We start from the raw sequence: 138,665 nt of genomic DNA, 5'->3' as shown, positions 1-138,665 counted from the left end.
GCATTCTTACCTCATGTCCACAATCTGCACCCTCACTGTGGCTGTACCTTACCTAGGCCATGCTCTCCACCTCTGCTTGCAGTCCACAGACTCCACGTGCCCCCCCCTGCTCCCTGGAATGTTCTAAATAAATCAGGGGCCACGTTCAGCTCCTGGTCTGTGATGCAAGCAGGGATGTGGAACTGCTTCAAAGACACACAGCACTGGCAGGGCACAGGGTCTTGCCTATCCCCTGTCCAGGATTTACACAGATGAGACTTCTGGAAATCAAAGTGAGCCCTTCCTCACGTCCTCAGCTGATTTGGAAAATCCCTTGCTCACAGAACTCACAGCTGCCCAAGCTGTAGCACTACAGGAACCTGAGCATTTCATGGTCTGCATGCACCCCAGTGTGTATTGTATCCACTGCTAATGAAAGAGTAAATGTTCTAAAGAGCAGTATTAATTTCAAAGCTACTAATAATCATCAGCTGTCTCTCACTTCATCTCACCAGCCTGAGAGCTGTAACAAAAGAGCAAATTCCAGCCCAGAGCATCTGTAAGTTGTGATCCACAGCCCAGCTCTGCAGCTCAAGGTCCCATGGGCATTTTCTGCAAGTAGTGAGGACCCTCAAAGATCTAATGTCAGCAACCATAAAAAACCAGAAATGGCAAAAAAACACCTCTGTTTTCCTTGTCTTTGAGAGTCAGGACTAAAACAAGCCTCCCAGCTCTGCAACACCAATCTGACTTCTCTGGTGCCAATCTGCACCCGTGATCACCCCAGGTCTGCTCAGCAGCAGTCACAGCAGTCATTAGATGGTAAAAACCCATCTTAGTTCCAGGAGAAAGTCTGCATTTCCAAGGGTGTCCTCTGCCCTACTCCTTGTAGAGCAGGAGCCCAACAAAAGTCACCACAGTCCATCCCCAAGCAGCTCTCATGGGACAGGACTGCCCATACGATCACACAACGCCCACCTCGCCTCCCAGAGGTGGCATTTGCTCCCCCAGAGGTGCTCCATCAGCACCAGGAGCAGGGCCATTTCTGCCCTGAATCCCCCAGCTGCTCAGGAGGACACGCAGAGCAGGGAATCTGTGTGTCAGAAGGGCACATGTGCAGGTACAAAGCCTCCTCTGCACACCAGCAGCTCTCCTGCTGCCTTGGCATAGCAGCACTGGTGGTGAATCACATCTCCTTTGTGTTTCACTTGGAGCAAGGGGAGAAAGACGTATTTCACAGGAGAGAGTCACAAAGAGGCCCACCTAGGAAAACAGGCTATTTTTGGCACTATAATCCCTTTCCTGTGAAGAAGAGAGGGAGGCCCAAGAGACTGCTGAAACCCAGAGAGGAATCTGGTAGCAGAACCTGGGGCATAATTCAGATATCAGGGACCAACAATTCAGGGCTCAAAGCCATGTTCAAACCCTGTAGCAGCCTCAGGACTGAGACCTGTGCTTCACCACCTGCCTGCCCACCAACCTGCTGTGAGCCATGCCAGTGTGGGATGCTGCAGAGCAAGAAGGTGACAAGGAGCACTCTGTTTGCTTCCACAGACCTTTCCCAATCATGCAAAGACCTGGCTCTTCATTTGAGTGCTAATTCTCACTCTCTTTCATCCCAGTTTTTTGCAGCTTTTCCACAAATCCAGAATACATTTGAGGGATCAGCACAATGTTTAGTGAGAAAATCGTATGCTACATTTCCGCTTGGCATGATTTTGAAATGGTTAAGCTGTTAAGCCCTGAAAGGGAAGTTTTAAGAATACCGTGAATAAAAGAAGCCAAAAACAAAAATAAACCAACAGCAGCAAAATTAGAGCATGACATAAAGGAACCATTTGGATGGATCCTTTTTTCCCAGGGAAATGGTGCGTGCTGGCTGCTCCAATGTCAGGATCTCTGCAGTTGTGTAGCACTTGGGCTTTCTTTACAATGGCAGAGAAATAAATGGAAAGTTGTCACTAGCACACAGGAGAGGGAGGAAGTTTTCCTAAGCTGTGATCAAATCCCTTACAAACTTCTCTAAACCATGGCCACATTGTCCCTGAGGCCCCTTTGCCCCACTCTGTCCCAGCAAGGGAGATGCTGTCAGAGCAGGAAGGGGCAGCTGGACACACAGATAAGGGCAGGCAATGGTCCAGGCTGGGGTACTCCAGGAGGAACCCTAGAAATGCTTATATATGCACATTTTCCAGACAAAGGAAAATTCTCCTTTCTTCCAAGGAGAAGCAAATCCTGCCCCAATGTGTGTCTCACACAACACAACCCCAGGGATGCTGGTCTAAGGACAGCAGGTCCTGCCCAGAGAGTTCTGAGGGTAGGGGGCACTCCCCACCTTCACCCAACTTAATTCACAGTGCAGTGACAGCTGGGTGGCCTCTCTGCCCCCTGTGTCACCCAGAGGTCCCTCCTGAATTATTCATTCATTGCTTTGCTGCACACTGACTCAGTGGCTTGTGCAGCCAGTTACTGGGCTGAAGGACACAGCTCCAACCACAACCATTTTACACTGATTTTTGTCATGAAATGTGGCACAATGCTGGATCAAAAGACCTCCCAGAATCCATACATGTGGCAATGTCCCACTCCAGCTGTGATACAAAGCATTAAGGTAAAGTTGCATTCATGCCTGCTACTTTTAGGTCCACCCAGCCCAGCTGAGAGGAACAAGGGCTCTCCCTCCCACCCCAGCCTCCCCTGAGCCTCTGTGAAGTGTTTGCCAGTCAAAGAGCTCCTGCAAGAGAGCTCTCTCACCTGGGAGGGCCTGGATCAGAGACATCAGGTCAGGTCATCTACAAAGGTAATGGTGGGAAAAACATCATTCCCAAGCACATTCATGTCTGTGCACATCTGTGCAGAGGTCAGGCATGCTCTGGGTAAGGGCATCTCCTGTCCACTTCTGTACCCTGACCCAGCTGCAGCTGGGAGTGGTAAAGAAGATGAACAAACAGCCCAAACCAGCCTTTTCCTCCACCCCTTACAGCTTCTCCAGCTCAGGTCCTGCCCTGTCTTTCTGCTGTGCCAAAGGATCTCACACTGGGTCTGCACAGCCACAGGATGAAACCCACGACCTGTAACCCCAAAAAACTCTGCTCCCCAGAAGGCAGGAGCCTGACCCCTCAACCACCTACATCCACCCTGGGAGGAGTTCTAAGACTCCTCTGGACAAAGTCAACACCAGCCTGAGTCACCACTGGCAAAAGTCCTGCTTCAAAAAAGAAACTGAGCTGCAGAGCCCCAGAGGTCCCTTGTGCCAGCATTTCTGAGCCCCACCTTGTGACCTCCCCTCCTGGCTCTCCCTCCTCCCCAGTGCTGGAACTGCAGCTCCTCTGGAAAGCTCTCTGTCTCCACAAGCAGAAACTCACATATAAGAAGATCTGACAACTGGGATTTCATTTTTATTGGAAAAGCAAAGCCCCCTCTGCACAAGCCCCCTCCCTGATAACAAACAGCATCTCTTGCAGCTGTTGATTACCCCTGAAGCACAGCACACACAGAACAGCCCACGAGACAGGGCACAGCACACAGTGACCTGCAGAGGACTTGGGCTGAGAAAACAGCACAATAAATGCTTTATTGCAAGTCAAGGGCCAGCTCTTCCACAAGGAGGAGGATTTTACTCTGCACTGATTTTTATATCACAAACTGCTTCTATGGTGTGGTCTCAAGGAGCCCTTGCTTCTCCTCACTCTGGGAAGAACCTGGAACCTGCTTACACCTCAGGCAGAGGGAATGACTCCTCTGGGTAAGGTGGGGAACAGCACAGTGCTGCTCGTGCTCAGGGATGCACTCACCTCCCACCAACCACCGTGCAGGTGGGCTCCAAGTTACCTTTTGTTATTTCAAACTTACTCCATCCCACTTCCAGGTCAGCTAGTGAGATTCACAGGAGGCTGAAGCTGGATCTTCAGTTGTCATACAGAACAATACCTAAACAAGTACACAGCTCTTTCTTCCCCCATCTGAAGTGCCAAGTTACCACATGCTGAAATTCTTTAAAGAAATTACTGGGGAAGTGTTGCTACTATTGCAGCACCAAAGAATAAAAGTGCACAGGGCAAAAGTAAATCAGTGTGGAGGAGGAGTCCTGTCCATGGGTATTTGGGTATTTCTCCACACTGGCAGCCTGGTGACTCTCACCACACTGCTTCATGACCAAAGTTGCTGAGAAGGTGCTGGTGAAGAAGGGAAACTGGTTTTCCCTCCCTTCTGTTTTATATTTCACCATGCCCAGCTGAGCACGTTAACACAGAAGCACAGACCCAGGCACTGCTGTCTGTGATCAGCTGGGTGATGAGGAAAAGGTTTGTTTGCATAGCTGGCATTTGGTATTTGCAGCATGCCCAGAGCACAGCACAGCCACAGGAGTTACCCTTCCCACCAGAACCTTTCCAGAATCCTCCTAGCAGCCCTCTGTGCCATCCCAGGATGGCAGGGCAAGGTCACAGCAGCCAGCTCTGCCCCCAGAGCAGGCAAGGCTCCTGTGACACTGCTGGAGCCACCACAGGCTGAAGCAGCCCTGGGGCTCCACTCAAACACATCAAGTATTCAGTGCTCAGCTAGGAGCTGGGAAACACCAGGAGAGCCTGGAAGACAAGCAGTTGTGTTATCAGGCATTCATCATCAGGAAAGAGAGCACACAACTCAAGGAGTGTCCTCCACTGCCTTCAAGGGCACACATGCATTGAAATTCCCAGCAGATTCAGGGCTCTTGTTTGCACTTCCATCACAGCCACGGCCAGAAGCTCTGAAGGCTTTCCAGGCAAAGCCAGGAGTTCCACTAGGACTGGCAGCCTTGGTTTGCATCTGTGCAACGCTCTGTGGATGCTCTTGGGAGAGGGACAGAGGAATTTTTGCTGTTTATTAATTAGTAGAGTGGTTTACATCTTTTAAATGAAAAGGTAGAGGAGATTTTGCTTTTTTCCCCCCTTCATTTATTTCTAAGTTGTTTGAATCATCAGAACTTCTTTCCACAATGAACTACTAGTCAGTTGTCATGTTACCTCAGATGTATCATGGCAGGCAGCTAATCCTGTTGGTCATAAATCATGTCCCTTTCAATCTCCATTATACAGCCAGAGCAAATTTGTTATGATGCATGTGTCATTACACACCAATGCCTTTCCATTATCATATAACTGGATACCCCCAAGGTTTGTAATTTGCAGTATAATAGTAATTTTTAAAGAACCATTGGTAATCAATAGCTCTCAGCATCACTGTCAGGATCATTTGCAAAACAAATAACAACACTGATCTCAACCAACTTTACAGGAGGGATATTTAATCCCCATGAACTGCATTATATGATGGATAAGTGAGGAATCCTAGACTATGTATCATGTATTTTCCTTGGATTAGATATCACTTCAATCAATGTTGCTCCCAGCTGTACAATGCTGTCTGTGTTTTCACTGGGTAATGCTGAAGTATTATTTTACAAACTGACATCAGCTACGTGCTGGGCAGCAGAGCCCCAGGGTGGGGTGTGAGGAGGGGGCACGGGCAGGGGCAAGGCTGATGTGATGCTCAGGGCAGCAGCCTGGAGCAGCAAGGCTGGGGGCACAGGGGGCTGGGGCTCCACAAAGCTGGAGGTGGTGCAGTTCTCAGCCCTGTGCCAACAGAGCTGAGTTTAACCAAGTCACCCTGAAACTCTACAAAAGTGCTGTGTAGTATCCTCTAAGAGGTTCAGCCATTGCCTCACCATCTAACAGGGCAACAAACAGATTTTACTTATTGCTTTTCCTTCTCCTTCAGCCCGCACAGGCAGAGGCTGGAATTTGGAACTGCATCTCAACCACCCTGCCCTGGCTGTGCTCAGTCTGTTCATCTCCATCCCAAGCCCTGACAACCTCCAGTGCACCTTTTCCATTTAAAAATGGGGCACAAGCAGCTGATCCAGCCAGACCCCGTGCACGCAGGGCATGGAGAGCGTTCACAGAGACATCACCGACCCCCTAATGAACATCTCCCAAGTCAGATTAAACACCAGGCCTGTGCTTCAGCAGCCTCACCATCAGCCAGCCCCAGTGACCTGTTGCATGGCCAAGGGCAGCCAGCAGCTGCACCTTCCCTCACAGATGGCTTTCTGAGGCATTAAATCCACATTTAAATTTCCTGCTCGGTTCTGCCTCCTCGGAACTCTCCAGCAGAGCCGTATCTCGCTCCTTGCAGCTGGAGACACCTTTAGCAAAATCTCCAGCTCCTACTGATGTGGAAAAATTCATGCATTTCTCTCCTTGTGTGAGCACGGGGCTGGCATTCACGGCACTTGCCAGAGATAAGCCCCGAATCGCTCATCGCTACAAACTCCACATTTCGGTGAGGATGGACAGAGCTGGCATAAAAAAAACCATCCTTGGACCCTAACTAAACACTTCAGCTGCTGGAGATTACAGAATCCTATTTAGTTCTACCAGAGGAGATTTTCCATAGAGGAAACATCATCAACCCTGCTCTAGGAAGCCAGTGAAATTAAAAATTTTGGAAGGAAGAAGAAATCCAGCTTGGTTTGGTTCATTTTTAGAGACAAATGTGGTTTAGAAATGGGATTAACTGGGGTGTCCTGGCACCCCTTCCTGCTCAGCAGCACCTCAGCTGGGCTGTGCACTCCTGCAAGCTCCTGGCTGCCCCAAGGAAAATGCCATTAAACAAAACACAGCTATTTTTAAAGTAGAAGGACAAATTCTCCTCCCAGTTACACCCGTGACCTCGTGACTCTCCCCAAGGTTGGGCAGGCACAGCTCTGATTTGGGGCTATTTTGAGCATCCTCCTGAGTCACCAGGGACCCAGCAGGATAAGGCCCTTGTCTTCAGATAGTCAGACCCAACCTGTTAAGACAGCGAAAACTTACACCAACAAAACAACAAAATATGAATTCCCTTTTTAAATAAAACACTTTTACCAACACAGCCACTTCCCCCACATGGGCCTGAGCAGGGCTGGTGCTCCTGCTGCCATCCCCACTCATTCATCACACAGGCACATGTAGTACTAACTCATTCAGGGCTCTTCTGCAGATGAAATATTTAAATGGTTTATAATTTGCCATCCTTTTTTAAATAAGATGGAATCACCATAAACAAACTTGGGCTGACTTGCTCTCTCCACCACCTTTTTTTCCTTTTAATATTCTCCCTGCAGTTTCTTCAGGCTGCATCCAGGTGGATTCAGGAGTTTCTTGGGCACAATCCATGCTGGTAAATGGATGGAGACCCCTTGGGTGCTGCAGATATTGCAGTGGATGAGGAAGCAGTTTGTGCTCTCTTGAGTAAGCACATGGGCCATGGTGTGGCTGAGGTGATGTCACACAAGAAGAGAGAAGCAGAGCCTGGACTTTGAGCAGCTGGGATGAACACAGCCTGACCAGCCTGTCTGTGCTGCTCTGTCCAGGAGCTGCTGCTCCCACCCCAAGGCACCAGCCACATTCTGGCTGCTGGTGGCACAGGCACAAGCAAAATCCTGGGCAAGCTGGCAGACAAGACATGGCCAACATGCAGTGTTGTGCTGATGTGCTGTCACACCAGCCAAAACCTTCCAGAGCATCAGGCTTGGAGGAATTTCCCAGCCTGTGTGATCCAAGGAAGATGTAACCACGACACAGAAGCTTCCCCCCACTGCCATGCCCAGCTCCCAAGTGTCCCAGGAGGCTGCACACACACACAGGAATGCTGATGGACAATGACTGAGCCAAGAACCAGCAATTCTACCCAAATTCACCCCCATGTTCTCACACTGGACACCCAGCACTGCTGCCCCTGGTGCAAGGGGAGAGGGGACACACCCATGGGCAGGGAGGGAAGATCTCTGCCTTCCCTGCAGAAGCCTGGAGATGGAAAACACTTACAGCTGTGGCCACATCCATATGCATAAGAGAACAGGCCCTGATCCAGCACAAGCTTACGTCAATCTGCCGTCACCAAGATTTAGGAGAACATTTAAAATTAAACAAAAATTTCCTTGCGCTGCAAAACTAAGGACAAAGGAAGCAAGGAAGTCTTGTGGGTAGTGCAGAAGCAGGTGTTGAAGGACCTGGTCTCAGCAAGGCTGTGTACTGATACCCCAGATAACCCTGGGCATGTCACTTCACTTCCAGGTTTACCCACTGCCTGCAGCTGCCACATCTGTGGATGTCACTCTGATGGCAGATAAGGGCTCTCAGATGGTCACAGAAAGCCTGACCAGCCCAGGAGGTTATTTCCCATCTGGTCCCCATGCCTAGCTCCTTACACACTGTGTGCAGGACAGGTGACCTATAACTCAGCACCTCCAAGGACCCCACAAGCCCTGGCTCCGAGGAGCTGCTTGCAATCTAAGCCACAGGCAGCATTTGCAGCAACACTTCAGATTTCACCTGCTGAAAATAAAGACAACACCTTTTCAAAATAAATAGGGAGAAAAAGCAAGATCAATAAGTGACACACTTAATAACACACTGAATTCCCAAGCCAGCCTCATTAAAATGAAGTGTGTTATTCTGTTTACCCCCACAAATAAGAGTTCCAGTGCAAAAAGAGAGTGTGCTGTCCTAAGGGCTATACAAGCTGGTGCTGTTTTATGGCTGTTTTCTTAAGACTGGGACTGGAATGGACCAAAAAAAAAAAAAAAAAATCATAGCATGAATCATCAATTCTCTATTGACAGGGCAGGGAAAAAAACATGCAGAAAGTTTGGGACATTTTCTTCAAGCCAATGTGGTATTAGAGAACCTACAAGCTAGTTCACAACTGGAAAGGATTTTAATATAGAAGAGGACTTTTTTGCAAAAATGTTGGAGAATCATAGAATCATTTATATTGGAAAATACCTCCAAGATCCTCAAGTCCATTAGTGAAGCTCAAGATTAACAAACTGACCCACACAGCAAACAATGAGACAAACTTCTCTAAACTTGGATGGGGCCCTGATGTTCACTTTGCTTGTAAGCATTATGGCTGGACTTTGTCTTCTAGGGTATTTTCCAACCTAAATGGCTATATGGTTTCTAACAAAGCTTTAGCAATCTCATCCCGCAGATTTATTTCCCCTTTTTTCTTTATCCATGAAGCAGTTACACAAACTCCACAGCCTGATTTCTGCTCCTTTGTGAACTGGGACAGAGGCTGAAACATGTTGATTTATTGAAGTTTTCCCCTTACTCCTCTGTGGCAGATGTTCTCCGGAAGCAGTTGCACCATTCCTGTGCTCAGGCTTCAGCATTTCCACGGAAAATGGAAAAAAAGAGCCAGGACGGGTGAGCAACACCAGGGGAGCTCAGCGAGGTGTGAATCCCCATCCGCCCTATGTGCACCCCTCATTTCCAGCCCCACCTGCCTGCTCAGCAGAGGCAGAGCTCCCCTCCATCCCCCCTGGCACAGCACAGCTGGCACAGCACAGCTGGCACAGCACGGGCCAGGTCCCTGCAGACAAAGGCTCAGACCCAGGCACACAGCACACAACTTCAGTGGTGCCAGGAAACACAAGAGACTGCCTTGAACGCCCCGATTTTAAACACGAAGAGATTTCCAGCGGCTCTCCATCCCCCTTGGGCTGCACACCAGACTTTGCAATTCGTCGTTCAGCACCTTCCCCAGGAGACAGCGGCTGGGAGTGACATTCCTGCAGGGCCTCCCCCCAGCTCCGGGAGTCACCAGCAGTCCCATCCCGCATCCCACTGGTCCCGATGGACGCCACTGCCACACTCCTGATGTCTGCCCTGAGCAGCTGCAGACCACGAGGGTTTGCTTTCCAGCCCCACCCTTAGGCAGGAGTAAAGCACAAACAGGTATTTTTACACTCCAAATCAGATGTTTAATAACTTTTTTTAATCATTGCGTTTTTTGCATTGCTTTAACAAATCTACCCTTTTTGTGGGGGGGCAGTGAGAGCTCAGAAGGGTGAATGGGAAGTGCCCCTAGAGTGCTGCTCCACACACCCCTGCTTTTACTCCAGGCCAGGCACAAATTTATCAGCACAATGATGAAAAGAAACTACTTCAACTTCTCAAGTGTCCCAGGCTTTTTCCTGGTAAAGAGACTGACCAACTGTTTTCCTGGAGAGGGAAGGGTTAATTAATAATGCCACAAGATGAGCCCCTGGGCCACAGAACTACCATCTCCTGCTGGGTGAACCACCAGCATTAAAGGAACCAGCACTGAGCTGAAGTTAAGACATTTATCCTTTGTCAATACTCCACTGCAACAACTTTATTTTGATGATACAGGATGATTAATGCTTACAGCCACTGTCATTTCCTTTGATAGATTTTTGGGGCTGTGGAGTGACATTTTCTCAATGCACCATTCCTGAAAAGCTGCACTCATTGTGGCATGGAGGAGAGGGATGCTCCATGCATCAACCATCAGTAACCTGCCTCTGGCAGCTGCAGGTGGCCAGGAGAGGTTGTGAGGAATTGAGGGATGCTTACAGAAAGCCTTGACTGGTAAGGGCTGTGGAGCGAGAGGAAGGTGTGTTAAACAGCCAACACTGTAAGAAATAGTAAGAGTTTGTCTTCCTCAGTAGAAGAAAGGAGACTGTTGGTTGCAAACACCACAGCCAAGAGCTGCAGCAGACTTTGCTGTTTTGCCACAAACACGCTGGAAGATCAGATCCTGAGAGAGATTCTCGGGGCTGAGTCGCAGCCACAGCAAGCTCTTGAAGGCAAAACACATCCAAAAAATCAGGTCAGTCCGTAAAACAAGACAGACAAATTGCCTTCACTAATGGCAAAAGAACCCAACCCAACTTGGAAACCTTAACCTGTGCACCTCTGAGCTCCCCCCACCTGTAACATGAGGACAAGAATCATTTCCCTCACCCGGCTGCTGCAAGGTTCTCCTAATCAATCAGCTCATTAATTCATGCAAAGCATTAGACAGGCAGCAGATGGATGGCTTTACACAGTAGTGTTTTCTATAGTGAAATATTTCTACTTAATTCTCCACCAGCAGCTGCCTGCCCAGTCTCATCACAGCAGCACAGAGTGCTCCAGGCTCACACAGGGACCCGCGAGGTCCAGAGCAGCAGAGCCTCCTCTGGATCCAAACAGCTCCCGGTGCCACGTGGAATTCCCTGGCTGGAGACACCCTTTCCACAAGGCTTCTTTGAGACTTGATTTTGCCCATGTTTAAAAGCCGTCTCAGGAGCGCAGTGATGCTGAATTCACGGCGCGCCGCAGTCAATCAGCGAGCGGCGCTGCCGGCGCTGCGAGCGGGCGGTGATGAATGGGGCTCCGGGGGCTGCACCCGAGCACAGCACGGCGTGGGCACGGCCGGGGAGGACAGCACAGCCAGCAACAAAACCTGAAAGGAAGAAATGGGCGGGGGTGGAAAAGCCCAAACTGCCCCCTGCAAAGTTGGGACAAGTGTTGGTCTGGAAGGCGCCGCTCGGAGGGAGCAGCCTTGGCTTGCGTTACCATCCATACCCTGAACAAACCAGGTAACACATTTGTTTCAAGCTAGTGCTGAGCCCAAGCCTGGCTGGCGGCACGGACCAGAGCCCTGGCACCAGCACCCACCCTGCACATGTGCCACTGACCCAGCTCTGCTTTCCTGGAGCTGCCAGGGAACAGGAGCCCAGGAGCGGCTCTGGGGAGCACACGCTCCGTGCGGACAGAGCAGCGGAGGGCACAGGAGCAGAGGTGCGCTCCCTCACCCTTTCCCGTTCAGAACAGGCAGACGAGCCCCACGGAGTGGCACACAGCTCCCTGTGCCTCCCCATCCCTGCACAGCACCAGGTGTTGGAGGAGCAGCCCTGTGTGGCACACTCACCCCACAGCGAGTGCACCCATCCCTGCAAGTACCATGAGCTTCCAGAGAGGAAAAAATCAAATAACCCCATTTGGGGGAGCCCAAAGTGCCTAATCCTGCCCCAGCACAGTGCAGGTCGCCCTGCTCTACGGAGAACAGATGCTGCTCAGCATTCAAAAGGAGCTGCTTCAGATCTGGGCTCTTTTTCTCCCTCTTCCTCCTATTACGGGGTCAGGTCAGTGCTGTGCAGCCTGTCAGCATAAAAAAAAAATATATTAAAAAAAAAAATCATAATACAGAAAACTGGCATTCACAAAGAAGCTGCAGCTTGTGGCATGAGCATCACAGCTGAGTGCTACAAGTCTCTCAAAGCAGAGAGGGGAAAGAGTCAAAAATGAAACTCACCACACTAGCAAAATACAAATATGACGCAGTAAATTAATGATGTTGCTCCAATTTGAGAAAACACTAATTAAGAATGTGTAATTGAATTAATGCATTATTTAGAAACCCCAGCAAATCCTGACTGGGAATATAAATACGTTATAGGGTTCCTCTGACATCAAGTCTCTCTCATATCTCGCTACCCACAATTTATTTTAATGTCACCAGAATCTCCAGATTTATTTATGTCCTTGCCATTGACCACTGCTTTACATTTATCCCACATATCAATATCCTCTCCCCCTCAATTCCACACACTCAAGTGCTCCATATGAGGTGGTGATGACCATTTGATAAGTCATAAGTAAATGTAATTAATTAGCTCAGCTCATCAAGCACTTCCCCTCCCGATGCCCTGCAGTCACAGATCTGGGTCTAATTTGTTTAGAGCTTGGAAAAACATCAAATACCTCATTAGAAAATAAATTCATCTCCTAGAAATACATTTTTTCTACAGCTTCAAGTGTCGGTTTGCTCGGTGTTACACTGGAAAAGGCCCTGCACGAGCAGGATCTAAACCCAGCCCAGAACAGGTCAAGAAACTGATATCATCATATTATGAAAATAAAAGAAAACAGTATCTCAGGAAAAAGGCGGGGGGAAAGTCAGTCCCTCAAAGGTATCACAGCAGATGTTTGACTTGTTAAAGGTCCTGAGATTGTGCATTTGCAGCTGGGATGGTTTAGGAGTGCTTTGGGTATCTAGCAAGAGGCTTTACAAACATCATTCTTCCCTCATTTTGAGCCCTTCACAGCAAGGGTTAGGGGATTTTTTTTCCATTTCTAGGAAGAGATACAAATACACCAAAAAAGAAAGAAAGAAATCCAGTTAAATTGTTTAGAACTGCAAAAGAATCTTTTAAGGAAAGCAGCAAGAGAAAATAATGCAGGCAAATCCAAGTTCACATACATACATATAGCTCTGGGAAAGGGAAAAAAGAAGCAGCACTAAAGTGCTTTGTGTGAGGTATGAGCATACACTGTAGCAAAATATGCATGCTGTTTATAAAACATATTGGAAGACTTTTCCCTAAAAGATGCCATAGAGAGTATAAAATTTTATGATCTCTGCCTGTCCATTTTACAAAGATATACACAAACAAGTAGCCAAATCTGCCTGCAGTTTAACTCCATTAAATCCAATGAATGAGTTTGGCCCACGAAAACTCTGCACTTACTGTAATAAAGTTAAAAGCTGATAGCAGCTGATACAGTAAAACATATACATTTCCATACACTTATTCCTGCAGATTTAAAAATACAAATGAGCTTCAGAGATTGCCCTTGTCCAGCTCATAAAGAAATGCTGGAATAGGAAAGAAAAAAAACCCCAGATCTTGGAGATTTTCCCACTGATTCCCTCTAAGCACAAAGGAGAGGGGGGTAGGGGAAGCCAGCAGAGTTGTGGTCATTTGGCTTTTCTGAGAGCCCTGAACACGTACAATGTGTGAATTAGAACAAACCCCTGATGGTTTGGTCCCCAAGTGGGGCAGGATATCCCTCAGCAGGAGCAGAGGTCACAGCTCAGGGACTCCACTTCTCCCTCACCCCAGAGGGGACAGCGAGCTCCCAGGGCACAGATGTGGGATGCTCTGCTCCCTGAGGGAGCTGTCCTCACTTCCATTAGCAGAGGGCTTTTCTCATGAGCACTGGTTCTAGAGCCACTGGGCCATTTTTAACTGTGCCTGGAACCTCACACTGCACAGGGGAGCAGACCAGTGCAAGCCCAAACAAAAGATTTAAGCCTGCACTGACTGATAGGTGTATGGGGTTTGTTTGTTGAGGTGTTTTTTAAACAGATGCAGCTTTCTCGTGGGCTGCTGCCATAACCACACCAACTCCCATCTCCACAGCTTCCTGCTGTGTCCCCCCAGCTTCCCTACCCATCCTCATAAACCCCCTGCACCCTCAGTGCCACCTCCCCCAGACCCTCCTGCCCCAGCTCTCCAGGTCCCCCTCACCTGGAGCCAACTCTCACAATTCCTTTCTTTTATATTTATTATTATTTTCTCCTATTACAGGGATGTCTCAGGGTCTGAGATAACCTTGTGCTGGGTGCATACACCCCCCACTCCAGCAGCCAAATAATACCACACAAATAATTTCATGCTCTTTGTCCTTTTTCCCCACTGAGCCCCTGGCACTGCTCTGCTGGGGGTTTAGCAGACATGGGACCAAGGCTCAGGGTCTCCAGTCCCTTCACCCCAAAGTCCTCACAGACCTGCTGCACCCACAGCTCTGCCTCCCTCCTCACCCACAGTTTGGGCAGTGTAGGGCTCCATAGCTGTCCCAGCGAGCTCCACACAGCTCCTCTCCTCCCCACCAGCCTCCTCTGGGCATCAGATCTCCATCTCCCCACACCCAGATACTCCACCCCAGTGCTGTCCTGACATCAGACTCACTCAGACCCTCTCCAAGCCCTGGGTTTGCAACACCAAGAAAATCCAGCAGGTGCATGAAATCATGCCAAACACTGCTCAAGGCTGTGCTCCTTGCTCATACCCCCTTTACAGCCCCCACAGCAGCTTCCCTTCTCCTCAGCCTTGCACCCCACAGCCTTGTTGGTGACTCCACAGCTGCCTCCCCACTGCCCAGAACAGCACAGCTTACCTGCAGCCCCAATCCTCTCCTCCTCAGGCTCCTCTCTGCCCTGCCCTGCCACTGCTCCTTCACAAGTCCCTCTGCTCCACCAGAGTTCCACCAGACTTCCCTTTGCTGAAAAACCACACAATCCCAGCTTTTTGCTTCACCTGGAGCTAACACCAATTCACAGTGAGTGCTGGCAGCTGGGATGCTGCAGGCAATCCTGTGCTGCTGTGGCTTTTCTCAGCATGAAATCCTGGCCCTGGAGCAGCCAGCAGGGAAAGCACCCCAACCAGCAGGGCTGGGATGCTCCTGGGTGCTGCTTTCTGTGTCCCTCTGGAACACAGGGCTTCACTGACATAACCCACTCACTTACCCCCACCACATACATGGATAAATAACTTTTGGAAAAAATTGCCCAGGGATGGGGCTGAGACTTGACAAACAGATGGGACAGCTCTGGGCTCTCCAGGGCATGGGACCTCATGTACTGACCACATCACAGTTCCTCCAGCCTCAGCAGTACATCCAGAGCTCAACTCTAAACCTCAGGAGCGCTGACCACGTCCTTCTGTTTGCATGCATCGTGCATTCCTGTGCTGAGCATGCCACGGGAGAACCGGAATGCAGAATCCACAGCTCACAGAAACAAACCTTGCACCTAGAACAAGCCAAAAGCCTGACCTTTCACAGTTAAGCATCCTGGTGAGTGGTTAGATCTTGTGTTTTCTGATCATCAAACAGGGAAGCATTAGCCAGACAGGGAGAACAAGCTCTTATCGAGACCTGATTTCTCTCCCCTCCAGGGGATCTTGTAGGATATTTCAGCTCTCTCTCGCTCACTGTATGATTCTTCCCTCCCCCAGCAGCTTGAAATCAGCCAAATTCACAATCTAATCTGGCCAGGAGTCAAAGGGGAGAAAAATCAAGTCCTAATGCAGTGACTACTTTGAATGGGGAACTGAAGCCAATCAGAAAGGCATTATTGATCCCCGCTTGGAGCACCTCGGTCAGGGCGGGGGAAGCTGCGGGCAGCCGCAGAGCTGCCCAGCACAGCCAGCCAGGGCTGCCCTGCCAGGCCTGCAGCGTTCCCAGCAGAGATCCAGCACCTGCCTGGGCTGGAGCCGGCCCCGTGCGGGACCAGGAGAGCACTGACCACCCCGTGCTGCCCCCGGCCAGCACCAGCCCACGTGTGTGGAGAGCATGACCCGCGTGTGCCCGCAGCGCTGGGTTTGTGTGCAAACACTTCCAGTGTGCATCGCCCCGGCGTGGGCCGGGAGCTGCTCCATGGGACGGGCTGTGCGCTCCAAGGGCTGCGCGCATCCAGCGCAGCTCTGCGGGACAGCCAAGGGCAGGGCAGGGTGTGTTTGCATGTGTGTGTGTGTGTGTGTGTGTGTGTGTGTGTGTGTGTGTGTGTAGGGACATCTGAGCCGCACAGTCCCCGCAGCAAGCAGGGACAGGCAGCGGGTGGCTCAGCGCGGGCAGCGGGGCAGGGGCGACCGAGGATGCGGAGCAGGCGGACAAGGCTGAGCTCAGCTCTGGGCATCCCTGGGTGCGATCCCGATGATCCGGCCCGCGTCAGCGCTGGCTACGGGCTCCTCTGCCTTATGTAACCACGGCAGGGACGGAGCGCCGAAGGGGGACGGAGAGCGGGGGGAGAGGAGCTCCCCACTGATCCCGAAAGCAAAGGGGCCGCGGCAGGAGCTGGGTACCCCCGGTAACTCTGGCGCTGGCCCCGGGCAGGCTGGCCCGGCTCGGGGCCGCCCCGCTGCGGAGCAGCTCCAGCCGCCGGGGCCGGTCCCCCCGCCGGGAGCTGCCGCCGGGCTCAGCCCGGAACCCTCCAAAGCCGGCTCAGGGCAGCAGTACCGGGCGAGGAAAGGAGTCCTAGGAAGTTTGGGGACTCCACATTCTGCAAGGAGTCAGGAGGAAAACATGCTTCCTGAAAAAAAACCCCAAAAAACCCCAAAGCCATGCAGGGTCCCGGTAGCTCCTGCCCTCCAGCCTGCCATCCCGGAGGCACCGGCACTTCTTACCTGCCGGCGTCACGTCTGCTGCTGCCTGCCCTGCTCCTGCTCTTCCTCCTCCTCTCCTTCCTCCTCCTCTCTCCTTCTCCCTGCTGCTTGGGGCTCTTTATGGAGATTCATTCATTCATGCCTTCCCATCGGTCCCTCAGCCTTTCCCTGCCTCCCGGAGGCAGAGCGTGTGACGCCTCGCCCCTTTCCAGCCACTTTCTGTTGTCACAGAGCGGCGCTACCCCAGCCCGGAGCGGCGGCCGGGCTGGGACACGCGTGGGCAGCGCCGGGCCGGGGGCGCGTCCCCCAGCGCGGGGAGAGGGGCGTGGGCACGGCACCGACGCTCCCTGGAGGGATACAGACTGTCTCTGGCACCCTAGCAGAGGCGTCGGGTCGGCCCCAGAGCTTTCCGCTGTGCCCTCCGCTTTCCCCATCCCCACGCCAAGCCGCTGCCCATCGCCGCCGGCTCTCACCGAGCAGCGGCTCTGTGGACAGGGCACGGGTGGGCCCGCATCCCCGGCCGCTCCCCGGGCAACCCTCGCCGTTTCTGTCCCTCTCTGCTCGCCCCTCTATCCTATTCCAGCTCGTCTTTCCTCCCTTCTCCCGCTGCCTCCGCACCCGCGCCAGGAGCGCATCCCGCTCCGCCGAGCGCTGCCCCATCCCCGCTGCCGACAGAAGCGCTGCTCAAGCTCGGAGCGGGGCGGCGGAGCCCGGCGTGGGGACCAGGGCTCACCGACCACCCCGCCAGCCCCGAGTCCTTCCCATCCCACCGGGAGGAGGCCGCCCCGACCCCGGGGGCCGCTCGTTCCTGCAGGTCATCATCAAACTTCATCCCTGCTCCAGCCTTCCCCAGGACGGGGGTCCCCCCCCAACGGCCCAGCGCTGCACTTCGGGGGGCTGGGGGCACGCTCCGGGTCCCTACCGACAGCACCCCGCTGCCCACTGCCCCCGCTGCCAGGGCAAACCCGGAGGGTCTGGGGGACTGCGAGCCCTGCACGGCGGGAGCTGCTGACGGGGGATTTTAGGTGTTAATTTCGAGCGGACTGCCTCGTCTCTGTGAAGGCACGGGGTTATTCTTTCCAGGCAGGCAGGGCGGAAAAAAACATGCTTTTTAAAGACATCGTCGGAAATGTGAAGAGCAGCTGTCGGATTTTGGCGCTGCCACAGCATTCGGAGCGATAAACCCCCAACTTGGGGTGAAGCCCCTTAAAAACCCTCCCAGGAGCGCCCCGCCCGCTCCCGTTGAGCCGCGCCGTTCCTGCCGCCGGTGCCACCCCCCTTGCATCGGTGCCATCAATTTCGATTAACGATCGCTTTATTCACCGCTGCAAACTTCTAAATATTTAATCCAGCGCGAACCGGCGGCGGAACGCGCGAAGCTGACGGGAGGAGGCGAGTCCCCGGCCGGGGAGGCGGGAGCGGCGGCTCTGCCCCGGGGGAGCCTGGTGATGCCAGTCCCCCCCACGTCCCCTCCCTCCGCGGGGCTTTCCCGGGGCTGCAAATCACAGCCTGGACGTGGGCAGCACCGCAGGTCCCCCCCTGCCCGAGCCGGAAAGGCGGGGATGAGCGGAGGTGCGGAGGATTCTGTCCAGGGAGAGCTGGAGGAGGAAGGGGATGCGGGAAGGGGATCCCGGTATCGCCCCAGCACCGGGCGCGGCTGCCGTCGGGTCCCGGGACGAGCATCCACGCTCCACGTGGAGAGGGACGAGGGTTTGGGCTGGTTGGAGGGGTCCTGCCCAGGGAGCGGGGGCTGCCCCCACCTCCCTGGCACCCTCGGGTTCCACGCACTGCCCCGAGCACCCCCAGACCCGGCCAAGCCTCATTTAAAACGCAACCAAGAAAATTCTCCGGCAACTGCGCCGCGCTGACGGGCGAGTGCCCGGTCCGACGGGTGAGTGCCCCGGTCCGACGGGCGAGTTTGCCGGTGCTTCGTGCTCTGCCTGTATTCAGGAACCGAGACGGAACTTTACGACAACATCTGTCATTATAATTAAAACTGCAACACACCCTCCGGGGAGGAACATGTTCCCGCATCGTCGTGTGTCCGTACCACACCCCCCCACCGCCGCCCTTTTCTAAAAAAAAATAAAAATACAACAAACCAACCAACCAAGCGAAAGCGGCTCAAACTCTCAGGCGGGCACCTGCCCCCCGCCTCCCCCGAGCCATCAGCGACAGCACCCGGCGAGGTCCCGGCGACTGTCCCCGGAGCACGGACACCCCCCGTCGTCCTCCACTAATTTTCTTTAATTAAAGCTCTATGTGCGGCGCGCTTGGCGAGGACAGAAATAGCCGCTGAAGGAGCGCGTGTGGGGGGAGGCAGGTCCCAACTGCCGGCGTGGGAATGCAGAAGGGATTGGGGGGCGGGGGGAGCAGAGCGGAGAGCGGCTCTGCCACAGCTCCCGGCACAAGGCTCGCAGCCCCCGGGGCTATTCGGGGTGAGGGCGGCGGTCTCCCCTGTCCGAGCGCTCCGTGCGGAAGCCCCCTGCCCCCGGGGCGATGCTGCTGCCCGCGGCACCGGCTCTTCCCCAGAGCACCGGGGCTTCCCGCAGGCAACAGTTGCCGGGGCTCCCCCGGGGGATGCTCGGCTCGGGGCGCACCCCGCCGGCGGAGGGAGACCCCGAAGCGGGGATCCCCCATGGGCGGGGGCGGGAACACGGACCGAGGGGCCGGAGGGCCGGCCGTGGGGAGCTGCTCCGGTGCCGATCTCCCGCTCGCCGTGGGGATGAGGACAGCGGGAGCAGCCCCGGCCGAGCCCGGGGACAGGAGGGTGCCCGCTCCCCCCGCCCGGTCCCCTCCCGCCGGAGCCCCAGCCTGGGCTGCAGCCGCTAAAAGTTTGGCGACACGGAACGGCCACCGGGGGCTGCGCGGGGCGGCAGCGGGCGCGGGGCCGGAGCGGAGCGGGGCGGGGCGGGGGGCTCCGCTCGGGGTCGGGGGCGGCGGGGGGGCCGGGCGGGCTGCGGCGGGGGATGCAGGGGATGCGGGGGATGCGGGCGCTCCTACCTGCTCCGGAGGCGGCTCCCGGCGCGCCCAGCCCCGGAGCGCGGTGATGGGCGGCGGACGCGCCCGCGGCTGCGGCTCCCCGCGCCCTTCCAGGCGGGCGGGCCGGGGGCAGGAGGCGGGCAGGGAAACGCAGCCGGAGCCGAGCAAATCCCAGCGCTGGAGCCCGGCCTCCGAGAAGAGAAGGGCTGCAGCTCCTCACTGCGTCAGGCGGAGAGCCCTGCCCGTGCAGGCGGCGCCGGGCAGCGCTGCCAGGCCCGGGGGGCTCCAGCGGCTCGGCACGGCACGGCTCGGCTCGGGTGGGGTGGGATGGGCACGGCGCGGTTCGGCTCGGTTCCGGCCGGGTGCGGGGGTGCGGTGGGGCGCGGCACGGTTCGGCTCGGCACGGCCTAGCACGGTCCGGTTCGGCTCGGTGTCGGCACGGCACGGCACGGCACGGCTCGGTAGAGCTGTCCGGGGCTCGGGGACGGCCCGGAGCGATAAAGACTTGGCCGGCAGGGTCGGGCTGGCACTGGAGGTGGGGGCTGTGTGTGGGTGGCACTGTGAGTGTGACACGGGGTGTGTGACACCGTGACACCGGGAGTGTGACACTGCGCGGTGCCGTGTGCGCACGACACTCCGTTTGTGACCCTGGCATGTGTGTGACACTGCCTGTGTGTGTGACACCTTGTGAGAGTGGGGTTGCGAGCGTGCAGGGCTTGTGAAGGTGTGAGTGTCCGTGTCGGGGACATCTGTCTTTGTGTGTGGGTGTGCCACAGTGTCTGTTGTGTGTGTGTGGTGACACCCTGAGAGGACGCAGGGATGATCGGGCTGGGGTGTGTGTCTGTGTGTTGGGGTGTATTTGTGCGGTGGGAGGGTGCAAGGTCCCTGTGTGTCTGTGTGTCTGTGTGTCTGTATTTACACACACGGGTCTGTGTCTCTGTGTGAACATCTCTGTGTGTCCCCATTTGTGCATGACAGCCACCCCACCCCTCACACCAAATCTGATCTTCCATGGGCCAAACCGGGCAGCACCAGGACTGGGATTAGCTGTGACACTGATGGGGCTGGACCACAGTCTCCACTCACAGCCCCCAGGGGTCCCCAGCCCCTGTGCTCAGCCCTTCCCAGCCATCTCCTGCCTCAGATCTCCCTTCACCTGTCCCTGAGAGGCCCGTCCTGCCTCCCCATTTTGCTCAGGTTTGTTATGCTGTTTTAGCAACACACCACACCTTTAATCAGGATGATTAAAGTGTGGCTGGCACTGAGCCGGCCCTTGGAACAGAAGTGCTCTTCTCTTTCCCCAGGCACTGTCATTTGAGGTAAGGACTGGCCCGTGTATTTTTATTTACTTTTTTTTTTGATGGTTTGAGGTGTCTCAAACAATCTCCAAAACCACCTCCCAGCCAGCAATTTCCTTTTGCAGCCCTGCAATACAGTGGCAGGGGAGAGAGAAAAGGATGGGTGCAGGAGAGAAATTTTACTCTTTTCAATTTAATAGCAACAACACCAACACTACCACAGCCAAAAAACCTGAAGCGTGGAGTAATAGAGCTGGGAGACAGCCTGGGAACAGGCAAGCAATGGCCCCTCTCCAAATGGCAGCTGGCAACCTGGCACAGCACTCAGCTGCATTAGACACACAGCCCAGGGAAAGAGCCCATGGGAATGCAGGAGATACCCTGCATGATGGAGAGGATGGGCATGGAGAATGGATCCAGAATCCTCTCTTGCACAGCTGTGACCCACTCCCCAGGGTCTTGGTCTCTGGGTGAGTAGGTTGATCTGAGGTTCTTCCATTCCCCTTTGCCATCACCACCTGTGCTCATGCCCTTGAAGCATGGAAGACCCCTTCCTCCCTGGAGCAGGGATATCCCATTCTCCCATGTCCCTAAAGGTGAGGAATTCCCATTTAAATTGCTTTGGACTAATAAATACATAGGCAATGACATGAAATAGCAGGGGCCACCAGGAGAGTGGCTCTGGGGCCAAACATCTTCCTGGGGAGATGACAGGTAAGAGGTGCCTTCCCTCCTCTGCCTTTGCAGAAGGAACAGCCTGGTTTCCCTGGGCAGGGAACAGACACTGCCAGCTCCCTCCTGGTGCCAGGAACAGGGTGTCCTGGGGTTCAGCCCCCACATCTGTGCCACACACACCCTGGGCCAGCCACAGACACTGAGGGTTCATGCCAGCCCTGGAACTGCAACTGACACTTGGCAGCTGGAAGAAGAGTGGCCCAGAGGGGACATGGATGCCACTGGCACTCCATTAGAGATCTTCACCCAAGCAGATCAGCAGTGAGGAGAGGGAAGATTTGCCAAAGGCCTGTTGCAAATTTGCTGCCTGCTGGTTCACATTGTTCCTGCTCCTCAGGGCTGCTTTGGGAGAGGCAGCCCCAAAACCTCAAGCCTCACCCATGGATCGAGGACAGGCTTTAAGCAGCATCATTCCTTCCAGCTGCCAGGTCAACAGGGGGTGGAAAGACTTGGTACAATCAAACAACTTTGCAAACCAAGATAAATTAATAAAAGGAGTCAGTGCTTCTGAGCAAGCTGTTCCAGTTCTTCTGGGAGGAAGTGACGCCAGTCCAGACTCTGGCCCCTATATTTAGTAAAAATCTAAACCAGACATTGATAATATTATTAAAGACAGGAAGGAGTAAAAGAAGATGTAGCCGTGCTGGGATGACTGATCTATTTGGGAGGAGTGCTGTGAGAAAGGTGTCTGGGGTCAGGAGACTTCTGTCAGCCCTTCCCCTCCACCAGCTGAAGATGTCTAACACAGCAGGCTCCAGCAGTCCTAACCCAGTTTAACAGGCAGTTCAGGAGGGAGAGGTGGTTAATAAAGCACTGGCTGCTCCCCACAATGGTGTGGAGGGGGTATGGAATGAGAGCTCTTCTGCTGTCTTTTTGAGCATCACCTGGGAAGAAATGCTGGCCAAGGGACAGAGTGTTGGCTGGGCACTGCTCCATTTGCCCAAGCAGAACGGGGAGGCGTTGAGTAAGATAAGGAAACAAAGTGTGACTTTGGGTAGGAGATGTCTCTTCTGTCCTTGCTCAGGGCAGGGACTGAGCTGTTCCCCTGCAGTGCCCACAGCTGCAGGGCTTGACTCTGGATTCTCCTTGTGTCACAGTGAGAGTGACAGCCTGGTGTCCTTGTAGAGAGGGGAGTCTGGAGGGAAGGGTGGCAATGTGACACCGTGAGACTGTCTCTGTGCAGAGCCTGGGGAGAGCCACAACACCCAGCACACCTCCAGGGCACCCCATGTGGGCCAGGGATGGAGGTCTGGTGTTCCCTGCTTGCTTATCCCATTCATCTCCCCCCAACAGCAGTGCTTTCAACTGTCTTAAAAATCCCAAGCACCTGAATCCCCACAGTGAGACCTGAACAGCAATGACCCACCTCACACAGAGGGTGAAAACCCAACCAGCCTCAGACCCCCACGAGGGCTCTGCCTCCAGCTCCCCTCTCTGCTGTGGGCATCTGAAAAATGCACCACAACGAGGAGCTCTTACCAGAGAAAAGGGAGGATGATGCTTATAGGAATCATCCTATAATTGATGCTATAAATCCTATAAATGATGCTTATAGGAAGGGTGTGGTGTCCCCCTTCACATCCTACAAGACTGGCTGGTGTCCCCTGGCTTGGAGGGTGAGTAGAGCTGCCCAACCATGAGTCACCATCCAGCAGGATGAGGGGATGCTGCTCTGCAGTACCCAGTGATGCACCAGCTTGGCTGTGGGTGACTTGACATCCAAAGGATAAATTTTTTTTCAGCTTGAAATGCTTTTCCACTGTTGTTGTCAAATCCTATATAAAAATCATCAGATTAATTAGAAAACAAAAAATGACATTTTATGGGCTGTTAGTGCTGTAAGTGGACTAAGGCCTTATGGTATTTAGAGAATGTTTGGAAAACAACTGCAATATTTACATCTGGGAAAGTTACTGGGCCCAGGCAGAAGCTGCATTTCAAAACATTTTTGTTTAACATACTCAGCCTTGGTGATGACAAATATTACTGCACATCATTACTCCAATTTTTCAGGGCATTAATACCTCATCCATTGCAAATCACATCTGCTGTAGACTTGGCAGCTCAGATGTGTTTTTATAGGTCCCCATTTGTCCTGAGTTTCTCTCTCAGTTTTGACTTTGAAACTTTCAGTGAAAGTCAGTGAGAGGTGACAGCAGTGGGAGCAGGAGGCTCCTGCCAGCCCAGAGCCCAGGTGAGGAGTGATTGTGCATCATGAGTTGCTCTCTCAGCTCACAGTTGCAATGTGGAGACATCCAGGACTGGCTTGGTCCCTGGTCCTACCTTTGCTTGCTGGGCCTGGCAGCTGAGGGAAGCTCCATGAGGATGGTGCAGTTCCCATGCAGACATTGCTGCTCACCCACCTCCCAAAGCACAGACACGTCCCTGTCCTGTGTGCTGCCTGTATTGACCACTGAGTCTGAAACTGGCTTTCATTTGGCCCTCTTCATCCTTGTTGATGCTGATGACTGTCTCCCTGCTGTGCCTGCATCCCTGTGGAGCCTACATCTGCAGCTCTGGATTCAGTGCAGCACGGTTGGATGTCCTTCACCAAGGCCCCAGGGGACTCATCCCACTGTTGATGGGTTTTTTTGGACCTTCTGGATACCTTGACATGCTATTGTAATGCAGATTGCACACCATCTTCCTCTTGGGGACTCCAGGAAAGTAGACAGAGTAAATAATTCAAAATGAGCAAATTCTTTAAAGATATTTTGTCCTTTTCTTTTTTTTTTTCCTCTGTCATACACACATTGTCCACAAAGAAAAGGAGAAATTCTCCAGTGCACTTGTTAGGTGCTGTTCACAAGCCTCTTTGGAGAATAACTCTCAGCTTGTGGGTGTTTTCAAACCAAGGAGTTTGTCACCAAATCTTCAAGTTGCAATTTGATCATGGCCCAGCAAAACACACACTTCAAACCATGCATCCCAGGGCAATGTCCAAAATCCACCCTGCATGCTTAGCTGTGTCCAAACACCAGTGTATGGAGAGGGAAGCCTTGTCTCTGCCATGGCACTGCACAGATCCAAGCACAGACATCATCAACCCCATTTTTACAAGTGGTCACTGGTTTGGGGGCTTCATTCAAGACATCAAAGCCATGCCATGGGTACCTGAGGTTCAGTCCCTTTGGGGTGGCAGTGGAGGAAAGAGGAAAGTCAGCCTGAGTCTGAAGGTCTTCACAGCAAAACCTTCTCTTTGCTGCTGTGCATTTGGTTCTCCCACACTCCTGATGTGTCCATGAGGATTCCTCCAGTGACCCTTTGCTGGAGGAGTCTCACCTTGTCATGCATGAGGGGCACCATCTGTTCCTCAAAAGGCAGAGCCAGTTCAAGACTTGTCAGTGGCATTGGCCAAACCAAGTGATGCTGCTCCAGGGCTGTCATTAAAATGAAGCTATTCAGTTTTGCCAGAGCCATCCCCAAAGCTGATTCCAGCAAGAAAGGTTGACAGGGAGCACACGCCTGCCTTGGAGACATGTAGATGCAGCATGGCTTTCTTTTTATTTACAGAGCATCAGATTGCACATTCCCTAAGAGCTCTGATTCATCCCTTTCAAACCCTAGAACAAATATTCCAAAATCAGTCTACGGCATGGGGACAGGCTTTGTTCAGTGCTTTGAAAGAGAGCAGGTAAAGTCATTACCCTCACTTTGCATAGCAAAAAATGATATGCATAAAGCTGCATAGAACAGCCCTGCAAAGCTCAAAGGAAACAAATGGGCGACTTGCACCATGAATTTCAATGGGACTTTGTGCCGCCAGGATAATAGCCAGGGAGACAGTGAAATATTGCATGGAGAGACAGTGGGCAGTAAAAACATGTTGGACTTGCTAATGCAGTGGAATATCCTGCAATATCACACGGGGGAGATGGCAGAGCAATTGTGTGGGGACACGTGGATCAGCCTGGGAGATGATGGAGCACACAGGACAGGAGTCATTTGGGATGGTAATTGCAGGGATCTTTTAAACACAGGGAATCGCCCCGTGGCTCCTCTCTGGAGCTGCTCCCCCTGGCTTGCAGAGCTATTTATCCAGATTGCCTTGGAGGCAGAACCTGGCTTGCAGGGAGGTCTCCAGCCAATTTTTCACATGGGTTAACTACAGCCCTTGGAGCACCTGACCTGGGATGGAGATCTGTAGCCAAGTTTCTTATTATTATTTCCAGCAATTGCCTTCACCTTGATCCCTGGCTGCCAAACACAGCCTTCCTCAGGTTCTCCCCTTTTTGTGCTCCCAAGCAGGTGACACAAAGCAGAGTTTCAGAAGGGGCTGGCCCCAGGGAAGCAGCATTTCAGCTCCATAGGGATGGTGTCCCAAAGCATCCCTGCCTTCTGTGAGCTCCCTGCTCCCCCAGCTGTCCTTGTGGGATGCCCTGTGGGCCATGGGCTCAGCAAAGTCTCTAAATATAGCCTGAAGAAAATCATCCTCCTATTTGACACCCTGAGAAAAGGAGGTTTGCATGTAGCTGGATAACTCACCCGAGGATGGAGTGGAGTGAATTAGCATCCTTTAAATTAAAGAGCTTTAAACAGCATCTTCTCCCCAAATTGCCACTATATCCATTTCAATAGTTACAGCAAACACTTTGCAAGTACACCCAGAGGAAGAGGAAGGAGGAGGGACAAGCCAAGAAAGAGAGGATGGGCAATGCTGACAGGGTGGGGAGGGGGCTGGGAGAAACCCATTTGCACCAGGAGCAGCTGCACTGTTACCAAGGAAAAGATGCTAAAGCCTGGAATTCCCTAAGGCACCCTAAACTTCTGCAGATTGCTGATGGTGGAAGCAGTAAATGAAAGGACACCTCTGAGTGAGCACTCATGTATTAAGCAGACTTGGAGGTTGTCCCTGTGCAAAACAGAATGTGCCTTTCAAAGCTGTGTAACTCCACAGTGGATACAACAGGTGAGGGGTGCAAAATCCAGACAGGGAAGCCTCATCAGGACCTTCAAGCTGCACTTTCAAGATGTCCATGACAAGGGGAAAGGGCTGTACCATGGCTGACTGCCACCATGGAGGCTGGCTACTGGTTCCTGTGTGTGGCCACCTGCACTATTTAAGGCTGTTTAAAGGTCATTTGTATTTTGGGCCAAAGTGAGATGGGGAGAAAGGAGAGAATAGCTGAGATGTGTAGGTGAAGGTACAAGACTGGTTATGGCTCAGCTGTGGACATTTAAACTCTTTGGCTCTGAAAAGCAGAAAAAAAATTAAGATGGCTGAAAGCAGTGAACAAATTAGAAATTCAGATGGGAATCCAGCTATTCAATCCACCAAATCTGGGATTAATGACACCATCTCAGCTTCTTCTCCTATTTTAAGGCTGACTGGAGATCCAGGAGAACACGAGCGATTTCAGGAAGGGAATGGAAGCAGGCTCAGAATGAGTCATGGGGTGCATCTCCTTTCCCCAGGATTCCAGGAGCAGAGACCTTCAAACCCATCACCTTTTCAGCTGGGCCCAGGCAGGCTGAGTGCAGCCTTGAAGTGAGTGTGGGGAGCAACTCTCCTTCATCCACACCGAGCCAGCAGCAGGACTCTGCAGGCAGCGCTCTGGTAACGTCCCTTTTATTGATACAACATTCAAAATAGGGCAGCTGGGGCTGCTGAGTCAGAGATCCCCAGGTAAGGAGGGAAGCTGGGAAGGCTCCAAAGCTGTGAGCAGATCCCACAACAAGCCCTGGCCATGCAGTGACTACAGCCATCCAAAATAGCATTTGTCTCCACTGAGACTCACAATCCCCTTGGGAAGGGAAGGACCAGCAATTCAGCAGTGCCGTCAGATCCCAGGGGAATGTTTTGCTCAGAGAATGGGAGTTTGGAGTTTTCTGCAGCTTCCCCTCCCAGTCTCAATTTACCTCACCAAATTAAAAGCAGTGTGGGCTGGAAACGACGTTAAAAGGAAAAAGACGACAGAAAAATCACACTGAGCGTATTGTTCTGGATAAATAAGACACAGGCGTGTTGTGGAAGGTAGCTAAACCCAGCCCACAAATGGTCTTCTCCTGCCAGGAAGATGTGACAAAAATAATTACTTGGGCTATACATAATTATTGTGCTGCTTTGAGCAGCTGCCTGCCCTTGGCACAGTTAAGGGAGCCTTCCCCTGGTACTGATTAGTGACATTAACCATGAGCCCAATAAAGTCCTGACCTGCTGAAGGGGCTGGGATGTCCCCAGGGATGGTGCTGGGTGCCCACCTGTGTGTCTGTGTGCAGGAGAAATGCTCCCAGTTGCCATTTCCAGTTGCACCAGTGCCTGGAGGTTGGAGCCCAGTGCAATCCTGTGACAGGATCTCCACTCAGGAGATGCTGGTTGCCACTGGCAGGGCCAGGTTGGCACCATGGATGCCAGCAATGATTTGTGGTACTCATGGGAAGGAGAACCAATGCTGGAAAACACAAAATTGGTTTGATGGTAAAAAATAAATAGAAGGGAAAAGGTAACGAAATCACTTTTTTTTCTCCCATGGGTGAAGAAAGCTCCAAATCCCTCCAGATTTGTCCCAGCTGCCAGAAAGTGACCTGTTCCATGGGTCACTTGGGGAAACCTCCATGGAATAAATTAAATGCTCTTCATTTAATTCTCTCGAAGGAGGAAATAAGAGTTTTACAACCAGCTGTCATATGCTCGGCAGCTAAAATATCAACAAAGAATGACAGATGCAAGACTGAAAAAGCCTCTGAGGTTTCCTTTTATTGACTGGGAAGTCTCTGGTTTCTATCTTATTATCTTTCAAGCTAAACTGATATGAGCTGAACAATCAGGAAATTGAATAGCATCATTGGCAAAGACCATCCTCTCCCAAAATAGCTGACAGTGATGAATACCTGAGAAGATGGGGTGGGACCTAACAAAACAATGCTTGATCTTATCCCATCCAACCATCTGGCCAGAGGTGATGGAGCACCAAACGTCCTGAATCTCCTTTATCTGGGAATAATCTAACTCCTGGGTCACATGGAGCCGGGCTGCAGATTGATAATCGCATACTTGAAGATCACAGGCTATGAAAGTGATTGCTGTGCTGGCTGGAATAAATTATGCAAAGCAATGCGTTATCTGGGAGGCTGCAACGCACAGGCACACGCACACTTCGGTGATCTATCGCTCTCCATGCAGATGTTCTGCTGCAAAGACATTTTAATTAATACATTGAAAATATGTTTCCTGCCTTGTCTGAGCCGGAGATGAGCAGGGAAGTGATGCTGAGTGGGGTAAAGCCCCCACTGCAAAAGGAATGGAGAAGGGAAACGCGGGGATTTAGGAGCAGGCAGAACGAAGAGGTGTCTGAGCTGGGCCCAGTGCATGGAGCAGGTGTGGGCAGGAGGCAGAGCTGCAGGAACTGGGATGCTCCCCTGAAGGCACTGAGGGGCTGCAGCTGTAGCACAACTCAATCTTTACTATCCCTTCTCCTCCTGCTGAGGACATCCCTCCAGCCACTCTTCATCCCTGGCATTCCCACTGCCTTCCTGTGCATCACCAGGGATGACCCAGGCTCAGTGAGTCACTGCTCAAGCCTAATGCATGAAAACATGGCTCTTCCAGAAGGGCCACTGAAATGAAAAGGCCCAGTCAAGACACCAACCACACCAGCAACATCTGCATACAAATATCTTTCCAGACAGAGAAATAATCTGAAAAAGCAATTCCCATCCCTCAGTACAAAGTGAGAGGGTGGGACATCTGCCCTAGTTATGTATTTTTGCCTTTCATGCTCTTCTCCTTTTCTGTTTTATTTTTACTGACTCTCCTGCCTCACCTCTGAGACTCTCCCACACAGACCAGCCAAGGACTGCAGTGGCAGCAATAAAAAAGGGGGAAATTTGCCCAGCTGTCCCCATTTCCCTCCCTGGGTGGCACATTCACAGGGACACAACTCAGCAAGCTCGTCCTGCCCAGCTCACAGCTGGTTTGGCCTCAGTGGGGGTGACACAACCATGTGACATGTTCTTCTCCATCATGTTCCATCAGAACTCAAGAAAAGCAAACACCAAAACCCCTGTCTGAATCTAATCAGCATGGAGGGCTCCTGCCTCAAGCAGGGAGAGCCCCAAATGTACTCCCTGGAGGAAAAGATGTGAAATTAGCCTTGCCAGGCTGGGGAGTGCTTTTAAATTGCAACAGAAGTGTTTGAGAGATAGCTCTGCTCTCCACAGGAGCTTCTCCCCATCCTTGGGATTTAAGCCTGTTAATAGTGGAGTATGATGATATTATCTGTTTGTATTGCACTCTTTATCATAAACAGTCCCCAAAGTGATTTGCTATCATTTCCTCTGGAAGCTGCTGAAACACAGGCCCTGGTGGGAAGCAGCAGCAGCAGCAAAGCAGCCACCACCCTGTTATAGGGAAGGGGGAATTTGGACCAAGAAAATCACATGCTTGGCTCCTCAGACCCTCACAAACCAGCAGGGATGTGGGATTTTTGGTTCTACCCCAAACATCTGTGTACTAGACAGTGCACTCTGTCTATGTGAATATAGATGGGTGGGATGACAGATCTTGGCCAGGCTGGGACACTGCTCCTGGGAAAAGGAGTGGCTCCAGCCTCAAGCCCAACCCATGCCTTGCTGCTCCTCATTGGACCTGGCTCATGTCCTATTAATTAAACCAGAGGTGAGAATTAGTGGGATAAAACCTGGGAGTGATGAGGACCAGGGAAGCACTAAACAAAGGGCTGACCAAGTTTCTCAAGGGCAAGTTTCAGGAATGCCAATGTTTTCATCATTTAATGTTTTAATTAATGACCTTGGTATAAAAATTAGTCTTATGCTAATGAGTTGCTCTAGAGATGCAATGCTGTGAAATATCCTCAATACAGAGGCACATAATGTCATACCAGAAGACCTGGGTGATCTCAACATGAGTAGAAGTGATTAAATCTAAGAGTGCCAGCAGTGCAAGGTCGCTCACATAAGGGCAGATGAGGAGAACTTCTGCTACCAGCTGGGAGCTGAGCAGCAGCTCGGGAAAAATGCCTGAGTCACGTAGTTAATGGTGGGTGACCACACTGCAGAGATGCAACCCAGCCCCAGGACGGGCCTGTTGTGTCCATCCCAGCATCACAGCAAAATGTGGATGGAAGTCAAATAAAGGAGGAGAATTCCCAGGTGCTGTGTGACCCCCATGGCACACAGGGGCACCAGCAGGAGCTGTACCAGCCTCTGTGCATCCACTGCCATCACAATTCATGGTGACAGTGATGGAAGGACCTGTGTTCCCATTACTGGCTGTTAATATTTCACCACCTCTTTTGTACCCATTTTCATTTTGATTCCAGGATAATTTGTATCAGTTTATGAGATGTGGCCTTTCTTTCATTGCAGAAGAACACAAACACAACTATGATGTCTAAGTATTATTGACTTAAGGCATGTATAGGCGTGTGTTTTATTTGATCACCTTCATTTTTCTAATTTTCCCCTTCCCATATTCTTTTTCCTTTTTATTACATTGCTGGCTGTTGGAAGCCCTTAAATAGAAATAAACTTTCTAGGTAATATTTCTTAATAAAAAATATCATTTATTATTGTTATTCCCTACAAGTAAATGCCCAGCTCCTTCTCTCATTGTTATAAGTCTAGATTAACATCTTTTGTGGCAAGGCTGGGATAGACACCTGAATATGGCTGCAGCTGTACCCAGTTGTAGGTGTGCTAACAGAGGTCAGATCTCAGCCATTGCGTGTCACATGTGACAATTCCTTGCTGCCACAGCTGGACACTGAGTATGGCAGAGATTTTGTTTCAGGCTCCTGCATTTACCCTGTAGTGCTGAGAGGTCAGAGGCTCCTGCACCACTTGTTATCCTCAAGTCAAGGTGCTGCTCGTTGAATCTCAGCTCAGATCCTTCCCCTCCTGTTTGCCTCAACAGTTCATCAGAATTTGGGGTAGAGACGTCTCTGGAAGACACCTGAGCTGCTGTTTACTGTATTGCCATTTCAAGGAAAAGCCTTTTGTGTAAAAGACACTAAAATAACTAATGGCATTAATGTAAACATATACTGTAACTACCGTTTAAGGCTGTCACTGGGTTAAAATAATCCCTGGTGCTGCATCCCAAGTGCACAGTAATTATGTGGCGAATCTCTTTATTACAGGGTGTCAATCAAGCGACGAGGTAGCTGCGAGTGAAATCTCTTTGTGGCTCCACTGATATTCCCAGCACGGAGCTGCATGCTCCACGATGCTGCTGGAGCTCTGCCTGTGCCCAGGATGTCTCATTAAAACGTGGCTCTAGGAAGGAGAGCTGGGCACAGCAACTGTGCTTGGCTTTCGGGCAAGGAAATGCTTCTGCAAAGTGTCTGTCCAGCTCCCTGTCAAAGCAAAGCACACAGGAATGCTTGTTCTAATTGTGTGCATCTCCAGGTGATGCTCACAGCCCCCTGCACTGCAGTCTCCAGCCTGGATGGCCAGGTGGCTGGGCAGAAGCTGGTCCTGCCTTTGCTGGCCCTGGCAGGTGTGGATACTGGTGAGAATCAGGGGAAAACGCAGCTTGAGTTTTCCCAAGCTACTCAAAGGAAAACAGAAGGAAAAGAATTAATAACAAAGATTAGCACCTGGTGGTGTGAGCAGGAGAGTGCATGAGGAAAGTGATGTTTTGGTAAAGGCGTGTTTACAGGAGGTGTTGCCTTCCTTGGACCAATGAGCTTGGTTCTGTCCTTGGTTCTGCACACTAGTCTGTAAAAGTGTGTGTAATTCTGCAATAAAGTGTTTCTGCTCTATGGAGGAAGCCTGTGTTGCTGTGCTCTTTCACCCCTCCCTAGCCTTGCAGGGACAGGCCGGCACTGAGCTGTACATGCAGCCCCCTCCCCACAGCCCCAGCTGGAGCCTGGGTGGTGCCCCCAGGCCCTGCCTGCACCACAGGCTGTGCTCTGCAGCCTCCCCCGTGCTTCCACTGGGGTTCTGGGACCATCTCTTGCCATTGCCCCTGCTGGGACAAATGCACAGGGGCCAGGGACAGTGCCACGGGACTGAGGTCTGCCAGACCTTTAGTGCAGCTGGCCAGTGGCTCCTGGCATCCCCACACAAGGGCCAGGGCAGCCAGGTTAATCCTGCAGCCAGGTTAATCCTGCAGCCAGGCTGTGAAACCGCCCAGGAAGCCAGTTCTGGGGTAAGGATGGAATAAAGGACACAGCTTTGGGAGGAGATGGGTCTGCAGCCACACTTGCAAAGGTGACCCAACCCTGCAAGCCTTGTCTCAGGGAGGAGGGGACCACTCAGGGGCTCCTAGGGACAGACTGAGGCCCTCTGCAATCACAGGGACAGCCTGCTGCTGCTCACTGCCTTCTCAGGAGGTGGAAGGAACGTGGGGATTTAAAGGGCTGTATCTGAATCTAGTTAGAAAACACCCCAAAACCTTCCTCTTTGCATACATCCTTCCACAGTGATGCCTGCACTCCTTAGCAGAAACCTCAGCCTGCTCCTGGGGCACCACAAACCTGTCCCAGCACACCTTTCCATGGAAAAGAGCAGCCTTACAGCATCACCAGGGATGTCACTGTCAGCACTCACTGCATGTGGATCACCAAAGTTACTCTGTGTGTGAAACCAGGAGACCTGCAGAGAGGACACTGAAGTGCAAGGGACAAGAGGGAAGGTCCCAATGGATGATGCCACAATATCCACAAGGAGCCACTCCAGAGCTCAGATGATGGGAAGGTCAGTGCACATGTCCTCATGGCCCAAAGACTTTTTAACTCTTCTCTCCAGCTGAGTGGCAGGCAAGAAGTAACCTCAGTGATTGCATTTCTTTGTATGACCCCATCTAAAACTTTCTGCATCAGATAAACAACTCCCAAGGGTCAATTAACATGTCTTGAGATGATTAGAGTCTGACACTGATGAAACCCAGCAGTAATTAGCAAATTAAAAAAAAAAACAACCCTTTTGATTAGTACTCAGCATAATTCCCTCCAATTATTCAAAGTTCATGACTACAGGGGGTGGAATATCTCCAGGAATATTTATTTATATCCCTATTTTTTTCCAATCAACTTTGTGAATCTAGTTAATCATCAGCACTTGAACTTGTTAACTTGGAGAGTTTCAGAGCTGTCACTCTGTCTGATTGCTGGAGACAGCCCAGGCAAGAGTTTGGGGAGCACAGAGAATCCAAATACCTGTCTCAGGCAAAGAAAAAAAAAAAAACAAAAAAAAAAAAAAAAAAAAACAAGAAGAAAGAAAAAACTCCAACTGAGTGCAGCAGCAGAGAAAATAAAAATACTGTGCTTTCCCTCTTTGTTTTGAGTCACAGCTTGGTGCTGGCATGTTTTGCATTAGCCTGTCAGACGGTGCTTTGCACAGGCAATACATTTCCTTCTGCACACGGACAAAATCCTCTCCAAAGGGATGCTCCTGCCTGCAAAGCCCAAATATCTGGGCAGGAGCAGCCCAGGCAGCCAAGCTTCCCTGAAAATGTGCTCCATGGTAATGCAGGCAAAGAATGGCCTTAAGCTATGAAGCTCCTTGTCTGCAGGTGCAGTGAATCAGCTCCCAGGCAGCCCCTGCTGCGGCTGGGGCAGGGCTGACCTGCCCACCATTCACGGGAAGGGCAAGCCACAAAAAAGCTGGAATTGCTCTGGAAGTCGCTGTTGCCTGCAGGGAAGCTTTGCTAAAGCATTTCATGCCTGTCTTCAGATGGTATGAGAACAGTTTTCCTGCCCTAAATCCTCCCACATCCTTCCAGTGGGAGGGAAGGGGCTGGGAACCATGAAACCACTCCTTCACTTTCCCTGCCCAAAGGCACCAGGGCTCCTGGCTGAATGTGGAACTGCTGTCAGAGGGGATGTGTGATCCACCCCACAGCCCCATCTGCTCCAGAGCTGGGCTGTGTCCCTGCTCTCAGAGATAGGAGATGCTCAGGTCAGGATGCTCTCCAGACCCACGGGAGAGGGAGGTGGAGAGGGAGGTGGAGATACCAGCACTTCACAGCATCACAGTGGTCAGAGCACCACGAGGCCCTATTGGGAAACTGCTCCAGTGGAGTCAGATAAAAGCTACACTTTGCAGAGAGCACAGGCACTCTCTCATCTCCTGGCACAGGCTCTCAGCATCCCCATCTCTGCTGGCCCCTGCCTCCCACCAGCCACTTTGTTTGGGCAGACACACTGCCCACCCTGGTGGCCTGCAGGGACTGCCCTTATTATCTAAATGGGCATGGGGAAGTGGCCACATAGAAAGTGGCTTGTCAGGCTCTGAGCTGCAACTCCTCCACCCTCTGCTTCATTAAAAACTTCTTCCCTGCCTGACTGAGCCCTGAGGGATGGAGAAGGCTAGTCCTAGATAGGAAGACATACACTTAAACCTTTCAAAGCCATTTTTCATTGGACTTTTCTATATTCATCACTGCAGACTAACAGAGATTTTCTCTCTAGTTTAGATGATTTTTTTTTTTAATTTAATCCTATCCAGAGAGAGCCCTCTAGGGAGCTCCTAACCCTGCTTTAATAACATGCTCATTAGTGAGGTTATTCAGGGAGTGGTTTCTATTTGACACTCCAGCATCTTTCCAATTAATGTTGCTTTAAAACAAGCAAACCTTAAAAAAGAGAGAATATCAAACAGCTCAGAGTCAGCACTGCAGGAATCCAGCAATTTCCTCTGGATTTTCATCTCCCTCCTCTCCAAAACTTGGTTCTTTGATGAGACAGAAGTAAATTAAAATACTACAATGCCCTGCCATCTCTGGAGCTCAGGGATGTCAAAACAGAAGCCACAACACCAAGTGGGACAATAAAGGTGGTTTTGTTGAGCTGGATTAGGTCCAGCATGATGCATTCTCTGGGCCATGCAAGTGCAAGGTTGTACCAATGCACACAGGCACTCCCAAGGCCAAGGGACAGCTGGGTGACATTTCCTGCCATCTCTGCAACTGGAAATCCCTCCATCAGCTCAACATCTCCCAGCACAGGAGATCTTTCCCTGGGTCCCTCATTGAGGCTCCCACAGGGAGGTCACTGCCCCAGTGGCCAGTGCTCCTAAGGTGGAACCAGCATCCCCACACTGCTGGGATGGGGGGATGTGTGACCCCATCCCACAGCTCCAGCTGCTCCAGGTGCTGCAGGAGGTGAAGCACTGCACTATCAGGACATGAGCTATTGAAAACCATTTCCAAACATGCTCAATTTGCCCAAGATAAGCAGGACTGAACCACTCCCTCCACTGCCCACCACTTCCTGCAGTAGCAGGACCTATTAATTTCATTTTAGGTGGAGGAAATTGAAATCTGGGTCGGAAGTGTGGAAAGCAGAGGCACACAAGGTACACAGCCACTGGCAAGTCAGCAGCTACAAAGAGAGCAAGACAGGGACAAATTCTGCACTGTTGGAGGGCCAGCACCAGTCCAGTGGCCAAAGAGAACTGCAGCAATTTGTACCCAGCTAAGCTTGGCCCCAGGGGGCTGAGAGCCAGGAAAGAAATCAAAGTGGTGAAACAGCAAGAGAAAAAAGTGTTCAGAGCCTGTGAGTTCCTAGAGCTGGTAACAATACTGAGACTCATCACCCTTGGTGTTGTCCTCATTCCCCACAGCCTGGACTTGAAGGAAGTGGATAACTGTGTTGGCTACCTCAGCTCCCCTTGCTGCCTGTGATGGAGGGAATGTTACCTGGCTGTGGGAACAGATAAACTCTGAGTAAGTGCTGGCATCCTCCCCTCTCTATTATCATAAGTCCCCCTCAGGCTCTTATCTTTCCCTTCCCCAGTCTTACACAGAATTTTGGCTCTTCCCTTGTTAATTAAATGACAGCTGTCTGCAGCCAGAGATTGAATTACACCTGCCTAAAGCGATCAGTAGTGATTGGAATTTTTGTATCATTTTGATTGCAAAGATTCCCACATAAGTCAAAACAAGCAGGGAGTGCAGGCATATGCTGAGAGCTCTCATGAGGCTGAGACAACTTCCTTTCTGCTCACCACATCCAAGGCCTGTCCCAAGCTCTTCTCTGCAAGAGTTTAAGAGCAAGGCTGAGCAGAGTGCTTTTTTTTTCCCTTGGGCTGCAGCTCCTTGCAATGGTTTGCAGTGGGAGCAGATGATGCTGCTGCTGGCCAGAGCTGTTTGTGGGACCCGAGGTAGTGCTAGAGATGCCCACGTACATCCTGCTCTGCTGTTTCAGGATGATTTCTTCACATCAGGCTTGCAGTAGTTGATGTTTCTCTGGCTTGTTTTACAGCTGTGGTGGAAGAAGAAAAGCCAATGAAAGGGATATAACTGAAATAGGGCAACTTAGAAGCAGACACATAAAGATGAAAGAGCCCAGATCAGTGAGGCTCTATGGAAGCTCTCCCCAGCAAACCTTGTGCCAGGATTTCCCCAGGGATTGTCCACTCCTCTCTGTACTGCACTGCAGTTCTTCTCTACTCCCCCATAAAGTCTTTTCCATACACACCACAAATGGGACACCCAAGACTTCCCAGTACATCAGGAAAAGTCTGTCCCAGAGCTCATGGGAGGCTGTGATGGCACAGCTACACTGGGAGTGCTGGGAGAGGACTTGTGAGCAGTTTGGGGAGAGGAGGGTCAGTCATCAATTAACCCCTGATCCCCTCCTTCCATCAGCTCTCACATTGAACCTGGCACATGTAAAATGTTTTCAGTAAATATCAAACCAGCCAGGAAATGGACAATCCAAGAATTCAAAACTGTTGGTGAAATCAGGCTGAATTTGGGAAAACTGCAATGAAAATCCCTGGGAGAAGAAGGAAGACGAAAGATGTTGCCCTCTATAAATGTAATTTCTAACTGTGGTTTCAAAGGACAATTTTCTTTAAGATCAGACCTCATTTTTAAAGTGAAGCAGGGAGAAGGCAGGAAAAGTGTGTGTCAGGTCAAATAACCTAAAGCAAAATATTCCAATTCAGGTCTAGCGAGACAGCTGGGGTCCCCAGCTGAAAGACGAAGCACGGGGAAACTGAACCAAATATTTTCCCCCTGATTTATTGGATCAGATACCAGCCAAAAGCCCTCTGCCTTGCCAGCTCTGCTCTCCAGCCCAGGGCTGTGGCAGAGGCTCCCAGTGGGGCAGGACAGTGCTGGGGAACATCTCCCTGCTGCTCAGTCCTGCTCAGGAATTGAGGTGCCCCATTCTGCTGCTGCAGAAACAGCCGTGCTGTCATCCTCACACATGAGGAGGGAGCAGAGCTCCCGGGAAGGGCACAGAGGTCACCCAGGACTGTCCTCCCTGTGCCAAACCCCAGGCACTCTGTCCCCAGGCATGCAAAGGTGTGCTGGGGAACACAAGAGCTGCAGGAGAAGAGGTGAACAGATTTGTGTCATCGGGAAGCACATTTTAAGGATTTTAACTACTGAAAACTCACATTTTCTTGGAGGTCTGGAATAGATTCTTCAATGTATTGGTTTGGAGCAATAATGACATCCAGTGGCTGGTTGGCTTAGCTCTCAAGGGGAATTGTGCATGAGCATCCCCCATCCTGTTGCTGCTCAGGGGTGTTAGAGAGGGACGGGCTGGAGCAGACGGGGCTGTTTCAGGTCACCCCACATTCCTATTGCACCTGGAAGGAGCAGCACTAGGATAAGCATTCCAACAGCCAAAGAACCTGCTCCCAGGACATGCTCCTGCTGCATCCCCCCCAGCAAGCCCCTGCTTCTTTTGAAGGGAAGTTTTCAGGGAGAGAGCAGAATGAGAACCAAGAACTCCAGGCTTGCTGAAGAAGCACGTAGGGTGAGCACCGAGCATGGGCACTGAATGCTGACATGGTTTGTGGAATTGAGTGACAAGAGCTGAGACATCTGAGGCCAAGATGAGCAATTTCCATGCCCAGGGATACCAGTGAGCCCTGAAACACCAGGACACCACAACAGGTTCCATGGGCCAGAGGAGGCCAACACAGAGCAACTGCATTGGATGTCACTGTGCCCACGCCAAGGGTGACACTGAGAGGGGCTCCCCAGGGACCATGGTGAAGGGGACAAGGCCTGGGACACATCACAGCCTCTGCATAGGAGAAACACTTTTGTCAGCATGGTGGGCAGGAGCACATGTCCTTGGTGCCAGGCAGATGGTCTGCAGTCAGGATCCCCTCCCAGCCCTGCTGTCCCTCCTGCAGTCCCAGCCAGGCTGTGTGTGTGGCATTTGCAGAAGCAGTGGCTGGAGAGCCTCCTGGCAGACCTCCTCCTGCAAGGTCAGGCTCCCAAGCAGGAACAAAGCCAACCTTAAAAAACCAAGCAGCATCTCAGGGCCTTCGGCAAGATGCAGAGTTGTGTCCCTGTTGCCCAAACCAGGGACTGGGACAGCACAATTTGGGGACCTGAGGCATAGAATATTAGCAGATTTACATGGGATTAAATGAGACTCAGCACCTGGGGGGTGGCTTCATCACATCCCCTAATGACAGCAAAGGCAGGAGAATGATTTATGTGAAGCCAGAGCCCAGTCATTGGATTTTTAAGGTCTCTGAATGCTTCCCTTGCAGAAAGCCAGGTTGGCAAAGCCTGTCAGGAGTGGTTTCTCTGCTCATCCCTGCCAATGATTAGTGGGTCAGGCAGAAGTTTCACTCTGGAGCTGATGGCTTTACATGCATGGATGTTCCCAGCTCCCCTCAAGGCTGCAGCAGCAAACACAGCTCAGCTCACGTGCGCCTGCCCAGACCCCACTGAGGCACTGAGACGTGAAGGATGCAGTTATGCAAGCACAGAGTGAGCTCCAGTGCCCCTGCAGCTCAAACGGGCTGAGCTGGCAGAGGGGTGGACAGCATCCCCCCACATCCCTGCCCGGGCTGACAGGATGGCTGGGATCAATGCAGGTGCAGGCATGGCCATGGCACAGTCCCAGGAGCCTCTCACCCCTTGACACAGCCTTAAAGCTCTCCCTCATGTCTGCTAAGAGTGTGAGGTTTGCCCCACATCTGCTTCTCAACTGTAATCTCAGGGAGAGCCACCTTTGTCCTGGATGAGCAGATGGAGCCATTCAGCTCTGAGGAAACTGGGAGAATGCTAAAGTCATTTAAGCCAGGGTACTAATTGCAGGGATCTCTCATCACCCTGGAAGATGTGCCAAGACCCATGAACAATCAGGGACACAGAAGATGAGTTGATTTGGGGAATCATCTCTTCACAAAGCCACTTTGACAGCAAGGCCATCACCTTCTAGAATGATCTGTAGGTTTCTCAAGCAAGGAGCAGAAGAACGAGATCGTTGCACAAATGCAGGAAAACTCCTCAAATGTTTGGTAGGGATTTTTTCTGAGGGAGACATGAAGGACAGCATGCCTTTGGGAGAGAGGGGAAACAGAACACAGCTCTGGCTTCCCTGTTTCCATTTCAGACTCATAGAAATGATGGAGTTGGAAAGAACTCACAAGCATCGAGTCCAGCTCCTAAGGGAATAGCCCACAGAGGGATCAAACCCATAACCTTGGTTTTATTAGCACCATGCTCTGACCAATGGAGATAATTTCATTGCTGTTGCTCATTTCTGGTCTGGGGTGAAAGGAAAAAAGGGGAAAGAAATGGAAAAGAAGGGTGAAAAGGGTAAAAACAAAGAACAGAAAGAAAAAGGAAAGGGAAAGGGTAAAAGAAAAGAAAAAGAGAAGCTATTCCAAACCCAAAGGACCCTTCCAGGCCAACATTTGATAGGTTTTCTCCTGTTATATTAGCACTAGACAATCAAACTGTTCAGCACAAGGTTATTTCCCTCAAGGATAAGGCAGTGACCTGGTGAATGCTTAAGAAGATCTAACAGACATGTTATTGTGTTCCTGAAGGCTGAGGAATCACCATCAGCTCGTGTTGGTCTCTGATGGCCTCGTGCTGCTGGGTCTGATGGGTTTGCTGTGAGATAAACTGGAAGCCATCCCCAGCTCTGCCTTTTGTCCCAGGGAGGAAGGGATCCCATTCCCTGGCCAGCCCTAGACATGTGGCAGGTCTGACTGGGTTTCAGTTATGTAAATGTTTTGGTTTTTTTTTCTCTTGCAGCTCATGGTCACAAGGTAAAGTTTTGTCAGTCACTAATTAAGCAAAATCATGTATTTCCTTCCTTTAGGCAAGGCTCTTTACACCCTTATATCTTAGCCCTAATATCCCCTACTTTCCTCTACAGATTAGATTTCCTTAATCTTTTGTCTTGTAACTCCTCCCTGCAAATTTCCATGCTGGTCCCTTATTGACATTCCCCAGTCTGGAATTCTTTCTGTGGCATCCCCTGTGCTGGACAAAGCAAACAGATCCTGGGTCTTACACACAAAACCTCCAAGTGGTACATCACCTGCCACAGGATCTTTTCCTCCTCTCCTCTCCTCTCCTCTCCTCTCCTCTCCTCTCCTCTCCTCTCCTCTCCTCTCCTCTCCTCTCCTCTCCTCTCCTCTCCTCTCCTCTCCTCTCCTCTCCTCTCCTCTCCTCTCCTCTCCTCTCCTCTCCTCTCCTCTCCTCTCCTCTCCTCTCCTCTCCTCTCCTCTCCTCTCCTCTCCTCTCCTCTCCTCTCCTCTCCTCTCCTCTCCTCTCCTCTCCTCTCCTCTCTTCTCTCCTCTCCTCTTCTCTTCTCTTCTCTCCTCTTTTCCCTTCTCTTCTCTCTCTTTTCTCTCATATCTCATTTCCTTTGAGTGCTCTGATTTCAACCCACACTCACTATTTCTGTCATATTCCCTCTCATTACATCTTATTTTAGGCCTCTAGTTTACCAGGATCAAGTCCTATTACAAAGATGAGAAATGTCCATGTAGTTAAAGCTCTGGGGCTCAGAGACAGGGATTTAACTCCCCTCCCTGACACATTCTGTTTGTACAGTAAGGTGCTTGGATATGACAGCAGTGAGACCCATAGAAAATCCCTCTGAGGCTTATTGATGGAGGATGGTAAAGTGCATTTGAACATCCAGTCCCTACAGGTGCAGAGTTGCTCAATCTCACTTTTCCCAGTCCATATGACTCTTCTGTGGAGTTTAGAAACATCAATATCTCCCCAGCCTAGCACTGCTCTGTTGTTAGCATAAATCCCAGCTCCCCCGTGCTGCAGCAAGCCCTTTAGAGCTCTTTTAAATGACATTACCTTTTCTTTGTATATTTTTGATCCAAAGCACAGGAGAAAGCTAACAGAGGGAAATCAGCATTTTAACTTGGTGATGTGGCATTTCATAAGCAAGTCAGCTTATACATGGGTTTGGATGATACAAAAATTGGCTAGTGGGAAGAATATTTACAGGAGTCTTTTCCCAGCTTTGGAATTAGAGAAAATAATCCTACTAAATTAAACAAAAGTGATGATAATAATATAAGAGAGTGCTTCTTAAACACAACAGCATCCTTCCTTGCCAGCAACATAGAACTCAATGTTTTCAACACATGTATAATGCATTTTTAATGTAAACTGCATGAGGCAAAATTCCAGCATAGGATGTGAAATAGAAAGAGAAATTGTTCAGGAAGTGAGCTGGGGAAATTGCTAACGTTGCACACAGCATGAAACTTTCTCTAAATCCTAAGCTGTGTCTATGGGGCATTACAGCATCAATACCATTATCGCTGCACACCATGGGCCGCTTATTGCTTTTAATTATGTTAGCAAAATAAAGGATCCTTTCTGGCCGGACTGGATGGACAATGTTAAGCCATGCTGGCAAAGCTGGATAAACCTCATTAAGGAGAATTTGGCACAGGGAGAGATAAGGCTGCACGCTCACCGAGTTGAGGATACTTCAAAGGGAAAAAGGGCTTTTGATAATGGATTTCTTGGGAGTCACAACATGACTGGGCACCTTACTCATCCTGCAGCCAACTGCTGCAGAGGAGGGGAGTCTCCCTGGGGAAGGGCCCTCTGCTTGCCTTGCCACTTCCACAGCCACTTGATGTAATGGTGCTGCTCCACACCCAAACTGTGGGGTGACAAGGCTCTGCCCTGTTGTTTTAGTGCCCCTGAAATCAGCAGTGAGAGGACTGTGGCCCCAGGCATGCACAAAATGATCCCTGCAGATCTGCTGCATCCAGTAGCTCCTAAACTGTATGGACAGCTGGGCTGCACGTTCTCCTCTGCTTGCTCCATTTTGTTTGCATGGAAGACACAGTGAGGGTGAAGGAGCAGGGTTATTATGCATGCAGACAAGAGTGATTGGGGAGGGATGGCAAGGACACTTTGGGGACAAAGTTAGAATTCAAAATGATTTAGACAAGTTGGATGAAACGGCCCCAAACGCTGAGGTGAAATGCAAATGGAGACAACAGTCAGGCACTGTATTTCAGCAGGAGGCACAAACTGCTCACATGCAGGGTGGGAATGAACAGAGGCATGGCTTTTCTTCCAGAAAGGAGCTGGGATAATGGCAGCTACAGGGTAATGGTCTCTCCTGCAGCTCCAAATGAGGAATGGCTCCTCTCCTTGCATAGCTTAACAAGTAGCAGAGAAGAGATGTTAACCTTGTCTCCCTCTCAGCTTAACTATTCAGTGCTTAAGGCCTTTAAAAGATAACCTTCTGAGGAAGGGAACAGTCTGTCCTGCACAGCTGCAGCACACAGGACAAGATGACACAGGTTTAAATTGCAGTGAGAGCAAATCAGGTTAGACACGGAGGATGTTTACAGGGTCTGGAGTAGATAACTTTGGGATGCTGGGGAGGCTCCATGTCGAGAGCTGTAAACTTTTCTTTCCTGCTAGTCTACAGGTCTTTTCTGCCTTCTGTGATGTCAAAAATGCTATCTGTGTGGCAAAGGAATTTGAGAATTTTACCTATCCCTTGAGGAGAGGAGCTTGTCTGGGTTCCCCTGAAGCATTTTCCCTAGCACAAGGGAGGCAAGGCCAGTTTGTCATCTTATGTACTAACACTGCCCTGAATATTGGGAAAAGATAGAAGTGATGCTATTTTTGAAGGCAATATTGAATATAAATAGACATGGCAAGGTGCCAGCTTCAAAACAGAACTGTTTCCAATAGAGCTGGGTGAGGCACTCAAAGAGTCTTTTGAAAAATCCATTAAGGCTCCATCAAAACAAGGAGCTTTTCAGGATGACAGACACATAGGTGCCTCCTTCAGCTCATCCACTGAAACAGAAAAATCAGGCATGTTTTCTCCTTATTTCCTTTCATTCAGATTCAGCCCCTTCAGAGGAAAAAAAAAGTAAATTGAAGTTTCTGTTGCAGAGAAGAAGGCAGCACCATTTCAAGTTTTAACAGATCTTCAACTGATCAGGCTTAAATCAGATTTGAAATCGTCTGTGCGCTGCCTTCAGTCGAGCTCTCGGCTCCGCTGCACTGCTGCTGACATGGAAAGGACTTAGCAGGCAAGCAAAGCTCTCCCAGCTCTGCAACCCTCATCTGGTGCTCAAAGCTTCAAAATGCAGAAGCTTTCAGGATTGAAAAGCCCAGGCTTTTGCCTTTCCACCAGTAGGTCTTTGAACACCTCTGGGTCTTTGTAATAGCAGCATCTGCTTCATCATTTCAATTTCTGCATGAGTCACAGTCCCCTCATGTACTACTTTTCCCTTCCCACTTTGCCTCAGAGATAAGAATTCACCATCCCAGAGCAGAGATTTGAGAAACCTCAGGCAATGGATTCATGTCCAGAAAAAAAAAGAATCTTATCTATGACAAAGAGGGAAAAGGAAGGGGGCGAAATGGGTTTGTAGTAAAATTGTTAAGAGACCAAATCTGTGCTTCCTTAGGAAGTTCCTGGGTTGTAAAGCACCAATTAACGTGCACATGATGTGAAATATGAATAGGCCAGGGCTTTGACTCATCCCCCAGTGCAAACCAAGTGAAGAGCTGGAGTCGGCAGCACAAGCAGCAATTTCAAGAGGGAAAAGGGAAGCCTTTCATTTGAACTGGATGTGCCTCCAGCCACAGCAGAGGGCAGAGGAAGTAATACAAGTAAGGAAGTGCCAAGACACGGAGTTGTAAGAAAAGGGCGCCTAGGGTCTGCCCTGGCAACATGCCAGATGACAGCCCTGGGTCCTTGCAATTATTTCCATCATGAATCCAACAAGCACCGCAGATTTGCAGACACAAGCAAAGACTTCAGATTCCAAAGGAACAATGCACACTTCAGCTGTGGATCCCCAAGCACTGGGTCGTGCTGATCAACCATCCCACTCAGTGCCTCTGGCAGCAGAATATTTTTGCAATATTTTAGGAGACAGGACAAGGATCAAATTGTTGAGAAAGCCACCAGAACTGATCATTTGATTCTTTAGAAGATGTTTGTTCAACATGACTGCAGCTGAATGCTGGGGACATAAGGAGACAGATGGGTGATATGTCCTTGGTTGTGACCCCCAGGTTGTGACTGTCCCAGGCAAGACAGCATCAGTGCCCCTGTCCTGCCTGGCTGATTGATATTTGGGACCCAGCAGAGTTGGTGCCCAGATGCTGAGGACAAACCAAAGCCATTTTTGGTGCACTCTCTATTTACAGCTGCAGCACAACCAAATCCATCAAATGGGAAGAAGAGTTCAGTTGTCACTGTCACATCCCAGAAGAAGATTGGGCTGACTCAATTAGAAGACATACATGAGTATTGATTATTGCCAAGTACAAATTCTCTCTCCCTCTCAGCTATGTGGTATACTGTTAGTTTATTTCCCTCCTCCAGGTTATTCTTAATTTCAAAATAACGTGATTGTTGTTGTTCCCAACGTACAATACAAATTGACAATATAATGTAGCTTGTATTACCACAATCCCTACTGGCCTCTGAGGAGATAGTAATTCAACCATTTGATTTCCTCATATTTTTTTCCCTTTTCACTTGTGGATCCCAAGTGCTCTGAAAATGTATTTCTTGTTTATGTTCAAAGCAAAGCGCCCTCACAGCTTAGGATGTCTGAAAGATCTTTCTTGCCCTTTGACTCTACTATAGAGGGGGCTGGATCTGTTCCAAAGATCTCATCCTGTAATTGCAGCCATCAGTCACTTATTCCCAGGGAAACTTATTTCCAGGGCATCAAAGTGGGGTGAGGGCACATTCCTGGGAGCCAACACTCTCTGAATGCTGGGTCAACTATTTTGGAGGGGACAGCAGAGGCTGTGAGCTTCCTTCCTCAGCTTACAGGCTGGGACTAAGCAAGGAATGGATGTAGCAAGCTACAGTGTCCCAGGGTAAATGAAGTGTTAGATCCCACCAAATACATCTGCCTAGAGACCTGTTTATTCAAGAAGGAATCCATCATCCCTACCTCTGGAAATAAAGCCATTAAAGTCCCTTGCTATAAACTCATGAGCCTTAAAAAGAGTCTCCCTCATCTGAAAATAGAGATCTCATGGTCCTGCACAGAGCAAACAGAAAAGTCCAAATTTCTACACAAGCATGATCACTCTCCTGCCCTTGCAGGGGAGTCTGGGAGCCCAACTTCTCCCACACCTGCAGTTTCCTGCCTGGAACTGGCAGAGTGCACTGCCTGCATTGAATAAGCCTAGAGACCCAAAGGTCCCATGATCTCACCAGGAGATATTAAAATTCTTCATCTTCCTCTTGCCTGATGAAAGAGGCATGAACTGTGCTCGAGCCAGTTAGAAATTAAACTATTTCCAGTGTATAACATCTATTGCTCTCCTTGGGGATGACTCAGTGTGTGAGCTACACATTTCTGGTGGAATGGTACTGGAGAGGACAGCAGGGCCAGCACTTCAGTTCTGTATTTATGGATATCATCAGAAAAGTTCTATTGGATACATATTTTGCACCCCTCTCTCTGGAGGATCTTGCTTACTTTCATAGTAGTTTTGTTCTCCTGCTTTCAGTAACTGATTTTATACATGTATGTATACACAGGAGATTTGGGTAAGAATTCCTCAAAGTATGGAGAAACACTGGGTGTTTCCTGCTTTATATAGGGAAGGAGCATGGAACTCCAGCCTTGACTGGAAGTCCAAAGGGGCTGGAGTGGATCTAACCCTTCTACTGTCACCACATCACATTTCCCTCCTCTGAAGGAGGACTGCCATGCACTTGTCTGGCACAAAGGCCACCTGCCAAGGCTGTTTGTTCTCCCCAGCAAGACATGCTGCTTTCTCCATTTAAATCACCCATCAAGGGCACCTGAGTACCCTCCCTGAGGGCTAATCCCACCGGTGATCCCCCCAAGGAGCCTTGGGTTGTGTTTCAGGGAGTGTAAGTCTGCAGCACATGTTCCCTAAAGCCTTCCTGCCAAGCACTGAGCCCAGCTTTCCCCAGGGACAGTGCTCACATGGTGGCACAACTGAAACATGAGATCACTCTATAGATAAATACAAAACCCACCCATCTGCATTCAGATGCACCAGACAGTGATTCAGTACCAGTCCTGGTTTAGCACCTTGGTCTAGGTACCACATTGTTGTCCTTTCTCCAAAATGTGAGACATCCCAAGATTTTTTACTCAAACACAGAAAAAGGAAGAACTATTTTAAAGGTTTTCACAAAAACAGCATGTCCTGCAGATAGTTTGGGTCAATCAAATGTTTTCTTTTGCTCACTTTTCCCATGTAAGATAAAATGTGGATAAAAAAATCGACATGAAGTGAAATGACTGCAACTTTGTTTGAAAAATCATCAAAGCAGAACACTATAACCTAAAAGCTACTTTTGAAAAGGGAGTGATCAAAACAATATGGCCTGATGTGTCGAAATAACATTTCCAACCAAAATTCCTTTAACAACATTTTCTCAAAAGCTCTTCATTGCACTATTCCCAAAAGGATCATTCCTGGTGATAACATGAAGAGATCACCAAGGAATTTGCTCCTCTCATGCTTCCTTCTAAGGCAGTGGTGGCCTGCATTGGTCTCTCCTCTCTTCATGTGCTGTCTTTGAGACTTTTAGTCTTTTGTACCAAGTCCTGTTATTAATGTTGTGCATGGGGAGCAGGTGTGTGAGATGCACAGCACCCTGCACAGCTGTATCACATTTGCCTGCAGTAACAGGGACTCTTTGGACTGACACTGATGTCCCCAAGACAGGAGTGATCTTCCAGAAGGAAAAGAGCCCCACATGAAGGTCACACAGCACATTTTGCCCCATTCATACTGGTAAGTCCAATGTGCTGCTGTTTGCTGCTGTGCATGTACAGAGCAGATCCACAGATAAGAGGGGGTGTGCTCATGCACTTGTCAGCAGAGCATTGAGATGTTGCATGTTGTAGAAATACATACAGGAGATGATCATTGGGGCATGCTTGTGTGATCCCTCTGCCCAATATAGCACATGCTGAACTCTGTGCACACCAGTAGGCTGGTACAGACCTGAACAGAGCAGAATGAATGCCCTTCTTCATCATGCAGGTGTCACTTCTCCTGACTCAGATTCAACTACACTCGTGGAGCTGATTGCAGATTTCAGCCTACTCTTGCATATCAAGCACACATTCGATGTTCCAGGGACTCAATGAAACAAAAAAGTCAGCACATGATCCTCCTTACAGCCCCTGAGGCTCCTTCATCCCTGGTGGAGCCACATAGAGAATGAGTTTGGCCTATTTTGTCAGATGCAAGGATACCTATGGGATAGTATGTTCAATACTTTATGTCATCTATCTCTTCTCAGCAAAATGTATCTGTGATTACTTCTCTATTTTCTGGGTTTTTTAAATGCAGAATCATACAATAACCCTCAAACTGAAGGAGAGGGGAATAAAAATGTTTAATTTAAAAGTTTAACTAGTCAAAACAAAGTTAGAGAAAGCATTGAGCATCTCAGGTGCTGGTTAACCTATAAATGAAAAATAGTGAAGGCTGGAAAAAGGAATATTAAATTAAGTATATTCTTAGAAGAATCATATCTTGGCTCATATACAAGTCCTCAGTGCTGCAGGAAAGAATGGGAAGATTGAGCTGGAGGAAAAGGGAAAATCAGTGTCTTCTGGAAAACAAGGGAAAACATCAGTGGAGCTTGGGTAGAATGGAAAATAGCTCCACTTAAAAAAGTTGAAAAAAAATGAGAGAAAGACAAGAAATTTTGCCAGCCCAAGCCATAACATGTATTAGAGGACTGACAGTAGAAACAACATTCACCTGCCTCACCATGGAATGTCTTTATGCAAGTCTGACTTGGATTCTTCACTGGGGCTTACTGCATAACTTCAGTTCTATGTGCTAAACTTAAGCACCAGAGAGGAGAACAAAATAAGAATGGGGCAAATGATGGTCTTACTTGCTCAGGAACAACTCCATGACATAAATGGCTACTCCACATTTATGTGGTTGCAGAAACTCAATTTGTCCCAGTGCCTTCTCAACACTAAACATTTGTCCTACCTTCCAATCTTTAGGACCTTCCCCTAGCAAGTCTGACAAATTCCTGTTTGTCCTGCTTGTATGATATACCAGGAACTATCTCCAAAAAGAAACATCAGTCTATGGCATGGAATTCTCTCTGGGAAATTATCTGCTGTGCTGCAGGCTATGTAGGGGAGATCTGTTACCATTCAAGAGCTGTCCCACACAAAAACTGCTGAAGCAAAGAGTAAAAATTCTCTGAGTCAACCCTGAACCAAAGTCACAGTCAACATCAGGGAGCCCTTTTCTGTTAGAAGAGCCTCTTTTCAGTTAAGACTTTCATCCAAGGTTATCCGAACACTTGCAATCAAATGGCATTTTGTGCTAACATTAATCCTGGTGTCCTGGCCACATTCCAGTTCGAGTAACAGAATTCTGCCAACCTAAATTCCTCCAGAGGTTTCAGTGGGATAGAATTTTCTTCTTCCTTTTTGTCTTTCATTTCTGGGTAGTTGATTCTGGACGGTGCAAAAGACTGACCACCTTCCAACCCAGCACTGGCAGCACCTCCATCAGGAGGAAAGTGGACCTTGATATGAGAAGGACCAAAATCCTTCATGAAAACACATAATTAATAATAAATGGCTTTTATAACACTTAGGTGTTTTTCTTTGAATTCTGGTATCAGTTAAAAATGTAGAGCTGGAATGCTACTGACATGCCTGAGAAAGTTTATCAGCAATCCCAGCTATCAGAACAGAGGGGTGCCTTTTAAGTTGCAATCAATACACTTGAGACACAAATGAAAGGGAGATGTTACATAAGGAGTTTTTTCCACTGGAGAGAGCCCTGACAGGCAGTTATTGCACTGAGGAAAGGAAGTCACCCAGATGGACTCTCCGTCACACTAATGAAGCCATCTCATAACTGTAACAGAGACCTCATGTATCTGCTGTGACACTTAGCAAATCCAGGCATGAATAAATAACCAAAGTCCAATTGAATTAACCTCCAGCTGATCAGGCCTACTAAACAAATTATCCTAAACTCTGAACAAGATTAGAAGGACTGGCACAGGCCAGAATCATGTGGCAGGAGTGTTAATTCAGTTTAACAAGTTTAAACCTAATCCTCCAGTGTTCTCAGATCTCAGGGTTTCAGGGCAAACTAGTTCCAAAATGCTCTTGGAAGGGTTCGAAAAGGAAGTTCACATGAAGTTGAGAACATGAGCTCAGCCTAGAGTCACCTAAAGATCCAGAAGACGAATTGCAAATGCAGAGCAAAGAAGGATTTAGCAGAGCATTTCTTACTGAGACAGAAGAGAGTAGGAAAATTACATTGATTTCCTCATGGAATATTCCAACCTCATTTCCAGGATGAAACTTAAAAGTTTGATAGCATATCTGCCTTTCTTAATTATCATGTTTCTTGTGCAGAAACAGGAGATAAGCACCTATGAAATAAGGGACAATACTCCATTTTAATGCCATTTTCCCTGGTATATAATTGTATTTTCTTCTCAGAGTACATTTGTACAGTCCATCAAAGGCACAATTAAATCATCACAAACTTCAGTTCATTACTTAGAATGGCACTAACAAACAATTTCAGTAGTTCTTTATTTTTATGTTGATTCATAAAAGAATTTATGTGGTCAGTTAAAATTAACTTTGAACTTCAACTTTAACGGACTCAATATTTTGCAGGGCTCTGAAATATTAAATCTGCTTCCAAGAGGAAATATTTATTTAATTATTCTCTAGACACATGAGATGTAGTAAACTCTACAAGTTTTCTGAAATGGAGATAACCAGGATTAGAAACTCTTCTAAAAACAAATTCCTGCAGTACATACATATGCCTCACAAAGTCTTTCAAATCACAATGAGTGTCTATAGCCCACTAAAGGACACCTGCCTGCATTCACCTGCCTCACCATGGGATGTCTTTATGCAAGTCTGACTTGGATTCTTCACTGGGGCTTACTGCAGAACTTCAGTTCCATGTGCTAAATTTAAGAACCAGAGAGGATGATAATTTTGACTAGATGGCTGTTGGGAAGGATGAGGATTTGACAGGAAGGTCTCACAGATACGTATGTACAACAGAAAGATCTTTGAATGTAGAATCTGAAGAAGGTATAGAAATGATAGTTTTGATATAGAAAAGAATTGCTGAGCCAGTTTTACTGGGTAACTAAGAAGGCAAAGAGCAAGTGAGTTGGAAGGAGCTTCCAACCTCAAACAAAAGATGTTTTTACCAAGCAAAAAGATTTTCACAGACAAACAAGAATGCCATGTTGCAAATAGAGGAAAGATCATATACTAAAATAAACAGCATTTTAAAGAGCCTGCCTGGAGTTCCACATCCACCATTTTAGACTCTTACAGATGGCACATAAATTGAATGTATCATGAAAGAGACATTCAGACACCAGACATTTCCACCATCTTCAATACCTTAGACACCTCAAAAGAACTTAAAAATCAGATGAGGCTAATCTTCACCTGATATTCAGAAGTAATTGATTTAAAAAATCGTTTTGGTATTGTTTCATTGGCAACACATTGTTCCCCATTTTGTTGAGAACTGCCTGAATGCTTCCACATATTTGAGTGCTGCAAAATGAATACCTCCTGTAATTCTGAAACTTTTGTTACACAACTCTCAAAATGGAATCATGACTTGTCTACTGTGTACTTTGCTGTTATTTATGCAGTATATAAATGCAAGGTAAATATTTATTCTCATTTTCCACTGTGTGCACTGACTGATATCTCCAAAAGTTAACAGCAGCATTATGAACTGCAAATGATGACACATTGTCAAAGTTGAAACCATTTGATTAGATGCCTCTTACATTTTCAAATATTCCAAATGTAATTTCATAACTGTCTTGAACATAATGAGGCAATGGATTTTTCCTCTTTCAACTGTATAACAATGAACAACTATTAGAACTACTTTATTATTTCCAGAGTTTGAGGGATCAGTGGCCACAGAGAAAGTATGCCCTTTTCAACCACATTTTTAATTGTTTTCTCACTTGAAAGAGGAGCTAATTTATTACTGGCAGCACAGAAAGCATTTGTCTCATCAAGATATATCATTTTACCTGTGGGTGAATTCTAGACAACACCACCATTTAATTTGCTGTCACAATTAAGTGATTTATAGGACTGGCTATACTATTAGCATCATACTAATACTCTGACATTCTTGTTACTTCTGCAAGAGCCATGGAGTTATTTTCTGTGCTTTCATACTTCCCAGGAAAAGAGGGGTATGAGTTTTACTCTTAGAAGCTATGCCACAGTAATTTTTACAATCTACTCCATTTGAATGTTGTCTTCCATCTGACAGACCACCTCAAGCACCTGAAAATCTCCTACATAAACTATAGTGAGCTTTAAGGCAATTACTGCTGTCTTTAATGACCCATGGAAATAATTCCTTTGGCCATTGCAGCAATACAAAGCTTCTGCTGCTACAGAGTAGATCTGCTGATGGATGATACATCCACAGGAGCTGTCATGGTTGTGATCTATGAAGGACTGTTATTTGACAAATGAAAATTATGTAAACAGTACTCAAACTCAATCTTGCCTCATGATGACTCTGTCTGTTCCATACCCCCTGCCTACAGTGCCCAGAACAGCCAGCTGTTATCTCATGATAAATATCAAGGATAAAATTATCATCAGACAGCACCAGGTTGACTGCATGATGTAATCCTGACTCTTTTAGATAGCTGGAGCTCTTTTAGCTCTCTTAGGTAGTCTGGAGTGTTTCTGGAGGTGTATCTCACACATTTCCAGACTGTCATTTTCATTTCAGTGGTTGTTGAAATAATCTCTGGATAAATTTTTGCAAAGAAATATAAGATGTTCTGGTTTTAAGGGTACTGAATATATGAAAACTACTGCTGTTTGAGAAGCACCTCAGAAACTGTTTTCAGCAAAGTCCTTCTGCAGGTGTGACTTGCTTCACTTGCCAGGCTGTGCAATCTCAGCATGAGCCCCTTCCCAAAATTGTCCCCCAGCAGCAAGGTTGTTCCTTTCTCCTCCTTGCCCCACGGATCTTTAATCCTCCTCCCCCAGCCTGCAGAGCAGCTCAGAAAACACCAATGACACAGCATAAAAAAGTCCTACAGGGGCTGGAGTACTCCTCTATTTATAGGTCGCTAAATCTGACTAAAAAAAACTTCCACAGAGCACCAGTCAAATTGCTACCTAGATGTTTCCAGGCCCAGCCAGGGCATGCTGGCTTACTGCCATGTTTTTAAATCCTACCCTGTGCATTGAGCTTTCTCAGGAAAATCTGCTAGTGCTCGTATGTGGGCTGTTACTATTGACACAAACATTAATGAACATTCCCATATTGCTTCCTTACTAAGCTGCAAGTGCAAGAAACCAAAACAATAGCATGACCTGACAGTTTCAGGCATGTAAGAACATCCAGCACTTCGATTTCAGACATGCAGCTGAGTGCAGCTCACTCAGAAAGGGAAAATTTGGGTTTAAGTGTTATGTTTGTTTTTTCTTCAAAGACTATGTTTTTTGCTGGCTGAATTCTACACTGGGAAAAAAAAAAAAAAAAAAAAACAAAACATTTCATCAAGAACAAAACAGTTTGGAGTGGTTCTGCAATGCCTGATGGATTGGCTGAGCCTTCCTCTCACACAATCAATGAATTAAGAGATGCTCCATACAATAAGAGCCATGAGGACAACTTCAGAACAAAGCAAACCTCTTAGAATTGTCTCAGAATAAGAACTGATAATATTTTTATCCTAGGGAGCACAGAAAAGGGACCAATGCACAAAACAATCCCCTTATCTTCCTTCAAAATATGAGGATGTAAACTGAGAGCCTTAGAGCTTTAACTCTGAGATGCTGTTCAGGTATCTCTTAATCCTGGACCCATCAGAACTCCTCAGAGGCTCACACTCCAGCCTCAGGCTCCCCTGCACACCTGATGTCCCATTTCTGCTCATGTGCAGAAGCAGCTGGGCTGTGGTCATGTTTGGCAGGCTCATACCTGTATCAGGAGGAGCTCTAGAAACCCAGAGATAAACCAACCAACTTCAGGCCCAGCAGGGTTGACTCCTGACTGCAGACAGTGGGGGTCAAAGCTGTGTTTCCACTCTGCACCAAAGGCCAAAGCCTCTCTCTGCTGACTGCAGACAGACAGCCAGGAGACCTGACTGCTGGGGCTAAACAGCCCCAGGTGTGCTTCTCTCCCTGCCTCCCCCAGGGCCTAGATTCACTGTTATTTTCTGAACACAGTCTCTTCCCGACTAATTAAATGCAGTGGGGATGGCTTGAAAGGAGAAATCCAGGAAGTGAATTCTTCTCCTTCTACTCCTTTTATAATGGCCCCATAAAGAGAGCCCCCACACAACCCTGCTCCACTCACACCCCCGACCTTGCTGTGACAATAATAAGGGGAAGAGGAGTGTTCTGATACCGTCTGGCATGAGGAATGTACTCACAGGCAGCTCCACTTCACGTGCCTGATTTATAACAAGGGTCAGAATAATTCCCAAGCAGCTCCTGCATCAGGGAGCAAACTAATTCCTTTCCTCTCTCCTTGGCTGCGCAGCCCAGAGTCCAGCTGCAGCAGAGGTTCCAGCTCACAGTCTCTATTCTGCATCATAAAAGATACAAGAGAGAAATCTAAACTAGAGAAGTAATAACCTGTAAACTAATAAACCAACCCAGCACTTTGATAGTGAGGTGCTCCCCAGAGCAGGGATTATTAATGGGAGTCCTGAAACACTGTGTGTCTATGTTTGAGAGTAGTGGGAAATATTTCTGATCCTCTGTGGATCTTACACATTCGTTCTCATAAAATCAGTTCAGATAAATGCAAAGACTAATATAAAAGCAGCCTCCTTCCAGTCTACACACACAGAGGCACTTAAGCAGCTTATAAAGAAAAGCAGTACAAAACTGCTCAAATAAATAATAATAAAGGTGTTAAGCTGCAATATTAGGAGTAGTTTTGCTTGTCAAAATATGGGGCTGCACAGTCATTGATTTTCTCTTATAACTGAGATAGTGACATGCATGATTTATGTTTCTTTGGCAGCGAGTGCATGGGAATGGAAGAAGGGATCTTGAAATCCTGTGAAATCTCCAGCTGAGGATTTGATGGTTCTGAAACTGCTGTCGGTCTCGATTCTTTATTTCTCTCAAACCATAAAATGGGTTTTATTAATAATCTGTTATGATGAAAGACAGTTTATGCAGCTAGAGGTAATAATGTCTGCAATGTGATCAGGGATCTATGGAGGAAAAGTGATGTAGAAACCAGGAGTGTGAGTGTGGATACAGATCCTCCTCAGCCAGAAATACTGGGAAGCAGACGACAGGCAGACCCCTCAGGAAAGGTCCCATTACCTGTCCTGTGTGTATTCTCAAATCCCCATCCCCTGTCCCAGTCACACAGACAATAGGAATCTTCTTAGTTCATTTCTTTAATGTATTCACTTTCAGTGGTGAGGATTCAGTGCTCACTTACTTCAACTTACTATATCCCACCTCAGCCACACGCCAATGTGAGACATGCAATTGACTGAAACTGTGAAAGACAACTTTTGTTTGGTCCCAAACTAATGCAAAACAGCAAAGAATGGTATTTCCACGGAAATCTGAACTACAGTGGACTCCCTTTGTTCTCCTCTCATATAAAAAATAAAATTAAGTCTGGCAAGGATGGCAGGAAGAATCCATTTCTTTGTGTCCTGAAGAAAAGTTACTCTCTGGAGAAAGCAAAGCAGGAATAAACTTCTTTAAGAGTCAGGAGGTTTTACTGACAATAGCTGCTATTATCTCTGTCAAACAGGCAAAGCCTCGAGTGATTGTGGTAAGGAAGAAAGAGGAATGCTGTTTATTCAGTGCTGGAAAACAGACAATTTGCCAGACTGCAAAGAGTACCGAAAAGGTATTGAGTCTCTGTTTGAATTAACCACAAAAATAACCTGCAAAATTAAAAGCTTTTTCATGGACCTCTGCTGCTCTCTAATGGTGCCTTAAAGGATTCTCAGCACAAAAATCTACGTGCTTCTCCTTTAATCAAGTTTTGGTAAAACTTTTAATGTAAAACAAACAAAATAAGAATTCATGAGGTCCTTCAGAGATATTACCTGAACAGATAACCCACAAGTCAGGTAGCTATGGCTGTACCCTTGACCAGGACATTTGGGATGTGGTGAGGACGCTGGTAGGGGAGCTAAAACATGGGAATGCAGGTTTCAACTGTATTTTAGATGCTGCAATTGCAGGAGTCTGGGAGGATGCAAACTTCTAAGAAATGCCAATTTTACAGGCTTTGTATAAATCAGAATATAAATTTTTTATTAATGAGTACTAGTATTTCAAAGGAAAAAATTAGCACTATATTAATTTGGTATAATTAACAGAAACTAATGTTTGCACCTGTTTGCACACACATTTGGTTTCACTCTCCTCACACAGATGTCTTTATTTTATCTCCCAGTAAAGCTCCATCGGGCATGCTCGCTCAGCTAATGGCAAGGCCATTTCCATGACCAAAAGCAGCCTTGTTTTTATAGAATGACAGAATGGTTTGGGTTGGAAAGGACCTTAAATGTCATCTCATTTCACCCTGCCATGGGCAGGACACCTTCCACTATCCCAGGTTGCTCCAAGCCCTGTCCAGCCTTGGGCACTGCCAGGGATGGGGCACCCACAGCTTCCCTGGGCCAGGTCCTCAGCACCCTCACAGGGAAGTTCTTCCTAACAGCAAATCTAAATTTGTTCCTTTTAAAAGCATTCACTTTGTCTTATCTCTGTCTGCCTATGTAAAAAGTTGCCTCCTTAACACAAGCCCCCTTTATAAGTCACTTTTATTTAAATAGGAAAGCACGCTCGGTATCTTGCAGTGGGCCGAACACCACCCAGTAGCGGGAGCGATCGTATCCCATGAGGAAACGGAGGGAAAAAGAAACCAAATATTCCCAGCCCTCCCAGGGCCGCCAGGGTCACCTGTCCCCTCACAGCCACCCCCTCATGGCGCAGGGGGTCCTGCTGTGGCTCCTCCCAACCTCCGGGCGTTAGACGGGGGGAAACCGGCGTGGGACCGGACCGGGGGAAGAGAATCATCCCCGGGGGAAGGGGTTCATCCCCAGAAAAGGGAATCATCCCCGGAGAAGGGGTTCATGCGCGGGGAAGGGGATAATCCCCAGAGAAGGGGATCATCCCCGGAGAAGGAGTTTATCCCCGGAGAAGGGGATCATCCCCAGGGAAGGGGTTCATCCCCGGAGAAGGAGTTTATTCCCGGAGAAGGGAGCGGGTGCGGCAGCTCCACCCGGGGCCGGCGCTGTGAGGGGAGCGCGCGGAGCCCGGAGATGGCGCCTTGCCGCGCGCGAGCGCAGCGGGTAATGGCGGCGGCGCTGAGGGAAGGGGAGGGGACAGGCCGTGAGGGCAGCGGCTGCCCCGCGCCATCGCCCCCCGCCGGCTGCGGGAGGGAGGGAGGGAGGAGGGAAAGGAAAGGAAAGGAAAAGAAAGGCGCCGCTTCCGCCACGGCGGGGCGGGCCTGGGCGGAGAGCGGCGGCGCGGTGGGGCTGGCGAGGGTAGGGGCGGTGAGGGCCGCGGCCCGGCGGGATGAGGGGTGGCTATCCCCTGTCTCCATGTCTCTCTCGGGAAGAGCCTGCTGGAGCCGGGGTGGGAAGCAGGGCTCGAGGTTTCCTCTCGGTACCAGCTACCTTCGTTAGCGGCGCCCCTGTCAGAGGCAGCGGGGCCATGCGGGGCAGTGATGCCATCGCTGCGGGGCTGCGAAGTCCCCCCTATTCAGGGGTGCGGGTTTGCACTGAAATTAACTTAACCGCGGGTATTTCCGATTATGGGAATGATGCGGTCTTTTTGTAGGCCGTGGCGCGTATTTTTAATCTAATGTTGTTCTAACGTTGTTGTCGTTTTGTTCTTTTTCGGAAGCGATGGAAGCGGGTCCCATCGTGACGTCCAAGCAGCGGGAGGAGGTGGTGCACGGGGTGCCGACGGAGGTGGTGTGCACGGCCTTCTCCAACTCGGTCCTCGTGGTGGTCACACAGTACGGCAAGATGGGCACCATCGTCTACGTGGACCCCAACACCATCGGCGACAACGTGGGCAGGCCCTCGCTCACCACCAAGGTGCTGCTGGGCAAGGATGAGGTGAGGTGAGGGCGGATGCGAAGCAGAGGCAGCGAGGATAAGGGGGAAATGTAGTAGGTGGGGCTGTGCGAGTTGCCAGGGAGTTGATGAATCACAGCAGTTAAGCAGTGTTTGAATAGTGATAAGATTAATTTTAAAATGAGGAAAGAGGGGCTCATCAGAAAAGTATGTGCGCTCGTCTGCTCTTGGACATAAAAGTTTAACTAACCGTGAGTGGTTTGGCGATCTGCTGTTTTGTGTCCCACAGGATATGGATTGCTTCTGCATGTTTATGGAAAGTTTGATAAAGCGCTGTTGATTTAAGGGTTGCAAGATTAAATATGCAGCCATTGATAACCTTTTTGGGTTTCTGTTCCAGTGAGTTTATTTTCCTTTTCAGGTCAGTTATCCCACCCCCATCCTCCCCCGTCTGTGCCAGCCCCATAATGGACTTTAGTTGCCCACTCCCAAGTGTGCCTGCCAGCACCTTCCCTTGATAAAGTTTAATTTGTTTAGCTTCAACAAAATGAGGTTTTTAATCGACCATTTCACAAAGCTAGAGAGAAAGCAGAAGCAAATGTGTTTCACAAGGCATCAGCTGGTCAAACATTAAAACAGAAAGTTACAGAGCTACAAGATTATGAGGCTTTCCACCAGGGTTGAAGCTATCACATATTACTTGCTAGCTTTAACTAGAAAAGCTGTAGCAAGACAAGTTCCTGATTCTATCCATGACTTCCCCTTGTAGAATTCTGTCTCTTGAGCAATAGCCTTCCCTTTTTGGATAGGAGATATTTTGCTTCCTCTGCTTTGGTATCTGCTAATGCTGACTACCTCCACACCCAAGCTTATATTGTGTTTTATTTGGAAAGGAGAAGTGCTATGTTTACTTTGTTCCATTCTATTTTTAAATAATTTTAACTAACTTAGCTGATCTAAACTTCAAGAAAAGACTTTCACTAGTTTGCTGCTTTCCTGCTTACTGTCACTGTTAACATCCTTCTTTGGGATGTTGCACATTTCCAAACAGCAGCTAAAATCAAGAAAACTCATCCTTCTGACAGATACACAACTGTGGGTGTAAATAAAACCTAGACAAGCTGGGTGGTTCGAAGCTGTGCTGGGTGAGGTTGAGACTGGACATTAGAAAACACCTCTTCACCAAGAGGGTGTGAGACACTGGAACAGGCTTGAGGTGGTGATGCTCAGAGCCTGTCAGTGTTAAAGAGCCATTTGGACAATCCCCTGAATAATGTTTTAACCTGATCAGCTCTGACTTGATCAGGCAGTTGGACTAGATGTTATTGTAGGTGCCTTCCAAGTGAAATAGTCAATGCTGTTCTGATATATTCTTGTTAGAGAAACCTCATGGAAAAGGTTCTATCCCTTTTATTTTTTTTGCCTCCTTCAGCCTCATTACTTATTTCTGGTTTTCATTATTCTATTAAAATAAAAAGCAACACGTCTGTAACACCAAGAGTACAAAATTGTATATATAACACCATTTGGGGGTCTCTGGGAATATTTATATAAATATAATTATTTATAGTATAATTATTATTTATAATATATTATTTATAATATAAATATATTTATTTATATATTTTATAAAAATAAAGTTTTTTTCCAGAGCTTGTCAGTGGAACATCACCTCTTCAGAACAAGCTTTTAAACAAAAAACTGTGTTGCAGACTTCTTTAGAAACCTGACTGTGAAGGAAATAGAGGCATTTGGATCCAGAGCATTTCATATAATTTAACACTGGTGCCATAGTTCAGGTGGGAGGATTATGGAAGGAAAGCTCTGTACTGAGTTTCCATGATTTCCAGACAGTGCTGAGCTCAATTCAAGTGCAGCTCCAGTAAAGTTGTTTCAGGGTGATGTGGGTGGCTGGCACACTCATGGGACCAAACTCTTCTCTTTTAAGCTGGTTGAGAAAGTGCTTTCTAAAGTTCCCTGTCCCATGGCTTGCCTTTGCTGACCGTGGTGGAACTGCTCAGCAAACATCAAGCTCAGTCTGATCCAGGATCAAGAGGTTCTCTGCGTCACTCCGGGACTCCTGCTCTCCTAACTCCTGAGGGAGGGCTCACCCATCTGTAGGAATGTACATCTGTATCCCTTTGCTTTTCAGCCCCTCGTTCATGTTTGTGCCAAAAACCTGGTGGCATTTGTGTCGCAGGAAGCTGGGAACAAACCTGTTCTCCTTGCCATGGCTTTAAAGGACAAAACCATGGAAGGAATACAGGCTCTCCGAGAAGTGATCCGAAGTTGCCAAGTGTGGTGAAGTTGTGCCATCTGGATTCAAGGAAATGATCTTGAGTCTATGACTCATCACCACCTATTTAAAAGGACTAGAAATGAAAATGTTGGAATGTCTTTGTGGTGGTTTTGGATGTCCTGAGGAATTTCATGAATTTTTCTCTACTGTGTAGAACATTTGTGGGTTTTGTGACTGGGACAGGTCTGCAAGTCCATATAGACAATGGTGAGACAAGCAATTGCCTCAACATAGGAGAGAAGTGCTACTTTTATCTTGTTGGGTGGGTCATTTATTTGGGAAGGAGCTTGGCTCTGCACATGTGTCCTGAGGAGCAGCAGATGCCAAGCTCTGTAGCTGCGCCGTACTGCAAAGGGGGAACACCCAGTGCAGAGGGAATAAAAGAAACATTGTCAAATCAAAATTTACCTGTTTTCTTTTTTGCTCTGTGAGAATCACTTCAATTGAAATACAAGCCTTGGTAAAAAAATTAACAGCTGTATAATGGGAAATATCTTCTTGCCTTTTTTAAGGAAATGAGTCCTAAATGTCTGCTTTTGACCTTATGTCCATTCCTTTATGTAGTCTGAATTCATTTTCTATTTTCACTCTGGTTTTAAACAGAGGCAGATAATGATGCTCTGCACATTTCATGAAAGCTGATGTCAGGGTGGAAGACAGGAACCCAAAACAGTGGTAAGAAAATAATCTCTGCCAATGGACTACATGCTACCAAGTCATTGGAGAAACAGAACATCCATAGTCTGACCACCTGCAGTGATCATCTGTCTTAGGAGATGTGGGGACAGAAGGTTTGAGGGGTTACACAGGGTTGTTTCTGCCAAGTCATTTACAGAAAGTGTCAGATTAAATTGTATGAGTTTATGTAAAGATTAATAGCCAAACTTTTGCCTTTTGCTTGGAAAGCGCATTTGTTTCTACCTCTTGTAATAAACAACAACAAGTAGTAAATTTTTAAGTGAGCTGTTAACACACTTTTGTCACTTATGAACTTGACAGCACAGACAGAGGCCATCTCTTGGATTCTGGGCAGGGAGGAATTGTGCTAAGACCAGTTGGTAGAGTAGAATCAACACAGAGCCTGTGCCTGCCCCATGGTGATCCAGCTGCCAGGCCATTTCTGTTGCTAAAAAATCCCCTAGAAGTAGAAAAGCAGAAAATGGATTTCGAAAGGACTCTTTTCTCTGAAGTAAGGGTTATTTACAGCATTTAAAGGGATTATGAGAAATGAAACTTTTTTAAAAATACATTCAAACACTGCAAGGCTTCCAGCTGCCCTTGACAAGAAACTTCATCTAAAAATAATTTTCCAAACTGTGCTTCCAAGAATCAAAGATTCGCATCTGTCAGAACTATGAATTTTTCCTCTTTTACACTTCCCTTTTTTTTGTCTAGGAAGGCTGAGAGAGGCATGTGGAATTAGCTATTGTCAGTCTTGGTTTGCTAGGAGGGATTCTCTCCTGACACAAAACTGGTGTCAGGAAAGAACTGGTGTCCATAGCTCCAGCAGCTTGAGGAGAACACACATGAATTAGCAAATGGGATGGAAATTGCATCTTCCACTGTGGTGATACAGTGGCACACCACTGCTGTGCCCCAAAGAGCTGAGTGTTACTACCTAAAAGCCAGGCTGTGTGTGTGCCACCAGCTCTGCACAGGGCAGCAGAGGAAAGGACGTGGATGAGGAAAGGATGTGGAAACCTCTGATTTGATACTTGGAGCCGGGACAGACTTACCTTGCTGCCTTTCCATGTGTGATAAATTAGAGCACGAGCAATTGGTCCTTCGACTTTGCTCTTCTCTGCTGCATAGTAAACCAAGGGGAAGGCCTGTCCAAACAACAGGCACAAGGTGCCACCAGCTGCCTGCCTTTTAGTCACCGCTCTCCTCCAGGCAGGGATTAATTCCCCATTGCTGGGAAAGCTGTCTCTGCCACCCAGGCAGAGCTCTTGCCCTGGGCCGCAGGACGTGTGCCGGGTGGGGGGCAGCGGCGTCGGGCCGCACCGCGGCTTTCCATCCGTGTTTGCTTTCCGGGCGTGGGTGCCGAGCGCGGCGGACTGGAAAGGTAAGTTAGGTAGCTTTTCTGCGGGAGACAAAGCCCGACCTGCTGCTCCAGCTCCCGCGGGGCCCGGGGCGCAGGGAGGGCGCTGGCAGGGTGAGCCGGGCACGGCGAGGCGGTGCTGTAAGGTAAGCGGGGCGCCGGCGGGGCTCGGGCACAGCGAGGGCCGGGGGCTGGCGGGGAGAACGGGGACCCGGGGAGCAGCGGGGGCCAGTGGGGGGCTGGCAGGGAGGGCGGGGCACTGATGGGCCCCAAGGCGAGTGGGGCACTGGTGGGAGCCGGGGCGCAGCGAGGGTAACTGGGGCAGCGGCAGGGCCCGCGGCCAGCGGGCGGGCAGGGCTGGGAGGGTGTCCGGAGGAGGAGTCTCCAGCGGTGCAGGTGGAGGAGGGCACGGGGGATGCAGAGGCAGGTGCACGGCAGCCGGACTCCCTCCCGGAGGAGCCCCAAAGGGTGAGTGGGGCCTTGGGGGGTGCGCAGCAGCTGGGAGAAACCCCACAAGTCAGGGATGACCCAGCCATTGGTTCTGAGCACCTGTGGGAGTCTCTGGGAGGGCAGAACCTCCTCTGAGAGCCCTGTGCCTGCGTCATCCACTCCTCCAGATGGGCTTGAAGGAGGGCTCGATGCTGCCCTGCCGCGATTTGTAGCTGTGTGCTGTAGGTCCTTCCTCCTGAGTGGCCTGATGGTGGTGTGGAGAGGCTGGGCCGGTCAATAACCCGAGTGTCCTGGCTTTGTCTGAAAGCAATCAGCAGAAAAGGCATGTCTCCTGCTCTGGTGGGGCTAAGCCTGGATGCTCCCCTCCCCAGGATGTGGGTCAGGGATCCCAGAGGCACTGCGGGGGGGCTGCGAGGGCTCACCTTTCCCTGCTGACTTGCTTCACCCCACAGGGGGCTGCCGCTGAGGTGGGGATTTGTCCTGCGTGCTGCAGGACACAGGGAGGGATGTGAGCTGCGAGTCTGGGCTCTGGCAGCCGGCAGATGGAGGGGAATCCCTGGCAGGGTGAAAAGCCCCATTTGCAGGTGGCCGGCTTGAACGCAAGCTTCACTGCTCGGTTTATCTTCTCAGTTCTCTCTTAGCATCTCTAATATCCCAGGGAGTGTGTGTAACAGGTAGACACTGTATGGCAGGTACCTGCAAGGTGTCTGAAAACAGACAGATTGGATATGGCTCAGTCCCATCGAGGAGCTGAATTTGGCAGCTGATATTATTCCCGGTGTCTCCTTGCTGCCTTTGTTTTGGAAGCAAATGGCTCTCTAACTGCATTGAATTGCCTGCCTACCTTGCACGGCCAGGATCTAATTACCTGTGGATCTGGAGCCCTGTCTCCGAGCGGCACCGAGGCTTTTGCTTTTAATGACTTGTTCTGCTATGTTCAGAGTGTGACAACGTCGGGGAGGCAGCCAGGACTGGCTGTTGGTGCCACCGTGCTCACGTTAATAGGAGATGGAATGTCTTGGGCCAGGCATCTGTGGCACAGCACCGGGTTGAAAACAGAATAAATGGATCTAATGAAGAGCGCAGCTCTCTGCCATGTCTTGGAGAGCAAGCTAGATCACTAGAAAAACACAGCTGGAAAGAGTGAGCTTTCACCCTGCTCTGTCATGATGCTCTGGCAGGGGCAAAGCGTGGCCAAATTCAGCCATTTAACCCTAGCCAGCAGCAGGGCAGCCCCCAGAAAGAGCAAAGAGTGATTGGGAAACGGGGCACAGCCGGACTCTCATCTCCCTGCCCGTGCCACGAGCTATCTCCGTCCTCCTGTTAATGTTTACAAGGCAGGTCCGACAGCATCCAAGTCTGTCCAAAGACCAGATCTGGCTTTCCCGGGATCCTTTTCCCTGCTGGCGGGGCAGAGCACAGGACGGCGGCAGGGAGGGAGAGCGCGGCTCCCTGCTGCCCGTGTAACACTATCGGCCCCGCTGTGCCCGGAGCTCCGGCTCGCAGCGCAGGTACCGGGTGAGCTCCTGGGGCCGCGCCAGCTGCCCGGGCGTCTCCGCTTACACACAGCTCCCGCCAGCCGCAGCCGGGCAAAGGTATTTTTAGGGCTGTTGATCTGACACCAGCTGAGTTTCCTCTCCGGTGAGGCTGGGGTTCGGTGAGAGGGCAGAACAGGGAGCCGCAGGGTCAGCTCTTGCTTTGGTTTGTTTTCAGTGTTTAATTGGACCGAGGTCATTCCCTACCACTCTTATCCATGGCAGATATTTTTATGCTTCTCCCCGGTTCATGCTTACAGTTTTACCCCAGGCGATAGTTACCCAGCAGCTAAAATATTTGTTTATTAACAATGCACTGGGAAGCATCTATATTGTTAGAGTTCAGCTTGCAGGTTGTTGGTTTTTTAAACTGCTATTGTTATACTTGGGGAAAAAGCAACTTTCCATAGATTAGCAGAAAGAGAACCCAAACATGGCAGTTTATGCATCTGTTGGCCTTGAGATATGAAGCTGCCCTATAAATAATTGCTTATTATTAGGTTGGTCCTTGCTGTCTGGAGCTGCAGGGTACACGGTGTCCGTATGCCCAGCCACCCCCTGCACCAGGAATGCTCAGTGCCTTGGGGCAGCCAGCTTCCAGGAGCACACACCGAGCAGGGAGATGCCACAGCACCCAGCGTCCCCAAAGGACAGCAGCTCTGCCTCTGGCATGGCAGGCTTGCTCCCTTGTGCTTAACTTGGGTGCAGGAGGGACTGCTGGCTGTCCTTCAGGTCTTGGGGTTGGCACTACTGGCGCACTGACACCCCCACAATCCTGAAATAGCCAGGTGAAGAATGTGGGTGACACCAAATGTCTGGTTTCTTGGGCAGCCCCAGGCTTTGCCTCCAGCAGGCCACGCATGATGAAAGGAGCCAAATTTGGTGGGGAGACCTGGTGTTTTCTGGGCTCCCAAGGAAGATGACACAAGTGTCCTGATGGCTTGTTGGTAAGGGACTCTTTATTATCCAGGGTGAAGAATTGGTTTAACCCTCAAGTCTCTGGTTTCTGATGGAAAAGGGTCCTGAGCCACAAGTGCGAACTCACGGGGGTGCAAATATGCGCAGATCATTCCCTTTCAAGTGGGAGTGATTCCTGAGAAAGCAAGGAGCAAAGCTGGGAAGGAGAAATGTGCCTTTTGGGAGACATAGGAACTGCATAGACCTCCTCAGGGAAAAGAGGGTCTGCTCTTGAAGGATATTTGCATTTTCCTGCTGGGAGAAGCAGACCCAGTCATGGCAAAAGGGCTGGTTTGGGTGAGGGACACCCTGCAAAAAACCCTGGGGAGGAGATAAATCTCACAGGAGGTTTGTGCATTGGGAAATCTGCTGGGACCTTCCCTGTCACCAGCTTATCTCGCTCTTGCCTTCCTGCACCACTCCCCTTCCCTCTCCCTCTCTGCAGATGAGTAATGCCACACGTGCTGTGCCCTCTCCCATGGCACCTGGCAGCCCAGGGCCTGGCACAGCAGCCAGGCTGGCCTCAGCCCCCCCATTCTCAGCTGTTGCCCTGCTTACGGCTGCCCACAACAACTCCCAGGATGGCCAGCAGCTCTTCCTGACCACCACAGCGGCGCAGGTCGTCTCTGGCATCTTCGTGTGGTCAGCACTCACTGTCACCTTCCACCAGGTATGGGCTGCAGCAGAGATGGGGCTCAGCACAGGGGTTGGCATGAGAGCAAAGCTATTGATTGCCCCAAGTCCATTGCAAATCGCTCAGCTCTGGATAAGTATTTCTTCCCGTTGCTGCCCAGAGGTGATATCCCTGCTGTCAGGAGCCTGGTGCTGGCAGCTCATAAGGATGGACTTTGCCCACACTCTCTCCAGGTGGTTGCCAGAGCCAGGAGAGGGTGCAGGGCATTGGCACTGCTCAGAGGCAACACCCAGTGGGGCATTTGGGGTGTTTGGGGTGCACAGAACCAGCTGCCTTGAGGCATACCCCAAGTGGGCATGGTTTAGGGGGCTGTGCAGGTTCATGCTGCTGAAGGCAGCCCTGGGGCAAGCTGCTGTCTCCAACCCTGGGATGGGGCTGCACAGGGGAGGGCACACTCCTCACACAGCCCAGGGAAGGAACCTGATTTCCACGTTTTCATGCAAGGGGTTGGCCCAGGGACTGGGATGGAGCCTGTTGTGTGTGTTCACTGCGATGGGTCTGTGGTGGAAAGCTGGCAGAGCTCTCACCCCAGAGAGGAGGGTTACCACAGCACCCCTGTGGGCTTGGGGGCACCTCTAGTTCCTATCCTGAGCTGTGGCAGCCACAACTCTGCATGCTGGGCACTTTGCAGATCTACACTCACCTGAGGAATTACACCGTCCCAAAGGAGCAGCGCTACATCATCCGCATCCTCTTCATCGTGCCTGTCTATGCCTTTGACTCCTGGCTCAGCCTCCTCCTCCTCGGCAGCCACCAGTACTATGTCTACTTCGACTCAGTGCGTGACTGCTATGAAGGTGAGCACAGCATCTGCTCAGCAGGGAGGCTGAGGGCATAGTGGGGCTCTCATCCTGCTGACCTGTCTCTGGAGCGTCTTGGATTGTGGTGACAAATCTCCATCACTTTCACTTCCCACTCTCCCTTCCTCCATTCAGAAGTTTTCCCCTTCCTTCTCTGTCAGCAGCAGAGAGGGGATGCCCCACAGACAAACACAAGCTGGTGCCTGTCAGACACAGGCTTGGAGGGACCCCAGCACCACGGTCCTGGGAAAGAGGTTTCTGGCTGCCTTGGGGTAGAAGTGCAGCTTCTCTAAAACACAAGGCAGATATACCCAAGAAACTGGGGAGTTGGGGTGTGTTGAAGTGCAAGGAAAACTTGTCAGGATTAAGGCTGTTTTTCTACCTTGTTCCTCTCTTCCTCAGGAACTAAGTTGTGTGGGCATTTGCATTAATTCGGGTTTGGAGTATATGAAAAATAAGTGGTGGGAATGTCCAAGAAAACTGTTCAGGGCCTGCTCCTTGCTGGCCACCAGCCATTTGTGCTGCCCCTTAGCAATTCTGAGGTACTTCCATGCATAGTCCCTGGGCAGACTGTGTGTGCCCAGAGGAGCTGCTATGTCTGTAATGAAGTCTGTGCACATAGTGCAATGTGTCTGACACCGCTTGGAAGTCGGATGGATTTGACCTGCTGCTCCTCTCACCGGGCTCCCACCCACCAGCATCCCAAATCGTGAATGCAGTACCAGGTTGGATGAGGAAACACCTGAGCAGCAGGGAATGCAAGGTGAAACAACCCCCTCCAGGACTTCCATCCGTCCTGCTGATCATGTCTGCCCTTGCCTTGGCAGCTTTTGTGATTTACAGCTTCCTGAGCCTGTGCTTCGAGTACCTAGGAGGGGAGAGCACCATCATGACAGAGATCCGAGGGAAGCCCATTGCGTAAGTCCCGGCATCCTGTGAATTTCTTCTCCACCCACTTTCTCCGCCCAGCACCCCCAACAGTATCCCCTCACCTTCTGCTTCCAGGTCCAGCTGCTTTTATGGGACCTGCTGCCTTCAGGGTATGTCCTACTCCATCGGGTTCCTGCGTTTCTGCAAGCAGGTGGGTACCCGAGGGGGAGCATTGACTCCACTGCCCTCAGCTGAGGGCTCCTGGGTAGCAGGTTCCTTCCCCACTGCCCTGCCAATGGGGCTGGGCTTCATTATTCTCTTACAATGCTGGATTTGGAGGCTGTTTTCTTCTGAGGGAGGCAGGTCACCAGCTCACTGGCACCTGGCCAGCAGCAAGGCTGCTCGATGTCCTTGCCTCTGACTCACTGCTGAGTCAGGGTCTCCTCCCACTGCAGAGCTCAGATTGCCATCTCTGTCCAGTCCCAGGTTAGCTTGGATGCTGTCTCACTCTCCAGGACTGCACTGTGGGCTGAATCCTGTCACCCATCTGTCCCCAAGCCCTCTGGTCCCCCACCTGGGACTGGCTACGCTGCCTCTCAGGAGCTGCCTTCTGGAAGCCCCACTCCCTTACATCTGCAGACCTTGTGCTGCTTCATATTTCACCCCACAGCACTGCTCTCTCCTCTGTGTGTATCCCTGGAGCAGAGGGTGGGATGTGGGGAGTGGGATGTCCTGCTGCCTGTGGTACTCTGTGTCTCTCCCCTGTGCAGGCCACGCTGCAGTTCTGCATTGTGAAACCCCTCATGGCAATTGTCACCATCATCCTGCAGGCGTTTGGGAAGTACCACGATGGAGACTTCAAGTGAGAATGCTGGGTGGGGCTGGGGGGGTGAATGGCAGAGGATGGATCCCTGCTCCATCACCAGTGTGTCCCCAGGAAGCTGCTTCTTAGTGAGAGCACTGTGAGCCCAAAGTGCTAGGGAACAGAGACTCACTGCCCCCAAACTATAAAGGAACAAAACTCCTGTGAGCGATAATAAATAATAAAGAGGTCCCACCAACAGAGGAGAAGCTGCTACCTCTGCTCTTCTCCCCCTCCTGGGCTGTGCTCTCCCCCACATCAAAGCTATGCACCCTTCCCTTCCCCATTTTTCTTTGCCCCCAGTTGCACTTGCTTTGCTCCCCACAGCCCAAGGCAGCAGCTCTCTCTCTCTCTCTCTCTCTCTCTCTGCCTGCAGTGTCCACAGTGGATATCTCTACATCACCATCATCTACAACTTCTCTGTCAGCCTGGCCCTTTATGCTCTTTTCCTCTTCTACTTTGCCACCATGGACCTGCTGCGCCCGTTTAAGCCAGTCCTCAAGTTCATCACCATCAAGGCTGTCATCTTCCTCTCCTTCTGGCAAGGTGGGTCCCACCATGGATGCCCAGCACTCCTCCCATAGCCCCACCTGGATCAGGGCTGCAGAAGAACTGACCTCCCTCCCTTCCCCTGCACAGGAACACTGCTGGCAATCCTGGAGAAATGTGGAGTGATCCCTGAAGTTCAGATCATTGATGGGAAGGAGGTGGGAGCTGGGACAGTGGCTGCTGGCTACCAGAACTTCATCATCTGTATTGAAATGTTCTTTGCTTCCATTGCCCTGCGCTATGCATTCACCTGCCAGGTGTACAGGGAGAAGAAAGAAAACTCAACAGGTAACTCTTCCTCACTTCTTCCTTTCTCCACTGACTAATGAAAGAGAAAACCTCCCTTATTTTATCAGTATCCCATTATCAATGGGATGCTAAAGGCTACAAAAGGAATTCCTTTATCCTGTGCTCCATGCATTTCTTCTCCCTCTTCCCTCATGACACCCACAAGCTAAAACAAGGGGGGCAGGTAAGGAGACCTTGGTATGGCTGGGCAGGATTAGGGGATGGTGGTATTACCCAAATGCTGTTGGAAAGGATCCATCCTCTTTGGAACATGGAGCTGGATTGCCTTACTTCTCCTTGGAACTTGGAGCTGGAGGCTGACGTGGCCCACAGTGAGCTCCCAGTCTTGAACTTCTAAGGAAAAGTGTCCTGGATGACTTGGGCTCATTGACTGTCTGCTGTCCCATCAGCCTCCTGCTCTCCCTGTTTTGCAGCAAACCTCGCCCCAATGCAGAGCATCTCGAGTGGGCTGAAGGAGACCATCAGCCCCCAGGACATCGTGCAGGATGCCATCCACAACTTCTCACCCACGTACCAGCAGTACACCCAGCAGGCCATGCAGGAGGCAGAGCGCAAAGTGCCGGGGCAGAATGGGCACGTGGCCTCCAAGATAGATGGACAGAGCAGCAGGAAGAGCAAAAACATTGAAAAGAGAATGCTCATCCTGTCAGATGAGGAGTTGTAGGAGGTATCAGAAAAGACACTGACACTAAAGAGGTTTTAACTCGTGCAAAGGGGAGGTGTCTTGAGGCTGCGACAGCCTGGGCTAATCAGAGTACTGAGAAGCCAGGAACTCTATCCAAAAAGCCAGTCTCTCCAAGGGAAGATGCAATAACCCAGAAAAGGTTAAGTCAAATAGTGCCAGCTTCTGCTGTCACGGATGGAGCCATGCTGCCCTGCTGCTGCTGTCTCTCTGCCAGCCCTGTGCCAATGCTGGGGGATGCCAGGCAGGGAGGGAAGCCGGGGTGCAGGAGAGACCGGCCGCCCTCACCCTCCTCTTACCTCCAAGCAGTGCTGAGGCCTGAGAGAAATGCTTTTCTCAGCACAGTTCTGCTCTAGTTTCTCCCAATTTGAGTAAAAAATTATCTCCAAGGGCTCTGTGGAGAAAACCAGCCCAGGAAGGTGACTTCGCTTCACCTCAAAACCCGGTAAAGGTTGAAAGACGTCATTCCTTATTTTTACATCTTTCCCCCTCTCCTTCTCACAGCAAAGCTTATAGAGATGTGCAAAAGACCTTTACCATAGAGAAAGTCATCCTCTTCTCCCTCCAGATGTGGATGCAGCTGTCCAAGTAACTCCCCCGGGAGTGTGCAGGACCTCACTGGGACTAACCAGAGGTCCGCAGCTGCATTTCTGAGAGCTGCTGGTGACAGAAGTGCCTGTTTATGTCAAAACCAGCTTATCTCTGAACGGATCAGAAGTTAAAAGGGATTCCAGCTTCCTTATCAGAATCTTTATTAGGGAACCAGACTGTGACTGGTGATGGTAGGAATTCACTTACTGAGAACTGTCTGTTCCTCCTAACCCTTCATTATTCCGTATCCCTGGGCTTTGCCTGATCTGTGAGAAGGCAGGCAGGAGCTGAGCCCAGCTGGGTGACCATGGCAAGGATAGTGAGGTGCTGAGGGATGTTGCCATGCAGGGCAAGACCACAGACAAGGGAAGACTGTGTATGGAGGGATGCTCCTCATATTAGTGATGGTGAGCTCACATTCTCCTGTTAAGACTTCTTTTCCTTTCTTCCCCAGTTTTTAGTCTTAATTCCTATTCTCCTGATAATGAGATGATCCCTGGGAATGAATTTAGGCACTGGTTGAGCTGTTGTCTGGGAAGATAGCTGGCTAGTGGAGGGATGAAGGCAAATCTACAGCCTCAGATTTGCAGTGTGGCAAACAAACCAATGGATAAGGCTTGGAGCCCTTTTGAACACAACTCATATAACTGGGATCTTTTTTTCCCTGCTCTTAGCTGCAAAATGTAAATCACAACACAAAATTATTTATTTTTTTTTCTAATAAACAGCAATTTCTAGCACAGAGCAAGCAAGCGTTTTCACTGAGCTCAGCAAGCAAAGCCCACGATCTGCCTGTTCCTGCTATAGTGCTGATGCTCTTAAGCTTAACGTCCTCCGTGCCCCTCAATGCTGGCCCAGCAGAAATACCTGCACACGCAGCATCCTGCACATTTTGGCATTCCTACAGGATTTGTGCTCATCTGTTTCACTCCACAAAGAACGTGCGTGTCTCCCGCTTCCTCTCCTTGCGCAGCACCTCTTTCAACCCTCGCCTAAGCTGTGGATGCAGTAGTTCAGAGGTGCTGGATCTGTTTTAGCTAAGCTTGACTCCAGCACCAACAAGACAAGCTCTGATTAGTAGTATTGGAGAAATCTTACCATGCTATAGCCCGGACTCCACATAAGCAACCTATAGTTCAGCCAGTCCTGCAAGTCCCTCTGGTCCGAAGGAGCACTGCTCATACCTGCTCAGCCGGTGAGACTGCTGCCACCTTTCCTGCAATGAGGTTCATAAACAAGAGCCAGATGCTCTGCACATCCAGGCATTCATCCAGGATCCTGCACATCCTGAGTGCAAGACTGTCCTGCATAGAAAGTGCAGCCTTCAATACTTAGGGACAAGGCTGCTTGGCTTTGTAATGCAGCCAGCACGGGAGCAGGGACATCTCAGCCGAACATCTTGGTCTTCATCCCTCTGGGAGAAGACGGCCACAGCTGCAGGAACAGAGGCTGCTCTGGCTCCTGGGGCGAGCACAGACTGCAAAGGTGATGATGGCACATCTGCTGGAGCACTCACAGCCGCTGAGATAAAGACTTGCACAAGAACACAGCAAGAACCGTGGTTGTACTTCATTGCACAAATGATCGACTCCGGTGCATAATGGGCTGCCTCCACTGCTCTGCCAGCAGGTGCAATTCCCACTGCAGACAATAACATTTGCCTATTTATGTCAAGCCCTGATTACTGTATTATATGTAAAACAGATCTTTCTTGCAAGCCAAACAAGGGGGGGGAAGAAAAAAAAAAAAAAAAAAAGTCAGCTGTGACTCATGCAAGTCAGCAGTGTGATACCAGCCTGAAGGAGCCGTGCTGGGCTGGACACCAGCTGGCTGCCGCGACGGCAGCAGCAGGCACCCTCCCTGCTCCAGCCAGGCCTCCTGCTCGTCCTTCTTCTTGGAGAGGGGAGAGAGGCAAGAGCTGATGGCTCAGGCTGGGCACTGTCACAGCCCTCAAACCCTTAGGCTGTCAAAAGGCATCCATGGGGAGTAGAAATGCCAATGGTGTATAGGCTGGACGTGGTCTCCTGTGCTAATGCGTCTCCTCCACCTCCTCAGCAAGGACACGGGGAAAGCTGGCAGTGAGCACACGGTGACCTACACAGAGCCTGCTGTGCCTGGAGCCACGCCAGCAGGCAGCCCGGGAGGAGCAGGCGTCGCTCACTGCCAGCAGCAGCCGCCGGTGGTCGGCAGATTTGTTTTCCCGTTGTCGCTTGTCCTCAGGATTTCCCCAAGGACAAGGCTGAGCTGCAGCTCTCGGATCTCCTGGTGCTTTTTGGGTTTGGATCAGGCAGGTTTATACCTCTCTCGTGTCAGGGATGATCATCACAAGGTACACCCTGCCACTACACCTGCAGGAGCTCAGGCTGACCTCCCTAAAAGCAGGGGGGAAGGCAGCTGCTGGCACCACAGCAGAAGCAGCTCTCACGCACGGCTGCTCGCTGCACAGCACCCAGTCAGAGACAGACACTTCTGTTTTTGGGTACTAGCACTCACCAACAAGTCCAGACTGCCAGACCTGTACCAGAGAGCAGGATTTGTGCTTTTACCACCCTGTTCACAGAGACCTTCTATGCTCCTCCCCTATGCATGGTCAACATCAAGTTTCCTTTCACTTCTGAACCTCCACCTGGCCCACTCCTGATGCCCCTTTTCCTCTTGAACTAATGCTCCTCCATCCCTCCAAGTCACAACTGGTCCACCTCCTTGTCCCCTCCACTGTCACCAGCTCCTCACTGCAGTGACTCCAGGCAGGAGCCAAAGCAGCTGATGATGCTTTTTTTGCTCAGCACAGACTGCCATCACCCCCAGGCTTCACCCACGTGGCTGCTCAGCCAAGCCTGCCTGGCCCCACCTAATGACCATCCATTACCTGCTGACACACAAAGCCTTTCAGCCCTGCTCCTCTCCACTTTGCCCTACCTCTTAATTCCAGCTTTGGCCAACACACCCATCTGTCTCCAACCTACTTGGTAAAACACCAAGTGTTTTACCCCCTTCAGCTGTTCCCTCAAGAAACTCTACTACTTGAAATAGGGAATTAAAGCCAACACAAGCCCTGAAAGCTCACTGGCACAAGGTACCACCTTTTTAAAAGCCCCAAGAGGGAAAAGCAAAAAGATGAAATATTGATGTAAGGGGTTAAAGCAGTTTATTCACAAGCAGTCACACAGGGAAACCGTGAAGGGATATTTCATAACCCAAAGGAAGAGAGGAGTCTCTCCAGCACCTCAAGATCACAGTCACAGTGTCTCCAAGCCACAAGTGGCTTTGCTCAGCATCACGACTGCAGCAGGTGCCTGCTGAGCTGTCAGTCCTGCTTGTGCTAACACAGGCACGCACTGATTGTGCACAAAGACAGAGCCCCTGGGTCAGGAACAGACACACAGCCTGAGCACGGGCTGGACCTGACAAACAGCTCGGACAAGAGCTATCCCTGGAGCACATTCCAAGTGTCCCAAGAAAAGCACCACAGCAAGGCTGAGATGGGCTCCAGGAGGCTGGGTCAGAGGATTGCAAAAGCCCAAGCTGCCATCCCACTCGCCTTAGCCCAGCCTCCAAAAAACAAGTCGCTCACCGCAGCCACAGCCAGCCCGGCGCTGCACTGGGGACAGGCAGCAAAAAAACCCGAGGAAAACACTCCTCTGAAGATCAACTCAGGCTCCAAAACGCTGACCATAGACCAGGGCAAGTCTGAAACCAGAAAATGCTTTATTGGAAAGGTACAAAAAAACCAGTCACTGCAGCTAAATTTACAGCAATAAATTACGTTGTGGCTGTCAAGAGAAGTAATGGACACATACACAGGGCTATTCGCCTTACAAACAGGAACCCACATTGCTTGGTATATCAATAATTTATTTTATAATAAAAAAGCAGCACAAAAATAAATATTGAAATGAAATTACTGAGTAACCACAGAGGATAGAATGAGCTGGTGATAAAAAACAACTTAAAACAGAAGACTTCTATCATTAAAAAAATGAAAGCAAGTATCCACCATCTACAGAAACACCCCAGCAGACTGAAATACAGACGAAGGAAAACAAATCCACATTACAAAAGTTTTTTCGGTTTTGTTTTGTTTTTTTTTTTTTCTTTTTTTTTTACATTTTTTACCTTTTTTTTTTTTTTTTAAATAAAAACAATCATGACAATGAAGTTTAAATGATTCGAGAGAGAAAAAACTGCCACCTTCTCCTCCTCCCCGGGTCTGAGCCATCCCGTGGCACAGCTCGCCTCGTCCCAGAGCTGCTGTGGCACCCAGGTCTCTGCACTTTGTGGTCTCCTCCTGGCAGAAGTAGAGACACTGCCTTGTTTCAAAGGGATCTGGAGCTGCCCTGGAGGGAAAGGTTCCCCAGTCCCAACAGAGAGCACAGCAAACACGTCTATGAGAACAGAGGTGTTTCCCTTCCCGGTCCCTGCGCCACGCTTTCGTCTTCTCCTGCCTCCCACCAGCCCTCGGTAACCACGTCACACAGAAAGGCCAGGCCCAGGGGAGAGGATCCCAGCACCCAAAAATCAGAGCCCCCGCTCCTCCTCAGCAGGGTCGGGGGGACAGACTAAGAGGGGCAGAGAAGGGAGCCCCAGCATCCAAAGTGCTGCAGCAGAGAGACGCCGCGGGGACGCGTCCCACGCTGCGCTCGCCCTGGGTGTCAGGCTGGCAAGTGCAGGACGGAGAGAAAAAAAACAAAACAAAACAAAAATAAAATAAAACACAACAGGAACAAACCGAACCCCAGAGGAATGCAACGTGACAACCCCAAGCTGGAGGGCCCTCCAGGAGGAGGGTGGAGGAGCTGGGTCTCCAACGCGATCAACAGCTTTCGGGTCATTCCTCCCTCCACGTTACCTTGCAATTCTGATCCCTCTGTGGAAGTTTAGCCAGGACATTTCATTCCCCTCCAGGTCACCACCCAGGGAGCCCTGGACTGGCAATTTCTTTTAATAAAGATTTACAGTATCAAACTTGGAAAAAAAATTATTTTTTTTTCTTTTTTACGAAAAATCTGTACGATAAAATGTATATAATTATATATTTATATATATATTTCTCTCTCTTTAAATATTTCCACGTGGTCCTTATGGATATCCAATATGGATTACCTACCATGGCTATGGTATCAACAGCTTTAACAACACCCAGGCCTCTTGTTCTTTATCGAGTGACCAGAGATTTAAGTGCCTACCAGCACTAAACTAGCAATCACTTGGACAAGCCTTTGGCACCCTTCCAAGAACTGGAAAAAAAAGAAATACTTGGCCACAAGGGAAGTGCCACATAAAGATATGTTTCTCAACTCATTCCAACAGCAAGAAGACCCCAGGAGCAAAGTTCGACCTCCGTCCCCTTCAGTGAGGCAGGTCTGATTTCCCCGGAGGGGTGTCAAGGGCAGCCAGAGGGTGTTCCTATCTAGCCAGGAATGTTACGGAGCTCTGGAGCTGTTTTAAAGACTGGAAGCATTTGGGCATTTTCAAGTCAACTGGCCTTTTTCATTAAAGTTTTCATTTAAAGCCCCAACAGTACCAGGAGTCTCCATTTTGCCTGTTTTTGGAGGCACCTGTAAGGTCTGGGAAAGCGTCCAATGTCTGTGAGCTGGAGAACATGAGAGGACCAGGAAATGACCATAACATCTTTCTCTTCCTCAGCTTCTGCTGTGGGAGTCAATAACTGGTACTTATACACAGGACATCGATCTGCCTGTTTGGAGATAGGGAGGGAATGGAGGAGAAATGAGGTAACACTAAGTGCCATCCAAACTCTACGTGTTGGAAAAATCACTTGAAGGAAACTCCCTGCTCCCCTCCAAAACACGTGGATCTGGCAGGGGGAACGAGCCTTCAGGAAGCATTTCACTGACACCCTTTCTGGCTCAGTAAGGTCACGGATGTCGATGTTGGGACTGAATGAGAACCAAGTCTGAGGTTTCTCTTTTCATTAACCTATTTCACAAAGGATCCTCCTGGGAAATCCAGAGACTCCGATGACAAGGTGAAAAAAAAAGAAAAAGCAAGCTAACAACTTCTTCCAATGACAAGTAGGGCTTCACTAAATTTCTACCAACTTACTGCCATTCAAGGCAAGACAAAGCCTCAAACAACAAATTATACTGGGTGTCAGATGCCAGTTCACTGTCTTCTTTCCAACAATGGTAGCACTTGATTATTCTCTTTCAGTCCAAACCACTTATGGTTTCTCCGTGATCTTTGTTTTCTGTTCTGGAGCCCAAATTCTCTAAGCTCTTCTCCTCATCTTAAACCTCAACAATCTCATTCTCTTCTCACCTGCATGACAACAGGCATCGTCCATTCCACAAGTCTCTGACTTGCCCTACAAAACACACAGTCCCTTTTCTTTCCTACTTCAAGAAGAAAAAAAAAAACAACAACAAAACACACAAACACCAACATAGCTATTTTTTTTTTTTTTTACAGTGACCTGGAAACATTCATCATTTCATCACTGCTGCGCGACAGCAGAATCTCTCCTTTCAGCTTCCTAAATCCTGCCCACTGCCAAGCCAGAAATCCCTCTCCCAAACCACTGCTCAGAGCCAAACAAACGACTTCTCGATCCCAGTTCTTCTGTCCTCTGCACACACACTGATTTTCCATCCTGCCCTCTGTGCACCTCTCGGGATAACTCTCCCACTTGCAAGAGAAAGCATCAAGTTTCAGGGTCACATTCACACAGGTTGTCTGAACACTGAGGGTTGTTCACTGTACTCTTTGGATCCCAAATTCAGCATCTGATGTGCTATGGAGAGGGAAAGACTCTTCCAAGCTCCCATCTGACCTCTCCACAGCCCTTCTCTCATCACCAAGGACTGGTGAGCACAGCTCTCCAGCTAAGGATGCTCATTGCTAACATACCAATGCTTTTGTCAAAGAGGAGACTAAACTTCTCTCCTCCTGGCTGAATGCTATTGCCCTCTAGTTACACTTCAGTGCTTTAAAAACATCCTTCTGAAATCCTCTGCACAAACCCCTTTTCGTAGTGCTGATCCCAGCAGAACTGTCCCACCTTCTCTCACAGCCAATTCTGCCTCCACCAGTAATACATGCAGCATTTTCTCTCCTCATCTCCCCTTCTCCTCCACAGTGCACTGCTCTAAACAGCATTTACTGTGCCTCCCTCCCTTCAGCTTCAGGTAACCCAGGAAAAAAAAGCTGCTACTTCAAGACTGCGGATCATCTGGAAGAAATAAACTGCATAAATATATCCAATTCACAGGCACACCTTTGGGAAGGAGCTATCAGGAAACTTGGGCTTGGAATAAAGGAGGCTGCAATGTAGTTTTTTTTACAGGCCACACAGGTAATGGGGCATATTAAAATATGTAAAATATATATTTTTCCATATTTTAACAGCATGGATTGAAAACAAAAGGTTATTCTTAATGGGTGTGGTCAGACCCAAGCATTTATCTCCATCATCCTCCCACTCCCATCCACTCTTAGCAGGCTGAAATCAAACCCAAGAAGCCTATACTCCTGCCCTCATAATATCAGATGGAAGTGGGGAAGGTAGGGGAGACCCTTCTTACAAGGAGTAGGAGGCCACTAAAGGAAACTCTTTTTCCCATACATTCATCTCACATGATGATTTCTACGGTCCATTATGTTTCCTGGCTCTTGAGCATCATTCACGAGGACTCCGGAGGCTCCTCAGGTATCTTCTCCCAGCTGGAAAGCTGCCCACAGCTGAGAGGGGTTTGTGGAGGCAGAGGGAAGGAGGAAACAGATCTTGCAATTGGTACTGCATACAGAGCTCAAATCCTGGACACGAGAGCTTGATGGAGCCGCTGAGTCCAGACAGAAGCAGCCAGTTAAGTTCCCTTTGTAGGGACCCTTTGGGTTTGTTTTTCTCTTTTTTTTATTTTCTTCTGTTTTTTGCACTTTTGGAAGAGACTTCTTAAAATGCCAATTCTTGACGCGACCAAGGACTCCGGAACAATGCATAAGAGCCTTATCCCCTCCCCTCTGAAAGGCTGCTAGTTCCCCCCACTGAGGGCACTAGGAGGCTGCTGAAAAGGGCACAGAACTGGATGAGATTTCGGCTGATTTGACGATGGTGATGACACTGGTGGTGGCAACTTTGGTCGGGGTAATGGGCCCTCGCGCCACAGTACGAGCAAAGGTCTGGAGTGCTTCGTACTTGGAGCGCAAGGCATCCAGCTCGAGCTTCATGCTGCTGTTTTCTCTGGCCAGCTTCTCCACCTCTTGCTGCAGCTCAACCCGCTGCCTCTCGAGCTCCTCTTTCTGAGTCACACGCTTGATGCGGCAGCTGGCAGCGTAGCCCCGGTTCTTCAGCGTGCGCCTCCGCTGCTTCAGACGGATGACCTCCTCTTTGGTGAGACCCCTCAGGTGCTGGTTCAGCTCCCGTACGGACATTGACACGAGTTCATCATCACTCAGCACTGGGGCATTCTCTCCTGACTCCTCCTTTACCTGCAAATACCAACAGCACAGGGGTAGCAGCAAGCCGACGTGAGCGGATGCTCTGGGCAGCGGAAGGAGAAAAGGGCACCCCTCAGCAAGGTGACATCCCTACCTGGAAAACACCCCTGATGTGCTGTGGAGAGCACAAGCTCCACTAAAACATCTGGGTTAAACGTGGCAGAGATCTGAGCACTGTAGGTGTCTGGGTTTGGGTCACCCTGTTAGGTCACAGAAAGCAGCGAGCTTCACACACCCAGTGTGAACCCAACAGAGCAAGATATTCAAGGGGATAAATGTAAAGTTGGCTGAAGCTTTTTTTTGTGAAGTCCTTTGCCAGGACCTGGAATTCATAATGAACACTAAAAGGTTACACCTTTTCCCAGCATTATGCTGGGACATCAGTGCAACATCTCAAAAGCAGAATTGCTGCTTCTCTGCAGGGCTTAATTCAGCATTTTGTGTTTTTTTCATTGAAGATTGCTCATTTAAGTAGCAAACAAAACCAACCATGCTGGCTTCAAGGACAGCCTGATTTGGTTTTGCTGAGGCATAGCATGTAGTAACTGAAGTTACATGAGAAAACCACCAAGGCCTTGCCCCTTCCTCAAGCACATTTGCCATCACCATTCAGAATCACAGAATTGTTTAAGCCGAAAAAGACCTTCAATATCACTGAACATAGAACTTTTAAGACACCATCCTTTCATCATGACATATGGAATGAAGAGCCTCCCCAGCCACCCGGCACCACCCACTCAGCTTCTTCCCTACCTTTAATGCCTTGTTCGGTTTGGGATTAGTCGTCATAACCTGAGCACAGTCTTCCAGACAAAACTGCTCAGAAATTGCAACTGGAAAAACAAAACAAGGTTTCCAGGTTAATCTCGGACACGAGGGCAGGAAGAAGATACCCAACACATGGCCCAAAACCCCAAATCAACCATTATTAAAAGAAATAAGCACACAGTTGCTTGAAGCACGGGGATGGATTCAGATATCATTTACCCATGTCAGACAAGAGAAAGAGAAATTTGTGTTGACAAGTGCATTGCTTTTAACACCAAGACCTCGTATTTTGCTGTTAACCACACTAAGATCCAGCAGAGAAGACAGGGCAGGGAGGAAAGAAGGACACCCACATTCATCTGTAAACAAGAGTCACACTAAGCATCACACACCACCTTGCCATGTGCCACCCCTACCCAAGGGGAGAATGGAGCGTGGCCTCCAAGGCCCTGTCACCGGCTCACCTCCCTCTGGAGGCATCCCAGACGCTCCAAATGGCTTATTAGGGACTGAATTAAGAGTTACCTCTGCTCATAAAAGGCACTGAAAAGCCACAAGACAACAACTCCCTTCATTCTCATTTTGATGATTATTAGCTCAGCTCAAAATTGAGCTGGCAGCCCAGAGAGAAGCTGCCTGGTTTGTAACCTGCTTCCCGCGCTGTCCCCACCCCGAAGGAGACGCTACCAGCAAACCCAAACAACAGAAACAAAAGCCCCCGACAACAAAGCCAGGAATGAGTTCACCTCTCCCAACACACCAAGACTGTTGCTCCCCAATCCTCCAGCCCCAGACTGCGAGAGCAGACCTGGCTGATATTTTCAGTGACGTGGAGGCATGTCCACCGACAGCCAGCCCGTCCCCTGCCGCGACACTGCCCTTCAGTCTCACCTTAGCCAGCGACTACACCCCTGAGCAGCGCAGGAAATCCACCTGCCCGCACCTCCACCCGACCCCTTCACCCCGTGGTGACGGCAGCACCATGGTACCTACCCCAGGAGAGGCACTGGCAGCCGTGCCACCATCACAGCCTCTGCCACGGCTCCCCAGCGGGGAGGGGGCCCCCGACACAGGGCGGCTTCGAGGGCTGCACACACCGCAGAGCGCTGCCTGTCTGGCGGGAGTCCTCTCTCTGCCCCCACCTTCTCCAGCCCAGCCCAAACCCTCCCCATTTCCACGTCTGCATCGTGTCACACATCCTAATCATTCATGAAAAATCCAGCCAAAGCATCCCAAGCATGATTCCCTTCTGATAGTTGCCATGGTGACCTTGGGAAAGTAGCCAACCCGGAGACAGTCACCATGGAAACAGAGAAGCCCAAAAGCAATAATGACTTCAGGTCATGTCTGTGCAAAGACATCACGAGGTCGTCGGAGAGTAAACAAACTCATTCATATCTGCAAACAGGGGTGGCGGGATTTGGGGGACTGCAAAGGTGGGGCGTGGGGACCTGTGGGAGCCAGGTGGGTGAAGGTGCTGGCTCAGCCCATGCTGCTGTCACTTGAATTTTACCAGTCAAGGCACCTCATCATCATCACACGACTTACATAAAAATCAAGATGAAGAGCAGGAGGGGAAAAAAAAAAAAAATGCTGTAATTGCAGAGCTGCAAGATACTATCCTAGATATTAGGGAGTGTATTTAGGCGCCTCCTCTATTTTTAAGCCCGAGACAGCACAGCTCTCCATGTCTGGAGGAGGGACAAGGACAGCCGCACAGCACACCAGCCAAGATGCTCCGTGATGAATGGACCACTTACAGCAACTGGTGTGCGCTGCATTTTCTAGAGCATCACCGAGTCCTTCCCTGCTCTCCTCCAGCACTGAGCCCCACCCCGGGCACACCTCCAGCCACAGCCCCTTGTCTCGCCAGGACAGCAGGAGCGGGCAGGGCACGGGGCAGGGGGGCAAATCCCAGCCGCCTCCGACAGACAGGGACGTGCCCAGCCTCTGTCTGTGCGCTCTTCAGAGCACCATCTCCTGCGAGCTCAGGCACCTCTTCCGACCCCAGCGCTGCCCTTGCACCGTCCATCGCTTCCCCTCCGCACCAGGATCCGCTGCCCACCCCTACCTCCCGGCAGACAGCTGGGGGAAGGAAAAAGCTCCTTGTCTCCAACAGGTCTCGGAGCTGCGGAGCGCAGAGGCGCTGCCAGCGCTGGAGGAAAGGGCCGGCAGCCCCCTCCCTGCAGAGGCGCAGCCGGGCCGCAGGCAGTTGGTGCCATAGTTATGCAGTGAGTCACCAGCTGTTTACAGAGTTTGAGCGCTCACATTCCCACAGCATCAGAAACTCTTCCTTCCCTCGGCGGCATCCCCCCTCCCTCGCCGCCCCCGTCCCTACAAGGGAAGGGGCGCGCTGGCCGCTCGCCGCGCTGCGAACGCCGGAAAAGGAAAGGCAAAAAGGAGGGGGAGGCCAGCGACAGCCCCGTCACACCCACCCAACTGCACAAAAAGCCTTTTGATCCTCACCCAGCCCCGTCTTCAAAGCGTTTTCTGCGCCAGCCGATGGAAAAACTGAACGCGGCCACTTGGCTGCGCGGAGATGGAAAGAAATGTAAAGTATCATGGAAAACCAGAGGTGAGGGGTGAGGTTGCCTCCAGTGGGGGTCAGCGTGAGGGCTCACCTGCCACCCTGAGCAATGCTCCAGCTCTAAGTGATGAAACCCTTCTGGTCACCTGTTGCTCCATGTCACCAAAGCAAAAGCTCCTTACCCTGCACATTCCTCAGCGGACAGCACGGGCGCTCGGCTCAGCGTCTTCTGCTGTACACCTGTCTCCCCTCACACCCCAAGGCACCCTGGATGGGCCAGCATCCCTCAGAGATAGGCTGGGATCCACCCTACTGCACCGGGGCCATGGGCCAGAGCTGCTGCTGACACAGGTTCATGAGGAGGTTCAAGGCACCATCAGGAATTGTGATGCCAGACCCTCTTAAAACAAGGGTGGGAGACTGTGGGCTAGCCTGACCCAAAGGGGGAGAATTCATAAGAGCAAGTGGAAACACTCAGGCTTAAGTCTCACACTCAGATATGAGTGCCAGGGAGAGTCTTATCTCTGCACTAGGTGAAGGCGCAGGTGTGGTCCGGGCTCCGCTCGAAACCGATACAACAACACTCGCAATCCTCACCAGCAGTCCTCCAGGCCTTGGGCCTCATCTCCTCGTCCATCAAATCCTTCCCATCAGGACTATTTGGGACTATTCAGCTACCAGCAAGAAGACACTAAAAATCACATGTCATCTCCCACACTTACAAAGCAAAATCCCACAATGAAATCACAAACCACTCTGCAAACAAGTCATACTCAGCAGCATTCCCTAAACATGCTGCACAGGGGTCTTCTGGGACCCTGCCTGCGATTTGATTATTAGAACCCTTTTAGTCTTTACCCTACTCCTGCCCTTCTTTCCTTAATTGCATTTGCTGCATCACATCTAAAATTAGGAGCTCAGCTTTTTGGAACGAGGACCGCGCTACATCCCTGCTCTGTAAGCAGTACGACACACTTCGAACGCCACACCAATAAAGCAGCAAGTAGTATTACACCAACTGTGAGGGGAAAAAGCTTTTCCAGAGCAGCTCCACGCTCGTATTTACAGCAAGTGTTTTGACTGTGGGTTACATAAAGAGCCCTTGTAATTCTGCAATAAAGTTACCCATTGACAGCCTTGCCAACGCCCTCTCCCTCTCTGACAGCTCCTATGCCTCCTGCAGCATCCTCCCAAAAACCTGGAAGTCTCCAGCTGACATCCTAAGCCTGACAGTCTCAGCTTAGAGCATCTAGAGATCTCAGTTCCTTCACTTTGAAAGGGAAAGGCAGCAGAAAGCCTGACTCAGGCAGAGGTAGGACAGAGCTTTCCACACAAGGCTTGCAATTAAGGAAGACAACATGCCAGAGTGAGATTTCAGACTTTCCACGCTACAGGGCTTTCCAAGCGCATTACACACTAAGAAATTACTATAAAATCACGGCCGACACCCGACAACTGCAGATGAACTTTGAATTTCAAAACTCTTTCTACACTGAAAGACAACCCCGGCCACAACATGAGTGCCTGGCAGACAGCCCTGCTGGTGTCCCTGCTAGCTCCCATCCTCACACACATAGAGCACACTGAAAACATGCAACCCTCACCTTCCACCAGAGCAGCGACGACTTCCCGGGGGCAGAAAAACAGCGCAAGGTTCAAGCGGCGACAGGGGTCTCTGCCATCACGTCTCAGTTCGGAACCCACAGCTACGCAGGGAATACTCTACTCATTCCCAACTGCAGCCATTTAATTCCTAGGCAGACGTTTAAATTTCTCCTTTATCCGCAAGTTGTTCCCAGCTCCGGAGCGCTGGCCAAACGGATGTGCCTACCACGGGAAACATCTGAGCTGACAGGTGAAGGCAACTAGAGATGCTCAAATCCTCCTCGCCGTGCCTCTGCCGCTCGGAGGCACGACACGGATTTCCAGCACATTGCAGCATGGTAGGCAGAGCACTCTCCCCATCATTCAAAAAGCCATTCTCCTGCTCTGACAGCCTTCACACATCCTGTAAGGCAGACTGACGCTTGTCACTCATTTGTAATGAGAGCGGGGAGGGACGGGCTGGTGGTGTGAATCAGAGAGTAGAGAAGCATATGCGAGGCAATATATTTGACATGAAGAGAGAGAAGACACAAGGAGGGGGTGAGTCACTGTTTACTGTTCTAGAGGAGCTCCACGCAGCCCTCGCCCAGCTGGCCAGCTTTCCATTTCCCTTATGGATCGGAACCAGCATCCAGCAGCAAAGAGGGGATTCAGGAACCTTCAGAGCGCATTTGAGAGCTGCCAGGACACAGCTCTCTGAGGCACTCTCTGGGGAAGCCTGGACACGGATCAGACAGTCTTTGGTGGTTTGGTAAACAACCTAGTCAGAAGCTGCAGAGAGCCTGTGGTTAGGGAGCAGGGGTATGGAGTACCAGGCGGGTACGCCTGTGTGTCACCTCTGACACTTCATGGAAGAGGAGGCTGAAGGGGAAAGGTATGCGACAGCCAGCCCTGCTACTGACAAGCTTACAGCACTTTTTCCATCACGTGCTTGTAAAATGCAGTGACAGAGATATACTGGAATTACACCTCAGCATCACCAGCCCAGAGATGCAGCTCCCCAGCCAGACAAGCTGAGCCACCAAGCAACAAATAACTTGCTCGGACGCACAGCCGGACCTTGGGGCAGAGCTGGGATTGAGATTCCTAACTTTGCTGCTCCTGACCCCAAGTGCTAGCTATTAAGTCAGAAATCTTCACTAACTGCTAATAATGGAACATAGTGGCATTGCTATTTGGCATCCTGCAATATTGCAAAGCAGTGGGATCCACTATGCAGCCTGTCCCTCCACTCAGGAGCGCAGTGCCAGGGTAATTGCTCTCATTACTGCCTTCCCCCAGCCCTTGTGCTGCTGATGGTCACACAGCACTGCATCGCTTGTGCTTTCTTCATGCTTGGAAGACTCTCTGCCCAAGTTTGAAGATAGCCTCAAACAATAGCTGAGACAGAAGTGGAAACTGCCTGTTCATCTCTACAGGGTGCTGAGCCTGAAACTTCCTGATAATTGAAAGTGCTAGCACCGCTCAAGTATTTCACAGCTGGATGTTTACAAAAATGATCAGTGAGCAAGCTTATCCCACAAACCCTGACTGCCGCAGGGGCCAGCGCTCCCAGCTGTCCTTTCTTCACTTCCCAAACATCTCACACAGCTAGAGATTTTCAATACCAAGTCCTGCAGCACATTCCATGCCATTAATCATCTTCCAATGCTGATGGAAATCAGAGGGTATCAAGCTGATCTGTATTTTTCCCTTTCAGGAGGCACACAGCAGTGCTGAACTCCACGCCGCAACAGATTGCTGAGACGGGCGACGGCGCAGAAATGACATAAAACATGACAAAGCACACTGTCCTTGACAGGCAAGCAGGCTAAAAAAAAAAAAAAAAAAAAAAAAAAAAAAAAAGCCAACAAATTTCTGCCTCTGGTTCAGAAACAGTTGTGAAAGCAAGGCAGGAACCTGGCGTAATACAGCCGGGAACATTGAACAGGGCTCTGTCAAGCTCAGAGCCCGCAGAAGCGAGCAGGGTGTCCTGACGGCGAGAGTCACCGTGTGCCCAACCTTGCGGCAAGCGCCCCGCCGCTGTTCGCTGCTGTCCGGCAGCCCGGGGTCCCGGCAGCCCCGGGTCCGGTAGCCCCGGGTCCCGCAGCCCGGCCGGGCGGGAGCAGAGTTAACTCCGGAGCCCGCACCCTGCGCGCTGCCATTGGGCAGCAGCGGCGTCCATCAGCCCGAGGAAGTGACTGCACGGGCAAGGCTTGAGGAAGGGCTCTCCGCAGGCAGCACCGCGGACACACACGGAAGGACAGGGGGGAAAAGCGGAGGGACGCCTGCTCCTTTCAGCAGTGAGAAAAAAGGCACCAGGTAACTTCGTTCGCTGCTAAAACCCCGACGGCACGCACGGCACGGCGCGCTGGGCTGGGGCGCAGGGATGCGTCCGCCACGGGGCTTACAAAAACTGAAAGTGCAAGAAAAAGGCGTGCGGCTTTTCAGGGAAACACTTTGCTCTCACTGGCTCCCTCCACCTTCCGCAGTCCCAGTTCAGCTTTTAGGCACGCTGGCAAAGGAAGGGGCGGCCAGGTGAAAGCGAACATGGAGGCCTTTCCCTTTTCTGTAACAACTTTGCCCAAAGGGGGCTCGTTCCTAATTTGAGACCTCATGGCCTGCTTTCAGCAGGATCTGTAAAAGAAATCCTCCACGGAGGAACCCACGAGGGAGGGGAACGGGCTCTCAGCCCGAGGAAGAGGAGGAGGAAGGAAACAGACCCCGACACCCTGAGAGAGTTTGGAGATCTCAGTTCCCGTCGCTGGTGGCCTGGATGTTTCCCCACCTTATGCCGCTGCCGTCACGGGGATGTTGAAGAGGTTCCCCCACCCACCTCCTCACTTCTGAATAAATCCCCAAACCGTCCCGCACCCACCAGACAGTCACGCGGCAGTGCCCGCTCCCGGAATGTCACCGTCCCCTTTCCTCCCACTGCCGGTCCCTGGGCGGCCGCAGAGCACCCCGTCTGCAGGGCGGCCCCATGCACACGCATCCCTCCCTCCCTCCCTCCCCACAGGCTCCGGAACCAGCCCGAACACACCACGCACCTCTCCCTCTTTCGACCCAACCAGCAGCTGTGCTCAGCAGAGATAAGCCCCCCAGCCGCCGCAGCCCTGACCCCCAGCCCTGGCATTTCCCGGCGGCGGCTGCTGCTGCCCGATAACCGGGGCGCACAGCGGATCACGAAGCCGCCACCACGCCCGGCCACCGCCGCGGCCACGCCGCCCGGCCCCGGCTGCGCCCCGGCTCCCTCCGTACTACAAAAGCTGCTATTTTTAGTCGGCGGAGCGCGCGGCGTCACAACAGGTTTCCTCACATGTATTTTAAGAGCCATTCAAAGGCAGAGGCAGGCAGCGCGCTCATCCTCGGGGGGAAGAAAAACATCAACAAGAGACAGGGAGAGCATCACCTCGGCAAACACCCAGGGGACCCCAGCCCCATGTGCCCCCGAGAGTGCGGGGGTGCTGCCAGCCCCGTCCCACGGGGGCTGCGCGGTGCCGGTTCCGCACCGGTGCGAGGTGACAGCGAAGATGTGCCGGCGGGGCCGTCGCGCCCCCGCCCCGCGGGGGCTCCGGGCGCGGCCGGGCGCGGCTCCCCGAGCCCCCGGCGCTGCCCCTCGGCGGGGCCGCCGCCCCCCGCCCGGCCCCACGTGCGCGCCCGGCCCGGCCCGGCCCGGTGCGAGGGGCGGCGGCACCACGTGCCCGGCGCGGTGGTGACTCAGCACTTTTACCTCCGCCGCCCCGCCCGCCCGCGCCCAACCGGACCCGACCGGACCGAGCGGGACGCGGGCCGGAGCCGGGCCGAGCCGCCCCCTTCCCCCGCCGTCGAGCGGCAACAGCACGGCCACCCCCCCTTTCCCGGCTCCCGACCCACCCCCCCGCCCCCGCCCCCTGCGCGCCGCGCCCGGGCGGCTCCTCACCTGCGTGCCGGCGGGAGCGCCCCGTGGCGGGGGCGGCGGGGGCGGCGGCGGGGGCGCGGGGGCGGCGGCGGGGGCGCTGCGCGGCTCCCTCCTCCCTCCCTGCCAGCGAGTCCCGCGGACAACAACAAGCGCGGGGCGGCCGCCTCCCCCCCGCCGCGCCGCCGACCAACCAGCGCCCCCGCCGCTTCCGGCATGGCGCGTCACCGCGCGCGTCACCGCCGGCCCGCCCCGCAGCGCGTCACCGCCGGCGCCGCCCGCCACCGCCGGCACCGCCCGCGCTTCATTCATGGGCACGGGCACGGGCGCGGGGCGGGCGGCGCTGCCGACAGCCGGCCGCCCCCCTTCATCCGAGTCCGAGTCCTGATCCGCGTCCCTCCTTCATCCTCATCCTCATCCTCATTATCATTCTCATTCTCATCCTCATCCTCATCCTGGTCCTCGTCCCCCCTTCATCCTCATCCTCATTCTCATCCTCATCCTGATCCTCATTATCATTCTCATTAACATTCTCATTATCATCCTCATCCTGATCCTCGTCCCCCCTTCATCCTCATCCTCATCCTTATCCTTATCCTGATCCTCATTCTCATTATCATTCTCATTATCATCCTCACTCTCATCCTCATCCTCTTCCCCACTTCATCCTCATCCTCATCCTCATTCTCATCCTTGTCCCTATTATCCTCATCCTCATTCTCATTCTCATTATCATCCTCATCCTCACCCTCATCCTCATCCTCGTCCCCCCTTATCCTCATCCTCTTCCCCACTTCATCCTCATCCTGATCCTCATTCTCATTCTTATCCTCATTCTCATCCTCATCCTCATCCTTATCCTCATTCTCATTCTCATCCTCATCCTCATCCTTATCCTCGTCCCCCCTTCATCCTCATCCTCGTCCCCCCTTCATCCTCATCCTCATCCTCATCCCCCCTTCATCCTCATCCTCATCCTCATCCTCATCCCCACTTCATCCTCATCCTTATCCTTATCCTCATTCTCATTCTCATCCTCATCCTCATCCTTATCCTCGTCCCCATCCTCATCCTCATCCTCGTCCCCCCTTCATCCTCATCCTCATCCTCACCTCATCCTCATCCTTCATCCTCATCCTCATCCCCACTTCATCCTCATCTCATCCTTGTCCCTTCTTCGTCTCTGTCTTCCTCCCCATGCTCAGCGCCGATCCTCATTCCTCTTTCATGCTCCCTTCATCGCCCATCCTCATTCCCGTCTCCTCTACACCACGCCCCGCTGCGGGGCTCTCCCCTCTCCCACAGCTCCCTGCCGTGCGGATCAGTCCTGCTGGCCGGGGGTTTTGCACACTCACACACAGATGTGTTTGGTTAGGGAGGGACCGTAAAGCTCATTGCTCTTCAAACCCCCTGCCATGGGCAGGGACACCTTCCACTAGACGAGGTTGTTCCAAACCCCATCTAAACTGGCCTTGAACACCTCCACGGATGTGGTATTCACAGCTTCTCTCTGCAACTTGTGCCACTGCCTCACCACCTTCATGGAAAAGATTTTTTCCTGACGTCTAATCTAAGCCTGCTCTTTGCCAGTTTAAAGCCATTACCCCTTATTCTGTCACCACAAGCCCTGGTCAAAAGTTCCTCTTTGGTTTTCTTGCAGGCTCCCTTCAGACAGGGAAAAATGGCAATAATGGCCTCCTCCACTGGCTGTGGACCAGCCTTTGCCCAGCACTGCCTTCCCTGCCACCCCCTGAGCATTTCAGGAGGGCCAAATCCTGACCAGGGCTGGATCCTCAACCCATTTTTTGCACTTTCCTTGTGCAGTTGTGAGAGCTGCAAAACACAGCACCCCAACCCCAATAGTGTGAGCAGTATTTCAGACCCTGAGGGCATCCAGCAATTATGATAATACATAAAAAAATGTAATAACACAGGCAGTTGATTAAGCAAACTGCCTCCATCATAATTTGGCTTATTTTGATTTCGTTGTGTCCATAACAATGTTGGAAAGTCTGTGTTAACCCCGTGCAATTTATGCTTTCCCACCTTGGGGCCAAATACTAGAGCAGCTCTAAGGGCCCCAACAGAGACTGTAAGATCCCATTTTTCCCTGCTCTCTTTGAACAGCACGAGCTGCAAAATACAGGGACCTCAAATCTGGCACAGCCCCACGGATCTGAGCAGCCAGAGCAAGGTTTAGGTGAATGCACCTCCCTGATGTTAAGAAATCCCTATTTATCATTGGAACTGTGCTAATGAGGTTGGCTAAATGTGGTGGCATGAGGCTGCTGCCCAGTGTAGTGCAACACTGGCCTTCACCTCTCCCAGATTTGCAGACACTGGCTGAAATCCTGCACTGGGTGCTGGGATAGGATGAGCTAAGGGTTAGAGGGCAGATTTCAGCTGTCACTGTGGTCTCCACTGATGCCTCTGAGGTTTGTCTCTAGATCTCCTTTCCATCCAGGAAGGTTCTAGTGGCTCAGAGAGACAAGACAAGGAAGGAGAAGGATGCTGATTGTGGGAGCCTTTGAGGCCACTAATGTCCCCAGCACAGCTACCTGTGCCTGTGTTCTGAGTGGTGATAAAACCAAGAGTGGCCAGAGCCATCCTAAATCATCCAGGGTTTATCCCTGAGACATCCATGAGATGATGATCCTCAAGGGCAGGAGGGATGGGCTGGCTGCATCCTGGATGGGGGTTTCACCATCTGTGGTGACAGCCCCACACATGGGGCTCACCAGAATCGAGGTGTTTCCCCCTGTTTTTGCAACAGTGTGGGGTTTGACAGATCACATATGGCAAGAGGGGAGCGGCTGTGTCACCTGAAATTCTGTTTCTGGATGAATTGCCCTGTTCACAACAGATTACCTTTTGTTTTCATTCCCTGGGGAAAGTACCTCTGCTCCAAAGGTCTGTTTTCATTCGCTGCTGAACTTTAGACTGCGGTGGCCTTCAATAGTAAACAAGGAGCAGCTCTTCAGTCCCTTGAAAAGTGGGAAAGCCTGTGCAGTACACACAGTTGTTCAGCAAATGGAGAGGAGTGCGTGGGAGACAGGACCTCTGGTGAAAACTTGGATGGAAGAGGGTGATGTTCTGGGATGTGTGGGGTTTTGTGAGTCTGAGTTCTCAAAACACACTCAGCATCACAATTCCCTGAAGCCGCTGAGCAGGGATAAAGTGCTCTCACCCTACAAGGGGACATGTGCGCATCGGTTGGGGAAAAAACCTAAAAAACCCGCCGATCTCCCATACTCTCCACTTAGGACAGCACTAAGCATAGCCACAAATATCAAAAATAAAATTAAAGAAGCACACACACCGCGGAGGAGGGGCGTGTGGGCATGCGCTGCTACTCGAGAGGCGCGGTAGGAGCGGCTCGTCGGGTGTTTACGGCGGAGCTGCAGCGCCGGGAGCTCTGCCCGTGTCCGTGTCCGTGTCCGTGTCCGTGTCCGTGTCCGTGCCCGCAGCCACAATGTCAAGAGGAGACACGTGTATGTAAGCGGGGCCCGCAGGCGGGCAGGGGCTCCCGGGGCGCGCCGCTCGCTCGCCGTGCCCGCCCGGCTGTCGTGTGTCCCCTCCCGGCTGCGTGCGGAGGTGCCCGGGGATCGCGGAGCCGCCCGCCCCGACTGTGATGTGTCCCCTCCCGACACAAACCCCGGCTGTGATGTGTCCCCTCCCGGGCACAAACCCCGGCTGTGGTGTGTCCCCTCCCGGGCACCAAACCCCGGCTGTGGTGTGTCCCCTCCCGGGCACAAACCCCGGCTGTGGTGTGTCCCCTCCCGAGCACAAACCCCGGCTGTGGTGTGTCCCCTCCCGGGCACAAAGCCCCGGTGCGTGCGGAGGTGCCGGGGATCGCGGAGCCGCCCCTGGGAAGCGGTGGGAGGAGGGTGCATAAGGCGGAGGCGCTGCCGCTCGGGGAGGTTCGCGTTCAGGCCCCGGCCTGAGCTGGAGGAGCGCTGCTGGGGAATAAAGCTGTTTGTGGGGGATGGAGAGGTTTTGTGGGCGTTTGCAGGGAGAGGAGTCTGAGTGAGAGTGAGGAGATGGAGGCAAGAAAGTTGTGTGTCTTTTTTAAGATGCTGAGATTGCTCCCTGCAAACTTAACAGGAGCATGGGGGTCTCCTCCGTTTAGAGTCCGGGAGGTGTTTGCCTGAGAAGTTGTCAGAATCAGCTTTTATCAGTGGAAAGCAAGGACTAATGGTATATTCCCAGCCGTCCCTTGCCCAGCCCTCCTCGGGTCTAAAACCCCTGAGTCAGGGCTTTGGACAATGATGACAGAGGATGCTCGGAGAGGATGCTCAGAGCAGAAGAATGCTCGGAGCAGAGAATGCTCCACACCTCCGAGCTGCAGCTCTCAGCATCACAGCTCTGTTCCCACAGGAAGAGCAAGCTCGGTTTTGCTTGCACCTTCCAGAAACACTGCAGCCCGTTAATTCATACCTGGGAAAAACTCCTTGGGGGGCCACTCTGCCCCCCCAAAACCAAATGGTGCTTTGTCCCTTGGGATCGGTGGGCAGTCGGGTGTCAGTGTCTCCCCACACTTGGCAGGGTCAGGACCATTTGACCTTGGCAAAGCCTTCCTTTGCCGAGTTTGCCAGGTGCATCTTGGCTGAAGATGCAGATGTGATGCTGCACGCTGCCGAGGCGGGCAGGCTGTGCCCAAAACACAGGCATCAGGAGAGGGGGAAGCTGTCCTTGAGGTCTGGGCAAGCTCTTCCCCTCTGCCTCCTTCTCACCTGCCACCATCTCCCCCTCCCACGCAGCAGCAGGACAATGAAGTCGTACCAGAAGCTGAGGACAGCACATGCAGCAGGATGCCGGCTGGAGGAGGAGGGGGCTGCCCCGCCGCCCGCCGGCCGGGGGAGGCTGGCCCCGTGCTGGGTGGGCAGTGGGCTGCTGCTGGCCGCCGTGCTGCTGAGCACCATCACTGTCTGGGTGCTGCGCCAGGTGTCGGGGGGCTGGCTGGGACCCACGCCGCCCCCCAAATGCCTCCTGGTGCCTGAGAGCCAGCGCTTCGACTGCTACCCGGAGCGGCGCGTGGTGGTGACACAGGAGCTCTGTGAAAGCCGAGGCTGCTGCTTCATCCAGAGTCCCCTGCAGGCAGAGGGCAAGCAGGGGGTGCCCTGGTGCTTCTATCCCCCTGACTTCCCCAGCTACGCCCTGGAGAGCCTCAACCAGACAGCGCTGGGCATGGTGGGGGTGCTGGTGCGGAGGGAGAAGGCCTATTACCCCCGGGACATCGAGAGGCTGAGGCTGGATGTGGAGTTTGAGACAGACACACGGCTGCACATCAAGGTGAGCTTCCTGCTGGCTGCCCTGTGACCGTGCTCCTGACCCTTGCACCTGCCATCCCATAGGTGACCATCCCTTGCTTGGACCAAGTCTGGAATCTGCTGTGCTCCAGGCATGGCTGCGTGGGGCCAGTGAGCATCTCCAGCCCTTTGCCCTCATGCTTTGCTGCTTTAAAGTGCTTTTTCTCCCTTTTGCAGATAACAGATGCAGCCAACCCACGCTATGAGGTTCCCCTTGATGTCCCCCGGGTGACAAGGAGAGCAGAAAACCCCATCTACAGTCTGAACTTCTCCTGGGACCCCTTTGGGGTGCTGCTGCAGCGCAAGGCAACGGGGGCAGTGCTGTAAGAACCCACCTCATGCTCACACTGTGGCAGGTGCAGAGAAGCTTATCCCACCCTAGGCAGGCTTCAGCATGCTCCCCAGAGGTTTTTCATTAGGAAAACCCATGCTGTGGGACCTCCAGCCAATTATTACTCTTTGACTTGCATCTTTTGAGCGGTGCTCACATGGGGATGTGGCAGCAGGTGGCTTCCTGGCCCCAGGGACTGGCCACGTGCTTGCTCTGGCGATGGCAGGGCTGTGTGGGATCAGCATCTCTCCAAAAACTTCTCAGTGCTCTGATTCCTCCCAGGGTCCTACAGAAGTCAAACATTGTGTAGATCCCAGCACATCACCAATAAATGGTCTGGTGGCTCAGGAAAAATGCCAAAGAATGGTTGTGGCTTTGCCCTCTCCCTACTCTTGGGTTTCCCTGGCTGTCCAAGCTATCAGGTCATCCACAGCTTCAGGCTTTTGTGGAAAAGGACTGTGGGTGACTTTGCTGTACAGCTTCTGTCACCACCACAGCTTTGCCCACACTAAGTTGGTGCTGAGCACCAACAGCTGGACAGTGTCTGGTCAGGGTGTTTTGGGATCCCATCCTTTCCTCCTCCCCATTTGCTGGTGTCTGTGCTCCATCCTGTGTTTGGGAGCTGCTTATCAGTGACAGCAGGCTGAGAAATCCCATGGCCATATCACCTCAGTGGTTAATAATAACCTGGGTGGAAACTTCTGGTGTCAAAGGGAAGGCTGTGCTGGGCTGGGTCAGGCTGGCTTGTGTCTAGCCAGACCTGAATTTGCTCCTGGGCCAAGGTGTTGGGGCTGGATGCAGGGTGGGATGTGCTGCTAGGCTGCCCCTTGAGATGCTTTGAGGGGGAAGAGATCAGTTATTGATGGGTAAATGGATCCTAATGAGAACCCTCTCTTGACCCTCTCTCTTTGCTGGTGTCACCCTGGCAGGCTAAACACCACCGTGGCCCCTTTGATCTTTGCTGACCAGTTTCTCCAGATATCCACATCACTCCCATCCAAGTTCCTCTATGGGCTGGGGGAGCACCGTGACAGCCTCCTGCACAGCCTGGACTGGAACACCCTCACATTCTGGGCCCGTGACGTCTCTCCCACGGTACATCTGCCCTCTCCCCGTAGGGGTGCAGGGGTGAGGGCACGAGTGCCACTCTCCTGTGCTTTGGACAGACCCTGGGAAAGCATGGCAGGGGTGGGCAGCAGCACTGGGAGAGGCTGGTTGAGGCTGATGAGCAGGTATGTGCCAGGGAGGATTTCAGAGCAATTGCAAAATGCTCTTGGCACTCCAAGGGCACTGGGTGTTTCCGCTCCACCCTGCTCCTCGTGCAATGTGCTGTGGTGAGGCAGGAGGTTTCCCCCTCACCCAGCCCAGCTCAGTAGCAGCCCCTGAGCTGGAGGAGGAAGCAGCTTCCCATGGCCTTAAGCTCCAAACCTATCCTCACTCCTTGCCTTATGCTCCAGAGGAGCGACAGATGCCTGGTTAGGTGGTGGCAGCATATGCAGTTCAGGGCTGTTTATTCACCTGCAGTGACATGGGGCTCTCCTTGCTGTCTCACTGGGCACCTCTCCTTGCAGGAATCATTCAACCTGTATGGTGCCCACCCCTTCTACCTGCTGATGGAGGAGGGTGGAAATGCTCATGGTGTTTTCCTACTCAACAGCAACGCCATGGGTAGGTGTCCAGGGGACCCCAGGCCAGCTTTTCCACGGTGGAGGACCTGGCAGACTGGGACAGATGGGAGCTGCTGGAGTGGCCAGTTTGGGAACTGGGGGTGAGAGGAAGCCATAAAAGGGAAAGCTGTGGTTTGATGGCTCCGTTATTGAGCGCAGCCATCTGTTTCCTGGCTATGGTGAGGCTCTTTAGCAACTGCTGAGCAGTTTAACCACACACCCGCTGCCGAGCTGCCCTCAGCACAGCCAGCCCCTCCGAGCAGCCCGTGCCCATTCCCCCTGCACTGAAATACCCTCGCCCCAGGCCCTGCACAGGGCACGGCTGGGGCACGGCTGGGGCACAGCTGGCTGCCATCTGTCCCCTGTGCTGCGCCAGCTGTGCCGTGGGACCTGCCCGTGTGTGCCAGCTGGGAACAGCAGCCCCTGCAGGCTGTGTCAGGGCTGCACCAGGACCACCCGTGCCCCCCAGCAGTGCCTCTTGCAGCCAGCTGGGGTGATGCTGCTCACACCGAGCCTCCAGCAGCTCCAGCTGTGCTCAGCACTGTGATGCTGCCGAGGAGGAGCTGCTGTGAGATGCAGCCACCTGAGCTGAGGTGCAAAGGTTCCTCTCTGTGAAGAGCCCTTCCCAGGAAAGGCCTGGCTCCCATGTGCTTGCTTGTACAAGTAGCTCTTGATTCACTTAGGAGGGGGTTTCAGGGGAGGACATGAAGGAAAGCACTGCACTTAAGTGCTGAGTCTTGGTCCAGCAGTGGAAGCTGGCACAGATTTGAGCTTAAAAAGCAGATTTTCAAGATAGCATAAACCCATGATCTCTCTAGGCTATGATGATTTAAGCTTCCAGACACCCATTTAGCATCTGCTGAATGCAAGGCAGGGATTTGTCTGTTCCCCTGAGCATTGCCTGTGGTGCTGCCTGGGCCCCATCATAGGGGCTAAAGTCTGGGGGTTGCTCCCCAGTTGTCCCTACCTTTTTCTCTTCTCTTTCCCTTCCTACCTTCCCACTCAAAGAGGTGGCTCTGCAGCCTGCTCCAGGCCTGACCTGGAGGACCATTGGAGGGGTGCTGGATTTTTACATCTTCCTGGGGCCTGATCCCAACATGGTCATCCAGCAGTACCAGCAGGTGATAGGTAAGTGCCCACACCCCAGCACTATCTGCAGGCACCTTCTTCATGCCCAATCCCTGTCTCACCCCAGCTTCACCACCATGCCCAAACTTCTCAGCTGGGTTGGGGTCAGCATCCCCAGCATGTTGTGGTCAGTGATCACCTTTTATCCTCCCTCTTCCCATCCTTTTGAGATGCTGCTGTCATCTTGGGAAGCCCCATCCATGCTCCCACTGTCCCACTGCAGGTTTCCCAGCCATGCCCCCCATCTGGGCTCTTGGCTTCCACCTCTGCCGCTGGGGCTACGGATCCAGCAATGAGACGTGGCAGACTGTGAGAGCCATGAGGAACTACCAGATCCCCCAGGTAACCCCAGGCCTGTGGGGCAGGGGCTCCAGTCTCCCTCACCCATTCCTGAGCCTCTTTCCTGCAGGATGCACAGTGGAATGACATCGATTACATGGATGGCTACCGGGACTTCACCTTGGATTCCCAGAAGTTCACCTCCCTCCCCTCTCTGGTGGAAGACCTCCACAAGCACGGGCAGCACTACGTTATGATCTTGGTATTTCCCCTCCTCCCCCACTCTGCTGTCCTTGCTGCAGGGATGTCAGACAAGGTCATAATGGATGCTCTTGGTCCCAGCTGGTCATTCCTGGTGCTGGGGATTTTTGTAGGAGGCCAGGCAGCTGTAAACTGTGACTGGAAATTCCCCTAATGCAGGGGCCTTGGAGACACAGCCAGGTTCTTGTGCTGTGCTCTTCTCTTTCCGCAGGTACAAGGACGGCCCTGACCGCTGTGAGAGAAGGAATGGAGGAGCTGTGGGTCAGGCAGTTTAACTTGTGGGTGCTCAGCTCAGGTGCCCTCACAAGTGCTGGGATCTTGTGACCTGTCTGTGATGTCCCTTCTTCCCTCTGCAAGGAGTGGGGCACGGGTTCTGCTTGCTGGAGGCAGTGGGGACCAGCAGGTCCTTGCAGGGGAAAGTCAGATTCCCTCCTTATTGAGCTCCTATGTAGTAGCCTAAGCCTGTTCATGACCTGACATTTCTTGCATAAGAGCAAAATTTTTTGTATTTGTCCCCCCTCCCCAAAACACTGTGACAGGTCCTGGGGACTTGCAGAAGTGGCATTTTAGAAAACATGCCTGGAAGTGTTGAAGCAAGTTTCTCTTCCCCTTGGAGGGAAACAGCCGCTGTGTGTGGGCTCTGTCTGACCCTGTCTGGGCTCTGTTCTGTGAATCACATTGGTCTGGCTGGGGGAAGGAGCCATGGCCTGCCTGGAATGGCACTCACCCTCTGCTCCATCCCCAGGACCCTGGCATCAGCAGCACCAGCCCTCGTGGCTCCTACTGGCCTTTTGATGAAGGCTTGAGACGCGGCTTGTTCCTCAACACCACCAAAGGGCAGCCACTCATCGGGCAGGTGAGCAGCTCCAGAGGAATCCCCTGCAGTGGGATGTGCAGTACCAGGGCTGGGATTTCATCACAATAGAGGGAAAGCCAAGTGGGCAAGGGACTTCTCAGGGATAATTGCCTGAGCCTGGCTTGTCCTCCTTGTGTCACCTCCTGGTGTCTTCAGCAGCCCTGGGAGTCAGCCCCTGCTCAGCAGAGCAGCCTGTGGAAGTCATATGAGCTTAACAGAGTCAGCAGTGCTGCCTAAGGCTGGTCATCTGATTTCTCTCCCTTCCTGTTTCTGGGGTGAGGGGAGGTGGTTTGTGGTGGACAATGTGCCTCCAGACCTGCTCTGCAGCTGTTCCACTTTGACCCCTCTGGCTGTTTTCTCCCACTGCTCTCTCTCCCCATCTCCAAGGAGGGGGCTTTTGATGTAGCCTGAAAACATAGGGAAAAATGAATTGGCTAAAATTCCTGGAATGAGGCAAAGCACAGAGAAAGCTTGGCTTTTCTCTGACATGTTCTTGGTAAGGTGCTATCAGGCCTTGTGCAAGTGGAGGCAGAGCAGCTGCTCCATCAGCTGCCAGTGCCCATGGACTGTGGGGACTCCTCAGCACCTGGTAGTCCTGGTACCATGGAGGTAGCAGGGATGCTCTGTGTGTGTAGGATCAAAGCATTGGCTGGGTTTTTCTGTCTCATTGCCTTTTTCACCCCCAGCTGAAATCCCTGGCTTGCTGTGGTACCCTGTTCCCCTGCGTGCTGAACCCATGGGTTTGTGGTGTCTCCACAGGTCTGGCCTGGTTTCACTGCCTTCCCAGACTTCTCCAACCCAGACACACACCAGTGGTGGCTGGAGAACCTGCAGCACTTCTATGCCCACGTGCCCTTTGACGGTGTCTGGATTGTAAGTCCCTCCTTGCCCATGAGTTGCTCCCTGCCAGCAGCTCAGCTCATGCCCTGTGTGTGTCCTGGCAGGACTGTCCCTCAAATGCAGCTTTTCCAGGTCTTCCACTAATCCCAAAAACACACATCTGAAATTGCTGGGCAATTTTCTTTGCTTAGGACATGAATGAGCCGTCCAACTTCATGGATGGGTCTGAAGATGGCTGTCCCCCAGGAGAGCTTGACAGCCCCCCATACACTCCAGGTAAGGAGGGAGATGAGATACAAGGCTGTGCTGGTGGGTACTGTGAGCTTTGAGATCGCTGTCAACTGAGTGTGCTTTACACTCTGAGTGCCTCCATCCCTACCTTCATGTGCCAGTATCCATGTCTAAGCCATGCATGCTCATTAGGGCCATGTCAGGGTGCAGGATGGGGCCATCTGCATGAGCTTTTGGCACTGGGTTGGCAGGGACAGCTGGCTGTGGGAGGGCTGACTCAGAGCCAGAAGGTGTAGGGAGTCCATATCCTCTGCACCCCACCACCACTGGGTCCAACTGGGCTCTCCCTCCTGGCAGCTGTGCTGGGTGATTCCCTCTCTGCAAAGACGGTGTGTGCCTCGGCAGAGCAGAAAGCCTCGGTGCACTACAACCTCCACAACCTCTACGGGCTGATGGAAGCCAAAGCCACAGCAAGGTACGAGCATCCTGCTTCCTGACAGCCTGGGGATGGGCTGGGACAAAACCCTTCTGAGAGCTGAGTAGGAAAAGGGTGGGGATTTGAGTGTGATCTAAAAGGGAGAAGCTCTGACTGCTCACAGCCTCTGGGGTGGGAATAATCCGGGAGAGGAAGGGAGCTGGCACTGCTCTGGGAGATCCTGCTGGAAGCCTTTGCCATTCTGCTCAGACTGACTGTCCACCCCTGTGCCAGGGGGCTGGAATTTTCCTTCAGCTGGGATAAGGCAAACACCTGGTGGGCTGCTCCTACCCTCTGCCCCAGCTCTCCTGTTGTTTTCCAGCGCCTTGGCCAGGATCCGGGGGAAGCGCCCGTTCCTCATCTCCCGCTCCACCTTCCCCAGCCAGGGCCGCTACTCGGGGCACTGGCTGGGCGACAACCGCAGCCAGTGGAAGGACATGTACTACTCAATCCCAGGTGGGTGGCAGAGACCACTCCTAGAGCTTTCTGCTTGTGTGGAGGCGTCTCCAAAACTGCGCCCTGTTGGCTGTGCCTGTCCTCAGGGCTGCTGAGCTTCAGCCTCTTCGGCGTCCCGCTGGTCGGCGCGGACATCTGCGGCTTCTCCGGCAGCACCTCGGAGGAGCTGTGCACCCGCTGGATGCAGCTCGGCGCCTTCTACCCCTTCTCTCGCAACCACAACACCCAGAACGAGCAGGTCGAGGGCACTGTGCCCAGGGGGAGGCATCCTAGGGGTGGGATGGGGTTTGCAGGAGGTGGGACAGCTGCTGATTGCTGATCTCCCCAGGCCCAGGACCCCACAGCGTTCAGCCCTGCCGCCAGGACAGCCATGAAGGACGTGCTGCTGACCCGCTATTCCCTCCTGCCCTTCCTCTACACACTTTTCCACCGTGCCCACCTGCAAGGAGACACTGTGGCCCGGCCCTTGTTCTTTGAGTAAGGCCATGCCCAGCAGGACTGGGAGATGCTGGGCTGAGTGGCGGCGGAGCGGCCGATCGAGCGGCGTCTCCTCCCGCAGGTTCCCTCGGGATGTGGCCACGTGGGAGCTGGACAGGCAGTTCCTGTGGGGCCAGAGCCTGCTGGTGACACCAGTGCTGGAGCCTGGGGTGGACTCAGTCACAGGTTACATCCCTCAAGGCATGTGGTACGACTTCTACACGGTGAGGAGCATCACGGCATTTGGGTGATCTCTGCTTGACCCTCTCGGGGCTGTGGGTGGGAAGCCCTGGCTGAGCCCATGAGCCCTAACAGGGGGAGGTTTGGGGATGGCTGCCCCTCAGACCCGTGCCCGAGTGCTGAGCCCTCTCACCCATGTGTCTCACTGCCTGCCCAGGGCTCCTCGCTGAACAGCAGTGGGGAGATGTTGAAGATGTCAGCCCCTCTGGAGCACCTCAACCTGCATGTCCGGGGAGGTTCCATCCTGCCCACCCAGGTGAGTGCCCACCCATCACCTCCCTGGGTGCTGTCCCCCAGAACCTCACTCCTTGACCCGCATCCCCAGTAATCATGGCCCTACAGAACCCATGTCTTTGACCCCAGAAACCAGGAACCACCACAGGGGTGACCCGAGGGAACCCCCTGCGTCTCATTGTGGCCTTGTCCTCGCACGCCACTGCCTGGGGTGACCTTTTCTGGGACGATGGCGAGAGCCTGGACACCTTTGAGAAGGGCAACTACTCCTACGTGGTGTTCAATGTCACACAGGTGGGATGTGGTGGGGAGGGCAGGAGTGGGGGTCCCGTGGCACCTGGTCACCTTGAGCTCATGCTGTCTCCTCCTGCAGGACACCTTCACCTCCACCGTCCTCCATGCCAGCAATGAGGCCACCAAGGTCTCTGTTGGCACACTGAGCATCTTTGGAGTGCAGAAGCCGCCCAGCAAGGTCCTCCTGAATGGCCAGGAGAAGCCCTTTTCCTACCTGGACAACCAGGTATGGCCCCATTTCAGAGTGCCCTTTGCTGGGTGGGGGTCCCCATGCTGAGGGTCTCCACCCCTCCTCCTCCAGGGTCACAGTGTAACCAAAGAGGACTCTGTGTGGCTCTCCTGCTGTGCCAGGGTTTAGGGGAAAGCATTTTCCTCTTCCCTCCTGTCAAAGCTGTATCCCAAAATGTCTCCTTTCTCCCCACAGGTTCTCACCGTGAGTGACCTTGGCATGAGCCTCAGCCAGGGCTTCTCCCTGCAGTGGCTGTGAGCAGGGGGCCACCCTCACCAGGACTCACCCAGGAGATGCTCAGTGCTCAGCCCCTGAAGCCAGGATGGGGGAATCATCAGGGACTGTCAGCTGCTGCTGCTCGTCCCCCTCCAGCACAGCTGGGGACAGGGGGTGTGGGATGGGGGCTTGGCTGCTGGTGCCCCCTGCATGGCCCTGGGTGGGGGGTGTGGGTACCTGCTGTTCCTGCTGCAATAAAGGCAAGTGGAGAACTTGTCCTGGGAGCATGATATGGGGACAGAAGGGGTGGCATGGGGGAGAGGGGGTGGGCAGGCAGTTGCCTTGGGACTCCCAGTTGTAGTCCTTGACCTCAGTTCTCCTGACTCCATCACCCTGATTTCAGCTGCTCAATTTTAGCTCAAATCCAGCACTCCCAGTTTCAACTCCACATTCCAGCCCTCAAATTTCAGTCACTACTTTCAGCTCCCCAGTTTCAGCCCCTGATTCCAGCCTCCAATCCCACCTCCTTGATTCCCCTCTTTCATCCAAGATCCACCAATCACAGAATCATTTAGGCTGGAAAAGACCTCCAAGATCAAATCCATCCTTGGACTAATCACTTTTTCAAATACACCATGGCACTGAGTCCAGTCATTTCTTGCATGCCTACAGGGACAGTGACTCCATCACCACTCTGGGCATCCCATTCCAATAAGCAATCCTCCTTTCTGTGAGGAAATTCTGATTTCTGGAACATCCCCTAGTGCTGCTTGAGGCTATGTCCTCATGTCCTGCTGCTAGTTGCCTGGGAGAAGAGACGCATCAAACATCACAGAACATTCTTTCTTAAGAAAACATTTACATACTGCACACAACATTAAAGTTCATCCTTTTTTAAGAAACCGTTTACATTTGCCCGCCTTGCAGCAACCCCAATCTCTGCCCCGGGGGTGCAGTTCCCCTCCCGCCCGCCAGACGGCGCTGTCCCGCGGGCCGGGCCGGGCGCTGCCGCTCCGGCGGTTCCGGTTCCGTGTGGCCGCGGCCGTCTCTCGGTCCCGGCTGTCGGTCCCGGCTGTCGGTCCCAGTGTCTGTCTGTCCGTCCGTGCCGGGTGTCGCTCGGTCCGTCCCTGGGCCGGTGCTCGGCGGCGCCATGAACCGGCCGAAGGCTGCGGCCGTGCGGCGGCCCAGCGCCGTGCCCAAGCCGTCCGGTGAGTCCCGCGGGCCGGGCGCTGCCCTCACTGCCCCTCACTGCCCCTCACTGCCCCTCACTGTCCCTCACTGCCCCTCACTGCCCTTCACTGTCCCTCATTGCCCCTCACTGTCCCTCACTGCCCCTCACTGTCCCTCACTTCCCATAACTGCCCCTCACTGCCCCTCACTGTCCCTCACTGTCCCTCACTGCCCCTCACTGCCCCTCACTTCCCCTAACTGCCCCTCACTGCCCCTCACTGTCCCTCACTGTCCCTCACTGCCCCTCACTGCCCCTCACTCCCCCTCACTGTCCCTCACTTCCCCTAACTGCCCCTCACTGCCCCTCACTGTCCCTCACTGTCCCTCACTGCCCCTCACTGCCCCTCACTGTCCCTCACTGCCCCTCACTCCCCCTCACTTCCCTTAACTGCCCCTCACTGCCCCTCACTGTCCCTCACTGTCCCTCACTGCCCCTCACTGTCCCTCACTGCCCCTCACTGTCCCTCACTGCCCCTCACTGCCCCTCACTCCCCCTCACTGCCCCTCACTCCCCCTCACTGTCCCTCACTGCCCCTCACTCCCCCTCACTCCCCCTCACTGTCCCTCACTGCCCCTCACTGCCCCTCACTGCCCCTCACTGTCCCTCACTGCCCCTCACTGCCCCTCACTGTCGCTGTCGCTCACTGTCGCTGTGTCTCCCCTCGCAGCGCACCCGCCGCCCGGAGATTTCATCGCGCTGGGCTCCAAGGGGCAGAGCGGCGAGGGCAAGGCCGCCGTCACGCTGCTGAAGCCGGCGCCGCCCGGGCTGCCCTCGGAGCGCAAGCGGGACGCGGCCGCCTTGGCGGGCCCGGCGGGGCTGCCCGGCCTCACCAAGCGCCCCAAGCTCTCCTCCACGCCGCCCCTCAGCGCCCTGGGACGCCTGGCGGAGGCGGCCGTGGCGGAGAAAAGAGCCATCTCGCCCTCCATCAAGGAGCCGTCGGTCATCCCCATCGAAGGTGAGGACTCGCAGCGCTCCTGCCGTCGCACGGAGCCTCGGGGAAACTTCTCCTGTCTCTGCAATCTCATCCCAGGAGTCTTCCTTCAACTCTGCACAGTGATTATATGCTGTCCTCGAGGGTTTCTTTCTCTGGATATAGGGCTGGAGTCAAGGTTTTATCTTCTGTTGACATTGGGTTGTGTTCATTCTCTGACAGCTTAGTAACCGTATGTGAAATACACCCTTGAGGAAATCTCAAAGTCTGGATTGTTATATTTTATTCACGTACTCCTTTAGCAAACTGAGTCTGGATGTTGCCTTTTGAATTGTCATTCTGTTTCTGATGTTGGGTACATTTGCAGGGGAGTGTGCTAGCATGGAAAAACAATGAAGGGGCATTGTCAGTTGTGAAACCGAAATTTAATGGCAAGTGAGTAGGGAAAAGCTATTGCAGGGGTGAGCTGGTGTAAAAGCGAGCTGGTCTGTGATTTGCTGTCCCTTGTGACTGGTCCTGCAGCACCTCAGGGTGGTTATCTGGCATGGGGGTAGATGCTGATGCCTGTGTGTTGGTGCTTGCAGTTGTCCCCACGGTGCTGCTGGATGAGATTGAGGCAGCAGAGGCAGAAGGCAACGATGACCGTATTGAGGGAGTGCTGTGTGGGGCTGTGAAGCAGCTGAAGATGAACAGAGCCAAACCTGACACTACTCTGTACCTGAGCCTCATGTACCTGGCAAAAATCAAACCCAACATATTTGCCACTGAAGGGGTTATCGAGGTGAGGACTCACAAAGTTACTGACGGGTCATTCCTGCCAAACTGTGAGCAGAGTTGCACTTTCTCTCAGGCCAGAGTGTGATCTGCATGGCTTTGTGAATACCAGAGCTCTGTGGCAAGCTGCTGCAATTTTTATTTCTCTTTCTGCAGCTTCTCTGCATGCTTTCTTAATAGGTGACTTGTTTATTATTTTTTTTTTTTTGTGGATGTTATTCCAGGCACTGTGCAGCCTACTCCGAAGAGATGCCTCCATCAATTTCAAAGCCAAAGGGAATAGTCTTGTGTCTGTCTTGGCATGCAACCTTCTCATGGCAGCTTATGAAGAGGATGAGAACTGGCCAGAGATCTTTGTCAAGGTTGGTGAACTGAGGGGGCTTCTGCTGGACTGAGGCAGTGGTGGGCAGACTGGGTTGGGAAATGTGGATGTGTTGGAGTAGGAGAGCAGCATAGGATTTATTACAGCTGTAGGGAAGGGGGTGGTTAGTGTCCTCTTGTCCCATGTGGGAATGCAGCTGGAGGAGGCTTTCTATTTGGTGTGTAGGGATTAAAACAGCCCATTAATTTAAAAAGGCTGAGCTGACCAGCTTCTATATTTTTTTAATGGTAGAAGTTGTTGTAAAGTCTTTTTTTGAAGTGCCCAGTGGAGCTTGGGATGTGATGGTGTGTATTTTTGCTCTTGTATGATAATCTGGTTTTCATCCATGCACTGCTTATGCTAGTTTCCTATTCTGTATATTGGAAATCCATAAAAACTCACAAATACTCCTTTAATTAACTCTTTGAAAATGGATTTTGCTCCCTGCTGCAGGTGTACATTGAGGACTCCCTTGGGGAGCGTATCTGGGTGGACAGCCCTCACTGCAAGACCTTTGTGGATAACATCCAGACAGCTTTTAACACAAAGATGCCTCCTAAGACCATGCTCTTGCATGGAGAAGTTGGACGTAGTGGAGGGGACCTTAGTGCTGGTAAGAAGGTATTTGGGAACAAGAAACAGGAGTTTAGGCAGAGGATGGAGCCTCCACTGCTTATTGTCCTGTGAGAATAGTTTGGTACTGGATGGAGTCACATAGGCCAGGCTTTGAGTTCCAGGCATTGCTTTTCTTCTTTATGGGGCTCTTTCATGTCCAGGGGATGTTTGAGGGTAGTGAAAAATGGGCCTGTGTGGGAAAGCTGTGGTCTTGCTGAACCACAGGGATCCCTTAAAGAAGCTGAACAAACCAGAGCACAGGTTGATCTCTAGGGAGAGGAGTTGTCTGATGGAGTGTGCTGTGTCCTGGTCTCTCTTAGGGAACAGCCCACACCCTTCCATGACAGAGGAGGAGGACAGCCAGAGTGAGCTGCTGATTGCAGAGGAGAAAATGAGCCCGGAGCAGGCGGGCCAGCTCATGCCCAGGTACAGTCCCTCTTCCTCTCCTAACACAGTGTGCAGGTTTGTCTGTAGATGTGTCTGTGCTCACTCACCCTGCAGAGCTATGGCAGGAAGTTCCTTCTCTGTGCTCCTGTGGCACCTGCTGGGGGATGTCGAGCATCAGATAAAACTGGTTCCAGGGAAAAAGAGCGAATTTTTTTGGTTTGCAAGTCATACCACAAACAAGAAAGAGTGCTGATCTCTGGACTGGCTTTGTGGCAATGAGTAAAGTTCACTTTGTGTGGCCCAGGTATGAAGACCTTGCAGAGAGTGTGGAGGAATATGTCCTAGACATGCTTCGGGACCAGCTCAACCGGCGCCAGCCCATGGACAATGTCTCCAGGAACCTCCTCCGGCTGCTGACAGCGACCTGTGGCTACAAAGAGGTGCGTCAGATGGCTGTGCAGAGGCTGGAGATGTGGCTGCAGAACCCAAAGGTAAGGAGAGCAGCTGTAGAAGCACAACCCTGGTCTGGAATCCAGCAGGGAGCCTGCATACTGTATGCCAGTTAGATTTCTGGTCTGTAATAGTGAGTGACTGGAGCCTTTCTGCTCTTTTTCTGTAGTTGACCAAGCCAGCTCAGGACTTGCTGATGTCAGTCTGTATGAACTGTAACACCCACAGCTCAGAGGACATGGAAGTTATCTCCAACCTGATCAAAATTCGTCTCAAGCCAAAAGTCCTTCTCAACCACTACATGCTGTGTGTCAGGTGAGTGACTAGGTCTGTGACAGGAAAGCAAAGCACTGTGGGAGACATGCCCAGGGACTTGACAGTCTCAATGTCTGCACAGTGGTTTTAAATACCAGCTTGGGGCATGGAGTGTCTTGTTTTCATTTAAATGGATGCCATTGTCCTAGAAATCTTTTAGTAGTCCTTTGATATTGTCCTTTGATATGTGCTGTCCTATCCTTTTCACTTTTGTGTGATAAATACTTCAAGGAGAAATGAAAAGAATGTGTCCAGCTGCAATGAAATGTCAGTTCATGTATCCTTGGTCTTCCCTTGCAGAGAGCTGCTGAATGCACACAGGGATAACCTGGGCACCACCATTAAGTTTGTTATTTTCAATGAACTATCGAATGCAAGAAATCCCAACAACATGCAGATCCTGTACACTGTGCTTCAGCACAGCTCAGAGCAAGCTCCAAAGGTAGGTACAGAGTCTTGGATGACTGATGGTAACCCCTGAACCTCACCTGACAGATCTAGTTGTTTCAGGACTCAGATGAAGCTTTTCACAGGCAGCTGTCAGATCTGTATCATACTGTTTTGAAATGATATAATTATTCTTGGTAGGAAAATGGGCATTTTCTAAGTCTCACATTCTAGGTGATAATGCAGTTTCATGAGAGAAACATTATTACAGACCCAGGGTCTGAAGGACAGGATACCTCCAGCATGGTTTCCTTGTGTCTCTTCATTTTGTGGATGCAGACCCATTACAGTGCACTGAAAGTTCTCTCTCTGTGTGCCCCCAGTACCTGGCAATGGTGTTCCAGGACCTGTTGACCACCAAGGACGATTACCTGCGAGCTTCACGGGCTCTGCTGAGAGAGATCATCAAACAGACAAAACATGAGATCAACTTCCAGGCCTTCTGTCTGGGTCTCATGCAGGAGAGGAAGGAGGCCCTGTATGCAGAGATGGAATTCAAGGTACCATTTCTGACCCTTGTGCTGCTGGATGTGCCAGTGATACCCTGAGCTCTTCTGTGTCTTCTTTCCTGGACATTCTTTCTTTTGCTCTCTGGTGTCTGAATGAGTCATTATTTGTGTGTCTCATAGCAGCACTCCCATATCTCATTTCCAAACATCCACGTTCATAATTCTTGATGACAAAACACTTCCAGAAGGCAGCTCTGGGTGTTGCTATTCAACCCTTTTTTTTCTTTTCTATTTTAAGGAGCGGTTTGTCATCCACATAACAGACCTGCTAGCTGTCTCCATGATGCTTGGTATCACAGCCCAGGTGAAGGAGGCTGGAATTGCTTGGGACAAAGGAGAGAAAAAGAGTAAGCAGAAGAACCAAGTTCTCTCTGGGGATGGACATCTTGGTAGATATCTGTCCCTGATGCTGGGAGTACATCAGCTAGAGTTGGGAGCCTGCTGTCATCCTGGGACTGATAGAGATAGAAGATGTGGCATTTGCATGGCTGGCTGCTTCTTGTGTCTGTGGAAACTGTGGCTGAGAGGCTGGGGAAATAGCTGTGGCTGAAGGGGCCTCAGGCCTGAAGGGGCAGCTGTAAGGATTAAGGGAATGGGAAGACAGGCCTTTGGTGTGTCATTGACATGACTGCCCAATGCCTTCTTCTCACAAAACTAATCCATCTGTGCTTTGTCTTGGGGGCTTTGCTACAGCACGTGTCAGAAAGCAAAGAACATGTGCTGTTAGAGCTGGGGGGCTCAAATCTTTCTCATATTTTCCTCTGGTTCCCCTTCACTAGAGGGGGTTCCTGCCTGTGGTGCAGGAATTGGAACAAAGTGATCTTTAAGGTTCCTTCCAACCCAAACCATTCTGTGATTCTGTGATTTAGTGTTGATGCCTCAGAGTCCTGGTTGCTGTCTTGAAACTACCATGTTTCTGATGGGGCTCATGTGTGTATTTTGTGACCTGACTGTTTTTCAGACCTGGAAGTGCTGCGCTCTTTCCAGAACCAAATTGCTGCTATCCAACGTGATGCTGTCTGGTGGCTGCATACAGTTGTTCCATCTATCAGCAAGCTGGCTCCAAAGGACTATGTGCACTGGTGAGAGTCAGACTGGTCATGTCTGTGCATAACCAGTCCCTTCCCTAACACTGTGATGTATTATGAAAAACTAGGTATACACCAGGGTTTGGTTAGATTTCTCTCCTGTTTTCAGACAGGGAGCAGAAAGTTTTAGCAGAGTTCAGGCTGGGACTGTCTCCCTCTCTGAAATTCCCTCAGATGCATCCTTGTACCAGAAACGTATGATAATGGAAAATATTTCAATTTATATTCTTTGGGTCCACTCAGTAGGGGATTTTTAGCTATCTGACCAAACTTCCCTGTGGATTCCTTGTTGTTTTTTTGTTTGACATATTTTTTAAGGCTCTATGGCTGCTGGCTCCGCAGATAGTTCTGTCTTGTGGAGGACAGATGGTATCCTGGGGTCTTGACACAAGGCATTACTGAGGCAGTTTGAGACAGAATAATAGTAAGCAAGGTGAATTACTGAAAGTATAAAAGCCCAGAGCCCATACTGTATAGTCCTCTCTGTTCTGAATCATGTTACTGTTGCTAGACTCACTTATCTGAGGGGGCTCCTTCATGTGTTGGATGGGAAGCTTTAGCAGAATTTGGGGGAGACTGGACTGTTGTATGTGTTCTTAAGCCTCCCAGGTGGTGTTTACTGTTCTTTTCATCTCTGCAGCCTCCACAAGGTGCTCTTCACAGAGCAGCCAGAAACCTACTACAAATGGGACAACTGGCCCCCTGAGAGTGACCGCAAGTGAGTGTGGCAGGTGCAGGTGGGGAGCTGCTCTAGCTGCAGGCAGAGGAATGGGTGTTTTCTGGTGATCCTTATATAGCTCTGTGTTGGAAAGGCTTGAAACTGTGCTCAGATTTTCTTCATCTGTTACACTGCCGTAAAACTGGGGGGTGTTGTTCCACTCTCCATCTGTTCCTCTTCCTCCTTCATTCCTGTTCCCTGTGCCAAGCTGTTCTGTATCTTGATGCTGTAGTTGTAAGGAGGGTAGCTCCACAGTGTGTGGGTAACTGGGATAAGGTTAGGGAGCTCAAACTCGAGGAGGCAATGCAAGTGATACTCAGATAATAATTTGGTTCAAATAGTTGCACTTGGAGCTGGAGGTCAGGGGAGGTGGTGTAAACTAAGCTGTGGTCTGTCTCCTGCTGCAGATGAGTTGTAGGGTCTGTGGAGGGTTCCAGGAGCCCTCACTGCTGTCCAAAGGAGTGTGGCTGATGTCTGGTGTCTCCTGCAGCTTCTTCCTGCGCCTGTGCTCCGAGGTGCCCATCCTGGAGGACACCCTGATGCGCATCCTGGTGATCGGGCTGTCGCGGGACCTGCCCCTGGGCCCTGCTGATGCCATGGAACTCGCCGACCACTTGGTGAAGAGGGCTGCAGCTGTGCAGGCAGATGGTGAGGCTGCACAGAGCTCCCACCAGCCAGTGCTTGCTTCTGTCTCCACGTCCTCCTATTGCCACCCAGGGCTGAGACAGCTCCTACCACCTACCAAAGAGCCTTTGCATCACTTAAAGCATATTTTAGTCGTGATGGCTAAGCATTTGGCTCAAAGCCAGACATGTACTGCTGTTGCTTTCTCACTGGAGAAGCTTCTTATTTTCTCTTACTGTTTCTCTCTGTTACTAATTTTGTATCATGGAGTGTTTGGGAAATTATTGGTTGTGTGGAGAACGAAGGACTGTGAACAATCACCCAGAGTTTTGAGTCAGCGGTTTTAAATTCAATTTAGTCCTTTGTACATACTGTAAAATGAAATTTATAGGCTATACAAAAATGGAAGGATTGGAAGTTGAATTAATTAGCCAATTGTGTGCTCTTCCCAAGTCCATTATTGGGACACTTACAGAATAGCAGTTACAAAAGTAATCTTTACTCTTAGCCTTTTTATGAATTCATTTAGCATTTGTCTAAATTCCTGCAGTGCTGGGAAATAAGTCCATTCAGCTGAGCTGTGTGTGTTTGTGGCAGTATTGAGAGTGTTGTCAGAGTTTGATTCTAAAGCATCTTACTTGCTTTTAGTGCTGACTGGTTAATGGCAAAGAGTGATCTTGAACTGCTCAATGCTTGTGGAAGGATCTAGACTTTGCTGTTCAGTATCCTCTCAAAATGTGTCCAGCCTCTCATATGGGATTTTAAATCCTGCACTGTTTCATTTACTGGAAGACTCAGAATTAGAGTGAGTCTGAAAACTTGCAACAAAGTTGAAATGCATTTTTAGTTCCTCTGAGCCCCAGAAGTTCTGGGCAGATTCGTTGCTTACCTGAAGGAGTGTATCCAAGTTCTGAAGAAGTTATAAGTAGCATATTGGATTCATTTGGGAAAAAAAGTACCCTTAAGAATTTAAACCAGATTGCTGCTGGAACCTTATATATTGACTTATAGGATTTTTAAGTGTTGTTGCTCTTTAAATGTTGATTTTTTGTTTCTGTAATATCACGAGAGCAAGCCCACAATAACACAGTTGCTTGAAGTAAATTTTTTTTTATACTGTGATGCTTTTCTTGAAGGACTTTCAGGCAGGTAGACAGGTCAATAACTTGTTCAGTCTTTTCTTCTCTTCCAGATGTTGAGGTCCTGAGGGTAGAAAGAATCCAGCTGATCGATGCAGTTTTAAATCTGTGCACTTATCACCATCCAGAGAATATCCAGCTACCCCCAGGGTAAGATTTATCACATAGATAATCTTGCTGTGATCTAGCTCACTTTCACCTTGTGATTAACATTCCCAGCTCAAAGATTTTAAAATGCTTTTCTCTATTAAAATTTGTAACAACAAAATGACAAGGAAGCCTTTTCAGGGTCATGTTCAGATGGGTATTTCTCTGGAGCAATCAAGGCCCGAGTCATGGAATGTACTTTGATCTGCAAGCACTGACCTTTCTGCCCTAGAATTCTTCAGCTGAATCCTGCTGTCCCTCCTGAAAGGATTTTTGTGTGTGTGTGTGTGTGTCTCTGTTGGGAAAAGCACTGAACTGGCATGGCTGAATCTAAACAGTGAATGATTAAGGGGAAAAGCAGACTTGAGATGAGCTTAAGGAACCAAATTTGACCACTTCTCTCTCTTGGTGGCTTTTGCAGGTACCAGCCTCCAAATCTAGCTATTTCTACTCTCTACTGGAAAGCTTGGCCTCTCCTGCTTGTAGTGGCTGCATTCAACCCTGAAAACATTGGTGAGTGTAAACATTTCTTAGGATACCAGTTCTGCTGCAAAAATTGGCCAAGGTGCTTTCTGCAGAAGTCTGGTTGCTTGTGTGCAAGACCTGTGCTGGGTTGGTGAGGTGACTGCAGTTAAATAACTGTGTATCCCCTGAGGGTGAAAAATGGAGGTTGGATTTGGACCTGCATGTGGCTGGAATCACCTTGTTTGTGCTCTGAGTGTTCTGAGCTGTTCTCAAGTGAATTTGTGTCTCCCCAGTTTGGAATGTGTTAGAATATATAAAGGATCTATTTTTTTCCTGTATTCCTTATTGTTCTTCTTTGCTGCAGGTCTGGCTGCATGGGAGGAGTACCCCTCTCTAAAGATGCTCATGGAAATGGTCATGACCAAGTTAGTATGCTTAAATCTCTACATATATCAAACAAACACTGAAAGCACATTTCTGAATTAAATTTGTGCCATGCGACTTCTTCCTTTCCAGTGGGACTTGTGTAAAATAAACTGGCATCAACATTGCAGTTGGAGTGGGAAAAGTGCCTTCCCTTGACAGAAATATTATAAGAAAGGGAATAAAGCTGAGAAAAAGGGGGAGAGGGATGACTGCTATGCCTTGCTGAGAAGGTCTCACTCTCCTGGCTCCACTGAGAAACTACTTGATTTTTTCCACATTGTCTGTCAGAGCTGAAATCCCGTGTTCTTACTGACTGTGGTTCACGAATTTTGAATAGAAAAAGATAACCATTTCCTTTTTTCCAACTTACTTTCTCAGTAATTATTCCTATCCTCAATGTACCTTGACGGATGAGGAGACACGCACGGAGATGATTAATCGTGAACTTCAAATCTCCCAGAGAGAAAAACAGGAGATTCTTGCATTTGAGGGTCATCTGGCAGCTGCATCCACGAAACAAACAATTACAGAAAGCAGCAGTCTCTTGCTGTCCCAGCTGACAAGTCTGGACCCTCAGTAAGTAGCCTTCTGCATTCTGGTACCATCATGAAATCCTAGTTAACAGCACTAGTCAGGAAACCCTACTCCCCCCAGGGTGGTTGATGTGGGGACGAAGAACCCTGTGGTGTGGTAGCCCATGGGATCACAGAATCACAGAATGGTTTTGGTTGGAAGATCATCTGGTTCCAGCCTGCCTGCCACCTTCCTATAAACCCCTCATGCACTGCAGAACTGACTGAACCTCATCACATCAGAGTGAAGGTCTGTTAGCCTTTGGGTAACTTGCTGTTTCTGTGGCAGGGGCCCTCCTCGCAGACCTCCACCCCATGTCCTGGAGCAGGTGAAAAGCCTGAACCAGTCTCTTCGCTTGGGCCACCTTCTGTGTCGCAGTCGCCATCCTGACTTTCTTCTCAACATCATCCAAAGACAGGTGGGCTGTGGTGGGACTGGATCCCTCACCTCTGAAACTTGAGCAGAATGAGGGCCAAAAGGAAACTAAGTGGCATTCAGGGGAAGGTGGTTTGCTGCTCAGGAATTAAATTATCAGTGTGCTGCATCTATGTTCTGCTGATCTTGTTACTCTCATCCTTCCCAGGCCTCATCACAGTCAATGCCATGGCTGGCAGATCTGGTTCAGTCCAGTGAGGGCTCCTTGGATGTCCTGCCCGTGCAATGTCTTTGTGAGTTCCTGCTTCATGATGCTGCTGATGAATCCACCTCAGGTGAAGAGGAAGAGGAGGGTGAGAGTAAGGACCAGCGTGCCAAGAAACGTCAGGTGAGCAGTGTCTTGGGAATCCCTTCTGTTACCTACTTTGTGTGCATCCCAGATTTGATTTCACTGGACAGACCAACTTATCACTTCACAGAGACAACAGAAACAAAGGCAGCTGCTTGGACGCTTGCAAGACTTGCTGTTGGGACCCAAAGCAGATGAACAGACAACCTGCGAGGTGCTTGACTACTTCCTGCGGCGCCTGAGCTCCTCCCAGGTGGCTTCCCGGGTCCTGGCCATGAAGGTGAGCAGAATGAAAACCATCTTGGCTGGGGTCTGTCTGAAGCCCAGGGCAGAGCCCTAAGTTGTCTGCAGTCCAGAGCCAGCACAGTCACAAGTGTTCCGTGACATCCTCCTTCAGTGACTTGTCTCAATCTCCAAACCCCATCAAATACACTTCTGCTCCCTGCTGCTCAGAAGTTATTGTTCAACAGCTAAGTTGTACTTAAGATAAAGCTGGATTTTACTAGGTTTCCTGTGAAGTTCAGGTGTAGACTCGGGAGATTGTGTGCCATGTGGAGTAATTGGCAGAGGCTGTTGTCTGTGAGGAGTGAGTGAGTGCCTGGTGCCCTGCAGCCTAGACAAGGCAAAGAGAATTGCAGGGAGCTCAGAAAGATCATGCTCAGACTGAAATTTCAAGCAGGGTATCTCAAGAAAACACATTATATGAGCTGAAACCAGTTGTGTGCTGCATTTGGATCATTCTGTGGTGTTTGAAGCATGTTTCTGTTACATTCACTAGTATGAAACTTGCAGTCCAGCTGTGGCTTTGTATGCAACAGCTGTATCTGTGTGACTCGTGCAGGGCCTGTCCTTGGTGCTGTCAGAAGGAGGAATGCGTGATGGGGAGGAGAAGGATCACCCCATGGAAGAGGACTCGGGCGATTCCGAGCTGCTGCAGGGATATCAGTGGCTGCTGAGAGACCTCCCCAGGCTGCCACTGTTTGACAGTGTGAGAGCCACCACAGCTCTGGCCTTGCAGCAGGTGGGTGGAAGCAGCTGAAGATAGGAGTGTCAAGCTTGTTCTTTTTCTACTACTGCTGAAACAGATCTAAGCAAACTGGATCTGGCTGTGATATTAATATGTTTACATGCTTGCAGAAGAGTTTTGCTTATGCTGGTTCTTGCTTTCATTAAATCCTGATTTCTAATGGAAGGAATTCTCGTTCTAGGCCATCCACATGGAGACAGATCCCCAGACCATCAGTGCTTACCTGGTGTACCTCTCCCAGCATGCCCCAGTGGAGGAGCAGGGACAGCACAACGACCTTGCTCTGGTGAGAGGAGGGATTGTGTGGGGACACGTGGCATGTCCCAGGACAGTGGTAGGCATGGGACTTGCTGTACCACCAGGATGAGTTTTGGGGAGTGTGTCACTCTGATAACTGCATGTTTGTGTCTCTGTGTGTGTTGGAAGGCAAACCTGTGTCTTTGGTTTATATAATGTAATGGTGAACAGAGCAATAACCTCCAGTGCAGGAGCCCATCAGCTGAAATGGAGAATGAAAGAGTGGATAGTGGTTTGATGGAAATCCCACCAATTGGCAGTGTTTCATGTGTTTGGGGAGAGAATGGGAAGCCAGGAACATTAGTGGTGGGATGTGTACTTCCCTGTAACCAAAACTAGATTTCTGGGTTTATTCATTTGTGTGTGGTTTTCTCTTTTTAGAAAAGCTTTTGGTGATTTTTTTAAATGATATTTCTTACTTTTTTATCCCTGGGTGCTTTTTTCATTGCTTTTAAGATTCATGTGCTGATAGTGTCTCTGTTTAGATACATGGAGGAGGTTGAATGATAAGCATCAGTAGATCTTTTTCTTTAGAGAAATGCTATGTAAATTCTTACTTTGTAATGGGGGGCATCAGCAGGCATCTGTGCTCCACTGGGGCACTGTAAGATGCATGAGAGCACTGGCCTTTTCTCTCCTGTGTCAGTTGTACTCTTGGCTCCACAAGCTGATCTCCAGAGTGCTGTGTACTGGGCTGATGATGGGAAATGGAGAGCATGTTGCAATGAAACAGGGCTGTGTTTTGCAGTAAAGACCTCCTGGGTGTTTTTTCCCTGCAGGATGTCGCTCGACTGATCGTGGAGCGCTCCACCATCATGTCCCACCTGTTCTCCAAGCTCTCCTACAGTGCTGAGTCAGATGCAGTGCTCGTGGCTCTGCTCTCCATCTTCTCGCGCTACATCAAGCGCATGCGGCAGAGCAAGGAGGGCGAGGAGGTGTACAGCTGGGTGAGTGCCTCCTGCCTTGCCCAGCAGGTCACAGGGACTGGCAGGGTTAACAGAACAGAAGCCCTTTAGGGTTTACTCAATTTGAATAAACCAAGTCCAGCTCAAGAATTCCCTGATCTGAAAATAATTGAATCGTGACATAATATCAGAGCCAAGGCTGTATGCTTGTAAAAAGCCTTTTTAACTTTTCCCCAAGTATCTTTTGTGACCATTGTTGGAAATATTGGGAACTATGGTCTGACTAAATTTGTCCATTCCCATGTTCTCCTTTCTCTCTCCACCTTTGCTCATCCTGTCTTTTCCTGCCTGTTTTCAGTCAGAGTCCCAGGATCAGGTGTTCCTTCGTTGGACTAGTGGGGAAACAGCCACCATGCACATCCTTGTGGTCCATGCCATGGTTATTCTCCTGACACTGGGGCCACCTCAAGGTTGGTGAAGTATGCTTATATATTTTTTAGGGGGTCATGGTCAATACAGGGTGGCTTTTCTCTGTCCGCTGTCTCCTAACAGGTCAGGCTGTTAATCCTTCTACTCAGAGGCTTGACCCTTGATGTACATGTTTGTAGCTGTAAGATTTATCAGAATATTACTGCAGAGAGTGAAGGATTTGCAGGCTGATTTCTTTTTTTCTTTTTTGTTTTGGCCTTCTGCAGTCAGCAGGAAATACCAAAACAGTGGTGTGTTCTGATGTATTGATAGAGAAGGGCAGAGCATTCTAGGTACTTGTGAACATGGGAAATAATTTTTATCCACTCTTAAGCAGGGGATGGTGATTTTTACACCTTACTGGATATATGGTTCCCGGAGAAAAAGCCCCTTCCTACTGCTTTTCTGGTTGACACCTCTGAGGAGGCTCTGCTGCTCCCTGACTGGCTGAAGCTGCGGATGATCCGCTCAGAGGTCCCGCGTCTCGTGGATGCAGGTGAGCCTGTGCCTTGTTTGTTGGTGTTTCAGACCCTGCTGGAAGGAAAGGCAGAGGCTTCCCTGCTCTAGTGTGCCCAGCCATCCTGCTTGGATGCCTTTGGATGGAGCCATCCGTCAGTGTTACTTTTAAAGCAGGGGAGTGAGTCTGAATGGATATTCCCGTTTCTGTATATTTTAAAGGAATGGGAGACTCTGAATTGAGGTCCCATCTCTTTTACAACAGTTCAGATGGGCCTAAGCTATGCAGTCACCAGATAACATGCACACACTGTGAAAAGCTGTGCCTAAAGGATGTAAGCTAAACCTCTGGTTGCTCTGGTCCTCATATCACTTGTCAGTGCTCTCTTTCTTCTTGGTATTCAGAGCTTTCATCCCATTTTACTAATTAAATGACAGCTGTCTATAGCCAGTGATTGAATTATTCAGTAATTCCTGCCTGCAGCCATCAAGAGATAGGGTGGAAGTTATTTTTTAATACGAATGATTGCATTACTGAGGTTCTAATAAAATTAAACAGAAGATCAGATTAGCCAGTGAGTGAATTAACTGGAAGATGCAATAAGGCAGCAATGATTTGCAGAGGAGAGAAAATATAGTAGGCAGCTGTCAGACTTCTGGCTTTAGGCTCTCTGCAGCCTTGTCATTAATGTGTCACTGTTGGTCCAGACAAAAGCATAAAGATCAGGTAATAAAGATGACCCTCCATGGGCAGTTCAGAGTCTGAGGACTCAGTGTTTGTCTATTTCAGCCCTGCAGGACCTGGAGCCGCAGCAGCTGCTTCTGTTTGTTCAGTCCTTTGGAATCCCAGTTTCCAGCATGAGCAAACTACTGCAGTACCTGGATCAGGCAGTATCTCATGACCCACAGACACTGGAGCAGAACATCATGGACAAGAGTAAGAGCTATGGATGAGGCTGACTAGGCATTTAATGTTTCTTGAACAGATTCCATGAGTATCTCCTGTGACTTCCTTGGAAAAATCCAAGCTAATTCAGCAAACTTTGTGCACAGGCTGCTTTGGCAGCTTGTCACTGTAGCCACCTGAGTGGCCCTTGGCTGTATTCCCCAAAATAGAGGAGGATTTCTTGGATTAAAATGTACAGAGTCAAAAAGGTACATTGTAAAAGAAATAAAGTTTTCAAGGCTTCCATGTTTACGAAGTCTGTAGGAACTGCAGATTCTCTTGTCTGTGGGAGCTGTACAAACAGCCAATTCTGTCCTGCTTTACTGAAGAGGGCAAGATGATGATCTTATTTCCTCCTTTTTTCAGACTACATGGCTCATCTTGTGGAGGTTCAACATGAGAGAGGAGCAACAGGAGGCCAGACTTTCCACTCCCTGCTTACTGCCTCCTTACCAGCCCGCCGAGGTACTGCCCAGGATAGCCTAAGTGTCAAAGTGATCTTCTGAACTTCCCTCCTTTATTGCTGTTGAGAGGAGCAGGCAGAGGTGTCTTAAAAGGCAATTGTGTTGCAATAAACCAGCAAGCTGCAGTTAGACAACAGTCCTTGCTAGAGTTTTTTGCTTCTGGCAAAGAGAGAAATTCAAATACTTTTTGGAGTTTATAACAGTGAGTTTTTCTGAGTCATATGGAACAGTAGGTCTTACTTGGAATTAAGAGAAAAACTGCTGAATTCCTCAATAGTTAGAGACTGTAAAGCTGAAGGTGATCTGATGTTGGGGCTCCAGATGCTATCTACCATAACAGCATTTTCCTTTCTTTCCTTTTATTCCTCTTGCAGACAGTGCTGAGACTGCAAGGTCAAAAGCTAGTCCTGAGAGCTCTCAAAGTCAGAGCCGGATCCGGGCCCTGAGCCAGGTCCGTGTTCTGGGCCCAGAAGATGATCTGGCAGGCATCTTTCTGCAGGTACTGCTACAACCTCCAGCTGAGTAACTGCTTCCCTGCAGCAGCTTTACAAAATCCATTTCTCTTATACTTGCATCTTGTGACTCTTTATCTTGCAGTGTTTGCAGGCAATAAATATGAAAGCCCTGATGCAATGTGGCTGTGCCATTACAGCCTGGTGCGGTTGATACTGGCAGGAATTTTTTCTTGCAGCTGGAACTTGATGTAGCTTTTGATCATGCCTGGTACCTACTAGCATGTTGCTGTCTCTGCACCTTGTTTGTTCTGTGCATAGCGCCTTTCCTCTCAGCAGTGAATGTAGGATTTGTGAAATGCTCATAGGGCCCTGGCAGCAAAGCTGTGTGCAAACAGCATTTGTACTCGTCTGCTTACAGAGCTTCCCTCCCTCCATTGGCTCCAGAAGGAGCCTACAGGGAATTAATTGGCCAAGTTGGTTGTTGGTGTTTGGGTAGAAGGATTCCCCTGCAGTGTCAGTGTTGATAGTCATGTTGGGGTTGTAGAGATGCTGCTTATGTTCATGTGCCAGGCACTAGAATATAGAAGAAGCTGTATCAGAAGGTTCCCATTAGCCTACAGTATAACTGTACAAGGAAAACCACTCTTCTGCCTCAGGGTGTTCATGTTACAGCAATTCTTTCATTGTCTGTCATAAACATACTCCCTGTTGTATCCCCCAGCTTTTCCCACTGACCCCGGAGCCGCGGTGGCAGAACTCCAGCCTGCGGCCGCTGGCCCTGGCACTGCAGCAGGCGCTGGGGCAGGAGCTGGCCCGCATCCGCCAGGGGGCTGGGGCCAGCGGGGCCGAGGCCAGCGGGGCTGAGGCCAGTGGGGCCACGGCAACTGGGGCCACAGCAACTGGGACCACAGCAAGTGGGGCCACAGCAAGTGGGATCTCAGCGAGTGGGGCCACGGCGAGCGGGATCTCGATGCGGCTGCTGCAGGCCGTGGCTGCGCTGCTCAACTCGGCGCACAGCGGAGCCCTGGTCATGGCCATGCACCGCCAGCACTTCATCTCCTGCCCGCTCATGCGCCAGCTCTACCAGTACCACGTGAGTGCCTTTGGGGCATTTCAGAGGGAGGGGAGAGGGAGAAACGGGAGATCTGTTTGGGAGCATTTCAGAAAGAGGGGAAAGGGAGAAACGGGAGATCTGTTTGGGAGCATTTCAGAAAGAGGGGAAAGGGAGAAACGGGAGATCTGCAGTACATCTGCTCTGCTGTGCACACTTTGTAATGCTCATCTCAGGTTGTCTGGCCATGGGCATTTGGATGCAGGCTGGCCACATTAGCTTAGCACTGCTGAGATTACTTGCAGAGTTAGTGTACATTACCTAGCCAAGTAACTGTTTTTCGAATTTACAGCTGTAGGTCTCTGCTGGTTTTGGTATCTCTAGTCTGTGTTGTTCTGTAACATTGGAATGTCTTGCAAGCCAGGGCATTTGCAGGTAGTTTGACAGCTGAAATCTGATTGATAGAGTCATAAAATGGTTTGGGTTGAAGGGGACCTTAAAGATCACCTAGCTCCAGTTCCCCTGCCGTGGGCAGGGACACCTTTCACTAGACCAGGTTGCTCTGAGCTCATTCAACCTGGCCTTGAACACTTCCAGGAATGGGGAGTCTAGAATCTCTGGGCAACCTCTGCCAGTGCCTCACCACCCTGACTGTAAGAATTTCTTCCCAGCGCTCCATGCCACAGGACACTGCCTTCTCCTCGCTCTTCTTCAAAGTGCTCATGCAGATGCTGCAGTGGTTGGAGAACCCCGCGGTGGAAGATGGTCCCCTGCGAGCTCAGCTGAAGGCCTTTGCTGTGCAATTCTCCTCAAGGCACAGGATCAGTGATGGTACTGGCATTGGGCAGCTTATGGGACTCAGAGGGGACAAACTGGGCAGAATGAGACAAACAAAACTGCACCTGGAGCAAGAAATGTCATGGGCAGCCTTTTAGACAGGTGTCGTGAGGAGTTACAGAAGTAGCACACTGGGCTGCAGGAGCTCTTTGAGGCTATGAACAATGCCTTAGCTCTGGGGGCTTGCAGTAGATACGTGGTAGCATCTCACCAAGCACAGCAGATCTCTTAGGGAAAACTTATAATTTCTCAAGCAGGAATTCTGTTTGAGCTGTTGTTTTGGTAGATGAGCATGCAGGAATGCCTCTGGAACAAGGTCACATTATGACTTGTAGAGTTGTGTATTATCTGCCATCTCTTGGGAGCAGGAGTCTAACCAAGAGCTTGGGCAGGGAAATGGGTTTGTAGTTACAGAGCTTTCTTTTAGCTGCATGCCCCTGTAACACACAGGAGAGCTGTCAAGGTTTGTAGCCATAAATGGCAGTAGAATGTATGTTTGTGTGTTTTGGTAGTCTTACCCTGGAGCCACATGGGGAATCTGTAGGAGGGAAGTCTGGTGTGGGGGCTGGCTTGTCCCTGTGATGCCAGTGCTGTGATTTCATTACAGTTCGAGGTGGCTTCTTGCACCTCACAGAAGCTCTTTCTTTCCGTCGTGACCCTGACTTGATCAGCTCCACGGTCTGTGCCATCATTGCAACCCTGAAATCAGGAGAGAAGTGTAATGTGGAGCCAGAGCTCATCAGCAAAGGTATGGACATCCTTCTGCTCTCCTTTGCAGCAGCAGTAGCTTGAAATTCCAGCCCAGCAAGGCAGTGCCTACTGTGCAGGCTGTAGGAATCTGTCTTTTCCCTGCATCAGAAAATGTGAACTGATCTTGTATCACCTCCTTTCCCCCACTGTGTATGGGTTTATAAACTGTGATCTGGGGCTGGGATTAAGTCTGAGCAAACTGTTGGTTTCCACTAATGAAAAGAGAAATGGAACTTAATATCCCAGATAAAAATGGCTTCCCTCTTCCTCACTGAGCCTGGCTATCAGGAATAATACTTGCAAGGTTCCATACCTTTCACCACATCCTGAAGTTAATGAGTGGCATCTTTCTCCCTCTGCTAGTCCTTCAAGGTCTGATTGAAACCCACTCTCCATACCTGGAGGAGCTCCTGACTGTCCTCTTCTCAGCTACTGTTGAGACCACTGCCAGGTGTCCTGCCATGAAACCAATTGCTGTGGTGTGCTCCTTGTTGCTCCAGGACAAAGAGGAAACACCAGTAAAGAAGGAGGTGGAGAGTTGCAGGTGAGCCAAGGCAATGATAGGAATTTGTGAGTAGGTTTGGGTGCATGGTATCATCAGTGACACTGGCCTTGCTTTGTCCACAGTGCTGAATCAGCTTGGCCAGGGCCTGCCTCTGGCCTTCTCAATGACTGGCTGGAGATGTTAGACCCAGAAGTCATCAGCAGCTGCCCTGATCTACAGCAGAAGCTACTGTTCTCCTGGAACAAAGTAAGAGTTGTTGGGCAGAGGGCTGTGCTGAAATGACTTTCTGGGGTACTAACCTGCACCTGGAAACAAGGGGAAACCTTGTTTTGCCACAGGTTACTGTGTGAGTTCCAAAGAAGAACAGGCTGACTAGGAGGACAGTTCTGTGCAAGGCTCACATTTCTCAGTGCAGGGCTTGTTTCCTCTTACCTTTATATTTCCTCAGCTGTGTTCTTTTAAGGACTTCAGAGTGCTTTACAGACATAACAGCCCAGCCAGCTGTGTTTTTGTTGGTATTTTTGCAGACAGATCAATAGCTTGCCCAAAATGCCATTCCAAAGATAAAGCTGAAACTGAATTTCACATCTGATGCCATGTTCTGTCAGAAAGTGCTGCCCTAAATCCTCATGCTGTCTGTGCTGTCTGCCCTCCTGGATTGTCATCCTTCTGCAATACACATGGCATCTCCTACAGCCACCTTGCTACCAGGATCTGTTCATCACATCTCTTCCTCTCTCTGTGCCTCCAGGCAGGGTCCCAGGTGCCCTCCTTCCGCCCCTATCTCTTGGCCCTTCTGACTCACCAGTCCAGCTGGACCACACTGCACCAGTGCATCAGGCTTCTGCTTGGCAGGAACAGGGAGCAAAGGTGAGTCTTGTTTGTCAGGCCTAGCCAAGGGATTGAGTTGGGCAACTCTGTCTGAGAGAATACAAGGCCTGCCATGTTCATGATGTGTCTGCCAGGAGATGTAAATCAGCCAAAAATAGACTTTGTGAGAAGGATGCAGGTTTCAGTCCTGCTGATTTGTGCACCTTGATATAAATATTGCCTACTGTTTGATGGAAGCAGCACATAAAGATTTGGCTGCATTCTAAACAGGAAGTGCTAATTGTGGGTAATCCATCGTGCATTGCCCTTGTTGATAATCTTTATGAGTACAAGGTTTGCAGGGTGGCTTGGATAGCAAACTGAGGGCTGTCTCTGTACCTGGGCAGGCTCTGATGGATCTTTTGGTTGTACTAGACTCCATTTCCAGTCTTTCTCTAACCCTTTCATGCCCTCAGCCTCCCAGTTTTGATTTCTGCAGCAGCCCTAGCTCTCAGCTTCTATACACAGCTTTCAAATACTGAAGTTCCAGTGCAGTAGTATTGTTACAGTTATGAATCAGAAAATGCTAACATCTAATGAGAGCAATACTTCTAAAACTGGTAGTTTATTATTTTATTCTTAATTTCTTGCTCAAAATTAAATCAATTTCTCAGTTCAAGATCTGTGATAGGGACAGTAAGGTCTGATTATACTAACTGTTTGTGTTGATGACCAACTCTTGGCCTTGGTGCAAGGCTCCATGTAGCCCCCACACTTGCTGAATGCCATTTGTTCTGCTCTGTACCCTGTGCTGTGCTTATTGCAACAATATTTAGTCATAATCTGGGAACAGAACTAACCCCCTTCTTGGGACTTAATAGATCCTATTTTTACATTTGCAGATGTTTCTTTCTTCACAGCACTTATCATGTTTAGTGATGCTTCCATGTGTTTGTGTGCTGCCCAAGGGTTGTGTTGACTCTAATTGCAAATCTGTCTTCTTTTATCTTCTGGCAGGTTTGACCCAACTGCATCCTTGGATTTCCTGTGGGCCTGTATTCACATTCCTCGGATCTGGCAGGGAAGGGACCAGAGAACTCCTCAGGTATTGGTTCAGTTCTTCCAAGATTCCTATCTGGATGGATTGAGAGGCAATGTTTTCACAGTGCCTGATTTTTCCATGGCCAAGAGGTGGCTGGAGTGATTCAGGTGCAGTGTGCCAAGTTTGCTGCCTGTACCTCAGCTGGTTATTTAGCTGCTCTGCTGTTGCATATTACAGTGGCAATTTAGAGTCCAAAAAGCTGATAGGAACACATAAAGTTTGCCCACTTGGCGTTTCCCCTGCAGCAATTGCCACAATATCTGGTAAAGGCACAAGACTAGAGTGGCAAGCAAGCTAAAACCCAGCATAGGATGATTGCCATTTTACAAAGAAAAGGAGGCTGTGTCTCTTCCCTACAGAATTTCTTTGGTTTGATGACTGAATTATCCTTTCTGACCCATCACACATGCTGAGATGGAAGTAAATGAAGAAGTAGAAGAGGGGTAAAAAGGTTTTATTTGGGGCTGTGATGCTTTCAGAGCTGTAGATATGGAGCTGCTCTTAAGTCTGGTTCTAAGATGTTCCATTCCAGTCAGGGAAGGTGTGACTAGAAGGAGCTGAGGATCCTGGGATTTGGTGTGGAATCATTCAGGGTGTTCTCTTGCATTCCAGAAGCGCCGTGAGGAGTTTGTGCTCCACCTGAAGGCATCAGAACTGATCAGCATGGTGGAGCTGATCCTGGCTGAAGCAGAGACCAGATACCAGAACACTGAGGAGGCCTCCTGCACACTCATCCAGTCTCGACTGCCACTGTTGCTCAGTTGTTCTCATGGAGACCTTGAGAACATCAAAAAAGTAACAGAGTATTTGACCAGCTGCATCCAGCAGTGGGGAAGTAGGTGAGGCTGCAAATGAGGAGCATTGTCTATCTGCTGGAATTGTAGTTTTTGGGCACAGGCAGGCAGGTAATGATGAGACTTGCCAGTATGTCTTCATTAGAAAAATCATGTTCAGAGCCTGTATGAAAAGTGCACACTATCCTCCCTGAGATTTGGGGGAATAACAGGTGGTTTTAAGTAACCAGGAAGCTGACTTCAAAAGTGAAATTTAAGAGCCCCTTTGCTTTTAGGACTTCAGAATTAAATTCTTGACATGCTTGGGTATTTTTTCTTTCATTCTTTAAGGCAATGGTTATTTTTAATTACTAATGTGGGATTTCTTGTCTACTCATCCCTTGAGTCACTGCTTGTAATACATCCTGCTTCTGACTTGCTTTCAAAGCTGAATGGAGACCAAATTATTTCCTAACAGCTATTTTAGGACTGTGGAAAGAACAGGAAGATGATGTTTTTGTGGCAGTGAAAGGAACTGACCTAATTCTAACCTTGCTTATGGTGATATTAGGAAAGATTCTGAGTAGCTGTTGTTTTCTACTGCCTCCTAGTACAGGCTGTGTCAGGGATCTAAAGGGCCTTCAGGTGTATAGAGAACATGAACTCTGAATAGTTGTGGTTCTGACTTCTTTTCCAATTGGGATGAGGCTGACTGTGAGTACCACATACAGGAACTCTGCACTGCAGATGTAAGCAGAGCTTTCTTGTCCTATGCCCTTTGGAACTGCAGTTTTCTAACTCCAGATGGCCTTGTAACGGATCCCCATAGACTATGGATGGATCTCTGTAGAAGGTGAATGATTTGAGTTGTTCAAAATAAGCAAAGAGCTAAAAAACACTGGTTGAGATTAGTGATGTGTGTGTTTTCACGTGCTCTGTTTGCCACATGCAGGAAGGCTGTTACTAATCTGTTAGGTCTGGAATGTTTGCTGGTTGAACTAATGTAGTAGCCAATGGTTGACCTCTCCCTTTTTCCTTTAGCTCTGTGGGGAAATGCTGCCAGGACCTTCTGCTGCAGATATACCTGCAACTACCTGAGCTCCTTGTGCCTATGCCTGAGATGCTTCTTACCAGTGAAGGAGCAAGAGACAGCAGCACTTGCAAGGTAAAGTTAGAGGCAAAGGAAAGCCCCTTTCCAGTTGTGTATACAGAATGGATGCTACCTTGATGCCCAGTTTAGAAGGTGAGGACTGGCAAAAGCTTCCTGGGTGACTTTGGTTTCTTTATTTTGCTCTTCTGTTACCCCATCCCTGCCTGCACTCTCCAGAGCAGAGAGTTCTGGTGTGGTTTATTTTGCAGTGTCCTTCTATAAAATAATATAAGCTCCACAAGCTTTTGTGTGCCAAAGGCTTCTGTAAGGCACAAGTGTGCAGGCATCTGATCCTGCTTTGATGTCTGTAGGGACTGTGGACTTCAGATCCCATGCCAGCTGGAACACTGCATCTACTTTCAGATTCTACCTGAAAATAATTTCTGTTAACCCCCCTGTGTAGCTGGAAAGGAATTGGGAAACACTGCTGGAGAGCCAGGGGCTGGTTTGCACATTAAACTTCTTAACATTTTGCTCATTATTTCCCTTCCAGCTTGATGCCCTGGTTCACAGATTCATTAACCTCCTCGCAGACACCAGTGACTCCAAGTCATCCGAAAGCCGCGTGTGGGATGCCAATATGGCCTGCAGGAAGCTGGCTGTGGCTCATCCCATCCTCCTCCTTAGGTACCTCTCTCCCTGTGTGTGGCTGGGGCTTATTGAAAAGCACCCACCCTTGTCCTAGAAAGGGAACAAACTTGCAGCAATCACAGCAGTGGTGGGGAATTCAACTTCGTGTACAGAAGTCAGGAGAAAAGGCAGAGAAGTTACATCTTTTACAATGAGGCAACACCTTGTGTCTGTCAGGAAATAATCTTGGAACTGGGGACTAGGGAACAGAGTATGGGTGGGAAATGGGGCTTGCTGAGTCTGCCAATACAGGGATCAAGACCAGAACACTGAGAGAGGATAAGGGATTTTGCCTTCCAGGAAGTGAGGTAACATTTCTGAAAGATCTAGGCCTAGATGTTCTTGTTTGGTGTTTCAGGCACTTGCCAATGATTGCAGCGCTGCTGCATGGCCGCGTTCACCTCAATTTCCAGGAGTTCAGGCAGCAGAACCACTTGACCTTCTTCATCCATGTGCTGGGGATCCTGGAGCTGCTCCAGCCACAGGTCTTCCAGAACGAGCACCAGGCGGCACTCTGGGACTGTCTGCTGTCCTTCATCCGGCTGCTGCTGGTAGGAAAAGCCCTGCTTCCCTCCTGTGCCGGCTGCTGGCCACTAGATGGGGAAGCTCTTGTAACACAGGGCCACCCTTGGTGCTTCTCAGTTGAAGGGAAAACCTTCCTAAAAGCCTAAAAACAAAAAAAAAAAATGCATTAAGTACCTTTGAGAGCTTGAAGAGGAGGCAGGAGATCAAGAAACTGCTCCCTGGTACCCAGAGGTGCAGGATGGGGCAGTGCATTGCTGCTTTTTTTGGTTAAACCTCTCCTTCTTGATCTTTTCCCAGAACTACAGGAAATCCTCACGGCACCTGGCTGCCTTCATCAGCAAGTTTGTCCAGTTTATCCACAAGTACATCACATGTAATGCCCAGGCAGCTGTCTCCTTCTTGCAGAAACACTCGGATCCACTCCAGTAAGCTTCCTTATGCCTGTTAGCCCATGCACAGTCAGATTGCCAGGAGCTAATCAGACAGAAGACAGCAAGAGGATGTGACAGAGTAGCTGCTAATATGGCACTTTTTCACCCCTGGCTCCCTTAAGTATCTATTGAAATGAGCAGCATATCTCTTCTTTATAGGTGAAAACTGAGCCCAGGGAGGTCACATAATGACTTTAACTCACATAATGGCCTAAATGTTATACTGAGGTATTATAGTGGCCTGCAGCCTTTCCAGAGAGGCAACTGGAAAGTCTTTTCCCAGAGCAGTAGCTGGAGGGTCCCACCTACAGATATGTGGGGAAAATGAATTTGAGTTATGGAGAAAGGAAAAATCTTGTTTCTGCTTCTGAGAAGCTCTTCGTTTCAGTGTACACATCTGTGCTCATGCCCTTATTGCTACTGAGAGCCTAACATGTCACCTCTTTTTCCCAGTGATCTGTCATCAGACAACAGTGACCTAGCAATGCTGAAGTCCCTCCTGGCTGGGCTGAGTCTGCCTAGTAAGAGTGGCATCTTGGACAGGGGCTCTGATGAACAGAAGGATGGTGAGTCTCGGTTGGAGAAGAGTTATTCCAGCTGATGAACCTGCAGTCTGTTTTGGAAAATAGGTGTTTTTGTGGGTATAAACTGTGCTTGTAACAGCTCAATGTGTTTAGAGTGGAGAATAGCACTTGTATGCTCAGCAGTTGGGAACCAGTATCTTGGATGGGTTAATTTGTTTTCCTGCCAGTGGTATCACTACTGGAGCAGAAAAACAGCCCTTAACAAGGTTGAGTTTCCTGGTTGTGGATTTTGCTCTTTTAATCCACACTTAAGGATTGACCTGTTGGAAGGACTCTAAGGATACATCCATTCTTCCACTGTTTACAGCTTGCACAGCTTGCATGGGAAAATTCTTCAATATTAAAAAAGTTTGTGAAGCTTCCTCCTCAGTGTCAGCTGAGGGGGTTACAGGAGATTAGACAGTGAGAGGAGCCAGGAATTGTATCACACCATTGCTGGTGGCTTGTGACACACCAGTGCACTGGTAGGGAATAGTGGCCAGTCCCCAGGCTGTCAGGAGTGCCCTGCTCTCCCTCTCTCTCCCCAGATGAAGCAGCTGCTGGCTCTCTCCCCCTGGTCAGCGTGTCCCTCTTCACACCTCTCACGCCGGCTGAAATGGCTCCGTATATGAAGAGGCTCTCCAGAGGCCAAACAGTGGAGGGTGAGTGAGGAGCTGCAGAGCTGTGCACACACACAGGGCAAATGCAGACATTTGTCAACCTTGTTACTTATCTGGCAGGAGTTTCCTGTTTCAATCTTGTGTTTGGAAGTCACCAGCAGTTAGGATGTTGTTCCATTTTTGGAAATTAACTTGTCCATAACCTCCTGTGATTCTGTGACAGAGGCTTCCTATGATTCTGTTATCACTTAGCTCAGCAGTACTTCAATGGCCTCTACTTTGAGGGTCTTTAAGCATTTTGGGAGATAATATGAGTAAATCAAGGAATGCTGCAGTTCAAGCCAGGTCTGAAGTGCTGATATAAATGAAATACCAAATTGATGAGAAGCAGGATTTATTAGAAATCCCAAAATGGCCTTCATATAAGAAAACCATGTTAACCTGGCATATGGGAACAATAATCTTCTCCAAAGGTCTTCTGAAATTATAGGTGTCCTGTATTCAAACCTAAGTTGGGACAGTTTTCCTTCCAAGGTAGAATAGGACAAAAAAGTCCTACCTGTACCCTGTTTTTTAAAGAGACAGTCTGTGAGGGTCTTTAGTTACAGAAGAAGGTGTTCTGGAACTGAAACCTCTCACCCCATTGCATGCCTTTCTCTGCCTGGGCAGGTTGGGATGTGTTGATCTGGCACATCCCTGATCTCCTCCTTTTCAAAGAACTGTCTGTATTACACTACCTCTGTGTGCAAGTGGAAAAACTTCATGGCTTGGGAGATTGGTTTTGTGGGGAAAAAGAAAAGATTCTTTGTTAGATCACTGAATTTCAGTCACCTTTTCAACTGTGCCTTCTCCCAGACATCCTGGAGGTGCTGACAGACATCGATGAGATGTCCAGACGGAGGCCAGAGATTCTTGCCTTTTTTGCTGTGAGTATTGGTGTCTCAAACTGCCACTGGAAGGAAGAGATTCTTTTCACCAGAGTCTCTTGCACAGCCAGCTTAAGCACTACCCTTCTTCTGCTTTTTGAGTGGTTGTTGCAGCACCTTAGGAGAAAAGTGTCCTCGGTTAGCCTTAGACAGCGTTTCCCTCCATTGCATACTGGCTCAATCATCATCTACTGTCAGAGGAAGAATTAAAGCTCTGTCCTCTTCCCAGGGCAAGGAGAGAACAGAACAGAACAGCTCTGTTGAATAAGCTGGAAACTAGGGAAAACTCAGCTGTCCCACATAAAATAAGATTACAGAAGGATACTTTAAAGTATTAAAAACCAGGATAATCTGTTTTACAAAGAGGGATTTCTGGGGTCAGCCAGTACCTGCTGGTTTTGTGTTGGGCTGGATCCGTGTGGAGGAGGAGTAATGCCAATCTGAGGAGTTTGTGCTCCCTGAATGGCCCTGTGATCCACATTTGTTCATCTTTCAGACAAACCTGCAGAAGCTGATGAGTTCATCAGAGGATTCCTGCCGAAACCTGGCCTTCAGCCTGGCTTTGCGCTCCATCCAGAACAACCCCAGGTGAGCCCCACTGGAGCTGAGGCTGTGCTGGCTCATCTGGGCTGTGCTGGCTCATCTGGGCTGTGCTGGCTCATCTGGGCTGTGCTGACACTGTCATGTTTCACTCCCAGCATTGCTGCAGATTTCCTGCCCACCTACATGTACTGCCTCGGCAGCCGAGACTTCGAGGTGGTGCAGACAGCCCTGAGGAACCTGCCTGAATACACCCTCCTTTGCCAAGGTGAGTGGAGGTCAGCCACCTTTGGGGCATGGTTGGCCTCACAAGGGTCAAAGCTGGGCTGCTCTGCTGGGAACAGCTCCTCTGGGAAGTTGCCATGGATTGCTGTTGCTTAGACCTGGCTGTCAGTACCAGTAGTAGCTTTGGGCTGAACTTTACAAGAGGGATTTGTCATAGATACAGGGGGGGGCTTCCTTGAAGTAGATTTGCCCCCTTACAGTTTTCTGAGTTGTGACCTCTCACATGATCACAAGCCCACAGAGCTGTTGGAGGGGGGATTGTGCCAGATTCTTATGGAAGGAGAGATTTCTTGTGCAGCTGCAAATGCTCACCCAGTGGTTGTTGGTGGATTGCTCTGGCACATGCAGCCCTCAGGCCAGGCCTCACTCTGCCTTTCCCTTTCCCAGAGCACGCAGCAGTGCTGCTGCACAGGGCCTTCCTGGTGGGCATGTACGGCCAGATCGACACCAGCTCTCAGATCTCAGAGGCCCTGAAGATTCTGCACATGGAGGCCATGATATGAACATGTGGCTCTGGGAGTTCCACTTCCAGAGGAATTAATTTAATGGATTCATCAGCTGCATTACAGCCCTGTAAGAACAGTGTATTGCAAGCCATGTGCTGGAGGATCAAAGAGGTGATGTGGCAGGCCAGATTGTGCTAGAAAAGAAGAAGATGCTAACTGAAGATCAGAAAGGTGCAAGGATCAATCTGGCTGGCTAAGATGCCATTATTGTGGGAGAAAAATCTCCTGAACATTGTGCCAAACAGGGACCACTTCCTTCATGGGGTCTTGGAGCAGTGGCTGTCAGTTTGTTGTTTGGGGCTTTTTGTCTCTCCAAGAAGGCAGAGCTGCTGGGAGAGCAGAAGGGAGTGAGTGATGGTCCTTGCACTTGAAGTGTCTGCACTCTTTGTGTTGGAGAGAGCATGCAGATTTGTGCAGGGGGAGAGACCACGTTGGTTTCTGGGGGTGGGTGTTTTTTTTTATTTTATAATTAAAATTCTCTTTGTTTCCATTGTGCCTTTGTCTGCTCCCTTGGGCGTAGCTTGACATCCCACTCCCCCTGTTCTTCAGTCTCCTGTTATTCTAGACAAAGCCTCTCTGGAAGACCTGTCTCCATGGCCAAGTGCTGACAGCTGTCTTGGCCATTTACAGATATGCAAGAAATGGAGCAGATTTGGAAGGGTCAGTGGAGTACCATGGATGAGTTGGGTCAGCACCAGCTGCTGACAGGACAGCTTTTAAGAGGTTCCTTGGAAAATGTTTTTTAAAAACAAATAAAACAAACTACTTGGGTTATTTGCAAATATCCCAGCAGCTGGCCACTGTCACAGTGGAGGCTTTGAACAAACAGCTGGATTTCCTCTTTGGGATCTGCCAGTCCTCCCTGTGCCTCTTCTGACCACTGCTCTCTGGGCCTTGCCTGCTGATAGGAGTGATAGTTATTTTGCCAGCTGTCATTCAAGGACAGGAAATCTTCCTTTCCCCTGCTCCAGAGAAATTACTGCTCCATGTACTTGTTCTCCATTTTCACTTAATTCTAATCACCAGTTTGTTCTCATGTCATTTATCTCTATTCCTCTGATGCTCCACTTGTTAGTAGAGAAACACTGCACTATAGTAAAGACAAACATCCTGGAGGAATTTTATCTATATCTTCTTGCTGGTGGCAGGGACAGTTGTGGCCTCATAGGTGGCTGGGTGGGGAAATATTGTCTGTTCTTGCACATGAGGAATACCACAGCTGAGCACTTTAGCTGGTGTGTCAAATTATGAATGAATGTCCAGCTGGCTTTGCAAAGAAATGGAGAATGAAAGAGGGAGACCTGAACCTCCCATCAACTCTAAGTAGCCTTGTCTTTAAATAGAGATTAGAGCCATCAGTTATGGATGCAACATGGTCTTTTCCTCAGCAGCATCTGCTTCACATCCAGAGCCACTACTGTGGCAATTAGCTCCCTATAAATTATGTGGAGGAACAGCTGAAGGAGATCAAGTCAGTGGAATGGGTTTCCTGAGGGGCTCAGTGACAGCAGGATTAATGCCTGTCCAAGGGGAGCCAGTAATCTCACTGGGAACCCTCACCTTACTCCCTTATCACACATCATTAAAGCACTGCTCAGTTTGTCAGAGCAGGGAGGTAGTTCTATTGGTGCTGCTGTGGGCCTAGAGCAGCTGGGAACTTGTGGGACTTCCTGGAAAAGGGATTTTAAGGACTTTGAGTCAAGGAGCAAGGAAGATGTCTCAAGACTGTTATTGTGCAAAGACAGTGAGTCAAACACAATAGTGGTGCTTTGGTAAAGATCTGTCTGCAGCTGGGGCTTTCCAAAAATTCCACTCTGAGGCTGCAACTAGAAACATTTACAGGAAAAACCAAACAATGTGGTTGGTCCCAATGTGGTTGTCCTGTCTGTTTAGCAATGGCTGTGGTGAGCAGACCTACTCCAGGATACCTGGGTCACAGGAGTAGAGCACACTTGGATGTTGGCAGAGCTACTTCATGACCCCTCAGTCCAGAACAGACAGGCTTTGCTGAGCTGTGTGGAAAGAGATGTGTCTGGGAAGGTGGAAGGAGCATCTCTAGCAGCAATCACCTTTTGGGAGATCAGGAAATGAAATCAAATGGAGATGATGTGGGTAGAAGTTACTCTGCTGAATTGAGACTTCCCATAGATCTTCCAGTACAAAAATCATTATCTGTGATTTGTTGAACTCCTTTTTGCTGTGTTGAAGATTCCCACAATGTGTTTTCTCTGCTGCCATCCTCTGCTTGGACCCAGTGGAGCTAAGCAGGTTGCCTTAGCTTGAAGCACATCATCAAACCAGATCAGTGCAGAAAACAGGGCTGTCAGAGGGTGCCTGGCTGTGTGGAGACAGCTGAGGCAGGAGCCCATCCCTGCTGTCAGGGAAGGGCTGTGACAGCTCTCAAAGGGCTGGTGACAGTGGTACTGATGCCCTGACACCTGCCTGCCTGTAATCTGTGCTCTGTAACTTCCATCTCTGCCTGGCTGAGCACCTCCTCTCCTCCCATCCCAGCTGAGCTGGCAGTGTCACCCTTCACAGCTCTCCTAGGCCTGGGGCCATCTTCTATGTCTCCAAGAGTTTATGCCTTAATCAGAAGAGGAGTGGTGAGGAGGTTTGCAGGTCTTTCCTGGCCAAGCCCATGGGGCCCTATGACTCACCCAGTGTTAAGTCACTGTGCCTGCCTTACAGGCAGCACATCCCAAACTGGTGCAAAATGCTTGTTTAGCCATCATTTCCTGTAGACAAGAGCTTTCTAAAGAGAATTGGGCTGCCAGAGCTGGTGTCTGGGGCTGGGAAATGTGCTTAACACTGGCTCGTGGGGAGGCTCTTTGTCTTCTCAGATACACTGGGAATGATGGGGAAGGGAACTGGCCAGAGGATTGTTTCTCATCCTGTGGCTGCACCCAGCTCAGGGCAAGGCTGGCTCTTGCCCAGCATACACATGATGGACCTTCACTGCTTGTCTGGGCACAAGTGGGCATCTCTAACTGGCCACACCACACACCTGCCAGGCCCTGTGTGGCTGGAATTGTGGCCCCTCACATGTGCCAATGTCCTGGAGGTTCGTGGCTTTTTGACATAGCTCTGGGCAAGGTTATGCACCCCAGGATGTGTGAGGGGTGTCCTGGAGCAGCATGTAAATTTGGCCATGAGCAAGGCATGACTAACCAGGGAGATGCTTGCCTGCTTTGGGGAGTTGAACAAGTCCCACCACTGAGCTCAGAGGAAAATCTGCCCAACCTGCTGCACCAACAGGGGAAGTGTGCAGGTAACAGCCACCAGCTGGGATTTCATGGCTAAAGGCTGATGTGCCAGCCATGAGAAATGAGAAAGGGGAAAGAGAAGCCTCCCCTTGCAAGGAGCAGCAGGCAAGAAGCCTTGTGCAAAATAAAAAAAAGAGGAAAACTCTGTCTCCATTACCTTGTCTGTGAGTGGAGTCTATTCCCAGGACTGCTCCCTGGGGCCCTGCCATCCACTTCCTCCAGCCAACCTCATCTGTGACCTCTATCAGTGACAAAGGTAATCCTGGCCCTGCCTGCCCTCAATTAACTTCCCTCTGGCCATACCACAGTTCAGGACAGTGTGGTTCACACTTAACTCAAGGACTTGCTAAAAGCTAAAAATGGTAAGACTTTTCTTAACTTTAGGAGTGTCAAAGTCAGCCCCAGGCCAGCTAAGTAGCCTGGCTGCTGTAGGGGTAGCATTTGCCTGAGGTGGACTGTTCTCTGTGTTGCCTGTCCTTGTACTTAGATAATTTGCCCCTAAAGTAGCAGAATATAAGCTTGAAATTTCCCATCATTTTAAAATCAGAAGACCTCTATAATAACATATCTGCCTGTCCTGTGTTGCTGGTGGTGTTTTGGTATCAGCCTGTTTGCAGGAACACTGTCTCTAACACAAGAAGATGCTGGCAAAAAATGTCAAGACCCCCAGCGACAATTAAAAAATTAATTAAGCTCCAGTAGCCCAGTCATTGCTGGGTAATTATTAAGCTGTAAGAAATGCTAATTGTCTTATTAGCATTAAGCAATTATGCAAATAATGGAAAACATACCATAAAAGTAATAAAATTACCTCCCTTTCTCTCTGTTTTTTTGTTTGTTTTTTTTTAAACCAGTAATGATATTCAAAATCTAAAGTGATGCATATGGTTTTACTGTGAGTATCTTTGGAGAGGAGTGATACCTCTAAGGGTGCTCAGCCCTTTTGGGACATTCCAAAACACATCTGCCATGAGTTCCCTTGCAGAGCTTATAATGCCCCACAGCAGGCAATCCCCAGGTTCTGCACCCACCAGGGCACCAGCACAGGGACACAGGGGGCCAGGGGCTGTGGAGGACACAGAGTGGCCACACTGCTATGCCAAGGACTGGAAAATCCCAATTTTCTACTGTTGTAGATGTTCTAGGGGAGTCCCTGTTCTCCTCCTAATAAAGCACATATGGGCTTCATGTTTGGTCTGGGTGAAAACAAGGCAATTTGTAGTTTTTCCATCAATTCAGTGCAAAAATGGAAAGTTCTGGCCTTTAGAGTTACTCTGTCTCAAGGATTTTATTGCTATTAAGTTCATAACCTGAGGTAAGAGCTGGCTTCTTTTCCAGGTGAGGTTCCAGCTGGATTTCAGAGTTCAGAAATAAGCTGTATGATGAGCAAGTGTTTTTGTGTTCCTTGAAACAAGAATAAGACCTCACTTACCCTCACTACCAGGAAACTTCACTTACTCATGTCTACAATGGGCCTGGAAAACACAAAGTGCTTTTTTGCTTCAGCACGTTCACACTGTTAATCACTAACAAATTTTATTGGTTTTACAGGCTTTAAATTCTGCTTTACTGATAAGACACAGCATTTCAAGGTGCCCAAGCCAGTTCCTGCTCCAGGGTGTGTCCTGCTCCCATGGCAGTGCCTTGATAAACCTGGGGTCACTTAACCCAGTTGCATGATGCAAACAGGTTTTGGTCTTCAAAACACACCTTTGCTTTCACTTCCTGATAAGAATGGGGATGTTTGCAGCTCCTGAAGACCAGAGAGAGTGTTCTGCCTTGGCAGTGCAAAGACTGGGGATCACCATCATCTGTTTCCCCTCCTTGGAAGACAAGGGGAGATCACCTTATGAAATAAATACTACCCCAACCCTCTAGAAGAGTTCCTTTCAGCTCCCTGGGACTGGTGACCCACCAAGCTGCTGTTTATGTATTTCATTTTCTTGGTTTTTTTTTTTTTTTTCCCTTTCACCTTTTCATTTTTCCTATCACCTGGTGTGTAGGATGCAGGATGTGAGCAATCTCTTATCTTTGTTGCCTGGGAATAACTTTTGGAAATCATCCTCTAGGCTCTCCCTCATTTCACTGCACTGGGGGACAGAAGAGCCAGCAGGACATCCGGCTGGTGGACAGAAGGGACAAAATAGAGAGACTTCTTTCTGTTTTGATGTGATATTGTATTATACTTAGGTGATAGGACACTGTTCTGATGCTCACTGGCTTTGATCCTTTGAGATTTTAGGATAATGAGTTTACCATTTATGAGCTTCTCAGGGGGATGTGTTGCAGAGAGATTTACCAAAGTGCCTTTTCCTGTAACTTCACTCTTTCATCTTCTTGGAAGAATGGAAGAAGTGGAAATTCTTGTTCAGACTTGAATTTCATAATAACTTTTTTTCTGCTACTTTTGCAGGTCAAACTAGTCAGACTCTGAGGGGAGGCAGGTATCATGTGGAAGCATTTCTGAGGGAATAGCTGCAAAATTGTTGGGGCTTTCTTTTCACTGTTTGGGGCTTTTCCATCTCTGTGGAGTCAGCCTGGCTGCCTTCTGGGAAGAGAGAGCTGATGAGGCATGTTACTGATGAGATGAATGCTTTTTCCTTCTTGTTTTAAATCCCTCAATTTAATTCAAGCCATTGGCATGGGGATGTATGAGAGCTCTTGGCTACAATACACACTTCCTATTGTTGGGAGTGAACTGCCCTGCACACAGCCTGTGGCAAAATTATGAAGTAGCTCAAGTTGATCAGCTGATTTCTCACAATAGTTAAAAGATGCAATTTTTTCTATGATGTTATGCTCTCTTATGAGAAGAAAAAAAACAGCATAATTTGATTCTCAGCTTTATGAGGCCCCACATTTCCTGATACAAGGAATCAGCCCTTTCTCCCCTCAAGTCTTCAAGCTGACAAATGTTGGGTGGGTTTTTATGGGCTTTAGGGTGGCCTAGTCTGATGTTCAAGTTTTTTCTCTACTAATGGTAAAATCCATTGGTTGTTGCATGTGGGAACCAGGATAAATTTAAGAGTAATCCCCACTAGTCATAGTCATAGCAACTGTCAGGAAGCACTCAGCATTTCTCTGGTGCAGTCTGGTATCTGAGAATTGAAAAGGACTGAGGAAGAGAAAGAAGAGTGTCTGTAAGTAGAGAAGAATAAATCAGTCCATGTCTGTGGATTCCTGCTCCAACAAGCTTCCAAACACACCTTGGGAAGGGAGCTAGGAGAGCAGGCACTGTGCTGCAGGACACAGTTTGCTCCATGAGCTAGCTGTGCATCCCAGGTGGGAAACCCCACCCAGCAGCTCTGGGAAAAGCTCAGTGAGCAGGGGCAAAGTCTGCAAAACAGGATAAGAGGCTCCCTAGAAGGAAAAGATGTAGAAAGGAGAGGTACAATCCAGAGTAAGGATTTGTAAGCATCATCCCCTGAGGAACATCCTGGGAGAACAGCAGCTGTGGGGAATAGGCAGCTCTGCTCCCTTCCTGCCCTGTTCCTCTCAGTATGTGTTAGTTTACCTGTTGGTGCATTAAAGGCTCATCATAGCTGCAAACTCCCACAGAGCTCTCCTTAATCACCAGCTAACACTGCACAAGTCTCTGCTGCCTGTATTTTGGAAAGCCATTATTGGGCCAGCAGTAATACCCTCGCTGTATTAGCAAACTCCTTCAGCAATGTCATTTTAATCACCTGAGTGGATAATGTGGACCTGATTCTTCTGGTGAACCAAGGGCTGGACCTCCAGACTAACCCTCTCTTGAGATGCACAGCTTGCAACCAGCCACTAATAGTTTCTTCTTCTGGTGTCTGCAAGCCTGGATTTGTGGTATGACCATCCTGGTGAAAAACAGAGCACAGTGCAGGGAGGGACAAGGTGAAACGTGGTGGCCTGTGATACACAGAAATCCCAGCTGCTCTGAGCCCAGCCTGGCTTTCCACTCTGTGGGTCTGTGTCCCCTGCCACCCAGCCCCAGCTGCCCCTTCCCAAAGCACAAGGTAATGAGAAGGGACTAACTGCATTGACTCATTAAGCTGGGTTTGTTGGAAGACAGATTGTCATGTTAAACAAATATATTTTAAAAAAACTAAGACTCATTCCCTGGGCCCTGCCCCATCTGGGCCATTAAATCTGGAAGGGGTAAGTACAGCTGTGTCAAAGCTGCACACAGGAGCTGATTTTCACTGTATGACTGGCAACTGGCAACCACTCCATTTCCAAACCTCATTTCCTTCTCCTCATTTCCCAGTGCTGCACTGTGTGGGTTGGAAGCACAGCAGGGGATGCACACTGCTAAACAGGAGCTCCACAGACACATTTCCTAAACCCAGCGCTTCCTCTTTATTTCTCACCAAGCCCTAAGGTACCTGAGGATGGGAAAGGCTGCTCATTGTTAGCCAGGCTTTCTGTAAATTACACAATTTTATCAAAGGTGTTGTAGAAATGTGCGACAGCTCATCTTTCAGGGCTCCAGCAAGTGTCTTTTTTGAGGGAAGTGAGGAGTGAAAATCCAACTTTGAGTTAATCCAGCATTTCTTTTGATCAGTCCCTTGGTAGTCTGATTAATTTTGAGTGCAGATGTTTCTGCTTTCCATCACAGAATACACCCAGGACCTGGGAGCAGCCTCACAGTGCCGTATTTCCTCCTCACCACACCGCTCTTGTTACGGTTATGCAGCAACATATGCTAAGGCCTTATTACAAGGGATTCCTATAAATGGCATAAAGGATTAATAATGTATTTATAACACAACTTTGTTTTAGTATAAAGTGATCTATAAATTTGTAATAAATGTTTTATAATGTTTTTGTAGCCTGTTATAAATGATAAATGGGAGACTATAGATGCCACATCAAATATTCATGCTGTATTGTGTGCATTATTATGCCATTACTGTTCAGGAAACCATTAATAATAAAGTGAATGGAGATGTAAAAGTTGCTGACATGCCCAGCAAGCCATTTATAATGAAATGTATAATCCTTACCATAAAGTAAATACATTGGCCAGTGATTGTTGATGAAATGGAAACACTCTGAATTA

General features: G+C 50.2%; 6 protein-coding genes across 22 annotated transcripts in view; 4 read left to right on the top strand and 2 right to left on the bottom strand.

Moving 5' to 3' along the window:
- The window catches only part of ELFN1 (extracellular leucine rich repeat and fibronectin type III domain containing 1), a 95,690-nt gene extending 75,852 nt beyond the window's left edge, over positions 1-19,838 (bottom strand). Inside the window, exon 1 of one of the 3 annotated variants that reach the window (XM_056503230.1) lies at positions 19,748-19,838. The gene's annotated coding sequence lies outside the window, so the exon portion shown is untranslated. Of the gene's footprint in view, positions 1-16,765; positions 16,972-19,747 lie in introns of those variants that run through there. The other 2 variants (XM_056503229.1, XM_056503231.1) reach the window with 2 other exon arrangements.
- Positions 19,839-57,250: 37,412 nt separating this feature from the next.
- PSMG3 (proteasome assembly chaperone 3) lies at positions 57,251-60,724 on the top strand. 5 transcript variants are annotated; one of them, XM_056503830.1, is made up of 3 exons: positions 57,251-57,290; positions 57,847-58,064; positions 60,175-60,724. In XM_056503830.1, the coding sequence occupies exons 2-3, from the start codon at positions 57,849-57,851 to the stop codon at positions 60,325-60,327; spliced, it is 369 nt and encodes a 122-aa protein (XP_056359805.1). In that variant the 5' UTR covers positions 57,251-57,290; positions 57,847-57,848; the 3' UTR covers positions 60,328-60,724. The 5 variants fall into 5 exon arrangements, with proteins under 5 accessions (XP_056359805.1, XP_056359808.1, XP_056359804.1 ...); XM_056503833.1 differs by lacking the exon at positions 57,251-57,290 and adding an exon at positions 57,384-57,485 and having other exon boundaries at positions 57,847-58,069; XM_056503829.1 differs by lacking the exon at positions 57,251-57,290 and adding an exon at positions 57,385-57,485.
- A 1,433-nt stretch (positions 60,725-62,157) lies between these two features.
- On the top strand, positions 62,158-71,405 carry TMEM184A (transmembrane protein 184A). 4 transcript variants are annotated; one of them, XM_056503819.1, is made up of 9 exons: positions 62,158-62,386; positions 65,750-65,974; positions 66,630-66,795; positions 67,626-67,716; positions 67,804-67,879; positions 68,439-68,530; positions 68,907-69,076; positions 69,170-69,367; positions 69,802-71,405. In XM_056503819.1, exons 2-9 carry the CDS (start codon positions 65,750-65,752, stop codon positions 70,050-70,052), a joined length of 1,269 nt encoding a protein of 422 aa, XP_056359794.1. In that variant the 5' UTR covers positions 62,158-62,386; the 3' UTR covers positions 70,053-71,405. The 4 variants fall into 4 exon arrangements, with proteins under 4 accessions (XP_056359794.1, XP_056359793.1, XP_056359797.1 ...); XM_056503818.1 differs by lacking the exon at positions 62,158-62,386 and adding an exon at positions 62,725-62,830; XM_056503822.1 differs by lacking the exon at positions 62,158-62,386 and adding an exon at positions 64,168-64,407.
- A 2,945-nt stretch (positions 71,406-74,350) lies between these two features.
- Positions 74,351-88,104, bottom strand: MAFK (MAF bZIP transcription factor K). Of its 4 annotated transcripts, none has more exons than XM_056503826.1 (3): positions 87,920-88,104; positions 79,872-79,951; positions 74,351-79,109 (listed from the first exon to the last, which is right to left on the bottom strand). In XM_056503826.1, the coding sequence occupies exons 2-3, from the start codon at positions 79,905-79,907 to the stop codon at positions 78,675-78,677; spliced, it is 471 nt and encodes a 156-aa protein (XP_056359801.1). In that variant the 5' UTR covers positions 79,908-79,951; positions 87,920-88,104; the 3' UTR covers positions 74,351-78,674. The 4 variants fall into 4 exon arrangements, with proteins under 4 accessions (XP_056359801.1, XP_056359800.1, XP_056359798.1 ...); XM_056503825.1 differs by lacking the exon at positions 87,920-88,104 and adding an exon at positions 84,018-84,036; XM_056503823.1 differs by lacking the exon at positions 87,920-88,104 and adding an exon at positions 81,958-82,111.
- Positions 85,978-101,694, top strand: LOC130259496 (lysosomal alpha-glucosidase-like). Of its 4 annotated transcripts, none has more exons than XM_056503816.1 (20): positions 85,978-86,319; positions 92,656-93,187; positions 93,382-93,527; positions 94,465-94,630; positions 95,107-95,203; positions 96,211-96,330; positions 96,554-96,672; positions 96,740-96,871; positions 97,616-97,726; positions 98,486-98,599; positions 98,758-98,842; positions 99,155-99,272; positions 99,595-99,728; positions 99,815-99,966; positions 100,057-100,205; positions 100,288-100,429; positions 100,603-100,701; positions 100,809-100,973; positions 101,053-101,199; positions 101,398-101,694. In XM_056503816.1, exons 2-20 carry the CDS (start codon positions 92,666-92,668, stop codon positions 101,458-101,460), a joined length of 2,781 nt encoding a protein of 926 aa, XP_056359791.1. In that variant the 5' UTR covers positions 85,978-86,319; positions 92,656-92,665; the 3' UTR covers positions 101,461-101,694. The 4 variants fall into 4 exon arrangements, with proteins under 4 accessions (XP_056359791.1, XP_056359792.1, XP_056359790.1 ...); XM_056503817.1 differs by having other exon boundaries at positions 86,091-86,319; positions 92,659-93,187; XM_056503815.1 differs by lacking the exon at positions 85,978-86,319 and adding an exon at positions 91,236-91,386 and having other exon boundaries at positions 92,659-93,187.
- Positions 101,695-102,455: 761 nt separating this feature from the next.
- Positions 102,456-130,854, top strand: INTS1 (integrator complex subunit 1). Of its 2 annotated transcripts, none has more exons than XM_056503453.1 (47): positions 102,456-102,626; positions 103,317-103,604; positions 104,165-104,361; positions 104,579-104,716; positions 105,169-105,328; positions 105,651-105,756; positions 106,022-106,208; positions 106,337-106,482; positions 106,783-106,924; positions 107,253-107,429; positions 107,677-107,785; positions 108,400-108,520; positions 109,167-109,244; positions 109,735-109,892; positions 111,061-111,157; positions 111,576-111,667; positions 111,984-112,044; positions 112,424-112,621; positions 112,907-113,036; positions 113,202-113,381; positions 113,473-113,622; positions 114,184-114,363; positions 114,551-114,655; positions 115,446-115,613; positions 115,930-116,041; positions 116,377-116,535; positions 117,286-117,432; positions 117,808-117,906; positions 118,280-118,404; positions 119,082-119,453; positions 120,083-120,242; positions 120,856-120,996; positions 121,362-121,542; positions 121,626-121,749; positions 122,255-122,373; positions 123,331-123,418; positions 124,028-124,254; positions 125,230-125,353; positions 125,832-125,965; positions 126,327-126,519; positions 126,791-126,918; positions 127,378-127,490; positions 128,036-128,149; positions 128,963-129,033; positions 129,530-129,621; positions 129,732-129,841; positions 130,246-130,854. In XM_056503453.1, exons 1-47 carry the CDS (start codon positions 102,569-102,571, stop codon positions 130,359-130,361), a joined length of 6,675 nt encoding a protein of 2,224 aa, XP_056359428.1. In that variant the 5' UTR covers positions 102,456-102,568; the 3' UTR covers positions 130,362-130,854. The 2 variants fall into 2 exon arrangements, with proteins under 2 accessions (XP_056359428.1, XP_056359427.1); XM_056503452.1 differs by having other exon boundaries at positions 116,374-116,535.
- The last annotated feature ends 7,811 nt before the right edge of the window (positions 130,855-138,665 follow it).

This window comes from Oenanthe melanoleuca, chromosome 14, assembly GCF_029582105.1.
Source record: "Oenanthe melanoleuca isolate GR-GAL-2019-014 chromosome 14, OMel1.0, whole genome shotgun sequence".
NCBI lineage: Eukaryota > Metazoa > Chordata > Aves > Passeriformes > Muscicapidae > Oenanthe > Oenanthe melanoleuca.
Note: the sequence above shows the minus strand (reverse complement) of the source record. Positions and strands in the feature narration are given on the sequence as shown.

Bases quoted from the DNA above. Each gene is read 5' to 3' on its own strand.
- PSMG3 (XM_056503828.1), top strand. From the start codon at position 57,543: ATGTCTCTCTCGGGAAGAGCCTGCTGGAGCCGGG. The intron at 57,577-57,846 runs GTGGGAAGCAGG...CTTTTTCGGAAG, and splicing joins AAGAGCCTGCTGGAGCCGGG to CGATGGAAGCGGGTCCCATC. The intron at 58,065-60,174 runs GTGAGGTGAGGG...TTTGCTTTTCAG, and splicing joins TGCTGCTGGGCAAGGATGAG to CCCCTCGTTCATGTTTGTGC.
- TMEM184A (XM_056503819.1), top strand. From the start codon at position 65,750: ATGAGTAATGCCACACGTGCTGTGCCCTCTCCCATGGCACCTGGCAGC. The intron at 67,717-67,803 runs GTAAGTCCCGGC...TTCTGCTTCCAG, and splicing joins ATCCGAGGGAAGCCCATTGC to GTCCAGCTGCTTTTATGGGA. The intron at 68,531-68,906 runs GTGAGAATGCTG...CTCTGCCTGCAG, and splicing joins TACCACGATGGAGACTTCAA to TGTCCACAGTGGATATCTCT.
- MAFK (XM_056503823.1), bottom strand. From the start codon at position 82,108: ATGGCACCAACTGCCTGCGGCCCGGCTGCGCCTCTGCAGGGAGGGGGC. The intron at 79,952-81,957 runs GTAGGGGTGGGC...TTGTTTTTCCAG, and splicing joins CCCCAGCTGTCTGCCGGGAG to TTGCAATTTCTGAGCAGTTT. The intron at 79,110-79,871 runs GTAGGGAAGAAG...TGGTATTTGCAG, and splicing joins AACCGAACAAGGCATTAAAG to GTAAAGGAGGAGTCAGGAGA.
- LOC130259496 (XM_056503816.1), top strand. From the start codon at position 92,666: ATGAAGTCGTACCAGAAGCTGAGGACAGCACATGCAGCAGGATGCCGG. The intron at 96,673-96,739 runs GTAACCCCAGGC...TCTTTCCTGCAG, and splicing joins GGAACTACCAGATCCCCCAG to GATGCACAGTGGAATGACAT. The intron at 96,872-97,615 runs GTATTTCCCCTC...CTCCATCCCCAG, and splicing joins AGCACTACGTTATGATCTTG to GACCCTGGCATCAGCAGCAC.
- INTS1 (XM_056503452.1), top strand. From the start codon at position 102,569: ATGAACCGGCCGAAGGCTGCGGCCGTGCGGCGGCCCAGCGCCGTGCCC. The intron at 102,627-103,316 runs GTGAGTCCCGCG...CTCCCCTCGCAG, and splicing joins CGCCGTGCCCAAGCCGTCCG to CGCACCCGCCGCCCGGAGAT. The intron at 107,786-108,399 runs GTAAGCAGAAGA...ACTGTTTTTCAG, and splicing joins GGACAAAGGAGAGAAAAAGA to ACCTGGAAGTGCTGCGCTCT.